Genomic DNA, 121,896 nt, shown 5'->3' on the forward strand with positions numbered 1-121,896 from the left:
ATGATATAGCAATGGCCAAGGACCAAAGACATTTCAAAGATGACACCAGGTTTGGTCCTCTGGGAAACTTCTGAATCAGCAAATATTGGAGCTCTTCTGCTGGAGCCTATGCTCTGTTGAAGACTGTTCTCTTTAAGCTTACCCTAATGACTATTTTAAACTCTTTATGAAAGACTCCTAGATTACATCTTATATTCCCAAGGCCAAATGTAGTGCTTGACACAAAATAGGCACTTAATAAATGTCTAGGACACTCAAATTACTGCAGACTTTTGTGAGAGGTTGGCCAACATACCCACCACAGTTTACTTAGAAGTCACCTTCAAGCTTTCCTTATAAACCCCAACCCCCAAACTTGTTTTGTTTTGTTTTTTTAACTGACTTGGGATATTATCCATTGATTAGCAAACAAGGGAAGAGGCACATCAGGTGCCTGCCCATTTGGAGGCTAACAAGGAATAGTTCTATTCTCAGATGTTCCATAGCACACCCACGCTTAGTGGTGGTTATGAAACCAGACCTGGCAAAGATTCAGTGATCAGCTCTCTCTACAATGCCATCAGCATCATGTAGTTTAGAGCACTGATGGCAAATGCCAGCCACACTCAATTATCCACATTCTGCACTTGCTACTAGAAGCTATAGTAGTGACACAGGTAGCAGTTTTTAGATAGTCTGTAATTTCTAATATTTCAAATGTTGAATATGTTTGCTCCCACTTCTGAAAGTAATTTGATAGTCAAAGTTGGCACACTTGCTGTTTTCCTCATAATATTCCTCAAGAACTCAGATTGCCTCTGTTTTATAAACGAGAAAACAGAGTTAGAGAGGCTAAATACCTTGCCCAAATTCACACAGCTAGTATGCATTGGGTTTAGGATTTGAACTGATAATTGCCTGTGCAGACGCAAAAAAAAAAAAAAAAAAAAGTCAGGCACTAGATACTAGATTCCTAAGCATCCATTGTATGACATAACAGCAAAGGAAATGTTAGGGATTAATTGACTTAACGTCCTAGTTGGCTCAAATTGTCATGAATCCTGGGTCCCAGAAGAAACTGGATAAAAATATGATGACTCTGTGAACCATCTTTATTTTATGTTCTCTCCAGTAATGAATGACCCATGAACTGGGGCCAAGAGGAACACAGCCAGATGGGAGAAATGCCAATTCTGCTTGTGGTCATGAGTGTGCTCTGCTACACGCCTGTTTGCTGAGGGTAAAAGAATACAGATCTCTATAAGACAACTTAGTCAGTGTTGTGGATATGGCAAGCAAAGGAGCCAGAGAATCCCCAGTTTTCAAGAGAAGCTGGCCGTGCCCATCTGCAGAGTAGGCAGCCACTGGGCACACAGGAAAGACACTTGCCGTTAGGCATCACTTCAAATGGTAGTTATCCATGGGCATTGTTTACACTGGTATAGTGTTTTCAATTGAAAAAGTATTTTCATAAGCAGGGTCTGCAAAAGACAATGAGATTGTTCATCTAAAGGTGGCCTGTACAGAGGTATAACATTCAAAGGGGTGGTACCTTCAAAAGAACTTCAAGTTTAAGCCTAGAGATAGACACTAAATTTTGATACCAAGAAGGAAAAGGTTAATGAAATAATGCACACTCATCCTAAAGCTGGCTCTTAAAATGATGCATAAAAATGCTGCCTCCTAGAAATTCAGGAACCAATGGGAATTCAAAATAATCAAGATAATTGTGAGATTGTCTATAACTTCTAAATTGCCCTGAGCCTCTCTGTCAGCCTAATATACTTTCAAAAATGCTTCAGTTTCCACTGTACCACGGAGTATTGGCATTTCTGGCATTATAAGTCAAGAAAAGATGAAGTAAACAATACAAGTTAAAGTTCAGCATAATGTATATGCCTATGAGGGTGAACAGAATCACTTTATCCCACCAATAAATATGTAAGGCAGAATGAAGTCACCCACAGATATACACAGGATTTGGAGCTGAGGCCCAGCTCTGCCATATAATTTTTGTGACCCTGGACAAATTGTTAAACCCATGAGCCACAGAATTCCCAAGAGGCATATGTAACAGATTAATGCTACTGAGTGTACAGATTACGGAAAGCATGTAGTAAACATGAGTAAAATAAGACCTAGCTTCTGCCTTAGAGATGTCTTCTATTGAAGCAAAGTGAAAAGACCATACAATGCAGCAGAAAAGGGGGACACCAAAAGTGCTACAAGAATTAAGAAACAGATAAAATTTTAATAAGAAAATTTGAACTTGAGCATTCCAGGGAGACAGTTTAGTTGGAAAAGGCATATTGGTGGCAAAGTGGGTATTTGGCTGAAATAGAGGGTCCAGGAAACAAAGTACCAGAATCTAAAATAGTCAGGGCAAGTGGAGTCAGATCACAAGCCACAGGGTACCTTGAAGGGCACAAGTTTGGAGTTCACTTTGAAGCAGGGACATGATTCAATAAAGCCATCTCTCGAAATATTCATACAGATACTATTTAAAATAGAGTGGAAAAAAAGACTAAAAGCAAAAAAAGATAATTTAGAAAACCACTGCAATAGTCCAGTTAAAAGATAATGAAAGTCATACATGTGAGTGGGAATGCAACGAAAAATTGCAAGACAGTGCAAAATTGACCTGCTGTAATAATTGATTGGAAATCCAAGAACAGAGAGGAAACAATCAATTCTAGGCTTAGAGTCTGGGTGACGGAACAAACAGGGTGCTGCTGGTAACAAAAATGTCCACAGGAAATGTGTCAGCTTCAGGAGAAAGGGATAAGTTTGGTTTTAGACATGCTAATTTGAGAAAAGGGAGACATTACTGAATTTTGAAAGAACCAATTAAGAAAATACTTTTAAGAGAGACCTTCAAGATGGTGGAGGAGTAAGACGTGGAGATCACCTTCCTCCCCACAAATACATCAGAAATACATCTACATGTGGAACAACCCCTACAGAACACCTACTGAATGCTGGCAGAAGACCTCAGACTTCCCAAAAGGAGAGAAACTCCCCACGTACCTGGGTAGGGCAAAAGAAAAAAGAAAAAAACAGAGACAAAAGAATAGGGACGGGACCTGCACCAGTGGAGGGAGCTGTGAAGGAGGAAAGGTTTCGCCACACTACGAAGCCCCTTCGCGGGCGGAGACTGCGGGGGGCGGAGGCGGGAAGCTTCGGAGCCGCGGAGGAGAGCACAGCAACAGGGGTGCGGAGGGCAAAGCGGACAGATTCCCGCACAGTGGATCGGTGCCGACCGGCACTCACCAGCCTGAGAGGCTTGTCTGCTCCCCCGCCGGGGCGGGCGGGGCTGGGAGCTGAGGCTCGGGCTTCGGTCGGAGCGCAGGGAGAGGACTGGGGTTGGCTGCGTGAACACAGCCTGAAGGGGGCTAGTGCACCACAGCTAGCCGGGAGTGTGTCCGGGAAAATGTCTGGACCTGCCGACTTTTTCTTGCCTCTTTGTTTCCTGGTGCGCGAGGAGAGGGGATTAGGAGCTCCGCTTAAAGGAGCTCCAGAGATGGGCACATGCCGCGGCTATCAGCGCGGAGCCCAGAGACGGGCAAGAAATGCTAAGGCTGCTGCTGCTGCCACCGAGAAGCCTGTGTGCAAGCACAGGTCACTACCCATACCTCCCCTCCCAGGATCCTAGGCAGCCCACCACTGCCAGGGTCCCGTGATCCAGGGACAACTTCCCTGGGAGAACACACGGCGCCTCAGGCTGGTGCAACGTCACGCTGGCCTCTGCCGCCGCAGGCTTGCCCGGCATCCATACCCCTCCCTCCCCCCGGCCTGAGTGAGCCAGAGCCCCCGAATAAGCAGCTCCGTTAACCCCGTCCTGTCTGAGCGAAGAACACATGCCCTCAGGCGACCTACATGCAGAGGCCAGGCCAATCCAAAGCTGAACCCCAGGAGCTTTGCAAACAAAGAAGAGAAAGGGAAATCTCTCCCAGCAGCCTCAGGAGCAGCGGATTAAATCTCCACAATCAACTTGATGTACCCCGCATTTGTGGAATACCTGAATAGACAACGAATCATCCCAAAATTGAGGTGGTGGACTTTGGGAGCAACTGTAGACTTGGGGTTTGCTGTATGTGACTGACTGGTTTCTGGGGTTTTGTGTTTATCTTAGTTTAGTATTTAGGGTTTATTATCATTGGTAGATTTGTTTATTGATTTGATTGCTCGCTTCCTTTTTTTTAAATATATAGATATATATATTTTTTCCTTTTTCTCTTTTTGTTAGTGTCTATGTGTATGCTTCCTTGTGTGATTTTGTCTGTATAGCTTTGCTTTTAACATTTGTCCTAGGGTTCTGTCTGCCCTTTTTTTTTTTTTAATAAAGTTTTTAGCACTTGTTATCATTGGTGGATTTGATTTTTGGTTTTCTTGCTCTCTTCCATCATTCCTTTTTCTTTTTTTAAAAAACTTTAATTTTTTTATTTTAAATACTTTTTTTAGGTTTTATTTTAATAACTGTAATTCTTTTTATTTATATTTTTTCTTTCTTTCTTTTTCCCTTTTCTTCTGAGCCATGTGGCTGACAGGGTCCTGGTGCTCTGGCCGAGTGCCAGGCCTGTGCCTCTGAGGTGGTAGAGCTGAGTTCAGGACATTGGTCCACCAGAGACCTCCTGACTCCACGTAATATCAAACGGCAAAAGCTCTCCCAGAGACCTCCACCTCAAGAGTAAGACCCAGCTCCACTCAACAGCCAGCAAGCTACAGTGCTGGACAACCTATGCCAAACAACTAGCAAGACAGGAACACAACCCCACCCATTAGCAGAGAGGCTCCCTAAAATCATAATAAGGTCACAGAAACTCCAAAACACACCACCAGCTGTGGTCCTGCACACCAGAAAGACAAGACCCAGCCTCATCCACCAGAACACAGGCACCAGTCCCCTCCACCGGGAAGCCTACACAACCCACTGAATCAACCTTACCTACAGGGGGCAGACATCAAAAACAACAGGAACTACGAACCTGCAGCCTGTGAAAAGGAGACCCCAAACACAGTTAAGCAAAAAGAGAAGACAGAGAAACACACAGCAGATGAAGGAGCAAGGTAAAAACCCACCAGACCAAACAAATGAAGAGGAAATAGCAGTCTACCTGAAAAAGAATTCAGAGTAGTCATAGTAAAGATGATCCAAAATCTTGGAAATAGAATGGACAGATAGAATGAAACGTTTAACAAGGACCTAGAAGATGATGAACAACAAACAATGATGAACAACACTAAAGGAAATTAAAAATTCTCTAGAAGGAATCAATAGCAGAATAACTGAGGCAGAAGAATGGATAAGTGACCTGGAAGATAAAATAGTGGAAATAACTACTGCAGAGCAGAATAAAGAAAAAAGAATTCAGAACAGTCTTACAGACCTCTGGGATGACATTAAATGCACCAACATTCGAATTATAGGGGTCCCAGAAGAAGAGAAAAAGAAAGGGACGGAGAAAATATTTGAAGAGGTTAGAGTTGAAAACTTCCCTAATATGGTAAAGGAAATACTCAATCAAGTCCAGGAAGCACAAAGAGTCCCATACAGGATAAATCCAAGGAGAAACACGCCAAGACACATATTAATCAAACTATCAAAAATTAAATACAAAGAAAAAATATTAAAAGCAGCAAGGGAAAAGCAACAAATAACATACAAGGGAATCCACATAAGGCTAAGAACTGATCTTTCAGCATAAACTCTGCAAGCCAGAAGGGAGTGGCAGGACATATTTAAAGTGATGAAAGGGAAAAAACTACAACAACGATTACTCTACCCAGCAAGGATCTCATTCAGATTTGACAGAGAAATTAAAACCTTTACAGACAAAGGAAAGTTAAGAGAATTCAGCACCACCAAACCAGCTTTAAAACAAATGCTAAGGGAACTTATCTAGGTGGGGAGACACAAGAGAAGAAAAAGACCTACAAAAACAAACCCAAAATAAATAAGAAAATGGTAATAGGAAAATACATATCAATAATTACCTTAAATGTAAATGGATTGAATGCCCCAACCAAAAGACACAGACTGGCAGAATGGATACAAAAACAAGGCCCTTATATATGCTCTCTAAAAGAGACGCACTTCAGACCTATGGACACATACAGACTAAAACTCAGGGGATGGAAAAAGATATTCCATGCAAATAGAAATCAAAATAAACCTGGAGTAGCAATTCTCATATCAGACAAAATAGACTTTAAAACACAGACTATTACAAGAGATAAAGAAGGACACTACATAATAATCAATGGATCAATCCAAGAAGAAGATAAACCATTGTAAATATTTATTCACCCAACATAGGAGCATCTCAATACATAAGGCAAATGCTAACAGCCATAAAAGGGGAAATCGACAGTAACACAATCATAGTAGGGGACTTTAACACCCCACTGTCATCGATGGACAAATCATCCAAAATGAAAATAAATAAGGAAACACAAGCTTGAAATGATACATTAAACAAGATGGACATAATTGATAGTTAAAGGACATTCCATCCAAAACCACAGAAGGCACTTTCTTCTCAAGTGCTCATGGAACATTCTCCAGGATAGATCATATCTTGGGTCACAAATCAAGCCTCGGTAAATTTAAGAAAATTGAAATCATATCAAGTATCTTTTCTGACCACAATGCTATGAGACTAGATATCAATTACACAAAAAAACATGTAAAAATTACAAACACATGGAGGCTAAACAGTACACTACTTAATAACCAAGAGATCACTGAAGAAATCAAAGAGGAAATAAAAAAATACTTAGAAACAAATGACAGTGAAAATATGACGACCCAAAACCTATGGGATGAAGCAAAAGCAGTTCTAAGAGAGAAGTTTATAGCAATACAATCCTACCTCAGGAAACAAGAAACATCTCAAATAAACAACCTAACCTTACACCTAAAGCAATTAGAGAAACAGGAATCAAAAAACCCTGAAGCTGGCAGAAGGAAGGGAATCATAAAGTTCAGGTCAGAAATAAATGAAAAAGAAATGAAGGAAAGGATAGCAAAGATCAATAAAACTAAAACCTGGCTCTTTGAGAAGATAAACAAAATTGGTAAACCATTAGCCAGACTCATCAAGAAAAAAAGGGAGAAGACTCAAATCAACAGAATTAGAAATGAAACAGAAGAACTAACAACTGACACTGCAGAAAAATGAAGAATCATGAGAGATTACTACAAGCATCTATATGCCAACAAAATGGATAACCTGGAAGAAATGGACAAATTCTTAGGAAAGCACAATCTTCTGAGACTGAATTAGGAAGAGATAGAAAATATGAACAGACCAATCACAAGGACTGAAATTGAGACTGTGATTAAAAATCTTCCAACAAACAAAAGCCCAGGACCAGATGGCTTCACAGGCGAATTCTATCAAACACTTAGAGAAGAGCTAACACCCATCCTTCTCAAACTCTTCCAAAATATAGCAGAGGGAGGAACACCCCGAAACTCATTCTACGAGGCCACCATAACCCTGATACAAAACCAGACAAAGATGTCACAAAGAAAGAAAACTACAGGCCAATATCACTGATGAACATACATGCAAAAATCCTCAACAAAATACTAGCAAACAGAATCCAACAGCACATTAAAAGGATCATACACTATGATCAAGTGGGGTTTATCCCAGGGATGCAAGGATTCTTCAATATACGCAAATCAATCAACGTGATACACCATATTAACAAATTGAAGGATAAAAACCATACGATAATCTCAATAGATGCAGAGAAATCTTTCAACAAAATTCAACACCCATTTATGATAAGAACGCTGCAGAAAGTAGGCATAGAGGGAACTTACCTCAACATAATAAAAGCCATATGTGACAAACCCAAAGCAAACATCATTCTCAATGGTGAAAAACTGAAACCATTTCGTCTAAGATCAGAAACAAGACAAGGTTGTCCACTCTCACCACTATTATTCAACATAGTTTTGAAAGCTTTAGTCACAGCAATCAGAGAAGAAAAAGAAATAAAAGGAATCCAAATCGGAAAAGAAGTAAAGCTGTCACTGTTTGCAGATGACATGATAGTATACATAGAGAATCCTAAAGATACTACGAGAAAGCTACTAGAGCTAATCAATGAATTTGGTAAAGTAGCAGAATACAAAATTAATACACAGAAATTCTTGCATTCCTATACACTAATGATGAAAAATCTGAAAGAGAAATTAAGGAAACACTCCCATTTATCATTGCAACAAAAAGATTAAAATACCTAGCAATAAACCTACCTAAGGAGACAAAAGACCTGTATGCAGAAAACTATAAGACACTGATGACAGAAATGAAAGATGATACAAACAGATGGAGAGATATACCATGTTCTTGGATTGGAAGAATCAACATTGTGAAGATAATATACTACCCAAAGCAACCTATAGATTCAATGCAATCCCTATCAAACAACCAATGAAATTTTCACAGAAGTAGAACAAAAAAGTTCACAGCTTGCGTGGAAACACAAAAGACCCTGAATAGCCAAAGCAATCTTGAGAAAGAAAAACAGACCTGGAGTAATAGACTCCCTGACTTCAGACTTTACTACAAAGCTACAGTAATCAAGACCATATGGTACTGGCACAGAAACAGAGATATAGATCAAAGGAACAGGATAGAAAGCCCAGAGATAAACCCATGCACATATGGTCACCTTATTTTTGATAAAGGAGGCAAGAATATACAATGGAGAAAAGACAGCCTCTTCAATAAGTGGTGCTGGGAAAACTGGACAGCTACATGGAAAAGAATGAAATTAGAACACTCCCTAACACCATACACAAAAATAAACTCAAAATGCATTAAAGACCTAAATGTAAGGCCAGACACTATAAAAACTCTTAGAGGAAAACAGAGGCAGAACACTCTATGACATAAATCAAAGCAAGGTCCTTTTTGACCCATCTCCTAGAGAAATGGAAATAAAAACAAAAATAAACATATGGGACCTAATGAAACTTCAAAGCTTTTGCACAGCAAAGGAAACCATAAACAAGACCAAAAGACAACCCTCAGAATGGGAGAAAATAGTTGCAAATAAAGCAACTGACAAAGGATTAATCTCCAAAATATACAAGCAGCTCATGTAACTCAATATCAAAAAAACAAACAACTTAATCCAAAAATGGGCAGAAAAGCTAAATAGACATTTATCCAAAAAGATATACAGATTGCCAACAAACACATGAAAGGATGCTCAACATCACTAATCATTAGAGAATGCAAATCAAAATCACAATGAGGTATCACCTCATGCCGGTCTGAATGGCCATCATCAAAACATCTACAAACAAATGCTGGAGAGGGTGTGGAGAAAAGGGAACCTTCTTGCACTGTTGGTGGGTATCTAAATTGATACAGTCACTATGGAGAACAGTATGGAGGTTCCTTAAAAAACTACAAATAGAACTACCATATGACCCAGCAATCCCACTACTGGGCATATACCCTGAGAAAACCATAATTCAAAAAGAGTCATGTACCACAATGTTCATTGCAGCTCTATTTACAATAGCAGGGCATGGAAGCAAACTAAGTGTCCATCGACAGATGAGTTGAGAAAGGATATCTGGCACATGTATACAATGGAATATTACTCAACCATAAAAAGAAACGAAATTGAGTTATTTGTAGTGAGGTGGATGGACTTAGAGACTGTCATACAAAGTGAAGTAAGTGAGAAAGAGAAAAATAAATACCGTATGCTAACACATATATATGGAATCTAAATAAATAAATAAATGGTTCTGAAGACCCTAGAGGCAGGACAGGAATAAAGACACAGACGTAGAGAATGGACTTGAGGACATGGGGATGGGGAAGGGTAAGCTGGGATGAAGTGAGAGAGTGGCATAGACTTATATGTACCACCAAATGCAAAACAGATAGCTAGTGAGAAGCAGCTGCATAGCACACGGATATCAGCTCGGTGCTTTGTGACCGCCTAGAGGGGTGGGATAGGGAGAGTGGGAGGGAGACACAAGGGGGAGGAGATATGGGGATATATGTATATGTATAATTGATTCACTTTTTTATAAAGCAGAAACTAACACACCATTGTAAAGCAATTACACTCCAATAAAGATGTTAAAAAAAAAGAAAATACTTTAAAGATAATCAGAGGAAATAAAAGAAATTGCAGGGGTTAAAGGAGTAGGAGGTAGTGAGGTATACACCTACTTGTGGGAACTAGTCTCCAAAGATGGCCCCCCAGGGAGTCACAGTCTCTAGTATTCGCAGCCATGTGTAGACATTACCCCTGTGACTCATCACTGTTGGGAGTCACACAGAATCACTCCACTGTATTGTAAGCCTTCCTCACAAGAGTCTTTGCACCTTTGGTCTCTTGGAATATTTGCTTTTAGTGCCCTGAATTGCCATGTAAGAAGTCCAACTCCCCTATGCCTGCCATGCTATGAGGAAACCCAAGTTAGCTACATGGAGAGGTCACACAAAAAGAGAGATTTCCAACCAGCCCCCAACTGTCTAGCTATCCCAGCCCAGGAGCCAGACACACAAATGAGTAAACCTTCGGATGATTCCAGTCTCAACCACCATCTGCGATAAGCCTGTCAACCTCCAGAACCAAGAGAGAGAATAATAAATTATTGTTTTAACTCTAAGTGATTTGTTACATATCAATAGATAAATAGAACATTACTTTTTGGTCAAGGAGTCAGATTAAGACAGATATGGACAGACTTTGCTTTTTTCTCAAAATACCATTCTTAGTGTGGAAAAGCCTTTTGTTTTTTGCAGTGGGTGAATAATGCCCATGTGGAAGAATATTTTATTCTTTGGAACAAGAAGGAAATAAATGGATGAGTGAATAGCTTATAAGGTGAAGAGAGAAGTTATAATTAATGGTCTTAATCTTATCAGTAAGTTGTTAACATTTATTAAAAGGAAGGATTCAGAAAGGCAGCATTTATTAAAAGGAAGGATTCAGAAAGGCAGGGTTAGAGGTCTGTTTCTCTTCTAAAATAAAACAAAGTGAGTTAGAAGAACAAAGAACTTCTGAGCAGCAATGAAATTCTATAGGAAGTTGGAAAGTATAAAATTCACACCTAATTAGTATGGATTTATGGTGAACCTATCAACAGTTTTATGATTTTATGACTTTCTACTAAAATGTACAGAAACAGAAGAGTTCCTGAGGATGAATGAGAGGCAAAGAGTATGAAGAGAGTGAGGTCTTCCAGGGCTCACTTGGGCTGACAAAAGAAGATGAAGCCTACAAGGGCAAGGAGTGAGAATATTTTCATTGTTGAGGACAGAATCGATACAAAATGCAGAATACAGAAGAGACGGAGGAAAAGAGGTCCTAAGTCCTCACTAGATTTATATTTTAAGATAATTGGAGGTGGGTTGGCAGGGACAGTGGAAAGAAAGAGAAGGAAAAGCAGGGTAGTTGTGTTTCTACTCAAAGTGGTCTTTAAAGGAAATTAATGCTAAACGTTTCAGGAGTCACTCAGTATCTGAAGAAATTCTACATTTTTCTGACCACCGTCCATAAAGATCAAGCTTTATTGTTGGTTCGTCTTTCCCAAGTGACTATAAATTCTGCTCACAAGGACAATTTGGCACCAGCTACTTGCTCTGTGTGACCTCAAGCAAGGCTCCTCTCAACTGCCAGGAGGTAAGGCAGCTCTCACCTGTGATCTGATACTAGTCATTCGAGATGAGAGCTGGCAGTGTAGAGATTAATGGGCTCAGTGAAGAAAGAACATGTGATAAAGTTTCTCCTAGTGTTGGCTCGTTAAAGAGATGCCAGAGGACATGAAGGAGAAAAAGTTCTCTCCTCCCCGCAAAGCTATTTGTGCCACCATTTGTTCAGAAGGACTCAAAGTACCTGAGCCCCACCGTGGAGTGCTCCCAACTCAAAGCCATCCTTCAAGAGAGAAGCACCACTCATGAGCTAGTGGTTTCACTTGTCCAGGCTACTTACTACATCATCACTAGAGAGACCCACAAGGAACATGGACTGGAATTCCAATGAAACCAGAAGCCACTGTCAGACTACCTTCAGGGGATGGTCATGTGACTTTAACAATCACTGAGATTAGACCTGATCTAGCCAATCTGAAGATCTCTAGCCTCCACTAGCAAATACTCTGAGTCACCAATTTGCTTTAACTTTCTTTTCCTTCCCCTCCTCTGCCTACTTCCATGTCCTAAATCCTCAAGGAGGGCTTGGCAATGTTCCTTACCTTAGCTCTGGTCATCTGCTCAACATGGGTCAGGACATCATTCACTTTGAGCTGCAGGTCACTCTTGTCTTTTTCCAGTGTCTGCTCGACCTGTTGTAGATTTTCTACCTGGCTCTCCAGCTCAGCCAGGCTGTCTCCGTGCCTCTTCAAAGAGGCAGAGGTTGCCTCAAAGTGCAGTGTGGACTCTACCATGTCTCAGCGGAGCTTCTGGAATTTTGTTTCTTGTTCTTTAGTTATTTCCAGTTGAGCCAAACTGGCCCCTGCTGTCTCCTCCAGCCCCTCATTCAGGTCTTCCAGCTCTCGGTGAGGTCAGTTCTCTCCCTTTCTACCTTGGCTCGAGTGGTCCTTTAAGCTTCCAGTTTGTCTTTCAAAACCTGTATCTGAGCCTGTAGCAATAAATAATTTTGATTTTACTAAGCACTTGTAGCATATTTTATATTCAAGAGCTCTACTGTATTTTTTTTTATTTCTCACAACTAACACTTTTGGTTCTCATTTTATAGTTAAAGAAGATAGAATACAGAGAAATTAAATGATTTGATCCAAACCAATGCCAAGAGCAGGATTAAAATTTGTAATTCCTCTCAATTTCCCAGGCCTTGGTGATAAGCAACTTCATTATACTATATACATGAAGAGGAAATTTTAATAAAGAGCACTTTCCAAAGGAATAGAAAATATGTTTCATATAACAAGGAATCATTTTAAAGAGAGCTTATTAAAAAAATAACATGATGAATGTTATATACAATACCTCATTTATCTGGAATTTGCTTACCTGACAACCTCAACTATTGGAAACTTGGGCAAAAATCTGATTAATAGACTAAATATTTTGAGTTCAAGCAGCTAACTCACAAGCATCAATTTAATTTTACACACAATTCTGACAAACCTGGTTACTTGGTTTCTTAGTCTGTAGGTGATTTAAGGTAGCAGGAAAATTGAAATAAAAAATAATTTAAATTTGGTGGAGGAATGAGACTACTAAATTGGATAGTAATCTGATATCATTAGAAGCAGAATTATAAGACAAAGAAAAGAAGTGATAAGAACTCTCAGAGCCCAAAAGTCTTTCAGTGTAACGGCAAAAAACTCGACAAATCTTGATAGCATCATTGTGGGACAGTACGGTAAAACCAAGGATGGTGGGCTTCCCTGGTGGTGCAGTGGTTGAGAATTTGCCTGCCAATGAAGGGGACATGGGTTCGAGCCCTGGCCTGGGAAGATCCCACATACCGCAGAGCAACTAGGCCCGTGAGCCACAACTACTGAGCCTGCGCGTCTGGAGCTTGTGCTCCGCAACAAGAGAGGCCACGACAGTGAGAGGCCCACGCACCATGATGAAGAGTGGCCCCTGCTCGCCGCAACTAAAGAAAGCCCTCACACAGAAACGAAGACCCAACACAGCCAAAAATAAATTAATTAATAAAATAAAATTAAAAAAAAAAACAAGGATGGTCATTAACATCACCTTAAATAATTAGGCATAGGTTAGAGTATAGGGAAAAAAGGATAACTTCTATTTTAGAATATTAAAAATTTCATTAAATAAGAGTATGATTGCTGAGAGGAAGCTAATTTCTAGACCAGCCCATTAAGTAAGGCTATCTAATCTGTAGATGAGTTATGACAGAGAAGGTGCCAAAAAATGTATGGTTTCCACATCCAGGTAATTGTGATCCCCTTCCAGTTAGTTATCTTGGGATCCAATACCTTTATTTATAACAATACTGTCACTGAACCAAACATTGCTGAAACATTTCTTTAGAAATAACCTTTAGTGCTACAGTAATCAAGACAATATGGTACTGGCACAAAAACAGAAACATAGATCAATGGAACAAGATAGAAAGCCCAGAGATAAACCCACGCACCTATGGTCAACTAATCTATGAAAAAGGAGGCAAAGATATACAATGGAGAAAAGACAGTCTCTTCAATAAGTGGTGCTGGGAAAACTGGACAGCTACATGTAAAAGAATGAAATTAGAACACTCCCTAACACCATACACAAAAATAAACTCAGAATGGATTCGAGATCTAAATGTAAGACTGGACACTATAAAACTCTTGGAGGAAAACATAGGCAGAACACTCTTTGACATAAATCACAGCAAGATCTTTTTTGATCCACCTCCTAGAGTAATGGACATAAACACAAAAATAAACAGGTGGGACCTAATGACACTTAAAAGCTTTTGCACAGCAAAGGAAATCATAAACAAGACAAAAAGACAACCCTCAGAATGGGAGAAAATATTTGCAAATGAATCATCAGACAGAGGATTAATCTTCAAAATATATAAACAGCTCATGCAGCTCAATATTAAAAAAACAAACAACCCAATCCAAAAATGGGCAGTAGACCTAAATAGACATTTCTCCAAAGAAGACATACAGATGGCCAAGAAGCACATGAAAAGCTGCTCAACATCCCTAATTATTAGAGAAATGCAAATCAAAACTACAGTGAGGTATCACCTCACACCAGTTAGAATGGGCATCATCAGAAAATCTACAAACAACAAATGCTGGAGAGGGTGTGGAGAAAAGGGAACCCTCTTGCACTGTTGGTGGGAATGTAAATTGATACAGCCACTATGGAGAACAGTATGGAGTTTCCTTAAAAAACTAAAAATAGAATTACCATATGATCCAGCAATCCCACTGCTGGGCATATACCCTGAGAAAACCATATCTCAAAAAGACACATGCACCCCAATGTTCATTGCAGCACTATTTACAATAGCCAGGTCATGGAAGCAACCTAAGTGCCCATCGACAGACAAATGGATAAAGAAGATGTGGTACATATATACAATGGAATATTACTCAGCCATAAAAAGGAATGAAATTGAGTTGAATGAAATTTGTTGGGATGTGGATGGATCTAAAGACTGTCATACAGAGTGAAGTAAGTCAGAAAGAGAAAAACAAATATCGTATATTAATGCATGTATGTGGAACCTAGAAAAATGGTACAGATGAACCAGTTTGCAGGGCAGAAGTTGAGACACAGGTGTAGAGAACAAACGTACGTATGGACACCAAGGGGGGAAAGCCGCAGGGGGGTGGGGATGGTGGTGTGATGAATTGGGCGATTGGGATTGACATGTATACACTGATGTGTATAAAACTGATGACTAATAAGAACCTGCAGTATAAAACAACAAAAAACGAACAAAAAACAACTAATACTAAACTTTCTTTGGGTTATTTGTATGGAAATATGTTAATATAAATGTTTCAGACATTAAAAATAAAAAGAAATAACCTTTAGATAGTATTTTTTAAATCATCAGGGTAAGAAAATTTGTATTTTGGATAAATTGAACATTTTTTGGATAAAGTATCATTTGAAGAGAAGTCTGGTGAATATGATAGGCAGTCACTTGGAGATTAATATTGTCTGAAAGCTTGCCCATAAAGCAGTGAGACTGGTCTAATTTGGCTCAAAATATCTCGGAAGGTAATAATCAGAAAAAAGCTCCAAAATTATTTTGAATAATAGTTACATTAGTGAGATAACTACTTACCTTCAAAGGAAAAAAATCCATCTGCATGTATACATGAGGAGTTAAATGTATCCATGCTTTAAATTACTTTATAAGGTGGTCATATAGTATAAAACAGTTGCCTGGTCTAAAACTTACAAATAGCTGCCCATTATCAAATAATGTTTTGAGGCTACAAGTAGCTACAAGACAGATTTTCAGCATAATTGCCTTCTAATCACAAAAACTAATCATCATAAAAAATTAAATTGGTAGCATTGAATGCTTACCATGGGTCAGGCACTGAGCTTACCACTTAAATGTACTGTTGCATTTAATTTTAGCTCAAAGGTTGTCAGGAGGATTAATGAGTAAAAATGTAGATGTCCAGGGTTTTAGCACAATACCTAGTTTATGTCAAACGTTCAACAAATTAGCTACTTGTTTTTTTATTACCTTCGTGATTAGGAAATCTAAGCTTAAACCGTAATGTTCTCCAGAGTCACATATCTATAGAATGCCAGGTTACCTTCTCAACCACTGCTCTTTTCTGCCTCATCTATAGTTGGCTAGAGCTATGGGTACCTTGGCAGAGCATCTGTCACTGAAGTGTCAATCATCACCCATGGATCTAACTACAGGTGCACACAGGTATTTGATAAATGATTACCTGGAGCTCTTTAACCATCTTCTGAAGCTGAGCCACCAGGCCTTTCTCATTCTCCACCTTTGAGCTCATCTGATTCATTTCTAATTCTTTCCTGTTAGGGAAAAGAGGTATCAAGTGGAATTGCTCAGAGTAATAACATTTTGTTTAAATATTCTTTAAATTATAGTAATAACACATGAAGTCATTCACTGTAAAAAATTCAACTATTACATCTATAGCTGAAGTCTTCTTGGCTATTATACCCAATCTCTCTTCCTTGCCTAGAGGTAACCACCATAATCAGTTCGGTGTGAATCCTCCAGACATTTTTCTGAGTATTGATATATGTTTGTGCTTATATATCAGTAGAAATAGTTTCATTTTCTTTACTGTGAAAGGTGTAATACTGTATACATTTGAATTTATAATTCTACAACATTTTTAACGCAATAATACATGGAGATTTTTCCATGTTGGCCTACACATAGATTACTTCACTTAAAAATTAACTGTGACATACTAGTTTATGATTTAGATATCACGTGGTTATTTATCCATTTCCCTCTTAATAAACATTGAGGTTTTCCCCCAAATTTTACTTTTACAAATAATGCTGTTCATATACATGCACCCTTGTGTACATGTGAGTGTCTCTACAGAGTGGATACCAAGCAGGGAATTGGTGCGTCGGGTATAGGTATGTGTTTAAAAACTTATAACCTTGCCCTTTGGCCTCCAATAGCAGTGTGAGGTTATTTCTCTACATTTACACTTAACATTAGCACACTTCTAAATTTTTCCTAATCTAACAGATTAGTATGTCATTGTTTTATAATGAATGTCCTTGTTTACTAGTGAGGACAGCATGTTATCAACTATGAGGATTTTAAAATGGGCAATAAAACAAATGAACTGCCCGCTTGTGTCCGTTGCCCATTTTTCTGTTAGGTTGTTCATCTAATTATTGAATTATAGATTTTCCTTTAATACTCTTGATATTTATTTTTTGATATCTGCTGCAGATATTTCTCCCACTTTCTAACTTGCCCCAGTTTTATTTATGTTGGCTTTTGCCACATAAATGTTTAAAATGTCGATGTATCAACATCAAATTTATCAATATATTCCTTTTATGCTTTTGGATTTTTGTGACTCATTCAGTCTGACCTGCCAGTTTCCTAAGACTTACCACCTATATTGTCTTTTAATGGTTTTTTTTTAATGGTTTTTGCTGTTTTATTTAATTGAAGAACATTTAACAGGAGATTTACCCTCTCAACAAATATTTAAGTGTACAATTTTATTAACTATAGGCACAACATTGTATGTCACTCTAGAACTTAATCATCTCTAGAACTTAATCATCTTGCACGATGGAAGCTTTATGCCCATTGAAGAGCAACTCCACATTTCCCCCTGCCTCCAAGCCCCTGGACACCACCATTCTACTCTGTTTCTATGAGTTTGACTGTTTGGGATGCCTCATATAAGTGGAATCATGCACTATTTGTCCTTCTGTGACCGACTTATTGCATTTAGCATAATGTCCTCCAGGTTCATCCATGTTGTTGCATACGGCAGGATTTCCTTTAAAAAGAGGCTGAAAAATGTTCCATTAAATGTATACACCACATTTTCTTTACCCATTCATCCATCAGTGGGCATTTAGATTGTTTCCATATCTTGGCTATGGTGAATAATGCTGCATTTTCTAATGATTTTATAGCTTGATTTTTGCATTTAATTCTTTAATGAAACTGGATTTGGTGTTTGTGTGAATAGCGTGAGGAAGAAATTTAACTTTTATCTCAGAAGATGAAGAGCTTATAATCTGTGTTATTTATTAAGTATTCTATCCTGTCATCACCATTTTAAAATGCCACATTTTCATGTATTGTTTCCATATATACATAGGTCCATTTAGAGAAAATGTTGTATAATAAATTTATCATTTCCTGAAAACTTGGGTTTCTGAAATGCCAGAGCTCTTTGACCTGTGGCCTACAAGGACATAGAGTATCAGTTTCACTTTGCTGAGCTGAAACACAATCTTCAAAATTGAATGCTTAGGGAGCTCTATCATCATTTTGCCTTTCACTGTTCCGTTACATTCATAGGGTTACTTATTTCATCTTTTCCTACCTATCAAGTTGGAAACACCTATCAAGTTCAGTAACTTATTGGTAGGCTATTAATCAAGTCTGACCACAAGCATGTGTAATGGAAACTCATGTACACAGACAGGAAAACCAGAAGCTCATAGTTGCTCACTTGACTTTCTTCTTCTTCACTGTGGGCTCCAATAACCAGTGGGCTCCCAGCTTTAACCTGGCCTTATCTCACTCTTAGATCTCACTGTTTCCCTCTCTTATTTGATCTATTCCAAATAACTGGAAAATCCCTAATGGTTAGAAGAAAGTCTAGCTGGGGACTCCCCTGGCAGTCCAGTGGTTAAGACTACGGGTTCCCACTTCAGGGGGCACACGTTCAATCCCTGGTCAGAAAACTGAGATACTGCATGCTGCGTAGCTCAGCCAAATTTTTTTTTTAAATATGGAGAAGAAGAAGAAAGTCTAGCTGAACAGAGGAAGACAAAAGGGACAAGGTGAGAAAATCCATTTCACTGAATGATGAAACTAAACTGAGAGGGCTGTCTTGCCCTGAGCTCCTTGGGAATCCATGTGAACTGAAGGTCTACTGATTTTGATCATGTTATGTTTTGCTTTCAATTTTAAGGTTTAATACTTATACAGTAAATTATTTGACCAAAAAATGTTATATAAATGTTAATGAGGTTATATCTGGCAAATAAGTTTTGTTTTTTTTTTAAATGATCAGATGGTATATGGCACTTCACATTAGGATTTATTTTCTATTTTTATTTTTTTACTTTAGGCCATTGGTCTCATCATGAGGAAAAGAAGTGAGCGATTTTTATTTTGACTTGTAACTTCAAATTCCGATAATTCGCATCTCCTGTGCCTTACACCTTTCATTTGCATCTACTAGTCAGCCTTCTCAGTTACCTTCTTGTAGGTTATTACATAATTATAAAAAGAAAGTTCACATAAAGTATAGCAAAAGAAAAAAAAATCAATTTCCTAGGCTTGTCATCCTTCTTATCCTCCCATTCAGGTCTTAAGACATCTGGCCCTAGGGTCATGAGGATAAATGACATGAGAGAGCTGTTTCCTCCAATAAAATGTCTCCCAGAATCTCGAGTCAACAGAAAGGTGACTCACCTCCTCAGCTTTCCTGCTAGCTGCAGCTGCCTGCTCTCCAGGTCCTCCATGCTTTCCCGGTTCAGCTTTACCTCGCCCTCCAGTTTGCACTTTTCCTTTTCCCAGTTCGTTCTCGCTTTGCTCTCCTGTTCAAGGGCACCCTCAAGCTGACAGAAGGAGACATTATTGAGTCCAATAAATAAGTAAAGTTTATACTTTACTAGATGTGTTCATTAACCACTTACCTTCTGGAAAAAGAAAGAAAAATACAAGCAGAGCCTGTAAATGATGCCCAGTTACGTAGATATTTTAAAATAAATATTGTACACATCCATAGGACAACAAAAGAATCTAGAAATCATGGTGATGAAGGAAAACTTTAAAGATTAAGGAATACGTGTTCTAGCCTACAGAAGAAGCCAATAATAGATGCCTAGTGAGCCCTTGTTTGATTGCTTTCCAGTGATGGGAAGCTCACTTCTTCACATGGCAGCTCATTTCATGGGTGGATAAGTCCATTTACTCAGGAGCACTTCTTCATAAGAAGCCAAAGTAGTCTCTGTAAGTTCATCCCACCAGCCTAAGCTCTGCTCCCTGGAGCAGCACCAAGCAAATCTGTCTCCACATGATCATTCACGAATATTAGGCAGCTGTCCTGAGTCTTCCAACTCAGTATCACTGACCCTTTCAAACGCATCTCACATGGCATGATTTCCACACCCTCCTTTACCACCTTGGTACCCTCTATGGTCCATAACATTGTGTCATATTCTGGTACCTCCAACAAGGTGATCAGAACATTCAAGTTCTGTCTGTAGTGTTGCCAACCATGATGTTGAGGTTAGCTTAGTGGGAGGCTAAACAACAGTTACAATATGGCTAGTTTTCAGTGATATATTTACTTTGCCACAATAGAAGCTATTTCCTGTGACTAGCAAAAGATATAAAATTCGAATAGGGGAGAAGGGAGAATTTCTGGAGGGCGTATGCAAAAACCTGAAAAGAAATGAACTCTGCGAGAGAACAAGTGTGTGTGTTGTTTGCACACAACCAATAAATCCCCATATTGAGGCTTTGTGAGATATGTATCAGTGGAAATAGGAGGAGAAGTGAGATGACTAATAGGTAATAGAGGAAATTGACAGAAAGGCATGAGGAAAAAGAAGCAGATAATAAAAAAAAAAAACCCTAACCACCCTTGTCAGCAATTTAATAAAAGCTAAGCTTTGGGGACTAATAAAACAGTGAATGCACACACTGTCAGCTGGGAGGAAACAGGAAGAGTGATGAACCTAACCACTGAGACTCGTCTGAAGCATCTTTATTTCACAAGGTATTTGGAGGCAGAACAGGGGCACCATCTCCAGAATCTTACAAGTGTTTTCCAATAGTGTTGGTAGAACACAGCTTGCGACTTACATATCTTTTTACTTTAACAAACCTCAGTGCATGGCTGGAGACACAACAGGGCCTTAAAGCAATCCTTCAGTACTAGTGTCAGATAAAGCGCCAACATATCTGCGGGGCAAAACACCAGGTTCTGTGGGGAACAGTCAGTCAGATTGATACCCCTTCACGATTCATTTCAGTGCTCTCCCACTGCCCAGGGTTGTGTGAAAGTTGCATATAAAAACAGACAGATTACATGCTGGGGCCTTTCTTCTACTGTAGTGGCTCACCTCTTATTTCTAAATAATGAGGGAAATTAACCTTTCTACTAAGTTTTCCTGAAAATGTCAAGATAAATGAACTAAGTAAAAAGTGGAGGTTTGTACAGATGCAGACACACAGCTAACTAGCAAGACATATCACTACTGACCTCGTTCACTGGCTGCTCTAGTGTCAGCTTGGTTTTGCTCAGGGTGAGGGTTTTCTCCTCTTCTGCGTGCAGGTCCTCCAGGGTCTGCTGGCAGGCCTCCCGCGCACCCTGGCTGCTCGCTGAAGTCTGCTGACGTCCTCACTGAGAGACTCCACCTCCTCAGTCAGATTCTTAACCTGTGGGGAGAAGACGACAACAGTTCCATGAGAGCCACTTACGGAAGGTGGGGTATAAACACTAAGGGCCATCTCCTCTCTTTTCTAGGACCAAAAATCTCATGTGGTATCGACTGTCATAAAGAACCAAATTTAGCCAAATTCCTGATGGACTTTTTAAAACTCTAAATTCACTTTTTCTTTTACACACAGACACAAATGATCTGTTAGCTCTCCTGGTCGGGGAATGGGGTATTCTGGTTAATCAATTATTATCAGCATAGTGGCTTCCCTGGTGGCGCAGTGGTTGAGAATCCGCCTGCCAATGCAGGGGACAAGGTTTCAAGCCCTGGCCTGGGAAGATCCCACATGCCGCGGAGCAACTAGGCCCGTGAGCCACAACTACTGAGCCTGCGCGTCTGGAGCCCGTGCTCTGCAACAAGAGAGGCCGCGATAGTGAGAGGCCCACGCACAGCGATGAAGAGTGGCCCCCGCTCGCCGCAACTAGAGAAAGCCCTCGCACAGAAACGAAGACCCAACACAGCCAAAAATAAATAATTAATTAAAAAAAAATATATATATATATTATCAGCATAGGTCAGTGGATGGCCAGTATTCAGAGTGTCGTATTATTTGTATAACAAGGACACCACTAAAGGTAATTTAGCTTTCTTTAGAGTATTCGGGGCAATGTTAATCTTGTGCCTCAAATCCTAAGAAAGTGGCAGTTAAAGAGAGTTCCAGCTGATAAAATAGGCAAAAGTGTAAGCCATTTATATCAGGTCCAAGTGCTTTTTATGAAATGGAACTGATGTACAAGAGTTGCTCTTTAGTCAGCTGCCAAAATTACGATATTATTCTGGAGACTTTTTTTCTCAAAGGTTTGATACAGACCCCTCAGCTGACTTCAGTCTATACACAGATGCACAAGATAAAAACCTCAGTTAAAATGAACAAAACATTAAGGTCCTTAGCTGGAATTAAAATGACATCTCAAGGTCAAGCTCCAAATCAACGACAGAGGTGGGAATTCAGACGTGTCCCAAATCACCTTTCAATAAACTGCATCCTGTTCCCTCTCCTTCCAAAAAAGGATACTTAGAGAGGCCCAATGAAACCATTTTGCTCTTTCTATCAGATTTCACATGCAATTAGATTGGAACAAATGAAAACGTTTCAGTTGGGAGATTAAGTGGGGTTCCATAAATTCAAGTTGGAACTTTGAATTAGGATGGCACAGTTCACCAGATCCTTCATTTGACGCCAGTTCTGACTCCCAGTGCTGTAAAGTTGCGGACCACTGTGTTAATTAATATAAACAGAGCAAGTCTGGTCCTGGAGCCCAATTGAGAGTGTGGAATTCAGGCATCTAGACCTTCCTGACATTATAGAAAAAGTACCTTGTACTCTGAAGCACGCTTCTCCTTCTGTGACTTTGCCAATAGTGTCTCCAGGTCATCGATTTCTTTCTTCTTCGACGCGGAACATTCATCTTCGAGTCTCCGCCCTCCGGCAGTCAGCTGGGAATTTACCTCCTCTTCTTCCTCCCCCCAACCCCCAACGCAGGCAGCGCCTGGACGCTGGCCTCCAGCTGGATCTTGGATCTAATCAGCGACTCGCACTGCTCTTCAGCATTTGCCAGGGTCTCTCGTTCCCGCCATGATGAGGAGAAAATTGTTGCCAACAGCTGGAAGTAATTTAACAGCCAGGCGAAACGCTGCTTAACACGCAGCAGAGAGATAATTGCCTGTCCTCTGCCCGGCACTTTCACCTACCTTTCCTAAGCAGTTGAAATAATATTCCCAGTTCCCTGACCCTATGGTTGAGAAGTGGAGGAGTTGCTTGTGTTTGGAGGTGCTTTTGATCTTTCAGGCCATTCAGTAGATTAGATTACCTCTTCCAAAGCACTTAATACAATCCTGGTGAGCTAAAGGAGCTAACGTGCCTCCAAAAATCAGTGGTATGCTGATTAAATCACAGCTACTGGAAGCATCCCTGCAGGCATATAGTTTGAGGGCGGTACCTGCTCAGAATATGGTCTTTTAAGAAAGTGGTGTTCCCTCAGACAATAGAATATTTATAATATTATTATAAGGACCCTGATGCACTTGTTTAATATATAAGCATCTTCTAATAAATAGAGCTGGGCTTTATATTTTTTTATTCATAAGCTGAATTTACAATTCATGAGGTTCCTTGAATATCACTAACTAGACTTTACTATTATTTCCAACTAAAATATTTTTCTCGAAGGTTCTGCCAGCAGTAAATTCCCCAAGTTATAACCATAGAGTGTGCAATCCTCCTTCCTCTTATTTTTTCAAACATACTGCTGCCAACTCTCACTGTGTGGCCCACTCTCTGTGTTATGGTCCAAGTCAAAAATGAAGGGGCCGATTGCTTTTTGCTACAAAAGCACCTGTGTAACTTTGAACTCCTTTCATTTGTCTCCATTTAGAGGCTAAATAAAACCTCTTTTCTGTGAGCAAGTTCTTAATTACTAGAGGTCTCGTTGTGACATAACTTCACACATATCTCCATATTTCATCTTTAGACCTCATCCATCCTCTGCAATTTGGGCAGTCTATTACCTAACTATTTGCTTGGCTTACGTTGTTTCATCTACTTAGATCAAGAGCAGAGAAGGGCAAAAATCCAGGCTATTGGATCCTGGGTAACTCTCAGCCTGTCTGCCCAAAAAATGGGGCTCAAAAAGGCACAGATGGGGGAGGTATAAAATAGTGAATCCCCAACATCATTGAAGACCCAAGAGAAGGGCTAAACTAAAAACAAACAAAAATGTTAAGGCAAAAAGGATCCATGCATATCAGAGAAGCTTCCAATGCTTGAGCAATAATGGGGATATTTGATCTTAGTTCATCCCAGGTTGACAGGCAGAATAGCTCTTTGCTCTCTTCCATTCAGCACTTGTACAGGACCTGTCACCATCACCAAATGAAGCCAACAATCCAATCGACCATCATCGATCCTCTCATTTAACATGATGGCAGGTTTGGGGCCAGCTGAGCAGTGGTGTGACAGTTTAACAGTAGGAACATCCTTTCCCCAGTGGCAGTTATTTTCTCATGTACTCACAGTGTTAATTGAAATGGGTTCATTCAGTGCTTCTGGTATTTTGAGTTAGTGAATAATTTGAAAAGAATCCTTGTTTCCTTGATTCCTACTGTATGGAGGTGTGTTTCTTAAAAATCAATGAGATAAAAAAAAAACAATGAGATAAAATACTTCATAGCCAGGTCAGCTTTTTAAATCAGTTACAATTTGAACTCATCTCAGCCTTCCAGGACTTGCCCTGCAATTGGCTTCATGTGTCTCCTATGCTCCCCACAGTGATCTTTATTCATGTATCCCAGACTTTTACCCACCTTTCCCTTCACAAGTTGGGTGTATTTCTATCCCCACATCAGCCCAGGTAGTACTGGCCACTCTTTTTGTTGAGAGGAAGAATGATGAAAACTAGGAGGCCAGGTCTCATCCTAGGCTCCCTGTGTCCTAAGCCAGACAAAATATGATATTACAAACTGTGATTCTCACAATATGGATCTTAATGTAGGTTTGGAGCAGGGCCTAGGAATCTGTATTTCTAACAAGCATCCCAGGTGAGGCTGATACACACTAAAGTTCTTGAACCACTGCTATATTAAATATGTATCAGAAATGTGGGTCTGAATGTAAACTCTCGTAAAATATGGCCTATTGGAACACTGATGGGTAGCAGAGTCCCAAAAGAAACGAATAACTTGGGTCAGCCTAAAACTACTAAATTTTCTGGTTTCCGTAGGTCCAAAAAGCAGGAAAAATACAATATATTTATATAATGTATTTGAACCCAGTATTATTTAACTTAGCACTGTGCTAAGTGCAGTGGAGAGTACAATAAAGGTGGATAAAATTTCATACCTGCCTTTGGGATGTAACAGTAGTCCCGGTAGCTAGAGAAGAGGAATAAAAAAGGGAGTGAATAAGGGCACATCGGCATCAGATTAGAGATGGAGGCTCGGATGCCTGGGCCAAGGGTTTGGATCCTATAATGCACATATTGCAGGATCTGAAGCTTGTTCATCAGGGAAGCAACATATTTGTTCAAGACAATGGTTCTCAATCCTGGCTGGATATCAGAATCACCCATACAGATGATTTGGACCCACACAAGACCCACTTAGTCAAAGTATCTGAGAGTGGAGTCTAGGCACCTTTCTTTTTATTTGTTAATGCTTCACAAATAACTTTGGTGCAAAGTCAAGGTTGAAAACTGCTGTTTTAAGAACTCACCTGATTGTGATATTGACTTGGACTGGGAAAGGGCAAGTAGGGAGATCTAAATCAGGAAAACCAGTTAGGGGCATACTGCAATAATCCTGAAGACCTCAGTAAAGCTTTTCTCAGGACCTATTAAGATCCTATCCTTTTTTTTTTTTTTTTTTTACCATCTTTATTGGAGTATAATTGCTTTACAATGGTGTGTTAGTTTCTGCTTTATAACAAAGTGAATCAGTTATACATATACATATGTTCCCATCTCTCTTCCCTCTTCTGTCTCCCTCCCTCCCACCCCTCTAGGTGGTCACAAAGCACCGAGCTGATCTCCCTGTGCTATGTGGCTACTTCCCCCTAGCTATCTATTTTACGTTTGGTAGTGTATATATGTCCATGCCACTCTCTCACTTTGTCACAGCTTACCCTTCCCCCTCTCCATATCCTCAAGTCCATTCTCTAGTAGGTCTGTGTCTTTATTCCTGTCTTACCCCTAAGTTCTTCAGGACCTTTTTTTTTTTCCTTAGATTCCATATATATGTGTTAGCATACAGTATTTGTTTTTCTCTTTCTGACTCACTTCACTCTCTATGACAGACTCTAGGTCCATCCACCTCACTACAAATAACTCAATTTTGTTTCTTTTTATGGCTGAGTAATATTCCATTGTATATATGTGCCACATCTTCTTCATCCATTCATCCGATGATGGGCACCTAGGTTGTTTCTATCTCTGGGCTATTGTAAATAGAGCTGCAATGAACATTTTGGTACATGACTCTTTTTGAATTATGGTTTTCTCAGGGTATATGCCCAGTAGTGGGATTGCTGGGTCATATGGTACATCTATTTGTAGTTTTTTAAGGAACCTCCATACTGTTCTCCACAGTGGCTTTATCAATTTACATTCCCACCAGCAGTGCAAGAGTGTTCCCTTTTCTCCACACCCTCTCCAGCATTTATTGTTCCTAGATTTTTTGATGATGGCCATTCTGATGGGTGTGAGATGATACCTCATTGTAGTTTTGATTTGCATTTCTCTAATGATTAATGATGTTGAGCATTCTTTCATGTGTTTGTTGGCAATCTGTATATCTTCTTTGGAGAAATGTCTATTTAGGTCTTCTGCCCATTTTTGGATTGGGTTGTTTTTTTGTTATTGAGCTGCATGAGCTGCTTGTAAATTTTGGAGATGAATCCTTTGTCAGTTGCTTCATTTGCAAATATTTTCTCCCATTCTGAGGGTTGTCTTTTGGTCTTGTTTATGGTTTCCTTTGCTGTGCAAAAGCTTTGAAGTTTCATTAGGTCCCATTTGTTTATTTTTGTTTTTATTTCCATTTCTCTAGGAGGTGGGTCAAAAAGGATCTTGCTGTGATTTATGTCATAGAGTGTTCTGCCTATGTTTTCCTCGAAGAGTTTGATAGTTTCTGGCCTTACGTTTAGATCTTTAATCCACTTTGAGCTTATTTTTGTGTATGGTGTTAGGGAGTGATCTAATCTCATACTTTACATGTACCTGTCGAATTTTCCCAGCACCACTTACCGAAGATGCTGTCTTTTCTCCACTGTATATTCTTGCCTCCTTTATCAAAGATAAGGTGACCATATGTGCATGGGTTTATCTCTGGGCTTTCTATCCTGTTCCATTGATCTATCTTTCTGTTTTTGTGCCAGTACCGTACTGTCTTGATTACTGTAGCTTTGCAGTATAGTCTGAAGTCAGGGAGCCTGATTCCTCCAGCTCCATTTTTCATTCTCAAGATTGCTTTGTCTATTCAGGGTCTTTTGTGTTTCCATACAAATTGTGAAATTTTTTGTTATAGTTCTGTGAAAAATACCAGTGGTAGTTTGATAGGGATTGCATTGAGTCTGTAGACTGCTTTGGGTAGTAGAGTCATTTTCACAATGTTGATTCTTCCAATCCAAGAACATGGTATAACTCTCCATCTATTTGTATCATCTTTAATTTCTTTCATCAGTGTCTTATAATTTTCTGAATACAGGTCTTTTGTCTCCTTGGGTAGATTTAGTCCTAGATATTTTATTCTTTCTGTTGCAATGGTAAATGGGAGTGTTTTCTTAATTTCAATACAATCTTACCTTAAGAAACAGGAAATATCTCAAATAAACAACCTAACCTTGCACCTAAAGCAATTAGAGAAAGAAGAACAAAAAAACCCAAAGTTAGCAGAAGGAAAGAAATCATAAAGATCAGATCAGAAATAAATGAAAAAGAAATGAAGGAAACAATAGCAAAGATCAATAAAACTAAAAGCTGGTTCTTTGAGAAGATAAACAAAATAGATAAACCATTAGCCAGACTCATCAAGAAAAAAAGGGAGAAGACTCAAATCAATAGGATTAGAAATGAAAAAGGAGAAGTAACAACTGACGCTGCAGAAATACAAAAGCTCACGAGAGAGTACTACAAGCAACTCTACGCCAATAAAATGGACAACCTGGAAGAAATGGACAAATTCTTAGAAATGCACAACCTGCCAAGACTGAACCAGGAAGAAATAGAAAATATGAACAGACCAATCACAAGCACTGATATTGAGACTGTGATTTAAAATCTTCCAAAAAACAAAAGCCCAGGACCAGATGGCTGCACAGGCAAATTCTATCAAACATTTCGAGAAGAGCTAACACCCATCCTTCTCAAACTCTTCCAAAACATAGCAGAGGGAGGAACACTCCCACACTCATCCTACGAGGCCACCATCACCCTGATACCAAAACCAGACAAGGATGTCACAAAGAAAGAAAACTACAGGCCAATATCACTGATGAACGTAGATGCAAAAACCCTCAACAAAATACTAGCAAACAGAATCCAACAGCACATTAAAAGGATCATACACCATGATCAAGTGGGGTTTATTCCAGGAATGCAAGGATTCTTCAATATATGCAAATCAATCAACGTGATACACCATATTAACAAATTGAAGGATAAAAACCATATGATCATTTCAATAGATGCAGAGAAAGCTTTTGACAAAATTCAACACCCATTTATGATAAAAACCCTGCAGAAAGTAGGCATAGAGGGAACTTACCTCAACATAATAAAGGCTATATATGACAAACCCACAGCCAACATCGTCCTCAATGGTGAAAAACTGAAAGCATTTCCACTAAGATCAGGAACAAGACAAGGTTGCCCACTCTCACCACTCTTATTCAACATAGTTTTGGAAGTTTTAGCCACAGCAATCAGAGAAGAAAAAGAAATAAAAGGAATCCAAATCAGAAAAGAAGAAGTAAAGCTGTCACTGTTTGCAGATGACATGATACTATATATAGAGAATCCCAAAGATGCTACCAGAAAACTACTAGAGCTAAGCAATGAATTTGGTAAAGTAGCAGGATACGAAATTAATGCAGAGAAATCTCTGGCATTCCTATACACTAATGATGAAAAATCTGAAAATGAAATTAAGAAAGATCCTGTCTTTTGGTTTGCTAATGGGTTACGTACTAACTACAGAATTTGAATTAAGATCCAGAGCTTCCTGACTCCCATTACAGATTTCCATCTGTTTATACAGTTAAAACCCATCTAAAAGTTTGTCCCTTTTTCAAAGACATACTGTCAATGAAATCACTTCACTGTAAAACAGGGTGTCTCTCTAAGTGTTCCCACTGTCTGTGTTGGATGAAATTCTACAGTATTTGCATAGCACGTGCCTCTATTTTTTTTCAAGTCAATACTGCCTGCAAAACAAGGGAATCTAATTAGAAACTTGATTTGAAGAAGAAATGGTGGGGCCAGTCACAGCCTGCAGCTGAAGAAGCAAGTCATTCTTTTCCTGGTGTAGGGAGATTTGCTTGGCTTTCAGCTCCTCCCTCGGAGATTCTGATTTCGCCAGCGCTTTTTGCAGCTGCACACACTCTTCCTTGAGTCCAGCTACCTCCTTTCCCATTCCAGCAGATCTAACAAAAGGCTTGATCTTGAAGAAGAGCCTCATCCACGGCCAGCCCTTCACAGCCATGAAAGCTCTTACGTTCCACTGGTTCAAAAGAAGTGCATCCCTAAGTCGAGGGGGAAAAAAAAAAAAGAAAAGCAAGTTAACCTAGACTATTTAAAAGAGTTATTTTCCGGATTTCCCTGGTGTTGGGTGGTTAAGAATCTGCCTGCCAATTCAGGGGACACAGATTCGATCCCTGGTCCAGGAAGATCCCACATGCTGCGGAGCAACTAAGCCCGTGCACCACAACTACTGAGCCTCCGAGCCACGTGCTGCAACTACCGAACCCGTGTGCTGCAACTACTGAAGCCCACATTCATAGAGCTCATGCTCTGCAACAAGAGAAGCCATTGCAATGAGAAGCCCGTGCACTGTAATGAAGCGTAGCCCCCACTTGCTGCAACTAGAGAAAGCCCACGGGCAGCAATGAAGACCCAGCGCAGCCAAAAATAAATAAAATTTTAAAAAATAAAAATAAAAAAATTTAAAAATAAAAGAGTTATTTTCCAAATTAAGATCCCTGATAAGCACATCTTTTTAGGAGTCATTATAAATCCTCATTAGTCTTCAAAGCACTTCTACATCCAAGCTCTCATCTGATTCTATCAAAAACCCTTTGAGGGACTTCTGGGGCTAACAATGTTGTGGACTATTTGTCCTGAAAATGTTTCCACTACAAACATCCTTTAAATGAGAGCTGACCCTTAAAGAGGGTAAGAAGTATAGAGGGAGCTAAAAAAAAACATAGCAAAGAGTGAATGCTTGTACGTCTGACCATCCTTATGGAAGGAGGAAGCCAGGCTTGGTATTGTAGGGTTTGTATTTTTATATCCTTGTGGATAAAGAGACAGGCTGTGATTTTCAAAGAATTTCACCCTTAATGAAAAGGAGGATTTAAAAATTCACCCACTGGCACAGAGAGAAGTCAAAGAGAAGAACATCTGATTTGGTCTGGGCTCAGGGTGAAGAAAAAAGATCCTACGCTAAGAATTTTTTTTTTATACTATGAACCAGCACCACCGGCGTGTTTGAGATTTAAATTATACTACCTGATTAGTGAAGAAATACACAAGAAATTAGCATAATCATTTTTTTACACTGGTAATAAATACCCTTTGGGCCCTTGGGGGAAAAATACAAAAGTGCACTGAAGAAAATACCCTAAAATCAAGCACTAGAGATTTTCTTAAAGTCCCCTTGAAGATGAGCTTACAGTTCAAAATTACAAAACACATATAGAGGGGCTTCCCTGGTGGTGCAGTGGTTGAGAGTCCGCCTGCCGATGCAAGGGACACAGGTTCGTGCCCTGGTCTGGGAGGATCCCACATGCCGTGAAGTGGCTGGGCCCGTGAGCCATGGCCACTGGGCCTGCGCATCCGGAGCCTGTGCTACACAACGGGAGAGGCCACAGCAGTGAGAGGCCTGCGTACTGCAAAAAAAAAAAAAAAAAAAAAGAAACACATATAGAAAAAAATTCAACCATAAGTGAGGGTGAGCACCCACAATAAAAAGTTTAATTAAACCCCCAAGAATTTCAGATAATTGAACAATCTGGTGGAGATCATAAAATACTTCTTAAGAATTATTAAAGACATAAAGGAAAGAACTGAAAAAAACAAGAAAGAAATGAGCCACTATGATAAAAGGGCAGACAGATTTGAAAGAGAACCATAGAAAATGTCCAGTACTGAAAAGTATAGTCGTTGAAATCAAATACTCAAAGGAAGAATTAAGCAGCTGATTAGACACACTGAAAAAAATTGTGAATTAAGAAAAATAAACCCAAGCAAGTGGAGGGAAGGAAAGAATAAAGCTGAGGTCAGAAACTAATGAACAAGAAAACAAAAAAAATAAAGAAAAAATTTAAAGGTGGGTTATTAAATGGTATCATTAAATAAACATCTGACATGAATAAGCAAGAAAAAGAGAAGGCATAAATAAACAATACTAGGAGTGATAATACTCTAAAATAAAATAATCTATGATCATGCCCTAGAAACATAGTTGTAGATATGATAGAGATTAAAAATTATAATCTAGCAAATTGGAAGATTTTAAAAGAAATGTAAAATTTCTTTTTTTAAAGAAATTAACCTAGGGCTTCGCTGGTGGCACAGTGGTTGAGAGTCTGCCTGCCGATGCGGGGGACATGGGTTCGTGTCCCGGTCCGGGAGGATCCCACACGCCGTGGAGCAGCTGGGCCCATGAGCCATGGCCGCTGAGCCTGCGCGTCCAGAGCCTGTGCTCTGCAACGGGACAGGCCACAACAGTGAGAGGCCCGCGTACTGAAAAAAAAAAAAAAAGAAAGAAATTAATCTAAACTGATTCAAGAAGAAAAAAATCTCAATAGGCTTATATCTATTAAATAAATTAAATCAAAATTGTAAAATCTGTCATGAAAGAAACACCAGATCTAGATGGTTTTATAGGCAAATTTTACCAAGCACTCAAAGACAGATAATCAAAATAAATTGTTTCATGTTTTGAAAAGAGAAAATGTTGCCTAACTCTTTTATGAGGTTAAGGTAACCTTGATTCAAAGTCAGATAACAGCAGAAGAAACAATTACAGGCCAAACTTATTCATGAACATTGAGGCAAAAATACTATAATACTATAACCCATCCCACAATGTTTGAAAAATATCATATTTTATAAACAAAGTGGGTTTAACTTTTTTTAATCTATTAATTTAATTCAACACATTTATGGGTTAGATGCAAAAGAAGAATTTAACCCTTTCTTGGTAAACGTGCTTAACAAAATAAGATGGAACGAATGTCCTCTATACAATAAATCATATCTACCAAAAAAAAATCTACAGAAAACATGATATTAAGAGGAAAACGATATCTTTCCCCAAAGTCAGAAATATGACTAAGTCTGGCAAAAGTCTTTGAAGTTGAAATACCACAAGTTGGTGAGAATATAGAGCCATGGGACTTTCATATACTTCTGGTAAAGGGCAAAACAGAAAGCATTTTGGCAACATCTCATAAAGCTGGAGTTGTGTATAGCCTAAAACCTAATAATTCATACCTTAGAGAAATGCCACTCGAAGTGTGGGCCTCGGTTAGCTGCTACCTAGGTACTATCAGCCAATGGACCAGCATTTTGAGTAACATTGCCCTCAAGAAACTCTTGCATATATGCAGGGGAAGACATTTACAAAAATGTCACTGCAGAACTGTTTGTAATAGCAAAAACTTTTAAATAACTTAAGTTTACTTGAGCTGGGAAATGGATAAATAAATTGTGGTATATTCATATGATGGAATACTATATAACAGTTAAGATCAATAAGCTAACCTTAGATTTATCAACATTAATAAATTTAAAAGCTAGTACTGAATGTAAAGAACAAATTTTAAGATAATACACAGAGCATATTTATGTGAAGACTAAAAACATGCAAAATCATGTAACTTTTTAAGGACACCTGCATATCTCCACAGAACTTGGATCAAGGGAGAAATATGCAAGGGGCTTCAACTGAGTCTGTTAGTTTATTTTTTAAATATATTGTGAGTAACTACAGAAGAATGTTAAACTTTATATGCTTTATATATGAAATATGAATGAAACAGAGGGATAAAAATGAATTCAGGATCTCAGGAGCTAGGAATAGGATCTGGATCAAGGAAGAAATAAAAAAAGGGTTTCAACTTTTTTAATTATTTATTTTTAAGTTGTGAGATATTACAGAGAAAATGTTAGGAACTGATGTACTTTGATGATAGCTCCATGAGTATGCATTATAATATTTTCTGTATTTTTTGTATTTTAAATATTACATAATAATTCCTTTAAAGTCATTCTATGATTTAGAGAGAATGGATAGTAAAGACCTCATTTTAGAGATGAAGGAAGTGAACTTGAGAAATTAAGAGTCTTACCCAAGTTTACAAAACTGGTCATAGAAGGCATGTCTCCTGAACCCCAAACTCTCATAAACTCCCACACCACATTGGGCACTGTATGGAGGTCACAGAAGACTCTTAGTAAATGTCTCTCTAATATCCTTGACATCACCATGTAATAATATTTTTCTTCTTTGGGGAAACAGAGGGAATTAACAGACTGTCAAGTAAGCAAATTATACCAAGACCTGTGGACCTCTCTCCAGAAGGTAAACTGTGCTATGGTAAAAAGTAAATACGACAACCACAGAATCCTTTACTCATAGTCCCTCTGTTTGGATATTTTGTTAGCTTGCTTTCCATGATTCTATTAAAGGTTTTCTTCTATTAAACAAAACCTATGCCTCAGTGTCCAGAGGTGATGATAAATGTCCCTAGTGAACCTGCCTGAAATGAAGTAACAGAGTTATGGTTACATGTCACCAAGAGTAAGTTTCTGACCCAGGGGAGGCTGTAAAGTGATCAGAACACCTACCTACTTTGCAGCAAACTTCCCCACAGAGCTGGCTGTGAGATGCATGCAAACACTTCTAGGTCTGCTTCTGTTTTGAATTATGAGTCACACTGCTCTCAGAGATCCAGACTTGGCCAATTATAAAGAATCCCTCCAAAGGGAAGACTGGAAGCAGTGCAAGAAATATCTGAATTATGCTTATTCTTAGTTAGATAGGGTAATAGAAGCCCTTTGTGCTCTGTTTGGTGTTCCATAATTTTAAAAATTTCAAATTAAGTCCCAGACTAAGCAGAGGTGGCAGAGCTCTCTACCCTGACCTATTGTAAGGCAATGAGCTAAAGTCACATTGACTGAGGCACACCATTACTCTAGCAGTGGGGACACAGGGTGGGGATATCATACCTCTCTCCCAGAATCCTCTGGAATTTGATTTGCATCAATTTTCCCCATACCCTGGCTTGGAACAATGTAAAGACTTTAGATGGTCTCTCATCTCTCATTGCTTTCAGTTGGCCCAGAAAGCCGACTTTTAAAAACACCTAAAAGAAATGTCAGATGTTAGTTCTACTCATAGTGGGCATTCAGTAAATGCCTGTTGAATGGCCCTATGAGCGATTGATGTATTTGTTTATCAGTTCTACTACTTGTTAATATTTCTTAATGTGTAAAATGTAAATTCTAGAAAGTTTGGTTTTATAAACCTAAAGTTTGCCACACACACACACAAAAACAACTTTATTTAATCCTGTGGTTATATTGGTTCCTTAAGAACTTAGACTATCCTCCTCCTGATCTATTAGTAATGTCTAGGTTGTCTAGGGAACTTGGTTTACGTTTTAAGATAGGCCCAGGCAGGGGTCTGCACAGTTTTTCTGTAAAGGGCCAGATAGTAAATACTTTTAGGCTTTACAGGCCACATACAGTCTCTGTAGAACCTCCACTCCCACCCCCATCGCCCTCGTCCTCCACCTCCTCTCTTTCTTCTATTTCTTCTTCTTCCTCTTTAAAAATGTCAAACCATATTCAGCTAGGGGGGCCATATAAAAAATAGGCCATGGATATGACCCTTAGGCCATAATTTGCTGACCTCTGCTCTAGAGAAAGTCACTTTTGTCTTAGACAATAAAAAATACACATAAATATTTTTTCAAGAATCATTAGTAATGGCCAAGATGAGGTGAGTGAGGTACCTAAAGCACAAATTTTAAGGAAGCACTCACTTTCAGGGTTGTACAAGTCAGTGTTTATACAACCTGAAGAGTGAGTGCTGCCTTAAATTTTGTGCCTTAGGAGGCTGTCTCAACTCATGCTAGTCCTGCCCTAGATGAGTAGTATACAGCAAAAATAACTAAACATACAAGGAAGCAAAGCACCAGGAGTGAAAACCAGCAGAAACAGACTCTCAGGTATTCAAAATGTGGGAGTTGAGTAATATTTTATAATCATGTCCAACAGAGTTCTTTTTCTTAAGCTCTTCATCCCAGACCCTCCAATTCTCCTTCAAATAATTTGGCCTTTATATGGATGTCATTAGAAACAACCTGATATTGACTAATGGATAAAACCAAATCTGTTAGTCAGAAGTTTCCCAAAATATGTGGATCATGTTAAGATCTTCAAGATGAAGCAGAATTTAGTGAATCACATTTAAGGAAATTAATTTTGGATTAATTTTTTGGATGGTAGGGTTGACCTTAACTTTTTTTTTTTTTCCTGTGGTACACGGGCCTCTCACTGCTGTGGCCTCTCCCGTTGCGGAGCACAGTCTCTGGACGCGCAGGGTCAGTGGCCATGGCTCACAGGCCCAGGCGCTCCGCGGCATGTGGGATCCTCCCGGACCGGGGCACAAACCCGCGTCCCCTGCATCGGCAGGCGGACTCTCAACCACTGCGCCACCAGGAAAGCCCGACCTTAACATTTTTAGACAGTCTTTCAGAATTAATTTCCTGAAAGTGTACTTGTGAATGAATCAGTTCACATGCAGACAAGCAGTTATCTCCAGTAAGTTGGTTCAATTTTGTCTAGCTCTGATGTGTATACACATTTTCTAGCACACTAAAGTTGATTCAGTATTTTATATCTTGGCACAAACTTGCTTAGATGAATAATTATAAAAATGTAAATGTAGTCAAGACTGAGGTTCAAAAAGCATTGAATTTTGAATTTGCTCTCTCAAATAGTGCTGAAGTTTTCAGTTTCATCGGAGCTCTGTTTGTATTAGTTGTGGTCACAAGAGCTGTAGAATGCCTTATAATTGCACTTTCATGGGTATTTTAAGATACACAGACTTTCCTCCCACTCTTCTCCAAAAGCATTCTTTGCAGTTCTCTGGTTACCTTAGTGATTCCAAAGTGGTACTGTGTATGGTCTATCTCCAAGGAGCCAAGTAATTCTTCAGCTGCTTTTCTGCTGCTCACAAACTTGCTCTTTGGAAAGGCCCTTTGGTTCAGAATGTAGTACCTAATTTAAAATAAGTAAAGAATAAATCCTGAGGTTGAGGTGCAAATAAAGAAAAATCTGGACAAGTGAGACAAAAGGAGGTATATATAGACTTCCACCCCTCCTACCAATATGTTCAATTTTCACAAAACTCTTGGTAGTAATAATGAGGATACGAGCAATAATTCCTTACTTTGGAATAATAGTTTGTACTTTTCATAGTGCTGTAGAGACCACCTCACTTGATTCTCGGCTCAATTAGGGAGGGAGGGAGAGAGAGATTAGGAGAAAGAGAAAGAAAGAGGCAGGCTTAAGTACATCTCTATCGTGCAGATAAGGAAACTGAAAAGCAGAGACGTCAAAGGTCTTTTCCAAGATTCCCTCACCCTAATGGTGAATTGGTGGAAAGCTAGAAATATACTTCTTAATTCTGACACAGGTACTCTTCCTACTCTACTCTACTTTGCTCACATTTGCTTGATCACCTATAATTTACACATTTAGAATCTGGGAAATAGAAAGCAAAGGTGCCTCTTCTGCCTTCTGCTGCACTCCCTGCTGGCTTCCTTCCTCTCACAGGATTGCTAGTAAAGCAACAGCCTGCTTGGATGGCAGCTACGATTAAGTACATACAACATTTCAGAGACTCAATTCAGCCTCCATATCGTTCTTCTCTATATATTTCTTCTATATGTGGGTCTATTATCCAGTAATAGAGATTTAAGGATATTACAGCTACATAGATGTTGGATTTAAGGGGAAATAATAATGGAACTCTGTCATCATATATCTCACCGCCACCAAAACACATCGATCTGTAGTCTGGAGGATATCAACCAAACAAACAATGCATGCCTAAACACTCCAAGAGAAGAAAACGAAATGGACTGCCACAGACTTCTTGGATCCTGGGATGTATGTTTACCTTTGTTTAAAATCAGCATACAGCAGTCGGTTTGGAAAGCCTTCACTGCATACCCTGATCCCTTCCAAGACACCATTACAGCGCAGCTGCTGTAGAACCAAATAAGCATCCATTACATCTGAAGAAAAACGGTCACAACGAGTCCATGTCTAAAAAAATGCTTACCCTAGATTTTGTCCTAATTGCTGCATCTGAGGTTAAAAGAGTTTGAATCTAGTGTTCTCTACATCATAAGGAAGAGGATTCACTCACTCCCAGCTTCATGGCACTCAAAGTACCCATCCTATTATGTAGGAGTCTCTGAATAGGATTTACCTGGAATGAAACCTTTAGTTCACAGTTAGTCAAGATTTTATAAGCAAATGCTCCTAGAAGATGAAAAAAATACATCTTTGCTAGAATGTAAATGACTGGCATTATACCCATTTGCCAGCCAAAAACCAGCTAAAGAGGGGATAAAACACAAAAGAGAACTGGCATCTCCAAGTAAGAAGGGGAGGGATTACAAGAAGGGGGAATATAATGAAAGGAGAAGATGAGAACAGCCACAACATTGTGTTTACTGTTCTGTATTAGGAAAGAATGGGCCACATCCCGGCCTACTTTCTCTCCTGATTATCTTGAGAAAGCCTAAGTTGTATTCGATAGTATAAGCATTCTCCTAGTACCCCTTTGTTCCTGAGATGGAGCCCACTAGAACTGCAGCTGCAATCTCTGATAGGAGCCTTAGAAAAGCCAACCAGTGAGCCACTGTATCTGGCTCTCAGCAAGGCTTCTGGAAGAAGCCAAGCAGCACTCTCCTAACAAAGACCTGCTAGAGTGTTATAAGGAAAATGGAATGAGATGATTCTCTGCTTATGCCCGGGGTCACAGAAATAAACTCTAAGCCATATATTCATAGTCCTGCACTCCCATCCCTTTCATAGACAGAAACAGATCATCTGTAAGAAGGAGCAGAAGCGGAGTTCTATGACACAATAGGGTCAAGCATACTCATTCCCTTTAAGGACATATGAAGAACTGTTTTGATTAGATCATGAAGCTTTTCTTATGACTTTCTCTTAAGACTTAGGAAAAAAAAAAAAACCTGCTGAAATCAGAGCTGATTCGATGGGAGTCAACTAATAGGTAACAGAATTGCTCCAAAATAGAGGTAGCTAATTAGATTCCTTGCTAGACGGAAGCAGTGTCCCTAGATGCATTCAGAAACCCAGCTGATAAGAAACAATGAGGCAAAAACACACAGCGTGAATGCACATGAAGGGTTTGCATTGCAAAAACTCAAACTGCAGCATCATTGTTTAGCATCACACTTTCCCAGAATAGGTCACAGGCTGTCAAGATGGGAGTCTTAATTACAGGAGGTTAATAAAAATGCAAGGTACTACAGAACCTCAGAAATCAGAATCAACAACATCTGGCTACATATTCCAAGGGTGATTAGTGCTCTGAAGACATAAGTGCTTGTCACATATACAACTTTGAGGCTGACAGCCTCCAACCAAGCTCCACAGAAGCCTGTAATTCCAAACAGAAGCCTGGGAATCTTCAAATCCAAGATGTAAGGAAAGTGATCCATGTAATTAATATCTGTAAAAACTTTGTTTTGTTAATTAAAAACATAAATAATTCACCACCACCTATCTATCTCATCACCGCCCTAGCACCATCCATTCATCAAAAAGTATTCACTACAAAAGCCAAGAAATGGAAACATTCTAAGTGTCCACTGATGGATGAATGGATAAAAAAGTTGTGGTATATGTGTATAGTGGAATATTATTCAGCCATATAAAAGGAGGAAATCCTGCCATGTGTGATAACACAGAAGGACCTCGAGGGCATTATGCTAAGGGAAATAAGCCAGACAGAGAAAGACAAATACCATACAATCTCATTTATGGTTCTAGATATTTTCACCATAAGCTTCTTTGTCAAAAGCATTTTTGCTACAAATGTTTTCACCGCATAACTAATTGGCCATGCAGCAATTTTGCCATTAAAGATAAAATAACTGGTTGACAGTTTGGTTTCAACCGGTTGACAATTTGGTTTCATTTCTCCATTGACACAATACTCCCATTTTCTATACATGAATCTGAAAGAGGCTGAGGGCCTCAGAGGTGCAGAGTTGAACCCACATTTTCCATAGAACTTGGAACATCTACCAACAGACATGTGACAATATGCCAAGAACAAACAACAGTGTGGAAGGCTTTCATAACACAACACAAAGCTCAGTTACAAACATGTATCCTAGTATTTGGAAACCGATACCTCTCTCAATGAGGGAAGAAATTTTAGCAAAAAAGAAAATGTGTGATGCAGAACAAGGAGATGAATCAACAAGCCAAAAAATGTATAATGAACTATGAACAAAGACTTGGAAGATAAATGCTTAGGTTCAACCCACAAAGTAAAATCAGATATTTGTACCGTATTGTCGTGAATCTACACACATTTTAAATTTATTCAAATATTTTACAATAGTCTTTTTAATTTTGTTATATATTTTTCATGTTTCATTATGTCCTTTTTAATGTCCCTCTTTTATTTTTTGTTATTTTATCTTTTATGACAAAATTGCCTTATGGCCAATTAGTTATGTGGGGAAAACATTTGCAGCAAAAATGCTTGGGGCAAAGATGTTAATAGCAAAGAAGCTTATGGTGAAAATGCCAGACACACTCACTTAAATGTGGAATCTTCAAAAAACAAACAAACTCATAGAAAAAGAGATTCGATTTGTGGTTACCAGAGGTGGGGTGGAGGAGTGGAACTTGGATGAAGGTGGTCAAAAGATACAAACCTCCATTTTTAAGATAAACAAGTACAAGGGATGTAATGTGCAACATGATGACTATAGTTAACACTGCAGTATGGTATGTTGAAAGTTATTAAGAGAGTAAATACTAAGAGTTCTCATCACAAGGAAACATTTTTTTTCTCTTTCTTTTTTTTGTATCTATAAGAGGCGATGGATGTCAACTAAACTTATAATCATTTCATGATGTATGTAAGGCAAACCATTATGCTGTATACCTTAAACGTATAGAGTGCTGCGTGCCAATTATATCTCAATAAAATTGGAAGAAAAATAAAATACTTCTTAAAAAGTATCTACTGCCCAGAAGTACATAACTAAAGAGACAGGTAGTTTTAAGGAGAGGGAAGATATTACTATTATGAAGGAAGACTAGAGGGAGTTCTCAACAATTAGAAATGGATTTAGAAACTTTCTTTATGGTCAATTTAGATAATTTGGAACAAATGATTTCCTTTATGCTTAAATATCTACTTTAATCCCCAAATTGATTATTCAATCCCTTCTTATTATACTTTGCCCTTGTAGACAATGGCACAGAAGCTCATCCACATTTTAGCGTGAAATTCAAGGAGGAATTTAAATGATAATGTCAAGCATTCTAATGTTATCCAATTGAGTCTGCTTTGTGAAATCCTTCTGTATGTCCACTTGAATCTCAATTCAAAGGCAATCTTGAGGAGGTTTAAAAAACTCACTTTTAACTTATTTTAGCTTTTCTATCTGAAAATCCACCCTTATATAAAACAAACTGGTAAATATTTCATTAAAAGACATTCAACATAGCTTAAATCAAATGAATTTCCTAGTGTGGATTACAAAGAAATCTATTTACCTGACATTTTGTTCACATTGGGAGTTATGCATCTCAAAAATGAGGTGCTGTTGATTTCAGGTTAGTCATCAACTTATTTAGGTTTTCCTAAAACAGAGATCATAACCAACACAAAATCACTTTGCAAATCATTAAAAACACCAATCTATGTCACAAAAGTCTCCATGTTGACCAACTTAGTCTTAAAGCCAGATGCATAGCAACAATAAAATAATGAATTCAACATTCTTCCCTGCTTACCAAAATACATTATTTCCTTCCCTTGACAAGTCAATATTTATCTGACTGACATAGTTCTGTTGTGTATCATATCTACCTGTTTTAAATTTGGTAGCAATACTTTATGAATGGGCAATAAAATGGCTTGAAGAAAGAAACTGTTTCTCAAGTTTCCTGCCTGGAAAATTTTTATCTTAGCTCAGTTTCTCTGGAAGCAGAATCTGAGATGGAGATTCTTGTTCAAGAGATTTATTTGCAGAAGGAGGGAAGTACAGTAGGGCAGGGGGAGAAAAAAGCAGTGGTATAGACTCAGTTTAGTCTGAGTCCTGCAGAAGCTCTGAGCACAAATGCACCAATTATACTACAGTTGGTACCTCCTTGAGACAAGGGAGGGGCCAGAATCTGAAGAGGAGAGTAAGGAGACAGATTAGCTTCCCATTCGACCAAGGGCAATTCTGGCAACTGTGAGTTATTATGAGCTAATATTTTCATAAGTGGTAAGATGGGCTGATAAAGGGGATCTAAGTAGGACACTGACAGTGTCCACGAAAGTCCATTAATATCAAGATAATCTTTAACTTTTCCAACTTGGTTAACTTCAGATACTTTATCCTTATTTGAAGATGTAAAATTTCAACTAAGTAATAAGATATGCAGATTGTGAGGTAGTTAATATATGAATAGATGCAATTAAAAATTACTTTATGCAGAGATGCAACCATTTGGAATGAAGCTCCTTTCTTGCCTTTCTTCTCCCCAAACTGTAGAGCTAAAATAAGAAGAAAAAAAGCACTAAAAAGGCCCTTTTTTGTCACATTACCAAACCCTGCTGACGAAAGCATAAATGTGTCAAAGTTCTAGAAGCAATGTGGCTATGTCTACCAAAAGCTTTAAAAATATTCATGCCTCAACACAAAACTCTATTTCTGGTGCTTTTCCTTAAGGAAATAGGCAACTGTGCACAGATACTCACTGCAGCATTGTTTAGTCATTAAAAAAAATAATAAGCAAAAAATTTAAATGGTAACAAATGTCTACCAACAGGAGATTGGTTACTTAAATTATGAAAGAGTATGCGTACAATGAAACACTGCAATCTTTTAAAATGATGATGCAGATCCATATAACTGGCATGGGAAGATTGCTCGGATTTATTTTGAGAGAAAAATTAGGCTACAAAATAGTTTGTATATTATGATACTGAGTGTGTATACATGTTTTTAAGTGTGATTGTATTACGGGTGACTATATACATAAAAAATGTTGGGTAGAGTATACACTAAAATATTAGCAATTGTGATCTCTCTATGTGAGATCAAAGGTAACTTTTATGTTCCTCTTTTTAGTTTTTCTATATTGTCTGTGTTTGGGGCAACACTCATGCATTACTTCTGTAATTTATAAAAACAATCTATTCCCACTTTCTTGAAGCAAAGGAATCTATGCTAAGCCAAACTGTTTTACAAACATTTGTGTAGCGCTAACTCATGAAGGTACAAAAGCATAACAACAAAACCCATAGGCAATCTGGAAAAAAAGGGCCAGCTGTCAATATGAAAAACTGATAAAATACTCTCTAGCTTGAGTAGCAACTGTGCTGAGGCAGATGTCATGAAGTTTAATCACTGATGTCCTATTGACATGCCCCAAGCCTTCCAAGTGAATCACTTGACTTCTTTGTACTTCCCCATGGGAAGGGGATACTACTACCTTCCTTTAGTTTTTTAAAAGAATTGTAACTGGTTTACAGTACTTGGATTCTCCAGAAGAAAGTATGGTTATTATGAGTAATTTAATTGGGATGAGTCAGAAACTTGGAGGCAAGTCCTTTTTCCGGGGGTCCTTAAAAAATAATGAAAAAGGACATTCTGGACAATTCTCTTCTAGTTCAAAAGAACACAGCACAACCGGAAGAGTCAGAAAATAATTTCCTCTCTCATTCTCTGCCCAAACCACTCTCTGATTTCTTATGACCAGAGAATTACTCATCTGGGAGCCATACACTTATGTGGCCACTATTTATCAGACTTCTCAGAGGTACTTTAGAAGCTATTAGAATCAAACAAACGCACTACCTGCAGATTTTCAAGGTCCATACCCAATAGATTCCATTTCTCAAGCTCCTCTTGAGGCGGGCCAACAGGATTTCAGGCATGCTTCTGAATTATGTCATCATGTGCTAATGCGGCTGGGAAGTGCTAAATTCTCTCCATTCCCTGGCCATGCCATCAGGAGTCCCAAAGCAGGCAACAGGGGACAGGAGTGAGCTTGAAGCTGGGTGTAAGACAAGAGGGTGAGAATGTCAGAAAGTAAGAGGACACATCCCACTTAAAGAACAGCTAGTACAGTTTGCCCCATTGCTACAAGGGCATCTGAAACCAGACTGGCCGGATTTTCTATTTTCCCATAATTTCCATTTTTCAAAAGAAAAAGGAAATCCAAATGTGTACGCGAGAACTTCCAATTTTTTCTTTTTAATCAGTGTGGACCAAACGTGTTTGAAGACCAGTTCTGCTCAGGAGATGCCAGTCTGGCAGCTATGAACTGTGACAACTGTGTCCCTCTGCTGCTGGCAGTAGTCCAGACGTGAGGGTAATGGCAGCAACCTGGCCTCTGTGTCCTCCAAGCCTTTGTATCACGGTGCAGAAGTCTGAATTGGATCCTGAATCCAGGTAGCCTGTCCATCTCTCTGTTTTGTTTGTTTCCAGAAGACAGTGAGAGTGGAATAGGCACGAGGCTAGTAAGCACAAGTCCTGTTTCCTACCTTGCCTTTGCCATTTAGTAGTGTTAAATTAATGAAGCAAGGAGGCCATCAGACTGAGGTGGCTCTAATGCTGTGTGGCAGCCTATGTAAGCAAACAAAATCTAAGTCTGTTAATGCCCCAAGGTTACCAAATCAAAATGCTAAGGACAACCAATCACAAACAGCCAACTGGGCTTTAGATACAGCTAAATCAATAATTTCTTTACTTTGCTTCTACCTTTTTTCTATAAAAGTCTCTCCCTGAGCTCCTGTGGGTGGAATGCTGTTAACCACTTCTGATTTGATGCTGCCAATTTCAATTGCTTTTTCCTCAAGTAAACTCTTAAAAATTTTAATATGCCTGAGTTTATCTTTCAACAGTAGATTTGTGAAACTTTAATTCTGTATTTGCTCCTATAAGATAGGGAGAGATTTCCCTTTACATGAATCTAAAAGGGCTAGGACAAGGATTGAGTAAGATAATGTATCTAAAAGTGCTTTGTAAATTACAGACTACTAAACAAGATTGGTTGTTAGTTGGTCAGCAAGTATTTATGGAGTGCCTGCTAAACAGGCATCTGCTACATGCTTGAGGATACACTTGAACAAGTGAGACATAATCTCTGCTCTCATGAAGCTTACAAAAACCCCATTACTATAATATAAAAGCACTGTGAAAGAGAATTCCAAGATATTTGGGGGATATGTATTAAAGGAGCTTGTTATCTCTCCCAAATCACTTATCAAAACATGGTTTTCTGCTGTCTCTTCAGCTTGGTTAAGTAGAAGATAAAAGCAGGCTGGAGCAGTCTCCTTGAAATCTATCTACCTTAGAGCACCATTTCCCCGAAAAACCACCAGCCAGAGGACGGAAAGGCTAATAAGAGGGGATGACGCAGACCACAGGGATCAAACACAGATATCACAAGAAAGAAGCCAGGATTTTATAAGTGCTGAGGCAGACATGGGTTCCATTCGGAGGCTGAAAAATTGAGGAAGATTTTTCAACTCACCAGTGTTGGTACTGATGTAATTTTCAAAGAGTTTTGCTAGGAGTCTGTTGGACGACTTCTGAAATACAGCCACCACTGTTTCATTAAGAAAGTCTTTGTTCTTTTCAAGCCAGCCACTGATGTTATAAGGCACCTTTGGAAAGGCATGCAGTTCAGGTAACAAAAGAGGTGAATGCATAAGTTACTTAGAAAATTGTGTATCCCTTTTAAAAAAATCATAAATTGTGTGGGTCCTTTAACAGTACTGAATAAATACTCCAGAAATCTATGTGCAACCCAAAGAGATTCTCAGGCTTTACCATTTACATTGTGGAAAGAAAGGACGAGAAGGGGAGGGAGAGAGAGGGAGAAAGAATCAGGGAGGGAAAGAAACACCAAGGAGAGGGAGGAAGAAATAGATGGCGTTTCCAGGAGAAACAATTCACATCAGCCCTCCTTCACAGGCAAGAATAGACGCAATAAAACAACTGTCTCTGACACACAGTGAGCATTCCAAAAACATTATCAATGATATTTTACTATAAATATCATTATAATTAATATTTAAGGATATCAAAGAAGAGATTTACAAGCATATCTAGATACAACTGGCAGGTCATTTTTAGGTCAAAGTATTATTTTATCCTTCGTCAGTTCTCTTTTTGTGCCATTCAGAATTACTGACCAGAAGCATAAAAGCAGAAAGAAGGGGCATGTGCATGCACACATACACACACACACACACACACACACACACTCCAGTGGGGAAATGAGGAGAGGGAGTGAGGGTTATTAGGAATCTTTGTTGGTCATAGTTTGGAGACCATTACTTCACAGTACTCTTTATGAGAGAAGGGAAAAAAAATCTTCAATAAAAAGATCAATTGAAATCACTCATTCACACAATGTTAAGTTGAAAGGAAGGACAAGTAAGGAAAAGCCCATGTCTTTGATGGTCTCCATAACTTTCTGAAGCTGTCTTACTTTGAGTTGGGGTGACAGAGTCGATTTTGAGATTTTTGACCTCTGTTATTATAGTATGGGTGTTTCATATCCTAAGTGCTAAAAGGCTACACCAACTTTTTTGGGGGACCTGAGATTTATTTTGTTCATCTCTCTAATCTAAACTTTACTTATATATTATCTAAGGGTTTGGGCTGAGTACATTTGAAACAGAGGCAGGAAAATTCAGGGCTGAGGGTCTAGAGGTAACTTACCACTCCTGCACAATGGACAAGGTCAAAGTGAGCTTCATATTTCTTCTTATTGTCAGGCTTGGGCTTCTGGAAATGAACTGGCTTTCCAAAATGGTTGTCAGAAAGTTTGGTCTTGAAAGTCACATCTGCAGCCTGATGAAACATACATTCCTCTTCAAGGATGGAAAAGATGCCCATTGGCTGTTGGAGATACAGATGAACAGCAGCTGAAAAAAACACCAGTAAGCAGTATTTTCAGTAGAGGGTCAATGTAAATTCTTTCCTATGAACCTAATTAGTTGACAAGGAGAAAGGAGATTCACTACATATAATTAGCTAATCATCCATTCAACAAATATTTATTAAATACCTACTAGGTACCAGGCACCAGCAGGAGCTGGGGATGAAGCCATGAGCCACATTCACAAAGTGTCTGTCCTCAGGGTACTTACATTCTAGTGGAGCAGACAGACAATAAACAAGTAAACACTAAATAAATAACTTAGTTTCCCATAAAGGCTCTGAAGAAATCATGCAAAGTAAAGAGAGAGAATGACTGGGGCTATGTGAGAGCTATTTTAGTAGGAGAGTCCAGTAAAACCCTCTGACCTGAATGAGAAGAGCAAATCCTGAGAAGACCTGTGTACAACTGTACTGGGCAGAAAAACGAAGAGTGCAAAGGCCCTGAGGCAGGACCACCCTTGGCAAATTTCAGGTCCTACCAGAGGCAAGTGTGGACAGAGCAGAGCTAGTCGGAGGGAGTGCGTGGAAGGAGAGATGCAGTGCTGGATCCCAAAGGCTTTATAGGCCATGGTAAGACATTTGGATTTTACTTTAAGTGTAATGGGAGGCCTTTGGAGATTTTTAAAGTGATGTGATTTAATTAATACTTGAAAAGGATTATTTGTTTAGAAGTGGTTGGCAAAGTAAAGCCTATGAGCTAATCCTGCCTATGGTCTGTATTGGAAAGCCGGTGAGCTAATAATGGTTTTTACATGTTTAAAGGGTTGTTTAAAAAAGCAGACAAGGAAGGATATGTGATAGAAAACTGATGACAGCATCAGAAAGCTTTTCCTCTAAAGAGCCATATAGTAAAGCTCTTAGACTTTGTGGGCCACAGAGTCTCTGCTGCTCCTTTGCCATCAACTCAGTCATTTCAGTCCTGAAAGCACTAATTGACGATATGTAAATAAAACAGGTGTGACAATGTTGCATTCAAACTTTATTTACAAAAATAGGCTACAGGTTGACTTTGGCCCACAGGGCCATAGTTTGCTGAACGCTGATCTAGTTGATTGATAGTGTTGGAGACTGTGAGAGGTCACTGAAACGTGATGCTGGTGGAGAGTAGAGCTGAGTCATAGCTTGCTGATGGATAGAACGTGGGGTGTAGTAGAAAGAGGAAGGATGACCAGGTTTTGGTTTGAGCAAATGGGTAGTGGATGCTGCCATTAACCAATATAGGGTATATAGACATGGGGAAAAACAGGTATGCGGGGGGGAAGATGAAGGATTCCTACATTTGCAAATCTATTTGTGGGTTTGTATGTTCATTTATCTACTCCACAAACATTTTTGAAATGCCTTCTATGAACAAATCACTGTACCAAACACTTTGGGTTATAACAGAAAAATCAGACATGGGCTCTGGCTGCAGAGCATCTACTGAGAAGACAAGACATGCACATAATATGTAGACTACAAAGCAAACAGAAAATGTCATGAGAGTTCCAAGATAGAACCATGACCCCTTGGTCCAACAACATAGATTTCATGATTCTCTACCAATCCTTTGTACCTAAGAACCACAAATGCTCAGGTTTGGGAGAGACATTATAGGTCTGGCCCAACCCACCGAAAAGCTCCTTGAATTCCATTTAGAATTTCCCTCTAAAAAGTAGGTTAGCCTATGCTTGAATATTTTCATGGAGAAGGAACAACCAACTCCGAGTCAAGGCTTTGGCTGGGTGATATATGAAAAGAAAATTTGTTTGTGGTTTAGAATCCTTTGTTCAAAATTATGCCACTGGAGCATACGAATGGGTCTAATTTGGATTATTACATTATTGAAGAACATGTTTTTTATCCACCTGAGTCTATCATTCTAATATACGGACTATGGTTTTCTACCTTTTGTAGAGTCTCATAGACTTAGAATCTGCACTTTATAGAAAATGTATTGAATGACATTCCATCAATAACTCTTGTACTGAAGGGCTCTGGCACATCTTTCCTCCCAAGCATCCAGGTGGGGGGTGATGCAGTGAGTAAATATGCAAAGTCTTGCTCCTGGCAGCACTGACCTTGCAAGTTCTTGGCAAAGTGAGAAATGTGGAGGAGAACAAGCAGGAGGAAGGAGAACCTGATAAAACTAAACAATTGAGTCACCGGTCCACATCGGTCTTAGAGGTGTGGACTCCATCTTGTATTGCATATTTTCCTACCACAGAAATAGTCAACCTTCAGTGAACACTAGAATGAATCATTTTAAAACGTAAGCATCTCCTGGGATGGTGCCTGTTAACAAGAGGGATGTGGCAAAGCCTCACAAGGAGCAGCAGCCCCCATATCCAGCAGAGCCACCTTCCATACATGAGGACCATCGTGTCCCTGGGACACCAATGAAGCCATCTTCTGTTTGGAGATGAATGGATGTTTTATGCAAAGCAAGTAGATGTCACAGCTCAAAATGTAACAATTAAACCACTGAGGAGGGAAAAAACGCTATTTCTTCAGGGTCTTCTCTATTTCTCCAATGCTTAGGAAGTATAAAACTCCTAATAAATATGAGGCCTTCTAGCAAATTAATTTCCAAATAGGTCAGGAAAAAAAGTAATTATGTTCTGTCCCGTAGCATCAATTGTCTTCTAGCACACAGTATATGGTCTAAGTCAGTTGCCCTGACTCTGAACATTAATGCTGTAACCTCTCCTTCTTCAAATCTTATCAATTCTGCCTTCCTCTCTTTTTACATCTGTTACTTTCTTATTATTTCCATGTCTGCTGTCCTGATTCAGGGCCTCTATTTCTCACCTGCTGTAATAGCTTCTTAATTGCCCCAACTCTAGCTTTCCTCCCATCCCAGACCCCATACATAAACCCACCAGATTTAACCCAAGCATCTCTGACTGCCCCATTGCCCGATGTGGAAACTTCTCTGGCTCCCCATTGCCTAAAAAACTGTCAAAATTCATTAAGATCCCTTCACAGCCTGACCCTCCTTTTTTACTTCTAGATACTTCTGTCTGTACACTCCAAGCTCTAAGCAGATTTTGAAATGTGTCCATTGCTTTCCTTCTCTAAGGCTTTGCTCTTGCCTGTCCCTTCACATGCTCACAATCTTCCTCTTTTCACCTGCTGAAATCATATCCATTTCTTCAGACCCAGATGAAATTTTACCCCCCTTCCCAGCAGGCCTTCCTAGATTCCTGCAGGCAGAGGTGACCTCTGCTCTTCTGAGCTCTGTGGGCCTTTGTCTGTGCCTTTACTGCATTTATCCTGACACATATTTCTACATTTATTAGACTTACAAATCTCCTATTTGACTGCATACATCCTAAGGGCAAGTGCTATTTTTAACAAATGCTTAAGTTTTCCACAGCATTTCATTCAAAGTTTTATAAATAGTAATGTAGTATTAGGCCTAAAATTAAGGTCCAATATTCTGTGGGCTTTGACATCAGGGGAACACCAGGAGAGCCTCAAATGACCTGATCAGGGGTTCCCCTCCCCATGTTCTACAGTGGGTTAGGTCCTCCAGCCATGCAACATTCTTTATCATGGGAACAGGCACAGAGCCTGCTTATTCTTTTTTGTTTTTTTTTTTTAATTTTATTTATTTATTTATTTTTGGCTGCACTGGGTCTTTGTTGCTGCACACGGGCTTTCTCTAGTTGCAGCGAGCGGGGGCTACTCTTCGCTGTGGTGCACCGGCTTCTCATTGCAGTGGCTTCTCTTGTTGTGGAGCACGGGCTCTAGGTGTGCAGGCTTCAGTAGTTGTGGCACACGGGCTCAGTAGTTGTGTCTCATGGGCTCTAGAGCGCAGGCTCAGTAGTTGTGGTGCACGGGCTTAGTTGCTCTGCGGGCATGTGGGATCTTCCCGGACCAGGGCTCCAACCCGTGTCCCCTGCATTGGCAGGTGGATTCTTAACCACTGCGCCACCAGGGAAGTCCCGAGCCTGCTTATTCTTGAGCAAGGGATTTCAGTTACCTGCCAGCCCATATTCAAACAAGCCAATCACATCCTCCAGTGGGAATTAGTGTCACCTCACCCTATTATTACTACAAAGCCTGGCTCCCACAGCTCTCGCTTTTTCATTCTGCTCCCAAGTGCAACTTCCATGTGACCTCCTCCCCCAGGCTGTGAGTATATGTGACTTATAAGCTGCTGTCAATCTCATCTGTCCAGTGTCAGGTGTCATATGTTCAGTCATTCCCATAACCCTAGGATAGGAATCCCTCTCTCACCAGTGGAGTGAGGGGGAAGTGATCAAAACAAGTAGTTGCTAAATACATTTACTTGTTAAACTTTGAAAACCAGTAAAATTTTGGTCTTAAGACATCTTTGCAATTATATCCTCAGTACCTTGAGTGCCAGGATGATGTCTCTGGTTTGTATTTCTCACAACCCTTAGCAGAGTAGGTCCTGAGGTGACTAAAATCTAGGTCTCAGCAAATTTCTGTTAAGGAATTGATTGATGGGCGAACACTAAGACATACAGGTTCGAGCTTTGGGACCTGGGCTGCTTTGCTGTGGGCAATAGTTAGGCAGAAAGTAAGAGTTGTCAGCCAAAAAACACAATGTTATATGTTTAAAGAAAATATTCATGTGCATACAAGGGATAACAAACTAGATATTAATGTGATCCACTTTATAATAAAAACACCAGAATTAGCATATCCAAAGAACTCTACTTGGGAGACAACAACAGTCATTGCCAGGATGCTACCAGGATTTAAATATTTTAGAAACTTCTATGGGATATCTGACACCTTTGACTATTGGCATGTGGAAACATCCTGTTGTCTGACCATGGATAGAAACAATCACAAGTTATTTGGGTCAAGTCAGACAAATAAGGTGAAAAATGTGACAAAGTTGGTAATACAGTTTGGACTCGAAAACAGTTAAGATGATCAGTATTGAAGTTAATTTTCTCTCAAAGATAGTAACAATCTAACAATTTATCCCAATCCCCGTCCCATGAGGGACTTTTTCCAAAAGGGCTGAATTATTGGAAGAAGGATGTAGCCTCTCAAGGTGACTCATTGAAGGGGCAACAGTTTTTAAATATATAATTTTGGATGTATTTGTTTTAAAAAATAATAAAAATAATCTCTTTACCAATACCTAATGTAAAACCATAAATGTAATCAATGTTAATACTTTGATATGTAAATTATTGATGCTCAAGTTCTAAACAAACTAGAACGTTTCAAGTAATCAGATAAGTGTGAGCTAATCCTGTAATAGATCTGTTCACTGCATATGTATAGAAAAAGATTACTGTATGTTTGAAGACCAAATTAACAAAGTTGGTATGAAAATAAGTTTTTTTAGTTTGATATAAACTTTTCTGTACATGTAAAAACACAAAACTTACATGTATGAAAATCTCTCTTTTCCTGATATACACACACACAGATGCATTCTATAAGACATATTATATGTATTGATGTATTTTAGTTCCTTTGAACTTTGAAAACTTCCCATGATGCCTCTGTTTCAAGGAGTGAGTTTGATCATTAATATCTCCTACAAATTTCCTTCATGTACCTGAGTAAACACAATGATCTTTTCAAAATATAGAATCATTTCAAGAAACATTTTGGTATTCTGCATTTGCCTGACCTGAACACCTTTGAAATCATTCACAGGAAACCAAAGACTTATCTTTTCCTTCTATCACCTGCTCAGTTTTGTTGTTTTTTTTTTCTCATTTTATCATATCAGTAGAAAGTACAACAGGAAATTACATCTAGGTTGCTAGTGTCTTATTTAGAATAACCTTGTCATAAATAAGATAACAGGCTTAAGATCAACTACAAATCAGTAGCATTCACAGGGCTATTAGGATCTGAATAATGTCTGCATCCCACCTTCCTGCCTGAACACAGTATCTTGTCACAATCAGAGTAAGTAGATATTATAGGTGACAATTGCCCAAAGTTAAATCTGCCCCTAGAAGGAGCTCCAGTTCTATTGTTTCATTTCTAATTAGGAAACTATAGCTTTAATAATGCCACCAAACATTTACCAGATCATGGTTGGGTCATTATTATCATTATTTTTAATCAGCTCACAAGCTAGTTCATTATCATTATTTTTTTAATCAGCCTGTCCTCCCCCCCAGGAAGTTCACTGGTTATAAAACAAGAAAAATCAATGTGATGTCCACTCCTGTTAGGAATAATGGCTACTATCAAGGAAGATTTAGTTTCATCTAAGTCTAACATATAAAATGGGTGGGACAGTGATTGATACAATCTGGACCCCACAAAGGACAGTGAAAGGTCAGTCACCTTTGCCCCTTCCTGACAGGGTTGCTGAGAATCAGATGTGACAGCATAGCATAGCTGCCTAGACCTGTGTCCAGAATTCACTGCAATCCATGGCTATAGCAAGACACAAGGGCATGTAGCTGCTCACACCCCACCATGCTTGCTCCTTTGGACAAAGCCACAGGAAAAACTATACTGAATTTCCCCAGAAAATCTGGCTTATCTTTTCCAGAACACATGGAAAGAGTTCAAAGTAGAGGAACATCATCGAATTCAGAAACCATACACTGCAGCTAATTTACTAATAAGCCATGAAGTATTGTCATAAATTACTTAAACTAACTGGTACTTGTCCAATTAAATGAACAAACTACATCCTTCAAGGTAGAGGCCTTGAGGATTTATGGCAATGGTTTGTTTGCATGCTAATTTGCCAAATTTTGTTAAGCTGCTCTGGGTCTACTCATGCACCTTATGTTAATCAGCCAGGCCCTACAGGGTTCATCTTTTCAGCTCTGTGTTTTTCCAGTCAAGAACAGGACCCTTTTTCATCTCAACAAGTTTCCTCACCTATTAACAGTGGAGATCGTGCGTAAGCAGCAAATGTGTAGCGACAGTGTGAGTTAGAGGTGATGGAGTAGGTAACTGACGTGAGAGTTTAGTTAGGATGCCACGGGGCTGCACAAAAAAGAACATTAAGAGAAAATGTGCAGAGCTCTCCTGCTCTATTTCCCATCCCCTTCACAGAGCCTGGGTCCTGACATGGATCAACATGGCAGGCAGGGACAAGTCTCCTTAAACAAAGATGGATGAGGAGAAAAACACGCATCACCTTCTCAATGAGATCTTTGCAGGCTTGCAAGTCCAGGCCAAACTCAATGGACACCCAGTCAATGCCTTCTCTCCTCTTTTCCTCTTGCTCCATAACCAGCATGTGCTGACTGAAGAACTGTTGTAAATTTTCAGTGGTAAAATTAATGCAAATTTCTTCAATGCTGTTATACTTCAAGGCTGTGATTAGGTAGGAAGAAGAGATAAAATTGAGAAAATGGTTATTATTGAAGGTGATGGTTAATTAACTTGATTGTGGTGATTATTTCACAGTGTATATGTGCACCAAATCATTAAGTTGTGCTACTTAAATATATACATTTTTTAGTTGTCAAATATAACTCAATAAAAAAATGAAATAAAATTGAGGTCCACTTGGAAAAATGTAAAGAGAAAACCATAACCACCATCATATGTTGGCAAATAGACCCAATAAGTAAAAATAGCACAATTAAATTCTTACCTCCTTCATCTATACCTGCAAACTAAAGATTATGACAGTCAAATAACACTTAATGATACTACAATTCAAAATCATAAAAGATATCTTTACCTCTATTTAAGGCTGAATTAATTTCTTAGCACTATTAATTATAATAATATTTATTGTTATTTGTTACTATTAATAATAGCTTTTTCCAACCAAAATAACTCTTCAGGTTTGCACAGAATGAATCTCACCATGCTTTGACTAAATTTTCTGAAATTCAATCCACATAGTCTAATCTCCTTGTAAATATACATTGACTTCATTCTTACTAAATATACTTACATTAAGCATCTCAAAACCAGCTATGTCAAGAATGCCAATGAAGATTAGCTTCAAGATGGTGAACAAGTAAGACATGGAGATCACCTTCCTCCCCACAAATACATCAGAAATACATCTACACGTGGAACAGCTCCTACAGAACACCTACTGAACGCTGGCAGAAGACCTCAGACTTCCTAAAAGGCAAGAAACCCCCCACGTACCTGGGTAGGGCAAAAGAAAAAAGGGAAAACAGAGACAAAAGAATAGGGACGGGACCTGCACCAGTGAGAGGGAACTGTGAAGGAGGAAAGGTTTCCACACACTAGGAAGCCCCTTCACTGGTGGGGACGGGGGGGGTGGCGGGGGTGAAGCTTCAGAGCCACGGAGAAGAGCGCAGCAACAGGGGTGCGGAGGGCAAAGCGGAGAGATTTTCGCACAGAGGATCGGTGCCGACCAGCACTCACCAGCCCGAGAGGCTTGTCTGCTCACCCGCCGGGGCGGGCGGGGGCTGCAAGCTGAGGCTCGGGCTTTGGTTGGAGCGCAGGGAGAGGACTGGGGTTGGCTGCGTGAACACAGCCTGAAGGGGGCTAGTGCACCACAGCTAGCCGGGAGGGAGTCCGGGAAAGTCTGGAGGTGCCGAAGAGGCAAGAAACTTTTTCTTACCTCTTTGTTTCCTCGTGCGCGAGGAGAGGGGATTCAGAGCACCGCCTAAACGAGCTCCAGAGACGGGTGCGAGCCACGGCTATCAGCACGGACCCCAGAGACGGGAGCCTGTGCAGCCCGCCACTGCCAGGGTCCCATGATCCAGGGACAACTTCCCCGGGAGAATGCACGGCGTGCCTCAGGCTTGTGCAATGTCATCCTGGCCTCTGCCGCCGCAGGCTCGCCCCACACTCCATGCCCCTCCCTCCGCCTGCCCTGAATGAGCCAGAGCCCCCGCATCAGCGGCTCCTTTAACCCCGTCCTGTCTGAGCGAAGAACAGACGCCCTCCTGCGACCTACACGCAGAGGCAGGGCCAAATCCAAAGCTGAACCCCTGGAGCTGTGCGAACAAAGAAGAGAAAGGGAAATTTCTCCCAGCAGCCTCAGGAGCAGCGGATTAAATCTCCACAATCAACTTGATGCACCCTGCATCTGTGGAATACGTGAATAGATAACGAATCAACCCAAATTGAGGAGGTGGACTTTGGGAGCGACGATATATACATATTTTTTCCCTTTTCCTCTTTTTGTGAGTGTGCATGTGTATGCTTCTGTGTGTGATTTTGTCTGTATAGCTTTGCTTTTACCATGTGTCCTAGGGTTCTGTCCATCAAATTTTTCTTTTTTCTTTTTTTAGTATAGTTTTTAGCACTTGTAATTGGTGGATTTGTTTTTTGCTTTGGTTGCTTTCTTCTTTCTTTCTTCTTTTTTATTACTTTTTACATTTTTTTATTTTTAATAATTATTTTTTATTTTAATAACTTTGTTTTATTTAATTTATTTTTCTCATTCTTTCCTTCTGTTTTCTCCCTTTTATTCTAAGCTGTGTGGATGACAGCATCTGCGTGCTCTGGCTAGGTGTCAGATTTGTGCCTCTGAGATGGGAGAGCCAAGTTCAGGACATTCGTCCATCAGAGACCTCCCAGATCCACGTAATATCAAACGGCGAAAATCTCCCACAGATCTCATTTTCAACATCAAGACCCAGCTCCACTCAACGAACAGCAAGCTACAGTGCTGGACATCCTATGAAAAACAACTAGCAAGACAGGAACACAAACCACCCATTAGCAGACAGGCTCCCTAAAATAATATTAAGGTCACAGACACCCCAAAACACACCACCGGACGCAGACCTGCCAACCAGAAAGACAAGATCCAGTCTCATCTACCAGAACAGAGGCACTAGACCCCTCCACCAGGAAGCCTACATAATCCACTGAACCAACTTTAGCCACTGGGGGCAGACACCAAAAACAACAGGAACTACAAACCTTCAACCTGCAAAAAGTAGACCCCAAACACAGTAAGTGAAGCAAAATGTGAATACAAAGAAACACAAAGCAGATGAAGGAGCTAGGTAAAAACCCACCAGACCGAACAAATGAAGAGAAAATAGGCAGTCTACCTGAAAAAGAATTCAGAGTAATGATAGTGGAGATAATCCAAAATCTTGGAAATAGAATGGAGAAAATACAAGAAACTTTTAACAAGGAACTAGAAGAACGAAAGAGCAAACAAACAATGATGAACAAAACAATAAATGAAATTAAAACTTCTCTAGAAGGAATCAGTAGCAGAAAAACTGAGGCAGAAGAATGGATAAGTGACCTGGAAGACAAAATAGTGGAAATAACTGCTGCAGAGCAGAATAAAGAAAAAAGAATGAAGATAGTAGAGGACAGCCTCACAGACCTCTGGGACAACATAAAACGCACCAGTATTCGAATTATAGGGGTCCCAGAAGAAGAAGAGAAAAAGAAAGGGACTGAGAAAATATTTGAAGAGATTATAGTTGAAAGCTTCCCTAACATGGGAAAGGAAATAATTAATCAAGTCCAGGAAGCGCAGAATGTCCCATACAGGATAAAACCAAGGAGAAACACGCCAAGACACATATTAATCAAACTGTCAAAAATTAAATACAAAGAAAAAATATTAAAAGCAGCAAGGGACAAACAACAAATACCATACAAGGAATCCCCATAAGGTTAACAGCTGATCTTAGAGCAGAAACTCTGCAGGCCAGAAGGGAGAGGCAGGACATATTTAAAATGATGAAAGGGAAGAAACTACAACCAAGATTACTCTACCCAGCAACGATCTCATTCAGATTTGACGGAGAAATTAAAACCTTTACAGACAAGCAAAAGCTAAGAGAATTCAGCACCACCAAACCAGCTTTACAACAAATGCTAAAGGAACTTCTCTAGGTAAGAAACACAAGAGAAGGAAAAGACCTACAATAACGAACCCAAAACTATTTAGAAAATGGGAATAGGAACATACATATCGATAATTACCTTAAATGTAAATGGACTAAATGCTCCTGAAAAGACATACACTGGCTGAATGGATACAAAAACAAGGCCCGTATATAAGCTTTCTACAAGAGACCCACTTCAGACCTAGGGACACATACAAACTAAAAGTGAGGGGATGGAAAAAGATATTCCATGCAAATGGAAATCAAAAGAAAGCTGGAGTAGCAATTCTCATATAAGACAAAATAGACTTTAACACAAAGACTATTACAAGAGACAAAGAAGGACACTAAATAATGATCAAGGGACCAATTGGAGAAGAAGATATAACAATTCTAAATATCTATGAACTCAACAAAGGAGCACCACAATATATAAGGCAAATGCTAACAGCCAAAAAAGGGGAAAATGACAGTAACACAATCATAGTAGGGGATTTTCACACCCCACTTTCACCAATGGACAGATCAACCAAAGAGAAAATAAATAAGCAAAAACAAGTTTTAAATGATACATTAAACAAGATGGACTTAATTGATATTTATAGGACATTCCATCCAAAAACAACAGAATACACTTTCTTCTCAAGTGCTCATGGAACATTCTCCAGGATAGCTCATATCTTGGGTCAGAAATCAAGCCTTGGTAAACTTAAGAAAATTGAAATCATATCAAGTATCTTTTCTGACCACAACACTATGAAACCAGATATCAATTACAGGAAAAAATCGGTAAAAAATAAAAACACATGGAGGCTAAACAATACACTACTTAATAACCAAGAGATCACTGAAGAACTCAAAGAGGAAATCAAAAAATACCTATAAACAAATGACAATGAAACCACAACAATCCAAAACCTGTGGGATGCAGCAAAGGCAGTTCTAAGATGGAAGTTTATGGCAATAGAGTCCTACCTTAAGAAACAGGAGGAATCTCAAATAAACAACCTAAACTTACACCTAAAGCAATTAGAGAAAGAGGAACCAAAAAACCGCAAAGTTGGCAGAATGAAGGAAGTCATAAAGATCAGATCACAAATAACTGAAAGAGAAATGAGGGAAACAATGGCAAAGATCAGTAAAACTAAAAGCTGGTTCTTTGTGAAGATAAACAAAATCGATAAACCATTGGTCAGATTCCTCAAGAAAAAAAGGGAGAAGGCTCAAATCACCAGAATTAGAAATAAAAAAGGAGAAGTAACAATTGACACTGCAGAAATACAAAGGATCATGAGACATTACTACAAGCAACTCTATGCCAAAAAAATGGACGACCTAAAAGAAATGGACAAATTCTTAGAAAAGCACAACCTTCTGAGGCTGAACAAGGAAGAAATAGAAACTATAAACACACCAATCACAAGGACTGAAATTGAGACTGTGATTAAAAATCTTCCAACAAACAAAAGCCCAGAGCCACGTGGCTTCACAGGCGAATTCTATCAAACATTTAGAGAAGAGCTAACACCCATCCTTCTCAAACTCTTCCAATATATAGCAGAGGGAGGAACAAACCCCAAACTCATTCTACAAGGCCACCATCACCCTGATACCAAAACCAAACAAAGATGTCACAAACAAGAAAACTACAGGCCAATATCACTGATGAACACAGATGTAAAAATCCTCAACAAAATACTAGCAAACAGAATCCAACAGCACATTAAAAGGATCATACACCATGATCAAGTGCAGTTTATCCCAGGAATGCAAGGATTCTTCAATATATGCAAATCAATCAATGTGATAAACCACTTTAAAAAATTGAAGAAAAAAAAGCATATGATCATCTCAATAGATGCAGAAAAAGCCTTCAACAAACTTCAACACCCATTTATGATAAAAATCCTCCAGAAAGTAGGCAAAGAGGGAACTTAACTTACCTCAACATAATAAATGCCATATATGACAAAAGCACAGCCAACATTATTCTCAATGGTGAAAAACTGAAACCATTTCCCCTAAGATCAGCAACAAGACAAGGTTGTCCATTCTCACCACTATCATTCAACATTGTTTTGGAAGTTTTAGCCACAGCAATCAGAGAAGAAAAAGAAACAGAAGGAATCCAAATCAGAAAAGAAGAAGTGAAGCTGTCACTGTTTGCAGATGACATGACACTATAAATACAGACTCCTAAAGATGCTACCACAAAACTACTAGAGCTACTAAATGAATTTGGTAAAGTAGCAGGATATAAAATTAATGCACAAAAATCTCTTGCATTCCTATACATTAATGATGAAAAATCTGAAAGAGAAATTAAGGAAACACTCCCATTTACCACTGCAACAAAAAGAATAAAATACCTAGGAATAAACCTGCCTAAGGAGACAATGCCCCCTTAGGCATTACAATAGGCATGACATGGAAGCAACCTAAGTGTCTATCAACAGATGAATAGATAAAGAAGATGTGAACATATATACAATGGAATATTACTCAGCCATAAAAAGAAATGAAATTGAGTTATTTGTAGTGAAGTGGATGGACCTAGAGTCTGTCATACAGAGTGAATTAAGTCAGAAAGAGAAAAACGTATATATATATATATATATATATATATTCCATATATATATGGAATCTAAAAAAGAAGAATGATCATGAAGAACCTAGGGGCAGGATGGGAATAAAGATGCAGACCTACTAGAGAATGGACTTGAGGACATGGGGAGGGGAAGGGTAAGCTGGGACAAAGTGAGAGAGTGGCATGGACATATATACACTACCAAATGTAAAACCAACAGCTAGTGGGAAGCAGCCACATAGGACAGGGAGATCAGCTCAGTGCTTTGTGACCACCTAGAGGGGTGGGATAGAGAGGGTGGGAGGGAGACATAAGAGGGAGGAGATGTGGGAATATATGTATATGTATAGCTGATTCACTTTGTTATAAAGCAGAAACTAACACACCATTTTAAAGCAATTATACTCCAATAAAGATGTTAAAAAAAGAAAAGAAAAACAGGTTTTAAAAAAAGAGAATGCCAGTGAAAAACTGCCTTGACAGCTTGGTATCCAGGGCCCTGTTGATACGTGCCACCAGCCACTTAAACATCCTCTCATAAGTTGACTTAGATAAGGCACCAACATCATAGGTCACCTGGAAATCACATTGAAAGTATTCCTTCATCTGAGAGCAGTGCTCATTTTGATCCTGGGCATTCTCTATCAGCAACCACCTTCTAGTAAAACCAGTGTATTTATCCACATTCTGTGGTTCTAGCTTTATGCTGAATATAAGAGGAAAGGAAGAAAGAAGCAAGGAAGGGAGGAAAGCAAGAAGGGAGGGAGAGAGGTGAAAAGCGGAAGAGAGGTGGGGAACAGAGTTGAGCTAGTCTGGGGTCTCCCTACCCAACACTCCTGTAAGAGATTCATGTTCCTATCACTAAAGGACCAAATATCCTGGAGTAGTGTGGCAACATGGTCTAAAGTCTTGCTGTTCAAAGTGTGGTCCTAAGACCTACAGCATCAGCATCACCTGAGAGATTGTTAACGATGCCAACACTTGGCATCTCATCCCAGACCTACGTTTTTTATTTTTCTTTTTATTTATTTATTTCACAACTTTATGGAGTATAATTGCTTTACAATAGTGTGTTAGTTTCTGCTTTATAACAAAGTGAATCAGCTATACATATACATATACATATATCCCCAATTCTCCTCACTCTTGCATCTCCCTCCCACCCTCCCTATCCCACCCCTCTAGGAGGTTACAAAGCACCGAGCTGATCTCCCTGTGCTATGCAGCTGCTTCCTATCTATTTTACATTTGGTAGTATATGTAAGTCCAAGCCACTCTCACTTCATCCCAACTTACCCTTCCCCCTCCCTGTGTCCTCAAGTCCATTCTCTACATCTGCGTCTTTATTTTTGTCCTGCCCCTAGGGTCTTCAGAACAATTTTTTTTTTTTTAGATTCCATATATATTTTGTTTTTCTCCTTCTGACTTAATTCACTCTGTATGACAGGCTCTACATCCATCCACCTCACTACAAATAACTCAATTTCGTTTCTTTTTATGGCTGAGTAATATTCCATTGTATATATGTGCCACATCTTCTTTATCCATTCATGCAATGATGGACACCTAGGTTTTTTCCATCTCCGGGCTATTGTAAATAGAGCTGCAATGAACATTTTGGTACATGAATCTTTTTGAATTATGGTTTTATCAGGGTATATGCCCAGTAGTGGGATTGCTGGGTCGTATGGTAGTTCTATTTGTAGTTTTTAAAGGAACCTCCATACTGTTCTCCATAGTGGCTGTATCAATTTACATTCCCACCAGCAGTGCAAGAGGATTCCCTTTTCTCCACACCCTATCCAGCATTTATCGTTTGCAGATATTTTGATGATGGCCACTCTGACTGGTGTAAGGTGATGTCCCATTGCAGTTTTGATTTGCCTTTCTCTAATGATTAGCGATGTTGAGCATACTTTCATGTGTTTGTTGGAAATCTGTATATCTTCTTTGGAGAAATGTCTATTTAGGTCTTCTTCCCATTTTTGGATTGGGTTGTTTGTTTTTTGATATTGAGCCACATGAGCTGCTTGTATATCTTGGAGATTAGTCCTTTGTTAGTTGCTTCCTTTGCAAATATTTTCTCCCATTCTGATGGTTGTCTTTTTGTCTTGTTTATGGTTTCCTTTGCTGTGCAAAAGCTTTTAAGTTTCATTAGGTCCCATTTATTTTTGTTTTTATTTTCATTTCTCTAGGAGGTAGGTCAAAAAGGATCTTGCTGAGATTTATGTCATAGAGTGTTCTGCCTATGTTTTTCTCTAAGAGTTTTATAGTGTCTGGCCTTAAATTTAGGTCTTTAATCAATTTTGAGTTTATTTTTGTGTATGGTGTTAAAAAGTGTTCTAATTTCATTCTTTTACATGTAGCTGTCCAGTTTTCCCAGCACCATTTACTGAACAGGCTCTCTTTTCTCTATTGTATATTCTTGCCTCCTTTATCAAAAATAAGGTGACCATATATGCTTGGGTTTATCTCTGCGCTTTCCATTCTGTTCCATTGCTCTATATTTGTGTTTTTGTGCCAGTACCATATTGTCTTGATTACTATAGCTTTGTAGTATAGTCTGAAGTCAGGGAGCCTGATTCCTCCAGGTCTGTTTTTCTTTCTCAAGATTGCTTTGGCTATTCAGGGTCTTTTGTGTTTCCATACAAACTGTGAAATTTTTTTGTATGTATAGTTCTGTGAAAAATGCCATTGGTAGTTTGACAGGAATTGCTTGAATCTGTAGTTTGCTTTGGGTAGTATAGTCATTTTCACAATGTTGATTCTCCCAATCCAAGAACATGGTATTCCTCTCCATCTGTTTGTGTCATCTTTAATTTCTTTCATCAGTGTCTTAATGTTTTCTGCATACAGGTCTTTTTCTCCTTAGGTAGGTTTATTCCTAGGTATTTTATTCTTTCTTTTGCAGTGGTAAATGGGAGTGTTTCCTTAATTTCTCTTTCAGATTTTTCATCATTAGTGTATAGGAATGCAAGAATTTCTGTGCATTAATTTTGTATCCTGCTACTTTACCAAATTCATTGATTAGCTCTAGTAGTTTTCTGGTAGCATCTTTAGGATTCTCTATGTATAGTATCATGTCATCTGCAAGCAGTGGCAGCTTTACTTCTTCTTTTCCAATTTGGATTCCTTTTATTTCTTCTTCTTCTCTGATTGCTGTGGCTAAAGCTTCCAAAACAATGTTGAATGATAGCGGTGAGAATGGACAACCTTTTCTTGTTGCTGATTTCAGAGGAAATGGTTTCAGTTTTTCACCATTGTGAACGATGTTGGCTGTGGGTTTGTCACATATGGCATTTATTATGTTGAGGTAAGTTAAGTTCCCTCTTTGCCTACTTTCTGGAGGATTTTTATCATAAATGGGTGTTGAAGATTGTTGACGGCTTTTTCTGCATCTATTGAGATGATCATATGGTTTTTCTTCTTCAATTTTTTAATGTGGTTTATCACACTGATTGATTTGCATATATTGAAGAATCCTTGCATTCCTGGGATAAACCACACTTGATCATGGTGTATGATCCTTTTAATGTGCTGTTGGATTCTGTTTGCTAGTGTTTTGTTGAAGATTTTTGCATCTATATTCATCAGTGATATTGGCCTGTCGTTCTCTTTCTTTGTGACATCCTTGTCTGGTTTTGGTATCAAGGTGATGGTGGACTCGTAGAAGGAATTTGGGAGTGTTCCTCCCTCTGCTATATTTTGGAAGAGTTTGAGAAGGATAGGTGTTAGCTCTTCTCTAAACGTTTGATAGAATTCGCCTGTGAAGCCACGTGGCTCTGGGCTTTTGTTTGTTGGAAGATTTTTAATCACAGTCTCAATTTCAGTTCTTGTGATTGGTGTGTTTATATTTTCTATTTTTTCCTGGTTCAATCTTGAATGTTGTGCTTTTCTATGAATTTTTCCGTTTCTGCAGGTTGTCCATTTTATTGGCATAGAGTTGCTTGTAGTAATGTCTCATGATCCTTTGTATTTCTGCAGTGTCAGTTAATGCTTCTCGTTTTTCATTTCTCATTCTAGTGATTTGAGCCTTCTCCCTTTTTTTCTTGATGAGTCTGGCTAATGTTTTATCAATTTTGTTTATCTTCTCAAAGAAACAGCTTTTAGTTTTATTGATATTTGCTATTGTTTTCTTCTTTTCTTTTTCATTTATTTCTGATCTGATCTTTATGATTTCTTTCCTTGTGCTAACTTTTTTTTGTTCTTCTTTCTCTAATTGCTTTAGGTGTAAGTTTAGGTTGTTTATTTAAGATGCCTCATGTTGCTTAAGGTAGGACTGCATTGCAATAAACTTCCCTCTTAGAACTGCATTTGCTGCATCCCACAGGTTTTGGATCGACATGATTTCATTGTCATTTGTTTTTAGGTATTATTTTATTTCCTCTTTGATTTCTTCAGTGATCCCTTGGTTATTAAGTAGTGTATTGTTTAGCTTCCATGTGTTTGTATTTTTTACCGATTTTTTCCTGTAATTGATATCTGGTCTCATAGTGTTGTGGTCGGAAAACATACTTGATATGATTTCAATTTTCCTAAGTTTACCAAGGCTTGATTTGTGACCCAAGATATGGTCTATCCTGGAGAATGTTCCATGAGCACTTGAGAAGAAAGTGTATTCTGTTGTTTTTGGATGGAATTCCCTATAATTATCAATTAAGTCCATCTTGTTTAATGTGTAATTTAAAGCTTGTGTTTCCTTATTTATTTTCATTTCGGATGATCTGTCCATTGGTGAAAGTGGGGTGTTAAAGTCCCCTACTATGATTGTGTTACTGTCGTTTTCCCCTTTTATGGCTGTTCGCATTTGCCTTATGTATTGAGGTGCTCCTATTTTGGGTTCATAAATATTTACAATTGTTATATCTTCTTCTCCAATTGGTCCCTTGATCATTATTTAGTGTCCTTCTTTGTCTCTTGTAATAGTCTTTGTGTTAAAGTCTATTTTGTCTTATATGAGAATTGCTACTCCAGCTTTCTTTTGATTTCCATTTGCATGGAATATCTTTTTCCATCCCCTCACTTTTGGTCTGTATGTGTCCCTAGGTCTGAATTGGGTCTTGTGTAGACAGCCTATGTTCGGATCTTGTTTTTGTATCCATTCAGCTAGTCTATGTCTTTTGGTGGAAGCATTTAATCTATTTACATTTAAGGTAATTATCGATATGTATGTTCCTATTACCATTTTCTTAATTGTTTTGAGTTTGTTATTGTAGGTCTTTTCCTTCTCTTGTGTTTCCTGCCTAGAGAAGTTCTTTTAGAATTTGTTGTAAAGCTGCTTTGGTGGTGCTGAATTCTCTTAGCTTTTGCTTGTCTATAAAGGTTTTAATTTCTCCATCAAATCTGAATGAGATCCTTGCTGGGTAGAGTAATCTTGGTTATAGGTTTTTCCCTTTCACCACTTTAAATATGTCTTGCCACTCCCTTTTGGTTTGCAGAGTTTCTGCTCTAAAATCAGCTGTTAACCTTATGGGGATTCCCTTGTATGTTATTTGTTGTTTTCCCTTGCTGCTTTTAATATTTTTTCTTTGTATTTAATTTTCAGTAGTTTGATTAATATGTGTCTTGACATGTTTCTCCTTGGATTTCTCCTGTATGGGACTCTCTGCACTTCCTGGACTTGATTGACTATTTCCTTTCCCATATTAGGGAAGTTTTCAACTGTAATCTCTTCAAACATTTTCTTAGTACATTTCTTTTTCCCTTCTTCTTCTGGCACCCCTATAATTCGAATGTTGGTGTGTTTAATGTTGTTGCAGTGGTGTCCAAGACTGTCCTCAATTCTTTTCATTCCCTTTTCTTTATTCTGCTCTATGGTAATTATTTCCACTATTTTATCTTCCTGGTCACTTATCCATTCTTCTGCCTCGGTTATTCTGCTATTGATTCTTTCTAGAGAATTTTTAACTTCATTTATTCAGTAATGTTCATCATTGTTTGTTTGCTCTTTAGTTCTTCTAAGTCCTTGTTAAACGTTTCTTGTTTTTTCTCCATTCTATTTCCAAGATTTTGGATCATCTTTACTATCACTACTCTGAATTCTTTTTCAGATAGACTGCCTATTTTCTCTTCATTTGTTTGGTCTGGTGGGTTTTTACCTTGCTCCTTTATCTCCTGTGTGTTTCTCTGTCTTCTCATTTTGCTTAACTTACTGTGTTTGCAGTCTCCTTTTCACAGGCTGCAGTTTCATAGTTCCAGTTGTTTTTGGTGTCTGCCCCCAGTGGCTAAGGTTTGTTCAGTGGGTTGTGTAGGCTTCCTGGTCGAGGGGACTAGTGCCTGTCTTCTGGTGGATGAGGCTAGATTTTGTCTTTCTGGTGGGCAGCACCACGTCTGGCTGTGTGTTTCAGGGTAGCTGTGACCTTACTATGATTTTAGGCAGCCTCTCTCCTAAGGGGTGGGGTTGTGTTCCTGTCTTTCTCGTTGTTTTGCTTAGGGTGTCCAGCACTGTAGCTTGCTGGTTGTTGAGTGGAGCTAGGTCTTAGTGTTGAGATGGAGATCTCTGGGAGAGCTTTCGCCATTTGATATTACATGGAGCTGAGAGGTCTCTGGTGGACCGATGTCCTGAACTCAGCTCTCCCACCTCAAAGGCACAGGCCTGACACCCAGCTGGGGAACCAAGACCCTGTCAGCCACATGGCTTTTGGAAAGTCTGATGTCTTCTGCCAGCGTTCATTAGGTGTTCTGTAGGAGTTGTTCCACATGTAGATGTATTTCTGATGTAATTTTGGAGAGGAAGGTGATCTCCACGTCTTAATCCTCCACCATCTTGAGGGTCTCCCCCCATCCCAGACCTATAAACCAGGATTTTTACTCTAACACAATCCCCTCTGACTCCTACACGCCATAAAGTTTGAAAAATACTGGTAGAGTATGTTAGGAATCTCGAATCCCCAGCCCTCGTCCTTCTGCTGCTGTTGCTAATAAATTGTATAACCTTTGGCAAGTGACCTAACCTCCCTGGGCTGCAGTCTCTTCACCTGAATTATGCTCTTAAAGATTCTTTCCAGCCTCAGCTTCCACCTTCTTTATTATATTAATTCCCAGGGCCGTTCTCAACTCTGTGCAGGGAGAATGGCAATTTAGTGCATCATTCTGACTCAGATTCTCCTACTATAAAACTCAGGCTGCATTTCCCCTCCCTGGAGGTGTGTGGCAAAAGCTCTCTCGTAACCTACTAGGGAGAGCTCCAACCTCTGTGCCTGCTGCTGCTGTACAGATGCAGATCCTGTTGCCGTGATGCAAAGGCACTGCTGTAGTAGCAGGTTTCTGATAGACTCCAAGTAGGAGTGATTTTCAGCCGGACAGTCTCCAAGCCTGGAAGCAGAATGTGCTCCAACGACTTAACATTTAAAATAGGCCTATTGCATCCATCCTTTAGCTGCCCAGGAGAGTGAACACAGAAGGAGGCAGTTTGTGTCTGGTAGTGATTTAGTTATGAGTCACTCACTGCCTGATCAGTTATCTTGAGTCATTTCCACAGTAATCCTTAAACCGATGGCATCACAGTTTTTTATTATTGGCGTCAAGAGCACACCCGCACAAATAAAGCACCAGGAATGATTTTTATCCTCCAGAGCACCGAGGAATCACTCTCTGTCTATAGCAGTCACTTTGAAAGTTAAAAAGAACATGACTAACTTGCTCACTCCCTTTTAATTCCCTAAATACTTGAGAAGTAGGAGTGGGAGAGAAACTGGCCATCGGTGGGGAGTAGCAAAGAAACAGGAAGAAAGCCTGAAGTTGTAGCAGAGGAAGAAATGGATGGTATGATGTGTGCTGAATCAATTAATAAAACTGATAATCCAATATACTGCTCACAAATTAATCATTTTCATCACTTTCTGTCCAATGAAGGACGACAGAGGCAGGAAAATCTACATGCCCACTTTTCAGGGACTAAATGGACCTATGTCTGAGCTCTTTTCAAAATAACCTCACAGAAGACTTTGATTACTTGGGGGTTGAGAGTATATGACAGAAAAAAACAAAACTGAAAAGAAGTGGAGTCAAGTAGCCATATTTTTAACCACCTTGATCCCTCATTTTCTCATCTGTAAAATAACAATATTAAAATATTCTTGTCTCATGGTTGTTGGGGGAGGTTCAATGAGACAGTGGATGTAAGTATACATAGCACAACATTTGACACTTAGCATCCAATAAATATTAGTTCCCCCTTTCCCATCCCTTTTCCACTTTTATCACTTCCTCACCCTCAATCCAGTATTTATTACCCACGTTCCCTTGAGCAGTTAATCGTTCTAAGGTTCACTGTCTTTAACTATAAAATGGAAATGTAAATAAGATCGACTTTGGAGGCTTGCTGTTAGATTAAATAAGCTATCCATACAAAGCACATAGCATAGCACCCATAGTGAGCATTCAATGGCTACTTATTATTATTATTGTTTGATCATTATTAATCTTTTTAAAGTAAAATAACTTATTTCTGATCAGCACAGTTAGAACTCTCCTGGAATCATAAAATACTAGGCCTGAAGAACCCTACTTCCTGATAATCACGTATAGTGTCTCTCAACTCGGGATGGTGCCTCCCCCTAAGGGTGGGGGGCATTTGGAAACAGGGTGGGCATTTTTCCATTGTTATAGTGACTGAGAGTATTAGTGGTATTTAGCACCTTGGAGCAGGAATGCAAAGCCTCCTACAATGTGTGGACATGCTCATACACGAAGAATTATCCCCTTTAGATGCCAATCACCCCACCACTAAGACACACAGAAGAATTTAACTTCTTCATGGGTGCTCAGAGAGATGGAGTATTTGACCAAAGTCCAAGAGTTAGTTAGCATTAGAGCTAGAACTAAATTTTGTATAGCATGTTAACACTGCAAGAATTTTTGCCATCTTTTGCAATTGTCATCAACAGCATATACATCTCTATTCTTAGCCGTGACAATTGTCTCTATAAAGTCAGTACAATTCCTAAGAAAAGAAAAGCCTTACAGTGTGCTTTCTTACTTTGTCTCCAGGAGATGGAAGAAGAGAGAGAGAGAAATAGAGAGAGTGCATGAGCAAGAGGGAGAGTGGGGGAGGGAGGGAGAGGATGGAGGATGAGGGTTTCTTTTCTTTTACTGTTGAATAATAATGTATTAGCTTGCTTCACTGATTCCATTATAGTAGAGGCTGGGGTAGTAACTCAGTCCCTGAGAACACAATATTAAAGAGACAAAGGTTTGATTTCAGTCCTCTTATGGGCTCATTAGTTTTACACAGAGCAAGTCCTCTTCTATAATCATAGCATGTCATGCAGGCATGGGGTGGTGAATGTCTTAAAAGGCAAGAAGCTGCCAAACACCTCTAACCTCACTACCAAGAAATAGCTTAGCTACTTGTCCTGCTGAGTATGGTTCAACGTCAGCTCAATATTTTCTTTTAACATTTATGGCTGTGATTAGATGGCCACTGTCTTGAAAGAGTGTGGGTGAGGGGCTGGTGAGCACAGGGAGCTTCCAGGGGCTGAGTGAAGAGGTGTCTCTGATGTCCGTGAAGAACAGTCAGGGATCAGTGTCTTTCAAGGATGTAACTGTAGACTTTGGCAGGGAGGAGTGGCAACTGTTGGACCTTGCTCAGAAAAGTCTGTACAGGGATGTAATGCTGGAAAATGATTTCAATTTGATCTCAATGGTGTGTCAAGTTCCCAAACCAGAAGTCATTTTCAGCTTGGTGAAATATCAAGCCAGAGCTGTCTAGAATACATAGGAAGTACAGAATGGCTAACATACACCTCTGCAAAAAAGAAACATAGGCAGGCCTTGAAGACAGCAGAGGAATAAGAGGTGGAGATCACCTTCCTCCCCACAAATACATCAAAAATACATCTACATGTGGAACAACTCCTACAGAACGCCTGCTGAATGCTGGCAGAAGACCTCAGACTTCCCGAAAGGCAAGAAAATCCCCACATACCTGGGTAGGGCAAAAGAAAAAAGAAAACACAGAGATAAAAGAATAGGAACAGGACCTGAACCTCTGGGAGGGAGCTGTGAAGGAGGAAAAGTCTCCACACACTAGGAAGTCCCTTCACTGGTGTGGATGGGGGTGGGAAGCTTTGGAGCCACAGAAGACAGCACAGCAACAGGGGTGCAGAGGGCAAAGCAGAGAGATTCCCACACAGAGGATCAGTGCCAACCGGCACTCACCAGATTGAGATGGTTGTCTGCTCACCCACTGGGGCAGGTGAGGGCTGGGAGCTGAGGCTTGAGCTTCAGAGGTCAGACCCTAGGGAGTGGACTGGGGTTGGCTGCATGAAGACAGCCTGAAGGGGGCTAGTGCACTACAGCTAGCCAGGAGGGAGTCCGAGAAAAAGTCTGGACCCGATGGAGAGTCAAGAGACCATTGTTTTGGGGTGTGTGAGGAGAGGGGCTTCCTGCTCCATGTGCCCACAGATGGCAGAGCACTGCCTAAGTGAGCTCCAGAGACAGGCATGACCAATGGCTAACATCTTGGACCCCAGAGGCAGGCAAAGACCTCTATTACTGCCGCCACTGCCACCAAGAATCCTGTGTGCAAGCACAGGTCACTACCCACACCCCTCCAGAAGCCTGTGCAGCCCGCCACTGCCAGGATCCCATGATCTAGGGCCACCTTCCCTGGAAGAACACATGGTGGACCTCAGGCTGTTGCAACATCATGCCGGTCTCTGCCACTGCAGGCATGCCCCGCATTCCAATTATGACTACCATACTCCTCCCTCTAACTAGCCTGAGGGAGTAAGAGAGCCCTAATCAGCCACAGCTTTAACACCCTCCTCTCTGGGTGGGGAAGAGATGCCTGAGAGCGGCCTACACGCAGAGGTGGGGCCAAAACCAAAGCTGAACCCCAGGAGCTGTGCAAACAAAGTAGAGAAAGGGAAATTTCTCTGTGCAGCCTCAAGAGCAGCAGATTAAATCCCCACAGTCAGCTTGATAAACCCTACATCTGTGGAGTACCTGAATAGACAACAAATGTCCCAAAATTGAGGCGATGGAATTTGGGAGCAACTGTAGCCTTGGGGTTTTCTTCCTGCGTTTGATTCGTTTTTGGTTTTATGTTTATCTTAGCTTAGTTTTTAGTGCTTGTTTTCATTGGTGGGTTTGTTTACTGGTTTGGTTTCTCTCTTCCTTTTTTTCTTTCTCTTTTTGTGAGTGTGTGTGTGTGTGTGTATGTTTTTTTGTGTGATTTTGTCAATTTAGTTTTGCTTTTACCATTTGTTTTGGGGTTCTGTCTGTTCACTTTTTTTTTCTTCATTTTATTCCATGCCATGCAGTTGGCAGGGTTATGGTGCTCCGGCCGGGTGTTGGGCCTGAGCCTCCAAGTTGGGAGAGCTGAGTCCAGGACACTGGGCTGCCAGAGACCTTCAGAGTCCTTCCAGCTCCACATAATATAAATTGGTGAGAGCTCTCTCAGAGATCTCCATCTCAACATTAAGACTGAGCTCCACCCAATGGCCAACAAGCTCCAGTGCTGGAAAACCCATGCCAAACAACTAGTAAGAGAGGAACACAGCTCCATTCATTAGCACACAGGCTGCCTAAAGTCATACTAAGTTCAAAGACACCCCAAAACACAGCAGTTGCAGCCCTGCCCACCAAAGAGACAAGATCCAGCCCCACCCAAAAGAAGACAGGAACCAGTCCCCCCCACCAGGAAACCTACACAACCCACTGAAACAACCTCACCCACTGGGGGCAGACAAGAGAAATAAGAGGAACTACGAACCTGCAGCCTGCAAAAAGGAGACTGCAAACACAGTGAGTTAAACAAAATGAAAAGACAGAGAAATATGCACCAGATGCAGAAGCAAGGTAAAAAACCACCAGACCAAACAAATGAAGAAGAAATAGGCAGTCTACCTGAAAAAGGATTCAGAGTAGTGATAGTAAAGATGATCCAAAATCTTGGAAATAGAATGGAGAAAATAGAATAAATGTTTAACAAGGACCTAGAAGAACTAAAGAGCAAACAAACAATGATGAACAACACAATAAATGAAGTTAAAAATACTCTAGAAGGAATCAATAGCAGAATAACTGAGGCAGAAGAATGGACAATGACCTGGAAGATAGAATACTGGAAATAACGGCCGCAGAGCAGATAAAGAGAAAAGAATGAAAAGAATTGAGGACAGTCTCAGAGATTTCTGGGACAATATTAAATGTACCAACTTTTGAATTATAGGGGTCCCAGAAGAAGAAGAGAAAAATAAAGGGCCTGAGAAAATATTTGAAGAGATTATACTTGAAAACTTCCCTAACATGGGAAAGGAAATAGTCAATCAAGTCCAGGAAGCACAGAGAGTCCATACAGGATAAACCCGAGGAGAAACACACCAAAACACATATTAATCAAACTATCAAAAATTAAATACAAAGAAAAAATATTAAAATCAGGAAGGGAAAAGCAACAAATAACATACAAGGGAATTCCTATAAGGTTAAGAGCTGATCTTTAAGCAGAAACTCTGCAAGCCAGAAAGGAGTGGCAAGACATATTTAAAGTGATGAAAGGGAAAACTCTACAACCAAGATTACTCTACCTAGCAAGGATCTCATTCAGATTTGACAGAGAAATTAAAACCTTTACAGACAAGCAAAAGCTAAGAGAACTCAGCACCACCAAACCAGTTTTAAAACAAATGCTAAAGGAACTTCTACAGATGGGGGAAAACAAAAGAAGAAAAAGACCTACAAAAACAAACCCAAAACAATTAAGAAAATGTAACAGGAACATACATATCAATAATTACTTTAAATTAAATGGATTAAATGCTCCAACGAAAAGAAACAGATTGGCTGAAAGGATACAAAAACAAGGCCCACATATATGCTGTCTACAAGAGACCCACTTCAGACCTAGGGACACACACAGATTGAAAGTGAGGGGATGGAAAAAGATATTCTACGCAAATGGAAATCAAAAGAAAGCTGGAGTAGCAGTTCTCATATCAGACAAAACAGACGTTAAAATAAAGACTATAAAAAGAGACAAAGAAGAAAACCACATAATTATCAAGGGATCAATACAAGAAGAAGATAAAACAACTGTAAATATTTATGCACCCAAAAAAGGAGCACCTCAATATAAAAGGCAAATGCTAACAGCCATAAAAGGGGAAATTGACAGTAACACAATAATAGTAGGGGACTTTACACCCCACTTTCACCAATGGACAGATCATCCAAACTGAAAATAAATAAGGAAACACAAGCTTGAAATGACACATTAGACTACATGGACTTAACTGATATTTATAGGACATTCCATCCAAAAACAACAGAATACACTTTCTTCTCAAGTGCACATGGAACATTCTCCAGGATAGATCATATCTTGCGTCACAGATCAAGCCTTGGTAAACTTAAGAAAATTGAAATCATATCAAGTACCTTTTCTGACCACAATGCTATAAGACTAGATATCAATTACAGGAAAAAATCTGTAAAAAATACAAACACATGGAGGCTAAACCACATGCTACTAAAGAACCAAGAGATGACTGAAGAAATCAAAGAGGAAATCAAAAAATACCTAGAAACAAATGACAACGAAAACACGATGACCCAAAACCAATGGGATGCAGCAAAAGCAATTCTAAAGGGAAGCTTATAGCAATACAATCCCACCTCAAGAAACAAGAAACATCTCAAATGAACAACCTAACCTTACACCGAAAGCAATTAGACAAAGCAGAACAAAAAAACCCCAAATTTAGCAGGAGGAAATAAATCATAAAGACCAGATCAGAACCTCCTAGAGAAATGGAAATAAAAACAAAAATAAACAAATGGGACCTAATGAAACTTCAAAGCTTTTGCACAGCAAAGGAAACCATAAACAAGACCAAAAGACAACCCTCAGAATGGGAGAAAATATTTGCAAATGAAGCAACTGACAAAGGATTAATCTCCAAAATTTACAAGCAGCTCATGCAGCTCAATATCAAAAAAACAAACAATCCAAAAATGGGCAGAAGACCTAAATAGACATTTCTCCAAAGAAGATATACAGATGGCCAGCAAACACATGAAAGGATGTTCAACATCACTAATTATTAGAGAAATGCAAATCACAACTACAATGAGAAATCATCTCACACCAGTCAGAATGGCCATCGTCAAAAAAATCTACAAACAATACATGCTGGAGAGGGTGTGGAGAAAAGGGAACCCTCTTGCACTGTTGGTGGGAATGTAAACTGATACAGTCACTATTGAGAACAGTATGGAGGTTCCTTAAAAATCTAAAAATAGAACTACCATACGACCCAGCAATCTCACTACGGGGCATATGCCCTGACAAAACCATAATTCAAAAAGAGTCATGTACCACAATGCTCACTGCAGCTCTATTTACAATAGCCAGGACCTGGAAGCAACCTAAGTGTCCAACAACAGATGAATGGATAAAGAAGATGTGGCGCATATACACAATGGAATATTACTCAGCCATAAAAGAAAGGAAACTGAGTTATTTGCAGTGAGGTGGATGGACCCAGAGTCTGTCATACAGAGTGAAGTCAGAAAGAAAAAGAAATACCATATGCTAACACATATATATGGAATCTAAGAAAAAAAAATGGTCATGAAGAACCTAGGGGCAGGACAGGATTAAAGATGCAGACATAGAGAATGGACTTGGGGACACAGGGAGGGAGAAGGGTAAGCTGGGACAAGGTGAGCGAGTGGCATGGACATATATACACTACCAAACGTAAGGTAGATAGCTAGTAGGAAGCAGCTGCATAGTACAGAGAGATCAGCTCGGTGCTTTGTGACCACTTAGAGGGGTGGGATAGGGAGGGTGGGAGGGAGGGAGACACAAGAAGGAAGAGATATGGGAACATATGCATATGTATAACTGATTCACTTTGTTATGAAGCAGAAACTAACACACCATTGTAAAGCAATTATACTCCAATAAAGATGTTAAAAAAAAAAAGAGGGAAGAGACATAGGAAACATATGTATATGTATAACTGATTCACTTTGTTATAAAGCAGAACTAACACACCATTGTAAAGCAATTATACTCCAATAAAGATGTAAAAAAAAAAAAAAAAAGACCAGATCAGAAATAAATGAAAAAGATATGAAGGAAACAATAGCAAAGATCAATAAAACTAAAAGCTGGTTCTTTGAAAAGTTAAACAAAATTGATAAAACATTAGCTAGACTCATCAAGAAAAAAGGGAGAAGACTCAAATCAATAGAAATGAAAAAGAAGTAACAACTGACACTGCAGAAATACAAAGGATCATGAGAGATTACCATGAGCAACTATATGTCAATAAAATAGACAACCTGGAAGAAATGGACAGATTCTTAGAAAAGCACAACTTTCTGAGACTGAACCAGAAAGAAATAGAAAACATATACAGCCCAATCACAAGCACTAAAATTGAAACTGTGATTAAAAATCTTCTAACAAACAAAAGCCCAGGACCAGATGGCTTCAGAGGCGAATTCTATCAAACATTTAGAGAAGAGCTAACACCCATCCTTCTCAAACTCTTCCAAAATATAGCAGAGGGAGGAACACTCCCAAACTCATTCTACAATGCCACCATCTCCCCGATAACAAAACCAGACAAAGACATCACAGAAAAGAAAACTACAGGCCAGTATCACTGATGAACATAGATGCAAAAATCCTCAACAAAATACTAGCAAACAAAATCCAACAGCACATTAAAAGGATCATACACCATGATCAAGTGGGGTTTATCCAGGAAACCAAGGATTCTTCAATATACACAAATCAATCAATGTGATACACCATATTAACAAATTGGAGGATAAAAACCATATGATAATCTCAATAGATGCAGAAAAAGCTTTCAACAAATTTCAACACCAATTTATAATAAAAACTCTCCAGAAAGTGGGCAAAGAGGGAACCTACCTCAACATAATAAATGCCATATATGACAAAAGCACAGCCAACATCATTTTCAATGGTGAAAAACTGAAACCATTTCCACTAAGGTCAGGAACAAGACAAGGGTACCAACCCTCACCACTATTATTCAACATAGTTTTGGAAGTTTTAGCCACAGCAATCAGAGAAGAAAAAGAAATAAAAGGAATCCAAACTGGAAAAGAAGTAAAACTGTCACTGTTTGCAGATGACTTGATACTATACATAAAGAATCCTAAAGATGCTACCACAAAACTACTAGAGCTAATCAATGAATTTGGTAAAATAGCGGGATACAAAATTAATGCACAGAAATTTCTCGCATGTCTATACACTAACAATGAAAAATCTGAAAGAGGAATTAAGTAAACACTCCCATTTACCATTGCAACAGAAAAGAATAAAATACTTAGGAATAAACCTGCCTAGGGAGGCAAAAAACCTGTATGCAGAAAACTATAAGGCACTGATGAAAGAAATCAAAGACAATACAAACAAATGGAGAGATATACCATGTTTCTGGATTGGAAGAATCAACACTGTGAAAATGACTATATTACTCAAAGCAGTCTACATATTCAATGCAATCCCTATCAAACTACAATGACATTTTTCACAGAACTAGAAAAATTTTTTTTACAATTTGTATGGAAACACAAAAGACGTGTATAGCTAAAGCAATCTTGAGAAAGAAAAGTGCAACTGGAAGAATCAGGCTCCATGACTTCAGACTCTACTACAAAGCTACAGTAATCAAAACAGTATGGTACTGGCACAAAAACAGACATATAGATCAATGGAACAGGATAGAAAGCCCAGAGATAAACTCACACACATATGGTCACCTTACCTTTGATAAAGGAGGCAAGAATATAGAATGGAAAAAAGACATCCTCTTCAATAAGTGGTGCTGGGAAAACTGGACAGCTACATGGAAAAGAATGAAGTTAGAACACTCCCTAACACCAAATACAAAAATAAACTCAAAATGGATTAAAGACCTAAATGTAAGGTCAGACACTATAAAACTCTTAGAGGACAACAGAGCAGAACACTCTATGACATAAATCACAGCAAGATCCTTTTTGACCCATCTCCTAAAGAAATGGAAATAAAAAAATAAATAAACAAATGGGACCTAATGAAACTTAAAAGCTTTTGCACAGCAAAGGAAACCATAAACAAGACAAAACGACCACCCTCAGAATGGGAGAAAATATTTGCAAATGAAGCAACTGACAAACAATTAATCTCCAAAATATACAAGCAACTCATGCAGCTCAATATCAAAAAAAACAAACAACTTAATCCAAAAATGGGCAGAAAAGCTAAATAGACATTTCTCCAAAAAGATATACAGACTGCCAAGAAACACATGAAAGGATGCTCAATATCACTGATCATTAGAGAAATGCAAGTCAAAACTACAACGAGGTATCACCTCACACCGGTCTGAATGGCCATCATCAAAAAATCTACAAACAATAAATGCTGGAGAGGGTGTGGAGAAAAGAGAACCTTCCTGCACTGTTGGTGGGAATGTAAATTGATACAACCGCTATGGAGAACAGTGTGGAGGTTCCTTAAAAAACTAAAAATAGAATTACCATATTACCCAGCAATCCCACTACTGGGCATATACCCTGAGAAAACCAAAATACAAAAAGAGTCATGTACCCCAATGTTCATTGCAGCTCTATTTACAATAGCCAGGGCATGGAAGCAACCTAAGTGTCCATCGACAGATGAATGGATAAAGAAGATGTGGTACATATATACAATGGAATATTACTCAGCCATAAAAAGAAACAAAATTGCATTATTTGCAGTCAGGTGGATGGATCTAGAATCTGTCATACATAGTGAAGTAAGTCAGAAAGAGAAAAACAAATACCGTATGCTAACACATATATATGGAATCTAAAAAAATAAATGGTTCCGATGAACCTAGGAGCAGGACAGAAATAAATACACAGACACAGAGAATGGACTTGAGGACACAGGGGTTGGGAGGGGAAGCTGGGACGAAGTGATAGGATAGCATTGACATATATACACTACCAAATGTAAAGTAGATAGCTAGTGGGAAGCAGCTGCATAGCACAGGGAGATCAGCTCAGTGCTTTGTGACCACCTAGAAGGGTGGGATAGAGAGGGTGTGAGAGAGGTGTAAGAGGGAGGGGATATGGAGATATATGTATACATATAGCTGATTCACTTTGTTATACAGCAGAAACTAACACAACATTGTAAAGCAATTATACTCCAATAAAGATGCAAAAAAAAAAGAAACCCAACCATTTATGGAGCACCTACTGCTTGCAGGGCACTGTGCTAGATGCTGAGGTATTAAGATGAATTAGACACAGTCCATGGCCTCAAGGAACTCTGATTACCACAGAGGACAAAAATGTAAGCAAATTATTCCCATAGAATTGGTATTACGGTAGAGGAAGAATTATTGATTTATAGAGTAAGCTGAACTAGGAAATTGATTTTGATTAGTTGTTGAACTGTTTTAAATAACATAGTCACACCAGATGCCTTAATAAACCAAAAGAAAGAGAGTTTATTGTAGTCAAAATAACTGTCTTCTATCAGAAATTTCCACATTTGTCTATCTCATTTTCAGATTTAAGATGTATACAGAGTAAGACAGTCTAAGCGTCACCTGAATACTAGCTGTATGTCCTTTGGAATGTTATTTATGTTCCCTAAGCCTTGGTTTCCTCAACTGGAAAAAACATAAGTTAAGTATCCCTGCCCTATTTAACTCTGAGTATTGTTGTAGGAATGGAAGGAGATAATATGAATGCTTTATATATATTATATGTGATCAAACCACTTCTTCTTTCCAGAAAGACTACATTTCTGAGCCCCTCTGTAGCTAAGGAGAGAATTCGACTAATTCTCACCAATAGAATATTAGTAAAGGTGATATCACTTCTACCCCCAAGCATTTAAAGTGGGTGTATTTTCTTCACAAATCATCTTTTCCCCTGTGCAGCAACATGGGAGGCCTTGCATTCCAGATGGCCTAAGTACAAAATTGAAGAAGGTGGTCCAATCTGTATTGGACTTGGTATGAGTAAGAAATAAATGCCTACTTTATTGTCACTGAGATTTTACTGTGTGTGTATTACTGCAGCATGGCCTACCTCATACTGACTAACACATAACAGATGTAAATTATTATTTTGAAATGCACTAGCATACTTAGATGGTCTCATTACCTGGCAGCTCTGGGACTGTTTATTGCAAAGCCTCAGGATCAGCAGTCCTCAGAGCACTTGTTATTCTATAGTTAAAACATTCTCCTGAATACTGAATAAAACGTATATGACCTTCCATCTCTCACTTCTAGTCTCATTTTTCCCCTCTCTTCAAATCAAATGCTAACTTCAGCATATGTTCTGAAACTCTTAATGAATGTGTCTGATTGCCTAAGAAGTCAATATTCCAAATAGGTGATAGATGTCAATTTGCCAATTTTATTCATGTCAGAAACCAACAGCTTTAAAAACTTCTTAGCTGGACAACAAAGATGTTGATCACAACAAGTAAAGGACTTGTCTGCATCTGCAAAGAGACTTGTTACCTAAGGGAAAGCTGTCAAAATGGTGTATTTCAGACTAGAAAGACTCAACACAAGAGCATTTACTGTGGTGTGCATCACAGATGAAAACATTAGGAATACTTACCAAAGTCACTTTTTTATAGAAGTTCTTGTTGCAGACATCATCAGAAGTTGAAAAATACACAAACATGAAATGTATACAATTACTACAAGATCATAGAATCGTAATGCTCTGGAAATACCTTACCTGTTCTAAATTTAGCCTCTAGTAACATATTCATTACCAACTTTGATTCTAGGATGGATCAAGCCCTTCACCACCTCAGAGGAGTTAACGCCCATGAGGAAAGCAGCTTTGTCAGCATCTGGTCAGAAGAAAGGAAGGAAAAGAAGGGAAGGAGGGAGGGAGAGAGAAAAAGAGAAGGAGGAAAGTGGGGAGGGGGAGAGACCAAGGAAAACACTATTAAAATTCATTCCACTATAGCCCAATAGACTACCCAAAAGATGGAAGGGTGGTTTGTTTAGAATGATACAGCAAGGTAGACTGTAGTTTTGAAATAAATGCATGAATCCTAAATGTTTAAAAGCCTCTATTTCTTAGAAATGCAAATCAAAACCACAATGAACTGCCACTTCACACCCACTAGAATAGCTATAATCAAAAAGACAGACAATAACGAGTTTTGGTGAAGAAGTGGAGAAATTGGAACCTTCATACGCTACTAGAATATAAAATGGTACAGCTGCTATAGAAAACCATTTGGCAGCTACTCAAGAGTTAAACATAGTTACTATAGGACCCAGAAATTCCACTCTTAGGTATACACCCAAGAGAAATAAAAGGTATGTTCACACAAAATCGTTGTACACAAACGTTCCCAGTAGCATTATTCATTATGGCCAAAACATGAAAAAAACACAAATGTCCATCAGCTGATGACTGGATAAACAAAATGTGGTATATTAATACAATGGAACTTTTTTAGTCGTAAAATGGAATGAAGTATTGATGCATGCTACAACATGGATGAGGCTTGAAAAGTTTATAGTAAGGGAAAGAAGCTTGACACAAAGGCCATATATTGTACCATTTTATTTATATGAATTGTCCAGAATAGGCAAGTCCATAGAGACAGAAAGTAGATTTGTAGTTGCCAGGGACTAGGAGAGAAAGGAATGGAGAGTAGCTACTTTAGGGTACAGGATTTCTTTTTGGAGTAATGAAACGTTCTGGAATTAAGTAGGCGTGATGGTCATACAACATTGTGAATATGCTTAAACTCACTAAACTGTGCATCTCAAAAGGATAAATTTTATGATATGGGACTTATAACTCAATTTTTAAAAAGAATCTTTTTCTTGATACTGGCCCTCTTCTGAAAAGAACTATTTATCTGAAGGACATGAAAAATCTCATTTTCGTTATTTGCCTATTTTCCCCTTCTACATATACATTTGTAGATCCTTTCAATGAAACTGGAACTTGGACCATGTCATTGGATAATTCAAGACAGCTGCCAATCAACAGAAGCCAGAACACTTGCCCAGTATCTTTCAGAAACCTTTCCTTTTCAGGTGAAATCTCTGCCCCATAGTGCCCTCTGCTGCCTAACAAGAATACTTACAACCCACACAATTGTACTTTTATAAAACAGCACTTCTATCTTCTCAGGAAAGAAGTGAAGAAGAATAAGTGTTATCAGAAGGAAAAGTAAATAGACATGTATCACACCAGGTGTTAAAAAATGGCAATAACACAAAAGAATGCCACAGGCAAAAAGTTATAAACACATTTCAAATTGCAGATTTTTTCAGTTATCAGACAAAAGGAATATTTTACTCAATTGAACCTCTCTGCTGTCTTCCATTTTAAACGAATCCTGAGATATGCTAGTATATCTGATGTAGTAACTCCATAAAGTTAATGTCTTCATATAGAAGAAAATGCAGTCTTTCCTTACTTCACTAAGAAGTACAAAATTTCCTGAGCAGTAACCACAAATAGAGAATAAAGTAAAAACAAAACACATTTAGAGAGCTGTATGTCATTTGTACTAACAATATCCATTTCCTTTCTGTCAGCCTTTAAAATTTTCACAAAGGCTTGAAAAGCTTGAAATGCTTGATTTACTTGTTAAATAAAATCAATGTATACTATACATACATTTCTAGAAGCTCTACACCTACTCCATATCAATGATAATGGTCTAGGTACTCAGTTGCTATGAAACCTTTCAAAATGCAAAGCCCTTTTGGGAAAATAAATGGAAGAATCAAAAGTAAAGCAGACATACTCATCCTATGCTGAGTTATTCCTGCTAGGAGTGCCATGTTTGGAGACAAAAGCCTGATTATTTCAAGTTGAGAAGCCAATGGGTCAGAATCATAGACTTTTTGAACCAGAGGAGACTTTAAAGAGCATCTAACCCAAAATGAAAATATTTCAAAGGAAGGGAGAAATGCAGCGTGCCTGATGAATCTGAGCAGAGATGAATAGTAACCAACAATGTGAAAAATGAACAGTTCCACAATATCTGTCCAGAAAAAAAAGACAGGAGTTCGATTTTCTATGCATTGGAAGCATTCAGATGGACAATATAGGTAACAATAGTCTCAATCTCATACAACATTTTCCCAGTGTTAATGACAGTCCTTTGAGTCTATTTTTATCCATGAACAAAGGAAACCAATTCTCTGTACAGTATCCCACCTTAAGCTCTAACAGAAATAGCCTTCAACATTACAGAATTATTTCTCATCTACTCCAGAGACACTCAAGGATATGCAGATAGAGGAGTAGTGGATTTATCCCGCAGGTGTACATTAGACATCTCATGTTCTCCTTTTTTTTTTTTTTACAGAAAATAATAGTTGTCATCATATTCAAAAAAAAAAACTTCATTTGCATTAAAAGTTAAATCTATGAATAAATGTCCTTCTGACATTTAGGAGATGCCATCGTGAAGACAGCATCATCTGTAAACATATTTTCAACATGTAAGCTGATGTGTTCCCCAAAGAGGCTTTATGAAATTCCTATCAATAAACATCATTTTCTAGGACGTTGTGAATAAAACCATGAATTTTAACTTGGGTTTTATGATATTACCCGGGAGAGGTTTAGCTAGAGGGGGTTCTCAAATGGTGGTGTGGATTAGAATAGCCTGGGGAGCTCATAAAGGAACAAAGGACTAGCTCACTGAAGAAGGTTAGGGTCTGGGCCCATTTTTTAGCATGTTTGCCGGGTGATTCTGATACACATGAGGGTCTGAGAACAGTCCTTCTCAGAGGGTCCTCAACCTTGTCTGTACATTGGGGTCACCTGGCAAGTTATAAAAACAAATCCTTATGCTTGCATCCTCCCTCAGAGATTGGTTTCCTTTGGTCTGGGTGAGGCCTGAGCTTCAGGAATTAAAAAGCTCCCCAGATGCTTTCTGATGTGTAACCAAGTTTGAGAACTACTCTCTAGAGAAGGGTAGACAGGTTTGGTAAATACATTTAGAAGATGGAGAGAACAAAGTCTGACTGCAACTGAAAACAGGTAAGGAGGTAGAGAAAAACAAGAGGCAATCCTTTCCAGTGTGACAATTCTATCCCAGTTCTATCTGATCTGTAAATAACCAGATACAAAGAAACAAAATCCAGTTTTGTCAAACCACAATCTGGCTAATGTGGAAAAGGGTTTTGAAAATGATCTTCAATTAGTCTTTTATGTAGGGTTATAATACGGTTTCTGAGCTGTTCAAACTTCCTTAATTTATTGAACTGAGTTTCTGAGCACTTGCTATGTGCAAGGCCTGGTGCTAGATGCTATAGTAAGAAGATAGATAAACAAGACAAAAATCCTTGCTGTCAAGGGGTTTATAATCCATGAGAGTAAATAAAACACAGGCAAAAATAGCAAGTCAATAAAACAACTGCCTATAAGAGACAAATCATGAGTATCATGAAAGTTTGAAAGAGAAAGAGATCCCTTCTGGACTGCATGACCAGAGAAGACTTCAAGAAAGAAATAGCATTTCATCTGAGCCTTGGAGGATGAGAAGGGCTTTGATGGGCAAGTATGGGAGAACAAGCATTTCTGAGACAGGGAACAGCATGACTTAAAGGCCCAGAGGCAGGCAGTGCGGCGATGGTCAAAGACGGTGGATAGTACCAACAAGTTAGGAAGTGAGATAAACAGAAATGTGGGTGATTTGTGGTCTCAGGAGACATCTGATGCCACTGTAAGGTATTAATTATATAATGGGGATATGTTAAAGGGCTGTTAGCAGAGAAATGGCATAATAAGAGTCAGGCTTCAGAACGATTAATGTTGTGGAAGCATGCAAGATAGACGAGAGGGAGGAGATTACAGAGAAAGCGAACCCACCGTGGGACACTGGAGTGCAAAAGTGCTGAAAGTCTAAACTAAGAACGGGAAAGGGAAAAAGAGAGACTGAGAAACAGGACCAAGAGGTTTCTAACCCAAGAAGCAGAGAGAAGAGCAGTACTGTGAATATGAATAGAAAAGTCAACAGGAAGACATCACTTGGGGGACGCGATGATACACTGAGTTTTAGCCATGCAGGGTTTAGGGTAGCAGTAGAATATGCAGTAGAAAGTTAGAAATATGAGGTTGGGACTCAAGAAGGAGGTAAATGCAAGGATGTCCCCTTAGGTTTGGGTCCCTTCCCCCTTTCCATCCTCTTCTCCATCTGTCCAGCTCCTTCAATTCCTTCTTAAATGACTGGGAGGAAAATTACCAGTGCTTAATATATCAATATTAAGAGCCCTTAGAAATCAATAAGAAAAATCCCGTACCTCAATTTTAAAAATGGGCTAACAATGGAAATAAAAATTCAAAAGAGAAACAATACAAATAGGTAATAACCCACAAAAATGTTAACTTTATTAATGCTTAAATGTAAAATAAAATCTGGCTAACTGGCAGGAGGAAAATTGTAACTGCTAATATTGGTGAGCATATTGAGAAAGTCACTCAACTAGAAAAAGACAAAGGATATGTCCTATGTCCCTGAGTGGGTAGGATTCATTTAACAAATAATTATTTACTACTACAGTAAGGGCTACTATGATACAGTGCCAGGCACTGTATTAAAACCTAGAAATACAGCAGTGCATAACAAATTAGGCCCCTGCTCCTACGGAGCTTACATCTGATGGAGACTGGGGAGTAAGACACCTAATAAAAAACAGCTGTATGAATGACACAAACAAAAATATTCAGGGTAAGGAGATAGGGGATGATGAGAAGGAGGTGGGGGCAGTCATGGAAGGGTTTTCTGATAACATAACATCCAAGAAGGCACCTTGACAAAGTGAGGGAGTCAGCCATGAAGATACCTAGGAAGAGTCCCAGATAGAAGGAGGAGTTAGTGAAAATGTCCTGCAACAGGAGAGCTCGAATGATCCCAAAAGAGCCAAGAGACCTGTGGGCTGAGTGAGGGGAGTGAGTGAATGGGGAAAGGGTAGGTAGGTGGGGGTTCTGCACCTGATTCCACTGAGGTACGTGGGTCCACGCTAGGCAGTTCTGTGGCACCAGCTGGATGTCTCAACTCTTACACCAACTACCTGGAGATAGCATCAGATTCCACACGTTAAGAGTTCAGTCCTACAAGACTGCTTCCCCCAATTCAGATGCCAATTGTGAGTCCAGGTTGTCACTTAGGCTACTGATCGACCAGCTACAGATTGGAGGTTCCAACAACACCCTCCTTGGGTTCAGTTAATTTGCTAGAGGCTCACAGAACTCAGAAAGACACTTTACTTATTAGATCAATGATTTATTGTAAAAGAATATAATTCGGGAATAGCCAAATGGGAAAGATGTATAGGACAAGGTATGCGTAAAGGGTACAGAGCTTCCACGCCTTCTCCAAGGATGCCAGTTTCCCCAAATCTCCACGTGCTCAGCAACCAAGAAGATATCTGAACACTGTCCTTTTAAGATTTTATTTTTTAGGCTTCATTACATAGGCATGGTCGATTGAATTATTGGCCATTGGTGATTGAACTCAATCTCTAGCCCTGCTCCTCTGCCCTGACAGGGGTGGGATTGAAAGTTCCAACTCTCTAATCATAGGGTTAGTTCTTGTGGTGACAAGACCCTATCCATAGGTACAGTCCAAAAGTCACCTTGTTAACATAAAAGGCACCTTTATGGCTCTCATCACTCAAGAAATTCCAAATTAAGAACTCTGTGCCAGATATTGGGACAAAGACCAAATATAAATTTCATATTATCAAGCATAATATGGAGATGGGATTATAGAGAGATTTAGAGAGGTAACAGAAGGAGGCTATGATGAGGATTGAGGGTTTATTTTGAGTAAGATGGAAGCCACACATGAACCTAGCACCGAGGAGGGAACATGGGCTAGTTTACACTATGAAAGGATCACTGCTGGCTGCAATATGTACAACTACAGTGATGGGATGAGGGTGGAGACAGGGACATCAGTAAGGAGGTTATCACAACAGTCTGGTGAGAAATGGTGGCTCAGGCTAAGCGGTGGCAGTGAACATGTGATTGTGTGTAGTTGTGAGTTTTACATATATTTAAAGGTAGAGACAACAAGAAAGAGAGAAGTTCAGGATGACTCTAAGATTTGAGTCAGGAGAATCCAGTTGACATTTATTAAGAAGACTGAGAAATGAAGGAGCAGGAAGAGATGAAGAGTTCAGTTCTATACATGTTGAGTTTGAGTTGATCAGCTAAGAAATGAGCAGAGAAAAGTTTCAAGAGTTGAGCTCAGCAGCCTTATAGCAGTTAGAAGTGAGGAAGATTAGGGCTCCAGTAAAGAACCTGAGAAGGAACCATCATGGAGGCTGTATGAGATGCGTTGCTTCATTTGCTTATCTGTATTTTCTAATTAATAACTATGCCTTGTTTTTGTAATAAAAATAATTTTAAAAACTTTGTTTCAAAGCGTTGGAAAAGCAAAAAAAAAGAACAAGGACAAAAACAGCAAAATACGGCAGCAAGATGCCATGAAAGCATATATTAATATATTAATATAGAAGATGCTTACACAATATTCAGGGCACATTTCCTTACTGTATTTTTCACTGAGCTCAAGTGTCCTCTTCTCTGAGGGGACTTTCTGACCACCCTATCAACGATAACCCCCTAACTCCTATTATTTTTTATTCTTTTACTCTGCTTTAATTTTTTCATTCTGACTTCACGCATATTTGTCCATTTATGTACATATTGTCTATCTCCCACACTAGACAATCAAGACAGGGATTATATCTTGTTCATAGGTATATCTCTAGGACCAGGAATAGTCCCCCACACAGACTGCCCCCAAAAAATATTTGTTAAACAATAAAAAAACAAACAATGCAACCAAAAAATGGGCAAAGGAATTGAATAGATATTTCTGCAAAGAAGATATACAAATGTCCAATAAATACATGAAGATACTCAACATCACTAATCATCAAGGAAATGCAATTCAAAACCACAATGAGCGTGTCTCCCCACAACTAGAGCACCTGCTGGCTGCTGGTGGGGGACCCTGGTGCCCAAGGAGACAGGAGGAACCCCCAAGTGAACTGGTAGGATGTGGGGGTACTGAGGGAGGAGGAGAAGTGGAGGCCAGACAGGATCAGTGACCCTGAGGCTGGGGAGATCAGGAGAGGCAGGTGGGAGAGGCCCTCTAGGAGGAGCAGGAGAGGAGGAAATTGCCCCAGCCACTCAGGCCTGGGGAGCCTGCTGGGCTCCCAGGCTGGTCCCCTGCCCTCCAGGGCGCACCCCCTCACCCTGGCCACATTGGTCCTGGGGACATAGGAGGGAGGTCAGGAGATCAGGAGAGGCAGGTGGGAGGGGCCCTCCAGGAGGAGCGGGAGAGGAGGAGAGGGCATTTGTCTCACCCACTTGAAACCAGGAAGCCTGCTGGGCTCCCAGGTGAGGTCCCTGCCCTCTGACATGGGGGCGGGAGGCACGCCTGGGCCCCTTCTGTTCTGTTGAGCCTAAGCTCCAACGCCCCCACAGCCCCCAGGGCATTTTCCAGCCCTGTGGGTCCTAAGGATACACCCCACCCACCGCCCAAACCTCGCCCTTGCTTAGGCCCCACCTTCTACAGCTAAGGCCCTCACCCCCTCCTTCTTTTTTCTTTTCTTTTTCTTTTCCTTCCTTCTCTTTTTTTTTTTTTTTTTACTATTGTGGTACGTTGTACCTTCCAGTTGTTGATTCATCTATATTTTAATTTTTTTATTCTTTCTAATATATCTGTTAGTTTTCTAGTCTAATTTTTTTACTTTGTTATTGCACTCTCTCTCTCTCTCTCTTTTTTTTTTTTTTTTTTGCCACCCCATGTGGCTTGCAATCTCTTGGTTTGTGAGCACGGGTTTGGGCTGAAGCTCCTACAGTGGGAGCTCCGAGTCTGAACCACTGAACTAACAGAGAACCTGGGACCCCAGGGAATATTCATCAGAATGAGGTCTCACACAGGTCCTCATTTCAGCACCAGGACCCAGCTCTACCCAACAGCCTACAAACTCCGGTGTTGGAAGACTAAGGCCAAACAGAAAGTAAGACAGGAATACAATCCCACTCATTAAAAAAAAAAAAAAAAAGAGAGAGATGGCAAAAAAATACATCACAGATGAAAGAGCAAGGTAAAAACCTACAATACCAAATAAATGAACAGGAAATAGGCAATCTACCTGAAAAAGAATTCAGAGTAATGATAATAAAGATGATCCAGAATCTCAGAAATAGAATGGAGGCACAGAATGAGAAAACACAAGAAATTCTTAACAAAGATCTAGAAGAACTAAAGAACAAACAAACAGAGATGAACAACACAATAACTGAAATGAAAAATACATTAGAAGGAATCAATAACAGAATAATGGAGGCAGAAGAAAGAATAAGTGAGCCGGAGACAAAATGCTGGAAATAACTACCAAGGAACGAATAAAGAAAAAAGAATGAAAAGAATTGAAGACAATCTCAGAGACCTCTGGGACAACACTAAATGCACCAATATTCAAATTATAGGGGTCCCAGAAGAAGAAAAGAAAATGAAACGGTCTAAGAAGATATTTGAAGAGATTACAGTCCAAAACTCCCCTAACATGGGAATGGAAAGAGTCATCTAAGTCGAGGAAGCACAGAGAGTCCCATACAGGATAAACCTTAGGAGGAACACACCAAGGTACATATTAATCAAATTAACAAAAATTAAATTCAAAGAAAAAGTATTAAAAGCAGCAAGGGAAAAACAAAAAATAACATACAAAGGAATCCCCATAAGGTTATCAGTTGATTTTTCAGCAGAAACTCTGCAGGCCAGAAGGGAGTAGCAAGGTATACTTAAAGTGTTAAAGAGAAAAACCTACAAACAAGATTATTCTACCCAGCAAGGATTTCATTCAGATTTGAAGGAGAAATCAAAAGCTTTTCAGACAAGCAAAAGCTAAGAGAATTCAGCACCATCAAACCAGCTTTACAACAAATGCTAAAGAAACTTCTCCAGGTGGGAAACACAAGAGAAGAAAAAGACTCACAAAAACAAGCCCAAAACAATTAAGAAAATGGTAATAGGAACATACATATCAATAATAACCTTGAATGTAAATGGATTAAGTGTGCCAACCAAGAGACACAGACTGGCTGAATGGATAGAAAAACAAGACCCATATATATGCTGTCTACAAGAGACCCACTTCAGATGTAGGGACACATACAGACTCAAAGTGAAGGGATGGAAAAAGATATTTCATGCAAATGGAAATCAAAAGAAAGCTGGAGTAGCAATACTCATGTCAGACAAAATAGACTTTAAAATAAAGACTGTTACAAGAGCTAAGGAAGGACACTACATAATGATCAAGGGATCAATCCAAGAAGAAGATATAAAAATTATAAATGTTTATGCACCCAACATAGGAGCACCTCAATACATAAGGCAAATGCTAACAACCATGAAAGGCAAAATCGACAGTAACACAATAATAATAGGAGACTTTAACACCCCACTTTCACCAATGGACAGATCATCCAAAATGAAAATAAATAAGGAAACACAAGCTTTAAGTGACACAATAGACCAGATAGATTTAACTGGTATTTATAGAACATTCCACCCAAAAGTGGCAGGATACACTTTCTTCTCAAGTGCACACAGAACATTCTCCAGGATAGATCACATCATGGGTCACAAATCAAGCCTCAGAATATTTAATAAAATTGAAATCATATGAAGCATCTTTTCTGACAACAAGGCTATAAGATTGGAAATCAATTACAGGAAAAAAACTGTAAAAAACACAAATACATGGAGGCTAAACAGTGCACTACTAAATAACCAAGAGATCACTGAAGAAATCAAAGAAGAAAAAAAAAATACAAAGAAACAAATGACAGTGAAAAGATGATCCAAAACCTATGGGGCGCAGCTAAAGCAGTTCTAAGAGGGAAGTTTATAGCAATTCAATCTCACCTCAAGAAACAAGAAAAATCTCAAATAAACAATCTAACCGTACACTTAAAACAATGAGAGAAAGAAGAACAAAGAAAACCCAAAATCAGTAGAAGGAAAGAAATCATAAAGATCAGAGCAGAAATAAATGAAATAGAAACCAAGAAAACAATAGCAAATATCAATAAAACTAAAATCTGGTCCTTTGAGAAGACAAACAAAATTGATAAACCCTTAGTCAGACTCATCAAGAAAAAAAGGGAGAGGATGCAAATCAATAAAATTAGAAATGAAAAGGGAGAAATCACAGCTGACACTGCAGAAATATAGAGGATTATAAGAGACTACTACAAACAACTATATGCCAATAAAATGGACAACCATGAAGAAATGGACAAATTCTTCGAAACGTACAATTTTCCAAGACTGAACCAGGAAGAATTAGAAAATATAAACAGACATATCACAAGTAATGAAATTGAAACCATAATTAAAACTCTTTCAACAAACAAAAGTCCAGGACCAGATAGATAGAATTCACTTCACAGGCGAATTCTATCAAACATTTAGAGAAGAGCTAACACCCATCCTTCTCAAACTCTTCCAAAAAGTTGTAGAAGGAGAAACACTCCCAAATTCATTCTATGAAGCCACCATCACCCTGATACCAAAACCAGAAAAAGATATCACAAAATAAGAAAATTATAGACCAATATCACTGATGAACATAGATGCAAAAATCCTGAACAGAGTACTAGCAAACAGAATCCAACAACACATTAAAAGCATCATACACCATGATCAAGTGGGATTTATCCCAGGGATACAAGGATTCTTCAATATACGCAAATCAATCAATGTGATACACCACATTAACAAATTAAGGAATAAAAACCATATGCTCATCTCAACAGATGGAGAAAAAGCTTTTGACAAAATTCAACACCCATTTATGATAAAAACTCTCCAGAAAGTGGGCATAGAGGGAACCTACCTCAACATAATAAAGGCCATATACATCAAACCCACAGCAAGCATCATACTCAATGGTGAAAAACTGAAACCATTTCCACTAAGATCAGGAACAAGACAAGGATGTCCACTCTCGCCACTCTTATTCAACATAGTTTTAGAAGTCCTAGCCACGACATTCAGAGAAGAAAAAGAAATAAAAAGAATACAAATTGGAAAAGAAGTAAAACTGTCACTTTTTGCAGATGACATAATACTATACATAGAAAATCCTGAAGATGCCACCAGAAAACTACTAGAACTAATCAGTGAATTTGGTAAGGTTGCAGGATACAAATTAATGCACAGAAATCTCTGGCATTCCTATACACCAACAATGAAAAATCAGGAAGAGAAATTAAGGAAATAATCCCATTTACCATCACAGTAAAAAGAATAAAACACCTAGGAATAAACCTGCCTAAGGAAGCAAAAGACTAGTACTCAGAAAACTATAAAACGCTGATAAAAGAAATCAAAGATGACATAAACAGATGGAGAAATATGCCATGTTCTTGGATTGGAAGAATCAACATTGTGAAAATGACTATACTACCCAAAGCAATCTACAGATTCAATGCAATCCTTATCAAACTACCAATGGCATTCTTCACAGAATTAGAACAAAAAATTTTACAATTTGTATGGAAACACAAAAGGCCCCGAATAGCCAAAGCAATCTTGAGGAAGAAAAACGTAGTTGGAAGAATCGGGCTCCCTGACTTCAGACTATACCACAAAGCTACAGTAATCAAGACAGTATGGCACTGGCACAAAAACAGAAATATAGATCAATGGTACAGGATAGAAAGTCCAGAGATAAACCCAAACACATATGATCACCTAATTTACAACAAAGGAGGCAAGAACATACAATGGAGAAAAGACAGTCTCTTCAGTGAGTGGTGCTGGGAAAACTGGACAGCTACATGTAAAAGAATGAAATTAGAACACTACATAACACCATACGCAAAAATAAACTCCAAATGAATTAAAGACCCAGATGTAAGACCAGGCACTATAAAACTCTTAAAGGAAAATATAGGGAAAACACTCTTTGATATAAACTACAGCAAGATCGTTTTTGACCCATCTCCTAGAGTAACGGAAATAAAAGCAAAAATAAACAAATGGGAGTTAATTAAACTTAAAAGCTTTTGCACATCAAAGGAAACCATAAACAAGACAAAAAGACAACCCTCAGAACAGGAGAAAATATTTGCAAATGAAGCAACAGGCAAAGGATTAATCTCAAAAATATACAAACAGCTCATGGAGCTCAATATCAAAAAACCCCCAAATAATCCAATTAAAAAATGGGTGGAAGACCTAAATAGACATTTCACTAAGGAAGACATACAAATAGCCAAGAGACACATGAAAAGATGCTCAACATCACTAATTATTAGAGAAATGCAAATCAAAAATCAAAACAATGAGATATCACCTCATACCAGTCAGAACAGCCATTATCAAAAAATCTAGAAACAATAAATGCTGGAAAGGGTATGATGAAAAGGGAACCCTCCTGCACTGTTGGTGGGAATGTAAATTGATACAGCCACTATGGAGAACAGTGTGGAGGTTCTTTAAGAAACTAAAAATAACTACCATATGACCAAGCAATACCACTACTGGACATATACCTGAGAAAACCATAATTCAAAAAGAGTCATGTACCACAATGTTCACTGCAGCACTATTTACAATAGCCAGGACATGGAAGCAACCTAAATGTCCATCAACAGATGAATGGCTAAAGAAGATGTGGCACATATATACAATGGAATATTACTCAGCCATAAAAAAGAAACGAAATTGAGTTATTTGTAGTGAGGTGGATGGACCTAGAGTCTGTCATACAGAGTGAAGTAAGTCAGAAAGAGAAAAACAAATACCGTATGCTAACACATATATATGGAATCTTAAAAAAAAAGTACTGATGAACCTAGTTGCAGGGCAGGAATAAAGATGTAGACATAGAGAATGGACTTGAGGACACAGGTAGGAGGGGGAATCTGGGGTGAACTGAGAGTAGCATTGACATATATACACTACTGAATGTAAAATAGTTAGTTAGTGGGAAGCAGCAGCATAGCACAGGGAGATCAGCTTGGTGCTTTGCGATGACCTAAAGGGGTCGGATAGGGATGATGGGAGGGAGGCTCAAGAGGGAGGGGATATGGGGACATATGTATGCATATGTCTGATTCACCTTGGTGTACAACAGAAACTAACACAGTATTGTGAAGCAGTTATACTCCTATAAAGATCTATTTAAAAAAAAAAACACAATGAGACACCACCACCTTATACCCACTAAGATGGCTCTTATCAAAAAAAAAAACAAAAAAACAAAACAAAACAAAAAACACGGAAAACAACAAGTGTTGGTGAGGATGTAGAAAAATTTGAACCCTTGTGCATTGCTGGTGAGAATGGAAAAATGGTGCAGCCACCATGGAAAATATGGTGGTTCCTTAAAAAATTAAACATAGAATTTCCATTTAATCCAGCAATTCCACTTCTATGTATATACACAAAAGAAGTGAAAGCACAGACTCAAACAGATATTTGAACACTAATGTTCACAGCAGCATTATTCACACTAGTGAAAAGTGGAAGTAACTCAAGTGCTTATAAAGAGATGAATGGATAAACAAAAAGTAGAATATACATACGATGGAATGTTATGCAGCCTTAGAAAGGAATGAAATTCTGACACTTAACACAACATGTCTTGAAGACATCATGCTAAGTGAAATAGACCAGACACAAAAGGACAATATATATTGTATGAATGCACTTATATGAGGTACCCAGAGTAGTCAAATTCATAGAGACAGAAAGTAGACTAAAATTTTCCAGGGGTTAGGGGTAGGGGGTAATAGGTAATTATTGTTTTATGGGTATAAAGTTTCAGTTTGGGATGATGAGAAAGTTCTGGAGATGAATAGTGGTGATGGTTGCACAACAATGTGAAAGTACTTAATGCCACTAATATGTACAGTTAAAATGGGTAAAATTTTATGTTGTGTATATTTTACCACAATTAAAAATATAAAATTTTTAAAATTATTTGTTGAAAGATTTGAATGAATGTTTTTTCCTTTTTGTTGCAATTGCCAGGAATTTTAATATTAAATGAAATAATTATGACTATGATTCCTTCTTTTCATAATTGTGATTTTCTATTTTGATGATCATTCTAGACAGATAACTCATTATAGATCTTTTTGGTAAGCAGGCATGACTACAGATTTTTAGAATATGAATAAAAAACAAAGGGAAAAGAAGCCATTTTGTTTTCAACCCAGTGGAAAACTCCTGCTTTGGAATTCTACAGATCTTTGTTCACACCTTCATTATGTCACTTCATACATCTCATGGTAATTTGTTCCTTTTTCTGTTTTTCTCAGTAGTCTATATGCTGAAGGCAGGCTACGTCTTAGTCAATCCTATGTCACCCAAGTTTAGCAAACTTACTGCCATCATCAATAATTAATTAAGGAATGTGTCTTATCCTGAGATACAAGGATTCTAATTCAGAATGTTGGCTGAGAGAATAATTTGGTGGGACAGCAATTGAGGGAGATTGCTGATTAATTTCAACATTTTCCAAAAACTAAGAGGTGAGTTTAACTGCAAGGAAAAGGGGAGCAGACCTGGGGTCAGGGATTTGAAGAGCATACATGTCATGTCTTTAAAGTAATCCTTACTTTCTGTGCCATCTGCTTCTACTTGCTCTTCTCTGGGCTTCTGTTTAAATTTCATGTTTCTGAAGTGCAGGATGGCTCCAGTGAGTTTGTAGGATCCGTACTTCTCATCAGGAAGAAAGCCCAAAATGTCCATGGCTTGCTGTAAAAAGAGAAGCAGATGGCCAAGTCTTCAGTTGCCTAATGGCTGCAGTAAGCACCTCACCCCCGCTGTGTGTCACACCTCCCTCCACTCAGTGGGCTGTGGGCTGCCAGAAGACAGATCACCACAGCCCCGAAGTGAAGTGTGACAGCTCTGCTCAAAGCAATGCAAATTGGCCCTGTTGGTGCTTGGTCACCCACAGTCTGCTTATCCCTTTAAAAGAGAATTAGGAAGGCTTATGACTTGACTTGTTTAATTTCCAGTAGTTTTAGAACTTTCCTCGGCTGCCCTGACCCCCTCCTCTCCTTTCCAATAATCTATCATTAACTGGCTATATGAGCTAAATTATTTTGCCTTTCATGGTTATGGAAGAAAGTAGCACCATATCTGATAGGTTGCTTATTTCTGGGATCCCATATGTTCTCCCAGCTTTATTCCAGATACATTTTAAAGACTGGCAAAAGGAAGTATTTAAGAAAAGAAAAACCATGTCACCAAAGAACAGCATCCTAGGAAGCCACTGCACATGGTAAGAAGTGTGTTCTCACACACTCCAGGAGGATAGAAATCGGTACAATCTTTCTAGTGGTTAATTTAGAATATGTATCAAGAGACTATAAAAAATTCATAATCCTACCTAGTAATTTCACTTTTAGGAATCTAGCATACGGTGACTCTGATATATAGAAAAAGCACTCACCTACAAAGACATTCACCACAGTAGGAAAAAAAACCCAACACAACCTTGAGTCTAACAGTAGGAGAATGATTAAATAAACTATAGAATTAATGTCTGATAAAATATTAAGTATCCATTTAAGTGTTTATGAAGTTTGTAATAACATTAACAATGCTTAAGAATAATCAAAAAAACAAAGTATATATCACATAGCATATGCAGTATGATTATAATCTTTGATTTTAAAAAAACCACCAAAACAACTATGTAACAACAATCCCAAATAGAAAAAAATAAAGACTAAAAACAGTGGTTGTCACTGAGTTGAAGCATCTTCCTACTTTTCCATATGTACCGAAGTCACTATATTGACAAAATAAATAAGTATAAAACTTTGGACAGAAACCGTCCTGGAGGGGCTCCTTCCACTCTCCACCCCCAGGGGAAGGAAGGTCACTTCTCCAGGACCCTTTGGAAGAGAGGAGATCTATGATGCTTTCTTTCATTTCTCATTGTCATTACCATACTTTGATAACTAACAAGCCTTACATCTGTGGCCAGCAATTCTTCAGCATCATCTGAGCTCTCCAGAGCAACTGCTCCATGAGAGCAAAAGTGAAAGTCAAAGGGATTTTCAGACACAAGGAGCATATCTGCAGTGGGAAAACCATCAGTTAAACAGCTTAAAGAAATCCACAAGGCTTTAGAAAATAAGTGACCAATATTCACAGTTTACTCTTACGGCTTACAGCATACTTGTAAACAAGCCAAAATAAAATCCATAATCTACACCCAAACCTCTGCAATCAATTTCTGCCCTCTATTAACGTGTCAGTCATGTGTTAATGCCTCCCAAGAGAAGACTAGGCAGGCCAAATCTGAAAGCAGATTCAATTGTAGCAGCTTGAATTGGTGCGCAAGAAAAACAGATAATGCATGTTGGCAAAACTTTGAAAACAGGAATTTGGCCTAGATACATGGTTGAGGGTCAGAGGACAAAAAGTGGTTTGTAAATTATAACAGGCCTGAGCTTCAAAAGCTAGGAAGCAGGCCGACCCTGGGGTCAGCACCCAGGGAACATTAGCAGTGTCATCCTGTCACATCACGTCCTCCCTATTAGGAGGCTGAGTCTGTCTTTCAAGGGATCCGTAAATCAGCTACTGTGTAAATCCGTAAATACAGCTACCTCTGAGATGTCTAAGACTCCTCACATGATTCACTTAGTCAGGAAGCATAATGCAAGCTGAAGCCAAGGCAAGCTGTCAGCGGCACATCTGCCATCGACGTGGCCAAATCACATTAACCTCTTAAAGCCTGACACTCGCTCCCAGTGAAGTTTTTTGAGCCAATCTGAGTTTTGTTTAGCACTCAATGAAGTGAGGCTCTATTATCCTGAACCCCAAATCTCAGAAACAAAGAAACTGGGCTACGTGAATGTTCATAGCAGCTCTATTTGAAAACAACCCAGATGTCCATCAATAATTAACAGAACATTGTCTATCCACACAATGGATTATTATTACTTAGCAAACAAACGAATGAACTATGAATATGTGCTACAACATGGAAGGATCTCAAAATAATTATGCTGAGTGAAATAAGGCAGAAAAAGAAGAGTATATACTGCGTGATTCCATCTTATAAAATTCTAGAAATGCAATCTAATCTATAGATTGCAGAGAGCATATTAGTGACAGAAAACATATTAGTGGTTGTCTAGAGACTGGGTTAGAAGAGGAGGGCTTGAGGGTGTGAGGATGGGCAGGAGGGAGGGATTACAAGAGATAATGAGAAAACTTTTGAATGGATACCTACATTATTTTGATTGTGGTGATGGTTTCACTTCATAGATACACATGTCAATACTTACACTTAGGTCAATAATACTTTGATAAAGCTATTTGATAAAAGTAATTGGGCTAGCCCAAAAGAAATCAGGCTGAATGCAAGGACAATATATAACTTAAATAGAAATATAATTCATAATAATTTTTTTAAGTATTTACTTCAATGGTGATTCAAATGTCCCTGAAATGTTACTACTTCTCAGGAATCTCCTTATATTCTTCCTTATGCTTCACTTCATATCAACAAATATTTGTTTGAGATCCAATAATATGCCAGGCATTATTGTAAGTTTTAGGGATACATCAGTGAAAAAAAATCCCATTCCTGCCCTCATAAAGCTTATATTCCAACAGGAGGAGACAGAAGTAAAAAAATAATAATAATGAGTAAAATATATGACATGTAAGATAGTAATCGCTATGGAGATAAATAAAAGCAGGGAAAGGGAGTAAAATGTGTTGGAGATGCAGAGTTGCAGTTTTTAATAGGGTGATCAGGGAAGGCCTCCACAAGTCAAGTTTGAGTTATGGGAGAGAATCATGGATAAGTAGGGAAAGAATGTTCCAGAAAGAAAAAAGCCAATGCAAAGGCCCTGGGGTGGAATGTTGCGTGGGATTTTGAGTTGCTACAGTTGGTCAAAGAAGGGGTAGATCATGAGGTCAGAGAGGCATCAAGAGTGCCTCACAGGCTATGTTGAGGATTTGGGCATTTCTGCTCTATGTGAGATATAAAGCCATTACAGGTTTTTGAGCAGAGGAGTGACATGATCTGATTTTTTTTTTTTAATTTACTATGGCTGCTGGTTAAAGACAGAGGGACAGGGTGGGAGCAGGGATACCAGGAAAGGGTTAATTCAGGAGGGAGATGGTGGTACTTGACTGGGAGAATAACAACAGACATGGTGAGAAGTAGCCAGAGCTTGGGTTTTGAAAGTAGAGTCAATAGGATTTGCTGATGGAACAAATGAGAATAATGTGGGAGAAAGGCTGATCAAGGATAACTCCAAGGGTTTGTGCCCAGGCAGGTGGAAGGATGGAGATGACTTCAGCCTACCTGGGAAACACTGTGGTAGGAGCAGGTCTTGCGGGGTGGAGTTCAGGAACTAGGCTGTAGGGATATGAAGTTTGAGATGCCTATTTAACATCCAAGTGGAGACATAAAAGAGTCAGTTAGCTATCAGTCTGAAATACTAAAGAAAAGTCTGGACTCATGATCCAACTTCGCAAGTCATCAGATAGAAATGATCTTTAAAGCAGTCAGCCTAGATGATCTATCACCACAAGACAGAGCCAAGGACTGAGCCCCAGGGTACTCTGAAGTCATGGACTGGATGAAAGAGAGAAACCTGCAAAGCTATGCCCAGAGATTTAGGAGAGAAACAAGGGAGGGTGGTCTACTAGAAGCCAAGGTGGGGAGATTTTCAAGGAAGAGGGAGTCAGCAGGGGTATCAAATACTGTCCCGACTGTATACTGTCAATAATCTCTCTATATATTCTTTTGCAAGGTTCATTCATGACTTTACTGATGACTCTCAAATCTACATTTATTTTCTGAGCTCCAGACCTAGTCTCCAACTTCCCATTGGACATTTCAATGTGGATGGCCATAGGTAGCTTAAACCCAACATTACCACAACCAGATGGATGATGTTTTCCTTATCTTCCCTGAAGGTATTCCTCTTCTGTGGTTCCTTATGCCAGTGAATGTCACCACCACACCCAGGCCAGATATCTGGGTGTGACAATGTCCTGTCCCTTCACCTCCTTCACAGCTCAGATACAGACATCATCTCCATTTCTTTCAAATCAAAACATTTGTTTAATCTTTTTTCTCTACCATAGGTATATGCTATGGGAGGATGTAAGGATACAAAACTAAAATAGTCCTTTCCCTCGAGGAGGCTAGAGGAACCACACACCTAAACAGGAAACACTGCCGTGTGTCTTTAGGGGGTGGGGCATGTTTCAGTGGCTGACTCATTAAAAAAAAAATTTACTTTCCAAGATTGCTTTGCCATGAATTACCTGTTAGATCATTCTAGATCAAACTTTCATAGAATTTTCATTTTACTCTCATGTTTATTATGTCATTTTTGATCATTTTCATCCTGGTCATGATGATCAAATGTGCTATATCTGACATTATTTTCTACATGTTAAATATAGGAAAATGGAAGGCTAGAAAGGCTCACTATTTGCCCAGGGTCAAATTAATGATAAAATGAATTTAGAACACAATCTCTAGTGTTTCTGTTAGACTACGTCACCCACAACTGAAACCTGTATGAGTAAACATGACGGGATTCCATTTCCTCCTTTGTCATAGACAGAAGCAGGGTCTTACTTCTGTGCAAGCTCAACATCGGACAAACACAGAGGGAGACAGAGCAGGGGGCAAGAACGCCACATGCCCAAGGACTAGAGGACCAGGTGGAGGAAAGAGCCAAGATTCAGGAGGGTGCTGGTAATAAGACAGAATGGTGAGCCCAAGTGCTATATATGCATTTCTCCCTCAGCCCCTCCCCGCTTCCAGATGCATCATTTCTGGACGTCACTCAGCACACGCGATAGACCTTCCTTCCATCCCCTTACAACCAGAAACATGGCTGCCGCAATGGTAACCATTCACTGGAGCAGCTGCCCTCAGCATGAAGTGGTGGCTCCAGAGAATGCCGAGGCCAGAAGCATGACTGTTTGAGGAACTCTGAAAGGGCTTTAGATCAAACATCTCCCCTGCCCTGGGTCTTATCAAAACTTATTTTCAAGGAACAGTAAATTTTAATTGGTTTGAGGCTTGAGGTTATCTCAGAGGAGTATCATGTAAACGGGGATTCCTTTATTTAGTTAATTTCTTTCTACCATGGGAAATGGCCTTAAGAGAATGAGAAAAAAAACTAAATGCATTTTTATGAGACACTATTAGAGTCAGAGAGACTGTCTAGGCCAGTAAGGGCCCACACGGAAGATTGTTGACCAGGCTGGGGCACCTGGAGGATGGGAGGAGGCAGGCAGGGACAGGGAGTGTGTCATGAAGGATGGGGGTAGGGCAGAAAGAGAAGGGGTGAGGGGATGCTAAAGGTAAAAGTCAACTGCTTCACAATTCCAAAAAGTGCAGGTGTCAACCGTTATATAGGTTCATTTCTAGGGCCCACTCTCCAGTAGGAGATGCAGAGAACCCATTAAGGGTGAGTGTTTTATCATTCAAGGCTTTGTTTCAGACACAGACCTACTAGAGAATGGACTTAGGGATACGGGGAGGGGGAAGGGTGAGCTGTGACAGAGCGAGGGAGAGGCATGGACATATATACACTACCAGGCGTGGGGTAGGTAGCTAGTGGGAAATAGCTGCATAGCACAGGGAGATCAGCTCAGTGCCTTGTGACAGCCTGGAGGGGTGGGATGGGGAGGGTGGGAGGGAGGGAGACTCGGGAGGAAAGAGATATGGGAACGTATGTATATGTATGGCTCATTCACTTTGTTATAAAGCAGAAACTAACACACTGTTGTAAAGCAATTATACTCCAATAAAGATGTAAAAAAAAAAAAAAAAAGGCTTTGTTTCATGTCATCCTGACATTAAATTTTACTTTCTGAATGGCTGAATGTTCTCCAGGACTGTGCTCACTATGAAAAGGAGTGAAGCTGACACTGAGCCAAAAATAAACAGTTTAGGATCTCACAAATGAAGTTCTGTAGCTAGTGCCTCTACGCCACATTACCCGTCATTACCTGTTCCTCAGTGGTGCCGTGTACAGCTGAAGAGGTTGTGCACTGCCCAACTCCAGAGAGAATCATTCACATAGTCTATGGTTTGAATTGCATTCTCTGGAGTTGGGAAGCACACAGTCTGCACAACCATACACACATCTTATGCCGCTTAATAACCAGTGGGGAGAAAGTGAGTAAAGATATGAGACTAGTTCAAGAGAGACCTAATGGGTAAAGAGGATAAACTGAATATGCTCCAGAATAGGAGGTCCAGATGCTGACCACTTCCTTCCCCAGAGGCATTCAGGGCACCAGTAGACATTCTCAGGCGCACCTCTTGGCAACCACCACTGTGTATTACTGTCACTTTATGGAGTGAGTTCTCAGGGCATTAGGCAAAGTGTCAAGGATTCTAAGAGTCAAGGACTTGTTTCCTGACCTCCTCTCCTGAAGTTTACACACCACTTGAATAGCAAGAGTAAGCACGATAAATAAATATAAAGAAAAAAGTCAAATAAAAGAAGAGAAAAAGGAAGATATATGCCAGACCAAGATATACAGATGATGTTGAGAACTAAAGGATTTCAAGGAGCCTTATCTGAAGGGACTGGGGAAGTGGGTTCTAGCTGTACCTGGAACAAGAATCAGCCTTAACTGAAAGGAAAGGGGAGATGAGATCTTCCAGGCCAGGTAGAGGCTAAATGAGGACTGGCTCTGGGGTGACACATCACTCCATTTCCTTGGCTCCTTCAGTGGGTGGCCAGCCTCTGCTGTCATTTTTCACACCCGATTCGTTTGTCATGCACAAATGCTCCTATTTTTGGAAATTTTGACACAGTCCTCATACTGCTTAGCTGTGCCCTCTTGTGTCACTCCTCAGGACACTCTAAAGCTCTTCTTTGGCAGCCATGAATAGAAAGAGTTTAAAATTTTTGAATACCCCAAGAATGACAATTGGTGTCATAAACAAATGAACTGACAATACCCAATTTTCACCACCAGATGTCAGCCTTTGTACACTAATCAATTTCAGCAGCCCACAGACTGAACAAAGTACATGAATTCATGATAAGCATGAATTTTCCATAGCAGCCCAGAGTCTTCAGATGGTTCTATGAGTAAACAGAGATGCTCCAAAAAATCTTGCAGTCACTGCTGGCACTCACATTGGACCCTATGTGTCAGATACCCTGCACAGCATAGAAATGAGTGTCAAGAATGTTAGATTTGGCAGGGCTAGTCAAAGGAAGACCAAAACAAAAAAGAAAACAAAAACAACCTGTTCCAGGGTTATGTAGAGAGAAGGTGGGAAAGAGAGTAGATGCTGCTCTCTTATCACCAACTGCACCCATGGCAAAAATAACTGTCCAGTTTGTAGAGCTTTCTCCTTTTGGAGAGAACAATTTGGAGTTGAAGACCATGTAGTCAAAACGCTGCTGGATTTATACCATACGTCATCTAAGCATAATGGGCTGTGGGGGATTCTTCCCCATCAATTTGCTCACCTGGATCTCCAATCTCATCCCACAGTCACTCCTGTGGGAGTACTGCTGTCCTCAGTGACAGATGCAATACCTTTGAAATCCAATCAGCTTGTCAATCTCCCCTTCCAGTGACTTTCCATAGCACTCGAGATGTAAACTCTCATCATAACCTGCAAGGTGCTGCTTGGTCTGACCCAGCCTATCTGCCCGTACATTACCCCCTCCACCCCTCCATTCTGCCCCCGACGATGGCCATTGTTCTATTCCAAGAATAAACCAAATGCATTCCTGCGTCAGGGCCTTTGCACTCACTGTTACTTCCTCCTGGAAATTTCTTCCTAGAAATCTTTGCCTACTTGTTCCCTTACTCATTCAGGTGTCTGGAAAAACATTGCCTTCTTCTTCCCCCCCACCCCCCTCACCAAGAAGCTTTCGGGATCTTAGTTCCTTAGTTCCCTGACCAGGGATCAAACCCCGGGCCCCTGCAGTAGGAACATCAAGTCCTAACCACTGGACAGCCAGGGGATTCCCAAAACATTGCCTTCTTAGAGAGGTCATATCTGACCCTTTTATCTAAAATATAACCTCCTGGGGAGTTCCCTGGTGGCCTAGTGGCTAGGATTCCAGGCTTTCACTGCTGTGTCGCCTGGGTTCAATCCCTGGCCAGGGAACCGAGATCCTGCAAGCTGTGTGGTGCAGCCAAAAAAATAAAAATAAAATAAAATAAAATAGCAAAGGAAAACATAAACAAGACGAAAAGACAACCCTCAGAATGGGAGAAGATATTTGCAAATGAAGCAACTGACAAATGATTAATCTCCAAAATTTACAAGCAGCTCATGCAGCTCAATATCAAAAAAACAAACAACCCAATCCAAAAACGGGCAGAAGACCTAAATAGACATTTCTCCAAAGAAGATATACAGATTGCCAACAAACACATGAAAGAATGCTCAACATCATTAATCATTAGAGCAATGCAAATCAAAACTACAATGAGGTATCACCTCACACCAGTCAGAATGGCCATCATCAAAACATCTACAAACAGTAAATGCTGGAGAGGGTGTGGAGAAAAGGGAACTCTCTTGCACTGTTGGTGGGAATGTAAATTGATACAGCCACTATGGAGAACAGTGTGGAGGTTCCTTATAAAGCTAAAAATAGAACTACCATATGACCCAGCAATCCCACTACTGGGCATATACTCTGAGAAATCCATAATTCAAAAAGAGTCATGTACCACAATGTTCACTGCACCTCTATTTACAATAGCCAGGATATGGAAGCAACCTAAGTGTCTATTGACAGATGAATGGATAAAGAAGATGTGGCACATATATGCAATGGAATATTACTCAGCCATAAAAAGAAATGAAATTGAGTTATTTGTAGTGAGGTGGGTGGACTTAGAGTCTGTCATACAGAGTGAAGTAAGTCAGAAAGAGAAAAACAAATACCGTATGCTAACACATATATATGAAATCTAAAAAAAAATTTAAATGGTTCTAAAGAACCTAGGGGCAGGGCAGGAATAAAGATTCAGACATAGAGAATGGACTTGAGGGTACGGGGAATGGTAAGGGTAAGCTGGGACGAAGTGAGAGAGTGGCATGGACATATATACACTACCAAATGTAAAATAGATAGCTAGTGGGAAGCAGCCGCATAGCACAGGGAGATCAGCTTGGTGCTTTGTGACCACCTAGAGGGGTGGGAGGGAGGGAGACGCAAGAGGGAAGAGATATGGGAACATATGTATATGTATAGCTGATTCACTTTGTTATAAAGCAGAAACTAACACACCATTGTAAAGCAATTATACTCCAATAAAGATGTTAAAAAAATAAAATAAAATAACATCATCCAAACCCCATTTCACTGCATCTCCTCACCCACTTTATTTTTCTCTATAGACCTACCATTCTCTGGAATTATATATTTCTTTGTTTACTTGTTTGTTACCGTCTTCCATAGTAGAATGTAAGCTCACGAGGGCAGGGACCTGTGGGTCTTGTTTACTTCTCTATCCTCCATGCTTAAAAAGCAATGTATACACAGCAGCCCCACAATAAATATTTGTTGAGTGAATACAGGAAATTTGTTCTCTTACCCTACAAGTTGCTTTTCCATTTCTGTTCATGGCACTACTTTTATCCCAGTCAAATTATCAAACCTGGGAGTATTTTTGACTCAACACTTTCCCTCATTTCTACATTTTATCATTGCCTAGACTTTTCTATTCTTCCATGAGTTCATCCCCTTGCCCTCTATTCCCACAGACAGTGCCTTAGACAATTGTCTTGTCATCTCATCCTGGGACTATTGCAATCACTTCCCTCAGTATTTCTGCCTCCAGTCTATCCTGCCCATCACACCAGCCTAACTGCCACTGCCCTCAACAAATCACGACCTCCTGTTACCCCATTCCGCCCCACAAAACACAGGAACACACACACATACACACACTCACACACACACAACACCCTCCCAACTTCCTGAGTTCAGACCCCCTCAGAATAAAATCTCTACTATTCCTCTGTGAAAATCCTTTCCTCCAGTTCTTCTGGTCTCTCTGTTCCCTGATCTTGCCTTACCTTTTCCTGACATTGTGTACACTGTTCCTCTTACCGGAAATACCCTCCACACATTACTCTGGTTACATCCCTTTCCCATTCTCCATATCCCAACCCAAGTCCTCCTTTCTTTATAAAACTCCCATTAACCACTAAACACCATGGTGATGTCTCCCACCTCTGGCCTCTTGTCTCTAGCATCCACTTAAATGATTAGTGGTTTTAATCATTTAAGTCTTTAAAATTATCTGGTGCTTTTTACACACACACACACACACACACACATGTGTGCAGACATGCATACACACACATTCATTTACCTCTGCTGGGCATCCTACCCACCTCCAAATACTACCAAATTGAAACAAAGTGTTACCATTTACTCTCTACCCATGTAAAATTATAGAACACTGGTTCTATAACTGGTTCAATTTCTTAAGTTTTAGGATGAGCAAACTGAGTCCTAAAGAGGCTAGGAGACATTAAACAGCACTTTCCCAGTTCCAGTAATCTGACTATTGTCTCTTGTTTTAGAATGAACTTCAGCTCCAGAATAATACACTTACCATGAAGTTCTTTTTTCCCAGACAGAATTTGATAGAATATATGGTAGTTCCTCTCTCCAGGCTGCTGGAAAACAACCCGGGATTTTTCAAGCAAATCTGCATGATGAGACATGAGTAAAGATTCAAACGTAGGTGTAGAAGAAAAGTAATTAGACAGTGCTATGGCTACTTACAGATGTCGATGTCTGCAGATGACAGCTTGCCTCTGGCACAAAAGTGCATCCCGATGAACTGGCCCTGGGTGGACACAGAACACAGTCTCCTATTGAAACATTCCAAGCAGTTGCAATGGCTTCATTACACACATCACTCCCAAAGTGACTACTTGCCCCAAAGTTAAAAAAATGCAACACGGGTCTGTGATGGCACCAGCTAATGTCGAGAGGCAGCTGGAGTGTCATCAGGACGAGCAGTGGTCCTGGAGTCTAGCCTCAGACCTGCTCATTGCTGGCTGTGTCTTCTTTTTCTCTTCTTCTTCTTATTTTTTTTATTGAAGTGCAGTTGATTTAAAATGTACTAGTTCAGGTATACAGCAAAGTGATTCAGTTATACATACATATATGTGTGTGTGTATGTGTGTGTGTGTGTGTGTGTATTCGTTTTCAGATTCTTTTCCATTACAGCTCACTACAAGACACTGAGCATAGTCCCCTGTGCTATACAGTAGGTCCCCATTCATTATCTATTTTATATATAGTTATGTGTATATATTAACCCCAAACTCCTAATTTATCCCCTCCTCCTTGGCTGTTCATTCTTGCGTGCATTATAGAATCTCTCTGGGCCTCAGTGTTCTTATCTAAAAGTGAGAAAAATATATCTGCTTGGCGTATTATTCCATTTATTAAACAGACATTCGTTGAGCATCTGCTATGATCCAGAAAACCTGCTAGGCACTGGAGATACCACATTAGAAAAGCAGGTGTGTTCATGGCTCTTCTAGATTCTAGGTGTAAGCAGCTAATGTAACAGCTCTAATGTAGGAACATTTGGTGTGTTTTGAAATCAAAAGAAAAGGCAGTTGTGCAGGAGTGTAGCAAGTAATAGAAAAGGGGGCAGAAAATGGAGTCTGAGGCAGGCCTGTCAATGAAAAGCCATAAGATAGGATCTAGTGGGGCAGAGAGTCTGCCCAGAAGTGACAGAGCCCAGGTGCATCAAGACACAGCCAAGGAGGCAGTCCAGGGGGGTTACAGCCCGCAGGACGAGGATGTTAGTACAGAGGGGAAGGCAGACTGGTAGACGTATACCCATGCAAGGAAGGAATCAGACCAGGACTGCAGCCAGGCAAGAGAAGGAGAGCGGCCAATACAAGGTGATTAAGCCATTAAGTTAAAAAATGCAGGGCTTCCCTGGTGGCGCAGTGGTTGAGAGTCCGCCTGCCAATGCAGGGGACACGGGTTTGTGCCCCGGTCCGGGAAGATCCCACATGCTGCGGAGTGGCTGGGCCCGTGAGCCATGGCCGCTGAGCCTGCGCGGCCGGAGCCTGTGCTCCGCAACGGGAGAGGCCACAACAGTGAGAGGCCCACATACCGAAAAAGAAAAAGCAGGCTACTGGGAGTCACACACACAAACATACACATGTATATATATACACATATACATACACATATGTGTACCTCTATGCATATGTACATTTACATATAAATATGTGTATTGTCAACTGAAAAAAATGCACAACCTAAAAGTTGAGAATTATGTTTATTCGGTGGACTTTCTGAGGACTTACGCCCAGAAGACAGCCTCTCAGGTAGCTCTGAGGGACTGCTCCGCAGAGGTAAGGGAGGTCCCTGGATATATAGGAGTTTTTGCAACAGAAACCAGGTAGTCAGAACATCAAAAGATTGCTGCTAATTAAAGAAAATCAGACATCTCAAGTTAATGAATTTAGTGCTTTTCAATGTATGGGAAGATGCAAGAGTCTGGCTCATTGAAATTGCCCCTTTGATATGCACCTTAACTATCTAGGGCCAATATCTTGCTTTTCTCCAACCTGAATCCCCTCAGGGTGCACAGTGGTGGGGTAGGGGGCGACTACAGTGGCTGATGGCTTGATGGCTGCAACATCCTTTTTTACTGATATGGCAGGTGACATTCTTTGTGCATAGTATACATACAGAGTATTAATCGAAAGAATTTAACCTGCACTTCTTGATTTTTTGAACCCGCTCTTCTCTTTCTTTCTCCCTTCTCTCCTTCCTTCTTTCCATTCATCCATTTTGTTTACTTTGCTTTTCTACTTCTTTCTTCGCTTCTATCCTTCCAACTTTTTCTTGTTCTTGGTCTTTTTCAGTTGCTTTCTTTCCTTATTTACGTTTCTTTCTACTTACTGTTCTTTTCTTTCTTCCTTTTCTTTTACTCTCTTCCCTTTCCTTTATCTTCCTTTTTTCCCTCCCTCTCTTCCATCTTTCCTTTTGCACTCTCGGGTTTTTTTTTTTTTTTTCAGCTTTCTTTCTTTCATATTTAAGCGGAAACTCCCTCCACATTCTAACAAATCCCCAATCTAGCAGTTGTTTTATTGCCCAGTATTAGTACCCGCTATGCAGCCGGACATAGCAAGCAGACGTAAGTGTAGTCAGGGCAGCTCTAAGGCTTTGGAGGGAAACCAGCCAAATCAGCAGGAGGCTGTTATGTAATTACGCCTAGAGTCAAACAGGAAGCCTTCTGCAAATGTCCTTGTAAATTGTATCGTGGCTCCCTGCCACTCATTCTTGGCATAAAACGGATTAGTGAAGCTTGAGTTTGAAATCCAAATCCTTCTTCTATCATGGGGCTGCTAGTTATCAAAAGCTACTTTAAAAAGTGCTTTCTCTCTGTGCCCCTCCAAAAAATCCTCAGTGAAAAATATGCGGGGGCAGGGGGGCCACAGGCAAGAGTAGAAACAATAATTGTAGTAAGTGAATTTGGAAGTGCTTACTAAAATGACTTATTACAAGAAGTATAGGAAATTATGAAGGAGAAAGTGTTTACAGATCTGTAAAATGTACTAAAATATAAAACATTATTAGAATTTGCTGAATGAGCTTCCCTACTGGGAGTATAAAGGAATTTGACACTATTAAGATAAATATTTTCTTCCTGAAATTGACCAAACCGCAGAAGCTTCTCAAGCACATATTTCTATGTAGTTTTAATTGTCTTAATGATGAAGCTGGCGGACTTCCTTGAGGAATCTAACAATATTATGAACATTAATCAATAACCTTCTTTGACGTTCTAAAAATTATTTTGGATCTGTGTGCTCAGGCATGAATTTTACCATTTGCTAAAAACTAAAGACTCTGATATATTGCTCAATCATGTTACTTACAAAGCGAGAGGAGTTGTCATTTCTCAGGGTTTTGGCATTTCCAAATGCTTCCAAGACAGGATTCACTCATTTGATTTGATTTTGTAGAGTCCCCTGGGATACAGGTAAGAGAAATACAGCTGATGAAACTTTTCCCAGAATTCTGTAATATGGCAAGTCCTCCATACCCAGGTCAAACCTCATTCTTGTTTTGGTAACCAGTAGCCAAAAACTACTTCCAAATTTGGTGATGAAAGGTTATTTTGGAATGGTAACTCAAAATTAGATGGATGAGGGCTTCCCTGGTGGCACAGTGGTTGAGAGTCCGCCTACCGATGCAGGGGACACGGGTTCGTGCCCTGGTCCGGGAAGATCCCACATGCCGCGGAGCGGCTGGACCCGTGAGCCATGGCCGCTGAGCCTGCGTGTCCGGAGCCTGTGCTCCGCAACGGGAGAGGCCATAGCAGTGAGAGGCCCGCGTACCGCAAAAAAAAAAAAAAGAAAAAAAACGATGGATGAAAGGTTGACAATATATGATGCCCCATGACTATATGTGGGAGGGAGTTCATTTACTTGCAATGCTTCTCTTTTGGTTGGCATTGGCCTGAGTAGGAAAAGAAAACTGGTATTTTACCAAAGTAAACAACAACAACAAATACCATAGCCTATTTCCAAACTTCATTCCATATATTCCCCCTCATTGCTAATCTGCCTCTCTTCCCATTCAATCCTCACACCTGGAAATTTATCCAAAAATAATACAGCAGATGCGGCATTATTAAATTACATTTTTGCTTGCTATTATTCCTAAGTAACCTAGAGGTTCATACCAAGCAGTGACTTGAAATGGTATTATTGGTCTTGAATTTGAATCATATTGGCTCAGGCTGATGGGCCAAAGCAGGTCACCTACACTGAGAGAGTCCTAATGACCACTTAGCACCTAAACTGCAACATAGCTTTGTTTTTCTCCAGTCAGCCTCAAAGATACATTTTATGGAGGGCATTTTATAGTATGTGGTATTTAAGAATTTATAGATTTACAAATACTATATTCCTTCTATGTATTATGGGTCTACTGTCCTTTAAAGAAATAAAAGGGCTATATAAGCAAAATTTTTCACAGAACTTTTATGTATTATGTATTGTGTTATGTATTATCATAGGGCTCAATGGTTAGACCAAACAAACAAATGCACACAAAACAACCTAAAATGTACACACAAATGAAGTAATGTCTAGTGAATAATAGAATTCAATGATACCTAGAGAAATCGATCAAATTCAGGAATGTGGTGGTTGGAAAAGAAACTTTCCATGGTGTGGAAATTGGACTAGATTGCTATTTTGATACACTTCTTATCTTGCAAATACAGCAGGAAACATCTAGGATCATATGGAAAAAGCAAAGCAGCAATGCCAGACATAGATGAGAGGCTCCAACAGCTCAGTAACTCATTGATTTTGAGTTTTGCTCAGCATTATCTAATCTTATTTTACATACCAACTCTCATGGTCTAGGTATCCTCAGATTATTACCATCAACCTGTTAATGGAGCTAAACAAAGTAAGCTAAAGCAAAAATTACCAAGGATTAAAATAATTAGAGAAAGAGAGAAGGTAAAGTTTTCAGAACCTAGAATGTGATTGCAGTTGAGTGTACATCCATTGGGCATTTGGGATTTGGTCCAGAAGTTAGTGAGGAAGCAGAGTTCTTTCTATTGGTATGTATTTGAGGGATTCTAACAGCTCACAGCAGCTAAAGAAATACCACAAAGAAGATATTTCAATATTAAGAAATATCAAAAGTGGCCATTCAAGGCATTGGTAACCCTAGTTTTGGGGGAAGGTGGTTTGGATCTTAAGTAGCTAATTCTCAGAGGGTCCAAGCAACAAAGAGCAGGCCAGTAAATGCCCCTTGAAGCAGATCTGAAACAAATTATGTAATTTAATGTTTTCGGATTATTGGTTCAGAGTACTTGATGATCCTCCCAAGAGGCAAAGGAAAAATGGGGAAAATGACTTTTCTATAATTTTTTAATTGTTCTATGGTGCGGTTTCCTCCTTTCTCCCCATAAGTGATCGGGGCAGAGCCTCCATGATTAGCAGATAGGGCCACCCACCTTTTCTGCCAAGATTTATAAACACTTACTGGCTTTTCTTCGGATTCACCCGTGGTTGCTATGGTGGCAAAGTACTGGATAATATGACACAGTTCAATGACACAGCTAGCTGGCTGAGATTATAAATGCAATGAAAGATAAATAATTTGAACCATATAAACTAAGGCAAGAGGGAAAGTTTTATAGAAAAGTGGAACTTAAGAGGGAACTTGAAGAAGATGCAGACATTTAGTTGTTTGGGAGAAGGAAAAGGACATCTCAGGCTGGAAAAACATCATGAGCAAAAATCTGGAGTAGGGAAAGATCAAAGACTTTATAAAAATAAGAAGCCTGTTCCTCATGGTCCTGTTAACAAAAAGCTGAAGAGTATCTTTGCTAATTAGAGATAGGTCTCCTCACCACCAACTGTTCAAGAGATTGTCACATACGAAGGCTACCATCACATGGCCAGGTCCCTCGGAAGAGAACCTACCAAACATTCTACCAGGAAGTTGAGCTTTAGATTTCCCTTTTACCTTTGATAATCAGCTAACTTTGTAATGTGGAGAGAACACAATGGTGAATTTATAGCCTCTCACCCAAAGCATCATAGGATCAAGGCCTGCCTTTATCTGCCTGAAACTCCAGAAAATAGTCTATCCTCTCAACAAAGGGCTGAACTTTAACCACCCTTTTAGCTCTAAGATTCTGAGACCTATTATTTTTCTGGGGATGGCTGAAGCCAATGGACAGCCCAACACACATGGCGGCATCCTCACTGCATAGAAAGAGCAAGAATTTGAGCATTTGACTGCTTCTAGAGTCCCAGCCTCTCCCCTCAACCACCAGGCTGACAGTTCACCTGGCCAGCCAATGCTCTTCCCATCAAAATTAACATACAATATGGTATCAGCGAAATCCTTTCCATCCTTCTTCTTCACTCCCTTTTCTTGTCCCTCTAAGCCTCACCAACTTTTAGTTCCCACTACTTAATGTACCTTGGCCTGCCCCATTCTGGTTGCTCACAACAGCAAGTTATCTATTCTGTGGTCATACCCACTGGACTTTCAGTCTTTCCGCCCAGTTAGCCAGACCAGAGAACTTTGAAAATGATTATTTGGACAGGGAGCTCTCTTCATCAAGAAAATGATTAAGACCAGCATGTGTACCGCAGGTTCCAAAGGATCTTCTAAAATGGGAGGCAGCCTAGCTGGCACCATATTTGGCTAATCGCTGACTAAAGTGTTATGACAATTTCCTATCTTACTCTTGCCTAGAATGTATTCGGTATCTAAAGAACAACAATTCAAAGGCAGTGAATTTATGTTTCATATCCAGTGAAATGTAGGTGTCTGCTTCGATTGAAACACTCACTGCTGGCCAAAAAGAAAAAGCAAGGCAAACGCTTCACGTGAAGAGTACAGACTGATTCTTTCAATCTACAAAAGAAAGGAAAATGTCAGATCATTCTTCTACCAGAGCTGCCATGTATTGGCACGAACTTATTCAAAATTTCCTTGGTTACAGTTTGAAGTCAGACACAAGGAGAAGGATTTGCTCTGTATACAGTTAGAAAAAATACCATTTCAATGGTACAAAGTAAAATAGATTTTCTCTTGACTCTATGTAGGCCAGTCATAAGATCATACAAATTCTATCACTCTCTCCTTGTTCCAAATACAAACGGTAAATGACGAATGGTTGACATATCGCTATTTTAAGCCTTTTATTAAGCCTGGTGTAATAATAGCTACAGAATAACCTCTTTGTGCCAAACATTCTGGCAGGTACTTTTTGTAATAAAAGCTGACATCTACAGGGGGCTCACTCTGGGCCAGACACTGGGCTGAGCACTTTCAAGGCATTATCTCACTTAATTTGATATGCGAGCTAATCGTCCCCATAACCCTAGGAGGTAGGCCCTATTTTGCTCACGTTTTATCCAGAAGGAAGCGGAGGCTTCAAGTGATTAGGCAACTATAAAGGCCATGCTCCGCTCACAATGCCTACCTGCCTCTTAGTGACACGGAGAAAAAGTAGATCAGATATTTTTACCCTTCATTTTGTAGGGCAGCCACTTACTGTGAAGCATATCTTGAAAGGCATTATTGGCCACAGCAAAGATGTGAGGGGGAGCCTCTGATTGCCTCTTCCCTTTGTAGATGGCTGCCACTGCTCTGTGTTACTGGAAGCCACTTTTGAGGCTCACACAGGAGAGACCCGAATATATCTGACAGAAGATCAGAAAAGATTTCCAAAAACAGGTTAGGAATACTTCCAGGTTTGTCAGCTCTTTCAATGTCAGGTAACATTTGCTCGAATATTTACTTATAAAGGAACTAAAAGAAAGAGAGCTTTTGGATTCTTGCACAGTAGGGACTTCTGATAGGAAGAGACAGAACCAGGTTAGAGTAACAAGGGGGCCTGGGATTACCTCTCCCCTGGGAGATCTGTCAACCACTAACTTGTCTCTCACACACACACACACACACACAACTTTCGAAGACAAGGAGGACGCTGACAGAAGCCTTGCTGGTCTTGGTAACCCGCTCTCAGGCATTTGAGGCCCAAAGGGAATCTGTGCCTCAGCAAGATTAGGGACCTGATGCTTAAGGCACTGGGGTAATAGCTCACGTGGGTCACTCAAACCGTGGTGGCTGGACTGTGGCTCCCCAAAAGATATGTACACGTCTTAATCTCCAGAACCTGTGAACGGGATCTTATTTGGAAAAAGGATCTTTGCACGTGTAGTTAAGATAAGGACCTCAGGATGATATCTGGATGGGCCTTAAATCCAACAGCTAATCACCGTATAAGAGACACACAGAGGAGAAGGTGATGTGGAGATGGAGGCAAAGATTGGAGTGACGCGGCCACAGGGAATATGCCAAAAGCCACTGGAAACCCGCACAGGTAAGGAATGATCCTCCCCTAGAGGTTCCAGAGGGAGTGTGACTGCTGAGTTTATTTGATCTTGGACTCCGGCCTCTAGAACTGTGACAGAATAAGTTTCTATTGTTATAAGCCACCCTGTTTGCGGTAATTTTGTTACAGCATCTTAGGGAAACAAAGACAGTCACACCGTAAAACAGAGCTCCCAGGAGCAAGCTGGCTGCATGGCAAGGCTGCTATAGCAATGGGTCCCAAATGCCATCATCTTTGCCTCATCTGCTCAGTGCCCCTCCCGCTGAATAGATTCTGAGTGAATTAAAGAAGCTGAGCAACCAATCATCACCAACTTAATGATGATGAAAAAAATTATTCCATTTATTGAGCACTAACTAGGTAACAGGCACTGAACTACATGCTTTACATTCTTTTATTTATCCTTCAAGCTACCATGGAGAGACAGACATTATTATCCCACTTTACAGATAAGGTGACTTCGAGAAGAAAACTACTAGTGAGAAACAGAGGTGGCATTTGGATACGGGTCTATCATGCTCCAAGCCTCATGCCTTTACTTTAGGATGAAAACCTGTGGGAAGGGATATGAATACTGACCAAATAAAATTGGGGAAACGCTAAGATAATGTCCCTTCCTAGTGGGCATTTCTCAAGGATTATTCTCACATGAGTATGCTTAAATTCAATATCTTTTTCACCCAAAAGAGGGCTGGGACATCGCCAATGTGATGCCAGCATTCTGTTTCAGTAGTGAAGCATATACACATACATAGATCATCCAATGGTTATAGCGCCTCTTCAGGGCATGCAGCACAGATGTTTCATTGAGGTGAGTCAGCATTGCCATGTCTTCAATCATTTCAAACTCTGGGGGATTCATCTGCTGGATTTCGTCCTCCTTGACACTCAGACTCTGCAGAGAGGAGAAAGATGTAAGATATATTCCCCTATTTCTTCTATGCTCATTCATTTTTGCCATGCATTGGGAAGAATTTTCAAGGAGTTAAGAAAAAGGTGCCTCATTAGAGGATGGAGCCAGAGGAAGTTAAACCAACCTGTTTTTTCCAAGAAACAGGTGTTCCTCCGACTCATGTTCTCTCCTTGCCCGAAGATAAAGTTTTTTAAAAGTGGTTTTGTTGAATCAAAATTTTCTAAATTGCAGTGCCCTGATCCCGTGGCTCCTCAGACTGAGATTGCCCCTGAGAGAACACACATTATATTGCTCATGATCTAGCCTGATCTAACCTCCCCTCAGCTCTGATTCTATTTTTCTCTCCTTTCATTACCAACTTTAAGTATTACTCTCCACCCACTGGCTTTATTGCCTTTGTTAATGTTACAAAGACCAAAGGTGATTGGAAGTGTAGTTAATTCTAACATCAAGAGGAGGGAGCCTGGAGCCAGGGAGATGCTGGCCCCAGAGTGGGGCTGGGGGGAATGGGACCTCCATTAGATGGTGAAAGGTCAAGCAGAACAAAGCCACCCACCTTTAGACTCCTCTTTCTATATCATTAACTTGTTGCTTTCATGTTCTTCTTCCTATGATTTCTTTCATAGTTGTAACCACATTATATTCACAGATCATCATAAATACTGTTAAAAAGACAGCAGTTTTAAAAAATGTGCTCAGAAGAACAAACTTCTCATCTGGAGGCCTAATAAAATTGAACTGGACACAATCAAGAAAGTGAAAAGACAACACACAGACTGGGAGAAAATAATTGAATCCCTTAGTTTCCTTATTTAAGACATTCTGAATTTTTCCCTTGCCTAAATATGTATATTCCTATTGATAAGGACCAAGTTCTGCCCTTAATTCCATTAATTAGTTATATAAAATCTACCTAACTTGTGATTTTTTAAATGTACAGACACCATCAGGAAGGCATATTAAGACACCATAAGTGGTAGTTTTTGAGTGGCCTCCAGAATTTTACAATTCAGATGGCAATGCTTTAGATCATAAATTGTCTAAATACAAAGATAAGGCCATGAAAAAGACAAACTTTCTTGATAATGATCGTACCTGTTTGTTTTAGGATGTGGCTTGTTATGGAGTGGGGAAGGGCAGAATTGGAAGGAGATTGGTGAATTGCATATGGGCAGGAAATGATCTGTAAAATCTATAATGGAGTGTTCATCCAAGTCAGGGCAGAAATAGGGCCCAATTCTCTGCCATGGAGCTGGCAGGCACGTGAGATCAGTGATGCAAGGCAAAGGTTCTGAGAGTAGGCTGTCTGTACAATATTGCCCTGTTGCTCTGAATACCGTGGTGACAGGCAGAAGGGGTTGGGGACTGTTACAGTCTCACTACACATTCTCTCTATGACCTCTCACAGTCTAACTTATCCCCCAACACTTGACCTAAGCTTCTCTTTCAAAGGTCATAGGTGACCTCCTAATTCTGAAGTCCAAGGCTCTCTCCAAGCCCTAAATCTCTTTCTCTAGCGTTTGAAATTACTGACCATTCTCCCGTTTCTTGGTTCCTCTGACACTGTTCTATTTTTATTCAGATTATCCCACTCGCTCCTGATCCTACAAACATAGCTTGCTTCACAGTTCCTAAGATCATTATTTACTCCAAGAGGCACCTTTAAAAAAGAACTTGAGGGCTTCCCTGGTGGCGCAGTGGTTGAGCGTCCGCCTGCCGATGAAGGGGACGCGGGTTCGTGCCCCGGTGTGGGAAGATCCCACATGCCCCGGAGCGGCTGGGCCCGTGAGCCATGGCCGCTGAGCCTGCGCGTCCGGAGCCTGTGCTCCGCAACCGGAGAGGCCACAACAGTGAGAGGCCCGCCTACCACAAAAAAAAAAAAAAAAAAAAGAACTTGAAATACGATAGAAGAAGTGGAAAAAGTTGTGCATTCTAGAGTCAATGAGCTTTACCACTGGCAGCCGGTTTACTCTGATTCTACAATGTTCGTCATTACATCTTTGATAGTTAAGTGGAGGAGCTTCTTAAAGATTGAGTTTTCTAAAGTGTATCAGTGGCATCTCCTACCCCAGGTTTTTAACAAAACAATTGGAGAAAGGACACACCTAATTATTAAATTAAATAGAGAACTTAGTCACCAGTGGGCTGAAATAAAGATTTCTTTACCTTTCCATCTGTTGTCTCAACAATTATTCTGCCATCATCTCCACCCCCTTTAATCTCAGCCTCAACATAAGCATTCTTCACATCATGAATCCAGCATTTCTCCTTCCCTACAGAGGGAAAAAAAATGGATATTTAACTACAGTCCCTGTAGGAAATGTACAATGGACACTTTCATACTGATGGACATGGTCTCATTTCTGCTAAGTCTGCTTGTTGACCTGGCTTCACCAATATAGGAAGTTGCAAAGTTAGGTAAGATCATGAACGCTCACCCTGAAGATAAACCTACATAAGGACTGTTTCGGAGCAAGAAGCATTTCAGCAAGTGGAGATTGGGAACATTTTGCTACCAGACGGTTACCTGCCAAAACCTTACCCACCTCTCCCAATCCCCACACTTACCTCCCACTCACAGCCCCAGGTGCTTGGTGGTTGGCCTGGTGCTCTCACCCTTCCCAGCTCCCTCCAAAAAACTTCCCTCAGAAAGGTCTGGTTACAACTAAGTGAAAATTTAGGTTAGTGGCCATGTCTGTCCGTCAGGGTTTCTTTAGACCTTATTTTTAATTTTGGAATGAAAGCCTGCTAAGAGAATTATACGGTAGACTTGGAGGGGGGAGAATTGAGGAGAGAGAATATGGATGATTGCTGTCATACAGCATAAATGATTCATATTATTTTTCCCCATATATTGTTTTTCTCTCCCCCTGCCTCCTCAACCCCATGTCTCAAGCCTTAGCAAAGCAGCCGTCTACAAAGCAATCAACCAATAAGAGGCTTTGGGTGACACGAGCCAGAATTCTTATGAACGTCTATGGCAGCTTCTCTTGGCCTCGCTGGGATGCTTCTCAACTCCTCTCCCACCTGAGGCAGATTGCTAAGGGAAGATGAATAAGAAAGAGTCTCTTAAAGGAAAGTGAGTCTTACCAGAAGCTCACAGAAATCCCCGTTCACAGCTCCTCAGGTAGATAGGAGGGAGGGGGCAAGGAAAGCATTTGGCTGGAAGAGGGAAAATCTGAGCCTAGGGCTGTGGGATGCACAGGGGAGACCCTACTGCAGCCACAGCACTGGCGGGTAGTGCCAACTCCATCCCACCTCCCCAACACATGAATCACAAAAGCTAGCAAGCCTCACTGCTGCAGGATGGGCAGCCTCGCCAGACACTCTCCCCAGAGGTGGACGATAGGACTTGAGGACTGAGTGTGGAAGAAGGAGGTGAAGCTGGGCAGCACGCACCCCTCTTCCATCACACTTGTCTCTGAAAAGAATTTCATTGCTCACTACTTTCCTGCCATCACCACCTACACTGTGCTCTCTTTCCCTTCCCCTGGTTACAACCAATTCACCACTCAAACTGCTGGGCAAGAGGATTTTTGTATTCCTATCTGATCGATTTTGTGCTTGCTTCTACTTGTTTGCATTTTAAATACTGGTTTTAATTGTATTGATCATTTTGGGGTTTTTTTGCAAAAGCTAATTTGGCTTTGTGTTATGTCTATGAAAATAAGCTTGTTTTTGAAAAGCACCCATTTGCATACATTGTGTGTGCTTAAGGTACTGCATTTTAAACCAAGTGTTATTACTTGAAAGAAACATGGGTACCACCTGGCACAGATTTCCCTTTTGTCATTTTTATTTTTTTTAGAAAAAGAACCTGGGAAGAGAGATTAACAGAGTTGTCCACAGTCACATAGCTAATTAGTGACAGTCATTAGAATAATGACACTAGAAATTAGATCATTTACCTCCTAAATCAGAGCTTTTCCACTAAAGCATTCTTCCTCTATATTATATGCTGAGCTTTTTTCCCTCCAGTTTTTCTCTCAGAAATTATGTTCATCACCTGCCTCATGATTAGCTCTTTCTTTTATCACCTCTGGAAACAGTGGGAGAGAAGAATTTTTGGAAGCACTTACCTACTTGAGACCGAGTCCCAGAGAAGGATGGTTCTGAAGATGAAGTAAATAAACTCAATCAACTTTTAATTCCTTGAATTCTCATGAATAATTGCAAGGATGGAAACATAGACAGCAATGGCTTTGATTCAGGCCACCTGGATTTTAGCCTGGCTTTGCTAGTAACAAGATACAAGGCAATGCCTCAACTCTTTGGGCCTTAGTTTTCTCATCTGCAAGCTCAGGAGGTTCATCTCTATGATTTCATAGTTTTAGATGACTAAATATATTTTCCAAAATAAAGGTAACATGTGTTTATTGCAAAAAAGCTTTACAAGTAGAGAAATGTGTAAAGAAAAACATTTAAAAATAATCACCCATAATGGAACAACTCAGAGATAACCACTGTTATCTATCTGAAGCATTTTTTTCAAGTCTTTTTTTCTATGATATTAATCAAAATTGAAGTAATATTGTATCCAGTTTTGTAGTTATTTTAACTAGATGGTTTACTTGTTCTATAAAAATCACTTACATTTGCCTTGAAATGGTGTTTTGTTTCTATTTCTGAAAGCACACTTCCTCCCTGACACCCAGTAATTCTAGTTTTCTAGGTAGCATAGTAATGCATTGTGTTTATTTTTCACATTTATTGTCTTCTTTGATCCTCATGAAGGAAGGTAGGCAGAGAAAGCATATGTTCCCATTTGAAAGATAAGGAAACTGAGGCTCAGTAAGGTAAAGTGATGTGCTCTAATTAGCCAGAAAGCATCAAGCACAGGGAATTTGAACCCAAAACTACTTGCCAAATACTCTTATCACACAGCTTCCATTTGGCCTGAGTTCAGAAAAGCAGACTCCATTGTCTACTAGCCCAGGGGGATGAAAAACTTCTGCTGACTCTCCTGTTTGTGCTGTCAGTGCATTTCTATGAGGAAGGATTGTTTGACCAAAAAAAAATTAGAAATTATGTGGATTGTTATAGTTTAAGGAATTGTTTACAGTGCTGACTCTACTAAATGTATCATCCAATTATCTCGAATGCTTTGGCATTTTGATTTTCTCTCTGGTACTACTAGGATCTTGTCCCTCATTATCTAACTATTTGCGATAAGCTTCTGCATGACCAGTTCTGACCTCAGGGATAGTTCTGTTATTGTATTTGATTTGATGGATTATAATTAGCTACTCTAAAATCCAATCACAGTAATGACATCCAATGACTGGAAACTGGGAACTGATCCAGGACTGGTCTACGATGGAGATAGAATGTGCTACCTAACTGGCTAATGTTGACTAATTCGGAGTACTAGAGCAACCCTCAGTCGGGGTTTATGCTGTGCTGTTGAATACTTTTTGGAATTGAGATATAGGTGGCTTGATGCTGGATCACACTGTGAAACTGACTCTAAGTCTCCAATTAACCAAAATTCAGAAGATGGCCATGCAGCCCAGACATGTAAAGAAAGAGGAGGGAAATGTAACATTTATTTAGAGATTTTAATGTAGTACTCAGCCTTTATCTTATGGGTAAATCCTCATTAACCTTTGTCCTTGCCTATAACTGCCAAGAAATTATTCAGCAGGGTGAGAAAATCCCCCAATTATCTTCTGTTTAGTGTTGGCTGAGTGACCCTCCTGACCTAGGAAACAGCCAGGGGGCAAAGTTCCAGCATCAGCAAATCCTGAAGAGGCTCCAGGACAACTTCTGTTTCTCCCACCTTCCTGGAGCCTTTTCCTTCATTCTTCCTACCAGTGCACCAACCCCCCTGCAGTCTCAGCCCCCTCGCTCTCCTCTGCTATTTACCCACATGAAGAGGCTTCTGAGAAAGACTTTATCTGGGGCCATACCGGGGTGCTCCTTGAAGAGAAAACCTCTTGTAGGGCCAGTAAGCAGGGCTTGGGCCTGGGTTGCCTCCCAGGCCTCCTGATCTTCCTTGCAAACTTCCATCTTTACCCTCCACACCCTTAGCTCCTCAACTGCTCAGTGGTTCAGATTGCACCCCAAGCAAATAAGTTAGGCTCCAGAACTGATGGCTTCTCTCCACTGATCAGACAGTTGCCGCCCGGAAGCAGTAAAATAAAGTGAAGCCAGCAGGTGCCACGAGTCTGGCCATCGAAGGCCGTGGCCTGGAGCAGAAGCAGCTCAGCCTCACTTCTTCTGAGATAGGCTGCGGCCTCGCCAAGCTCTGACAGGTCCGTCCTCCTTAAAGCGATCCACCACATCAGGCTGAGGCCTAAACGTGAGCCGAAAGGATTCACTCTGCAGAAGACATGTGTAGGAAGGAACCAGGGGAAAGGAGACATCAGGCACTGAAGTGAGAAACTAGTCACCACAGATGCACCAACGAGGGTTAAATCTTCTTTTTCACTACCTCTCTGTCGTGTCTCAAGTATATGACAAAACTGTACACAAGGAATCTTACTCTAGCAGGATCAACTTATCCACTAGTCACAGAAGGCGCAGTGCCTAGAGTCCATGATGCTTTTAAGGGCCCACAAAACTATTTTAATTTCTTTTAAAAGCAGAAGAAAAATATGAATATAATCTTAATGATATACAATAATGAAACCAGCCTGGATTCTATTAATCAGTCTTTATACCAATACAGTTGTAAAATGCAATTTTTAATACTTTTTGTGAAGGAAGGGGCCCAGAAAGACAAAAGTGCCTACAGCCCATGAAAGTCATAATGCAACCTTAAAGCACAGAGCTCTGACCTGGGTGGGTGGTGGAATGGGGCAGACTGAGAAATGTCGAGCTGTGGACACCAGGGCCCTTGTAGGAGTGGAGGAAGGGCTTGCAGGTATCTAGGTGCATCCAGGTGGATGGAACATCGTAGGCAGATCATGGCGTCAAAGAGGGGAATGTTCAGCATTAGAAAGTAAAGGAATAAAAAGGTGAGTACTGCAGCAGAGATGAGTGTCTAGAGCAGATGGTATATGAAACTGCTGGCAGACAGATCTTTAGGAAGCTGTCCTGGGGCAGCACATGCTGAAGGAGGGAAGCA

General features: G+C 39.6%; 1 protein-coding gene across 1 annotated transcript; it reads right to left on the reverse strand.

Moving 5' to 3' along the window:
• Nucleotides 1-17,875: 17,875 nt before the first annotated feature.
• Nucleotides 17,876-120,836, reverse strand: LOC111186627 (myosin-15). Its single transcript, XM_089909890.1, has 23 exons — nucleotides 120,737-120,836; nucleotides 116,994-117,100; nucleotides 114,666-114,809; nucleotides 111,040-111,123; nucleotides 105,775-105,838; nucleotides 105,602-105,697; nucleotides 102,551-102,719; nucleotides 95,970-96,102; nucleotides 94,603-94,741; nucleotides 67,135-67,257; nucleotides 53,696-53,874; nucleotides 46,384-46,563; nucleotides 45,188-45,320; nucleotides 42,133-42,200; nucleotides 41,806-42,043; nucleotides 37,554-37,671; nucleotides 36,526-36,649; nucleotides 34,592-34,728; nucleotides 29,592-29,880; nucleotides 23,123-23,254; nucleotides 21,520-21,588; nucleotides 19,615-19,760; nucleotides 17,876-17,972 (listed from the first exon to the last, which is right to left on the reverse strand). Exons 1-23 carry the CDS (start codon nucleotides 120,834-120,836, stop codon nucleotides 17,876-17,878), a joined length of 3,069 nt encoding a protein of 1,022 aa, XP_089766016.1.
• Between the last annotated feature and the right edge of the window lie 1,060 nt (nucleotides 120,837-121,896).

Source organism: Delphinapterus leucas, chromosome 4, assembly GCF_059928025.1.
Source record: "Delphinapterus leucas isolate spDelLeu-1000000601 "Yukka" chromosome 4, BTC_Dleu_Yukka2, whole genome shotgun sequence".
NCBI classification, from domain to species: Eukaryota; Metazoa; Chordata; class Mammalia; order Artiodactyla; family Monodontidae; genus Delphinapterus; species Delphinapterus leucas.

Coding starts and splice junctions, on each gene's coding strand:
- LOC111186627 (XM_089909890.1), bottom strand. CDS start 120,836: ATGGAAGTTTGCAAGGAAGATCAGGAGGCCTGGGAGGCAACCCAGGCC. Junction 96,103..102,550: donor AAGCTGATTGGATTTCAAAG/GTATTGCATCTG, acceptor GATTTCTTTAAG/CTGTTTAACTGATGGTTTTC. Junction 23,255..29,591: donor CCATTTCTTCTTCAAATCAA/GTTTCTAATTAG, acceptor AATTACTTCCAG/CTGTTGGCAACAATTTTCTC.